This window comes from Peromyscus maniculatus, chromosome 17 (assembly GCF_049852395.1).
Source record: "Peromyscus maniculatus bairdii isolate BWxNUB_F1_BW_parent chromosome 17, HU_Pman_BW_mat_3.1, whole genome shotgun sequence".
Taxonomy (NCBI): Eukaryota; Metazoa; Chordata; class Mammalia; order Rodentia; family Cricetidae; genus Peromyscus; species Peromyscus maniculatus.
This window is the reverse complement of record NC_134868.1, coordinates 28,256,138-28,400,316: the sequence shown is the minus strand read 5'-3', so window position 1 is coordinate 28,400,316 and position 144,179 is coordinate 28,256,138. Positions and strand designations below refer to the sequence as shown.

Genomic DNA, 144,179 nt, shown 5'->3' with positions numbered 1-144,179 from the left:
TGGAGGCCATGTCAGAGGAGCAGCAGGTGGCATTGACTTCAGGAGTTCTGCCCACCAAAATGCAAGGCACCGATGGGTGAATCTTGGATAGGTAAGGCCCCAAGGGCTTTGGCTCCAGAATGTCTCTTACTACTGCTGTGCCTTTACATGTTTGCCACTGTAATTTTTCTCTGGTATCTGGCATGGTATGAATGGGTGTGGAGGGATCCCCCACTGCCTCTAACATAGTGTGGTTATTTCATGAAAATATCCTATTCTTCTGGTTATTTTTACCTGTGGATTATTATGAAGATGATTTCCTCTTCAGCTGTACTATTTAACTGAAGCAATGATTTTATACAATAATAGTGTTAGTTTAAATAGAATTTTGATGATCAAGGGTTCTTAATAAATACAGTAAAGAATTATAATAGAGGTTAGTTAAATCGGAAAATTAACATAAGTAAAGGTGGGATATAGTGTTGCCCCTGCCCCTGATAAAGCAGGGGTTACAAAGGGTAGCAAATAAGACCAAGGAAGTGTCACACAGGTAGGACTTATGAGTTTCTCTTAAGGAGTCATATAGACTGTGGCTTAGGTTAATGATTAAGGAAAACAACTGAGTCCCAGAAGCTAGGCTAGCTCAAGTTCTTTTAGTCTTAATGTTGGGAGATGTATTCATGGGTTTCAGTGTGCATCACAGCTAAAACAAAGCTTTAAATAATGACTTATGGTGAGGTTAAGATATTTTTGTTAATGGTTTTGAGGTAGAAAATCTTGGAGAACAATTTCAAGTTTAGAAAGGCACATACTTGAGTGAGGCACTCATCGAGGTCAAGAAACAAGAATGAAGACAGCCCAGTTATTATCAGCTGACGTGCCTTTCTTGCTAGGATAGGTTGGTGATCAAAAGCAATGATTAATTCCTTGTACCTATTTCTGCCCTCAGATTCCTGATATAAAAAACTGTTGATAAATGGGTATGTACCTTGAGGATTGAAAGTAGAGCTGCCTGATTGATTTTCATATGTAAAAAGTTTAGATTTGTGATTCTTTTAAGATTTTTTTTAATAAGGTTACCATTTAAGATAAATGATAATGTGATTGTTCCTTCCTTTGTAACCACAAAATGCAGCTTGCCAGTAAAAGAAATGGCTGAGAAAAAAATACTTTTATTGCTTATACTCTGTTAATCTATAACAAGTTGATTAGACATGAATGTATCTGGGTTCTTGGAAATAATTTGCCTCCTATAATATGTAAAATGTTTAATTATGTATGGGATATAGGAAATATGTTATTTTTAAACTTATATTCATTGTAATCATTCACTTAAAAAATAGAATGCCACCACATTGTAATTTTTACTGCTTGAAAGATTTTGCTGGGGTATATAATCTGTAAGAAAAAAATTAAGAATATACAGAAGGGATACATCTGGATAGAGGTAAGAAAAGAAATAAAGGAGATGATGTAAAGATCCTAAAGAGGTGTGTGTGTGTGTGTGTGTGTGTGTGTGTGTGTGTGTGTGTGTGTGTTTCCCTTTTCACTGGCACCAGAGAATTAAGTTTTACTCCTTCAAATAGAAAAGTCAAATTGAGTAATTAATTTGCTGATTCTGTGGCTCCACTTCAATTCATGAGCTGCTGAAAGCTGGTCCTCACAGCAGCAGCTGGGATTATCATAAAGAACAGAGGGTTCCTTGGGAATTCTACTTCTGGTGCAGTCTACATAGAGATAACTAGTCTTCCCTAGACCCTATCTAAAACATGCTAGAGATGGTTCTGTTGGTAAAATGCCTATCACACAAACATAGGGCCCTAAGCTTGATCCCCACACCAAATCTTCATTTAAGAAAAAAATATGGGCCGGGTGGCTGTACTTGTAATTCCAGCTCTGGGGAGTTGGGTACAAGAAAATCCACAGGACTTGCTAGTCAGCTGGTCTAGCTGAAGTAGTCAATGCTTTGGAACAATGTTTGTACACTGTAAATATGCATTGCTCTCATTGTTAATGAAAAACTGATTGGCTGATAACTAGGCAAAGTTTTAGGGACAGAGAGAATGATGGGAAGAAGAGGGTGGAGTCAGAGGAGTCACCAGCCAGATGGAGAGGAAGCAGGATGTGCAGGAGAGGTAAAACCCACAAGCTTTGAGGTAACACATAGATTAATAGAAATGGGTTAATTTAAGTTGTAAGAGCTAGTTAGCAATAAGCCTGAGCTATTGGATGAGCATTTATAATTAATATTAAGCCTCTGAGTGTTTATTTGGGAAGTGGCTGCCTACATAGAGAGAAACTCCACCTAAAAGTCAATTTTAGGTACAGTGAGTGACCTTGTCTCAAAATATACATGAAGACAACTCCTAAATCATCCTCTTGACTCCACATGAACACATACACATGTACATGCACAAGCAAACATACATTTACACATTTATCAAACATGCTGTTTATGACTACAAAGATAGCCTATAGGAACTGCAGCTTTGAATCCCATTATGGGGCATATCTGTGGTGTTGATAGAGAGCCCGAGTATTAAGGACCACTATAGGGTATGTTCATCTACGCACACAACATTATTCTTTGAATAATTAAAACAACCAAGGTTAGTTAACGTCAGCTGTTAGCGCAATACAACTTAGAACATTCTGAGAAAGACATCTCAATTGAGAGACTGAACAGACCAGATTGGTCTGTAGCCAGGTCTGTGGAGGATTGTCCTGATTGTTGATTGATGCAGAAGAGCCCTGCCCCTGTGAGTGAACCATCACTAGGTTGGTGAGGAAGGGCTGTGTAGGAAAGCTACCTGAACTTGAGCCTGTGAGTGGGGTAGAGAACAAACCAGCAAACAGCAGTCCTTCATGGTCTCTGCCTTGCTTCATGCCCCAACTTCCCTCAATGATGGCTTGTGACCCAGAGATATGAGCCAAATAAACCTTTCTCTTCCCAAGTTGCTTTTGGTCTGAGTGTTTTATCACAGCAACAGAATGAAGCTAGAACATTATCCACACTTCTGGACAAATCAAGCTTCTTTTAACTTATGTTTGACTTCTTTTAATTATGAAATTCATAATTAAACTTTTAGGTTTGAATTGCTTTTCTAGGGTTATTGAGTAATTTATAGTATTAGTGGTAAGGTTTTAGAGAAAACAGTGTATTTCTTTCATTTGATTCATTTGAGAGATGAAAGAGTTCTCTCCCATTTGTATCTCCAATGAATGATGTGGCTACCCTGGTTTTAATGATTACTGTGTAATTTAGCAGAGATGTCACAAGGAGGGACAGTAGTTTAATAGACTCCTGTCACTGCTGAGAGGGTGGCTTCTAGCAGGTCAAGTTCTTAGGCCAATGGGAAACTTGCAAACAGCATTTGGAGAAAACCTAGTCACCAAGTTTTAAGAAATTCACTCAGCTAGTGAGGGGCAGGGACAGCTCTCCCACCCACCATAGATGGTGAGTGGGGGAGGTAATCTCTCCCCTGCTCATAGCACCATATGGCAGATGAGGGGCAGGACCAGATCTCACGCACTCACTTTCTGGGGGGTTCACCTGCACTCCTGTCAATAGAGTCCCCTCTGCTGTTCTGCCCAGGTCTCAATATCCCAAGTGCTCCAGCGGGTAAGGAGAAGGGTCAGCTACTTAGCCCACCAAGGTGGCAGGGGCAAGGGTGGGGGAGGGCATCGTTCCCTCGCCTTTACCACCACATGGCAGATGAGGAGTGTGTGGCCCGCTGTCTCACTCTCTCACCCTCAGGGCCAGCTCGCCCGAGCCTCCGTCAACAGGGTCAGCTCTACTGTGAGAAACAAGAACTACTTTCCTGAGTGACGCTGCTGGTAAGGGACAGGGGTTGGTTACAGGCAGCGAGGGGCACGAGGACATCTCTCCCTTGCCCAAGCAGCTGTATGACAGATAGGTAGTGGAGACACCTCTCCCACCTCGCCTGGCCTGGGCAGCACAGTAGAGCTGGCCCTGATGATCCAGATGTGGGAGACCCGGCCCCACTCCTTGTGCCCTTTGCTGCAAAGAGGTGATGCTAGAAAGCTCACCCTGGTGGTGAAGACAGGGAAGAGCTGGCAGGCTGACCAACCCTGCAACTACCCAGGCCCAGAACCAGGGTTATGTGTTGGCGCACCCCAACACCCACCCCATCCGTGATCTGCAGGAGCACATGAAAGGGCCAGTCCTGCAGACCCAAAGCTGCAGGCTGCAGGCTCTTCACAGCACAGGGCCACAACAGGATATCCAAGAAGAGTCCCAGTGAGAACCCAGCATCAATGGTGTAGCGGAAACCAGAGGCCTAGAACCAGACCAGTTGACTCTTTGCAACGAACACTTGCAAGTAAAGATGTATGGACCAAAGGGTTTGTTTCGTGACTCATTGTGTCACGCTACAACTTCCATGATGAAATTTTTCCTTTTTTTTTTCTTTTAAATTTTATTTTATCTGGGTGGAGGAGGGCATTGCGAAGACAGAGGGCAGATATGAAGGGACAGGAAAATGAATGGGATCAGGATACATGATGTCAAAGACCCAAAGAATAAATAAAAATAAAGTTTAAAAAGAAGAAATTCATTTAGTGAAGAGATAAGATGCAGAATCCTTTTTCTCTAAGCCAGATTCTCTGTATATGTTACTAAAAGTCAACATTTTAAGACAATTTATTGTTGTAAATGGAGAATCAGGCTCCAGTTCTATATTAACATACTTCATTTTGACCTTAAGAAGTTTAATTAACCTTTCATCTCAGTCAGCTTGGTGACACCCAGGTCTTTTTCTTTAACTTTTATCTTTATATAAATGTACAACAAACTTTAACTTCAGTTTTGACTTTCTCTGTTTTCCTACTTTAGAACAATCTTTTGTTTAGGACAAAAATCTTGTTCTACCGTATGAAATATCTTCTAATATAGAAAAGCATTTTTGTCTTAACTATTCTATCAACAGTATATTTCATAACTATATCTTTTTGTACTTCGTGTCCCCTTTCTCTTTGATACTTTTCTTTACAGAATTCAGAAAACATTTCCAAAGCAGAGCTAAACAGAATAGCTATTTCAATGAAAACCCCAAAATAAGACTTATGAGCTGCTGCTGAGAGAGGCTCCTTCATATATCACCCTGAGGTCAGTTCCTGACATTGTCTTGGGCTAGTCTGTGTGTTTGTGGGGCCATGAGGGAGCTCAGGACACCTGTTGGCCACACCTTATTGTGTCTTCCTCGGTGAGACAGTTAAGTTTAATTTCAACCCAGGAACAAGATCTATGTTGGGCTTCTCTCTGACCTGTTGCACATCCTGGGACTCACTATATTGATCAAAATGGCCCTGAGCTTGGAAAGATCAGCCTGCTCCTGCCTCCGGAGTACTGGGATTAAAGTTGTATAAAATCACACCTGGTTCTATATGAGTTTTTAACTTCATAGCTTATGTTATTTTTTTCCATTTTCTTTTCTATGGTGTGGGTGATATCATATGCAGTTTTCATTAACTTTCACTATGTTTACAGATTTAGGTTGTTTTGGATATATGCTTTTATAACAGGTTATCTTCTCTCCTTTGAGCAGAGAGAGACATCAAGAGAAGGCTGCGCACCAAGACAACTCCCAGGTGAAACCGGGAGGAATAGCTGTCCTAAGAGAGGCATAAATTGCAAGGCAGAAACTCAACATGTATTTAAAAAAAAAAAGACAATAAGACTCCTCACAAAATCTCCAACTCCACGACATTTGAATCAAAACACATTGATGTGATTGAAATACCAAAGACTCTAGTTTCTGAAATCATCAGTGACCTCAGAGATGAGACAAGCAAAGGAGTCAATTCAAAACCTGGGTGAGAAAGTCAACAACCTGGATGAGAAATGCAGCAAAAAGACCAGATTTCGAAGCAACACCAAATGGAAACTTTGGGAGAGAAAAATGCAATAAATACAGTAAAATCTCAATGGCAAGTGTCACCAATGGACTACAGCAGGTGGAAGAAAGATCGGATCCTGAAGACAGGGTGAGGATTTACTGCATTCAGACCACAGAGGAGAGGAAGGCAGCAACCACAATATCCAAGACCTCTGGGCTCAAAACAAGAGATCAACACACAAATGTGTAGTCTAGAAGATGAAACCAAGATACAGACTAGCTGTGTAGAAGGCTTATTCAATAAAATGCTAGCAGAAACTCCCAAAATTTGGTAAAAGAAGTGGGCACTCAGATAAAACAACTCCACCTTATATTATGGTAAAATTGCAAAAGAGTATAGAACTGAAACAACAAAAGAAAACTAAATGCCAGGTTGCTTCCTCGAACAAGCCTATCAAAACCACTGACCTGATGTATTTCCGGCTCTGAAAGAAAATAACTGCAAGCAAGATTACTTTGTCCAGCAAAGCCATCCTTTATAATCAAAAGATAAACGACCCACAAGCAAACAGGTAAATAATATAAAGCACAGAAGAGAGACTCAAAGGCATGACGACTATTAATAAAAAGGTCAAATTGCCTTTATTTGCATGTGGCATGGTCACTAACATAGAAAACTAAGAAAAAGGTTCATAACATTCGCAAGGCTTATTTGTGCTCTTGACATGAATACTTTTATGTTTTTTTGTTTTCAGTTGCAACTCAATTTTAACTCTTTAAATATAAGTATGATAATCCCTAATTCATGTTTTTAAATCCTCTTTTTTTAAAAAAATTGTGTCTTTATTTTTAAAAATACTTAATAAAATTAGATAGGAAGTTTTAAAAGCATAAAGGAAGAGTTCTGTCTTGTATTCATTATGCCAGTTCTGCATAAAATACAACCATTCTTAAAAGCTCTGGAGGATTTGAATCCTCTGAGGAAAATAATACAAGATTTACTGTGAAAAATAATAAAAATTGCAACCACTAGATGAAAATATTTTTCCACTTAAATAAATGTGCTATTTTTCCAACACAACCAATTGTTAGTGAATAGAACTGTTTTCTGTTATCTCTTTCTCCCATTAATTGATGTATAATTCACACCAGACAATCAACAGGCAAAACATTAGTTGCATAAAAAATAGAGCAATCTTGAGGAGCTGTTAAGACAAAGCATGCTAAATACTTGTGAGGAAACAAAGGGGTTTAAACAAAGCATTCAAATGAACAGGTCAACACTCACCAGCTTTCAAACATCTTGTGCATTTTCATCTATCCGTTAGTTATCTTAAAGCAGGCAGTAGGTCATGAAGGCTGCTTTCTTCTTCATGAATTAGTATTTAGAGGCCAGAGTCCACTGCTTGCTAGTACAGCTTAGAGACTGATGGGGCTGAAGAGGTGGCTCAGCTGTTGACAGCGTATACTGCTCTTGCAGAGGACCTGAATGTGGTTCTCCTCATCCTCATCAGATAGCACATAACTCCTGGTAACTCCAGTTCCAGGAATCTGGTGCCCTCTTCTGGTACTCAGTGCACATACCCATGCGACACACACACACACACACACACACACACACACACACACACACACACACACACATATATATATATGTGTATATATATATACATATACATAATTAAAAATAAAAGTAAGAACAAGTAAAGCTTGAGGACTAGTAGAGGAAAATGCCTTTGCCTAGCTTTAATTTATGAGAGAGCACTGGCTCTCCAACTGTACTATATGGTTAGAAGTACCTGGGGAGTGTGGAACATGCTGATTCCTTGGTCATGATGGTGATTGTGCTCCACCAAGGAAGGGATGGAACCAGAATAAGATAATCTGTTTTGTTTCTTCATGGAAATGTCTAAGAGAAGTCCTTGTCTTGACATTTGAATCTATGATCTGGATGGACTTAGACATTCTTAGCCGTGTACAATGTCCTTGGGACCATCCTGGGCCTCGGCTTTCTGCTTAAAAATTCTTTGAGCCTTTGGCAAATTGTTATTAAGCATAACAAAAAAGTTAATATTAGATTTGATTGGCAGATGGAGCTCATGATCTAAGACATGTCCAAGGACACACAAACGCTAAGAGAATGGGAAAGCAAGATTTACCATCCTCCCCTACAACCCAACTCACATGGCTCAGAATTCTTTTTATTCAGTCCCAGTTAATTACAATCATCTATCCAAAGGCACTTTTCTAAACAAACCCACCAATAAAAAGAGCTGAAAATGACGGGAATGGTTTTCATTTATGGACTGTTACGATCCTTGTGAAGATTCACAGTTTTGCAAATATCAAATGTTTTCACCTTATAAGCCTTTTCAAGGATGAAACTGACAACTCCAGCAGACAAGAATTGTACTTGGTTCTGATCCTCTGGATTTGCCGATCCTGACCAATGCCTAGCAGTGCACCATTCTTAGAGGAGAGAAGGTGTGTGGAAGATTGTATCTGTTGATCCGGAGTATGTGAGTCAACTTAAACAGCTTGATAAAAATCATCTGTAGGGCTGGGAAGATGGCCCAGTCGATAAAGCACTTATCTCACTTCTAGGGAACTGAGTCGGGATGCCCAGAGCCCAAGTAAGAAGCCGGCAATGTAGCACAGGCTTATATTCAAAGTCACAGTGAAGTAGAGAGCTGATACCTATAAACTCCATGACTACCTAGTCTAGCCCACTTAGGAAAGTTCTGGACCAATGAGAAACTCTGTGTCCAACAGAAGGTAGAAAGTGCCCAAGAAATGACACCTGAGTTTGTCCTCTGACCTCCACATACATGTGCATCCATCCACCCAAACACACGTGATCATCGCACACCTGTACACATGCGCACACATAAAGTCATCTCCACATTCTTCTATAGACCTAAGGAGTGCTGGGGGATGTCTTCCAACAATCCAACAGAATTTAACAGCTAACCCTATATTACTTAACCATAATATTTTCACCTTAATTCTCTTATGTGAGTTAGTATTCAATAACAAAAAATGTGTGTAACATTACTTTAACAAACGTAAAAACCTTTTTGCCTGCAGTTCTGGGAATCAAGCCCAGGGAAAGGGGGCAAACACACTATCACTATACCACATCCCAACCCCTAAAAGCATTTGAAGACAACTTAATCTAAGTCGTCATTTCATGGTTACCTATAGTTCTTAAAAAATGAAACTTATAACAGCTTACAATCTATTCCTATTTCTGATATCAATATGTGTCGTATTAGCATTCTCAGGAGGAAGGTTATGGAGGAAATGGCCTTGGGTATTGGGTAGCCAAAGGAATCGTATTCCCAGGTGGTACTACAGCTTTCTGCCCTCCAGCTACCCCAGCAGAAGGCTTTTTTAGAAAAAGTCTGTATCATGGTGATTCACATTGATTCACCTCTTTGAACGCTAATCTACAAATCATTTTTTTCCATGGTTAAGATCATTTTGAAAGTTGTCAGAAATTAATAATGAGGTTGCTAGCACATCAATAGACTCATTAATGTGGTGGGTGAAAAACCGGTGGTGTGATTAGCTTCCTAGAAATTTGGTTTTATTTTTAGTATTCTTCCTTCTGCTGAAGAAAATAGAAGCGTCTTTGTTCTTGTCATTGGTGATGTGTAAGTGAGAATAATTGCTGACATTAACCACGCCGAGCCTCCAGAAAAGCTGTGACATAGGCAATCTTGTCTAGATCCATTTACCGCCATATACTCAGTATTTATTTTATTGATTCATGCAGCAAGTACCTGTTCTCAATATAACTTTGTTGTTGACCTCGACAAGTGAGGTTTTAGAGAAATCATTTGAATATTGAAAAGGCTTTGAGGTGAGATGAGATGAAAATAACTGGAGGTAACTTTAAAGGGTTGTACTGTAAATGCTCAAAGAAAGGGTTTGAAGTTTGCTAAAACAGTATCACACGTACTTTTGTTATTCTGTGCTCATCGACATGAGACAGTTTACATAAGTAATATGGGCTTGTGAAAATTCAGAAGAGAGTAGAGGTGACTTTGTAACATTACTTCCTGAAGGTCACTTTCATGTGTCCCTAGTAACACATGTGATGAATTCTACTCTAATCCTGGTCATGACTTAGATCTTGTCAAGGGAGTTATAGAGAAAGGAGGGCCATGGGTGTGGTCACACAGAGGAGTCCTTCTGTCCAGGTTGAATGTTATAAAATCAGGACCTAATGAATACAAAATAGCTAATCAGTTGCCTGAAGCTATATTTTATGTCAACATTTTACACATGAAGGAATCTTCCATAGTTATTCTCTGTTGCAGATTAATTTCCAACCATGCTGTATGTTTCTAGAAACTGAAGGTAAAGAGAAGAAGGATGTAACGACACATCATAAGTAAGAGCCAGGCCTCTCTGGGAATTCAATAAAGAGAGCTTATGAATCAATACCAATTCTAAACCCTAGTCTCACTGTTTAGTTTATTTCTTGTTTCTAAAAATGAAGTCCCCAAACCTTCGTCTCTCTCACATGCCCTTAATTTCAAAGCATTGACCCCATCATGCTAGTGTTGAGGTCTCTGAAACCTACCCAGGACTATTATTTATAATTAAAACCATGAACCATTGTAAATATTTCTGCTAAGGAAACCATGCTGGTTTATAAATAAGCACCAACTTTGTGTATTCCCTCACTTACACAGATTACTACTTATAAGGTCTGAGTTCATCCCTCAGGCAACTTGAAGGACACTTTCCAGGACCAAGTTAAGTAGGTTAAGAATCAAGCATACAGACTGAAGATTTGGGGGATAATTTAAAGACACATATAAGTGAAAGTATTGATTTGTATCAAGGAGAAACAAAGTAAGACATTGGAAGGGGGAAAGCTGGAGTAGGTTGGAATTCAGAAAACCAGAATCCAATAAAAGTCAGGAAAATGTGTACACCTGAAGGCTTTAGGGGTTCAAGTACAGACTGTAAAGACTCTTTTAAAAGATGAGCTCTTTGGTCAGTGTATAAGGTGTATTAAGATGTTTACCAAGAGTAGTTTTGTGTGCTGTGCTGCAATTGCTGCTGCAGGTAGCTGAACTGAGAGCTTCGGTGACCTGGGAAACCATAACATGCCCCATTTGCAGGCCAGTAGGCAAGACTCCCACAGGCAGGTCAGACTACTAATATGCCTCATGGGACCCTGTAACTTACAAGCTCCACTTCTTCCCCAAACCCAACTATCCACTCAGACCACAGCTGCTCCCTCAGACACAGACTCTGCCAGCTCCGATTGGACCAAGAAATGAGTTATCCTTCTCCTAACCAATCACCCTAGCCTCTAGGCCTTCGGCTCAGGGCCACAACCCGTGTCCCCATAGCCCCACCCATTGCAGCATCAGTTGGAGACCAGCAGGCAAGAATCTTGAGGGCAGGCCTTCCCACCACCATTCCCCACTGGATCCTGTAATCTACAAGCACACTCTTGTCTCCCAAACTCACCCACTCCACCTAAGACCCCAGCAGCTTCCTGAGACACAAACACTGCCAGTGCCAATTCGACTAAGAGTGGCTCCCTGAGACACAGACAGCATTTGCACCGATTAGAGGAAGAGATGGGGAGATGCCAGTGCAAGAATACATTCAACAACATAAAAAACAATATGGCACCATCAGAACCAAATGGTTCTACTATAGCAAGACCTGAGCATCCCAACAGAAGAAGCAGAATAAAACGATTTTAAAAATGACTTTATGAAGATAATAAAGGCCTTTAAAGAGGAAATGAAAATTTTCCTTAAATAAATCAAGGAAAAGATAAACAAAAAATTAGATTAAATCAATAAATTCCTTAAAGAAAGTCAAAAAACGCAATCAATAAGTGAAGGAAACAGTTTAAAGACTTGAAAACTGAAATAGAGGCAATAAAGAATACAAAAACCAAGGGAATGCTGGAAATGGAAAATCTGAGTAAATGAACAGGAACTACAGATGCAAGCACAACCAACAGGATGCAAGAGATGAAAGAGAGAATCTCTGGAGTTGAATAAACAATAGAGGGAATAAATTTGTCGGTCAAAGAAAACCTTAAAGCCAACAAAGTCATATCACAAAACTTGCAGGAATCTGGGACAATGGGAAAAGACCAAACCTAAGAATAATAGGAATAGAAGGAGAAGAATACCAGCTCAAAGGCATAGATAATACCTGTAGATGACAGATTGATCTATTGTCATGGATCAAATCCAAGTGGATCAAAGACCTCAACATAAATCTAGTTACAGTGAACATGATAGAGGAGAAAGTAAGAAGTAGCCTAGAATTCATTGACACAGGAGACTACTTCCTAAATATAATACCAGTAGCACAGACACTGAGAGCAACAATTAATAAATGGGACCTCCTGAAACTGAGAAGCTTTTATAAGGCAAAGGACACTGTAAATAAGACAAAACAACAGCCTACAGAATGGGAAAAGATCTTCACCAACCCCACATCTGACAGAGAACTGATCTCCAAAATATATAAAGAACTTAAGAAACTAGACAGCAAAATACCAAACGATCCAATTAAAAAATGGGCTATAGAGCTAAACAGAGGATTCTCAAAAGAAGATTCTCAAATGGCCAAAACACATTTAAGAAAATGCTCAATATTCTTAGTAATCAGGGAAATGCAAATCAAATCAACTTTGAGATATTATCTTACACCTGTCAGAATGGCTAAGATCAAAAACACTGAAGACACCTTATGTTGGAGAGGATGTGGAGCAAAAGGAACTCTCCCCCACTGTTGGTGGGAGTGCAAACTTGTACAGCCACTTTGGAAATCAATATGGTGGTTTCTCAGAAAATTGAGAATCAATCTACCTCAAGACTCAAGGATACCATTCTTGGACATATACCCAAGGGATGTTCAATCATACCATAAGGACATTTTCTCAACTATGTTCATAGCAGCATTATTTTTAATAGCAGAACCTGGAAAGAATATAGCTGCCCCTCAACTGAAGAATGGATAAAGAAAATATGGTACATTTACACAATGAAGTATTACTCAGCTGTAAAAAAAATGACATGATGAAATTTGTAGGCAAATGTATGGAACTAGAAAAATTATCCTGAGTGAGATAACCCAGACTCAGAAACACAAACATGGTATGTACTTACTTATAAGTGGATACCAGATGTAAAACAAAGGATAACCAGACTACAACCCACAGCTCCAGAGAAGCTAGGAAACAAGGAGGACCCTAAGAGGTACACATGGATCACCTTGGGAAGGGGAAACAGAGGTGATCTCCATGAGTAAACTGGAGATGAGAGAAGGCAATAGAGGGGAGGGGATGGGGCTTGAGAACATTAAGGACTGGGATGGTCGAGCTGGGGGAGGGACAGAGTGGGAGAGCAATGAAAGAGATATTTTGATAAAGGGTGACATGATGGGGAGGAGAGAAACCTGGTGCTAGGGGGATTCCCAGGAATCCTCAAGGATGACCCCAGCTTAGACTGCTAGCAATAGTGGAGAGGGTGCCTGAACTGGTCTACCCCAGCAATCAGATTGGTGACTACCCTAACTGTCATCATAGAGCCTTTAACCGAGCACCACACTGAGCCCTGGGAGCCCAATTGAAGAGAGGGAAGAGGAACTATATGAGCAAGGGGGAGTTAAGATCATGATGGGGAAATCTTCGGAGACAACTGAACCAAGCTCATAGGAACTCATGAACTTTAGACCAAGAGCTGTGGAACCTGCATGGGACCAGACTAGACCTTCTACATAAGGGAGACAATTGTGTAGCTTGGTCTATTTGAGGGGCCCCTGGCAGTGGGATCAGGACCTATCCCTGGTGCATGAGCTGGCTTTCTGGAGCCCATTACCTCTGGATGGACACCTTGCTCATCCTTGATGCAGGGGCTTGGTCCTACCTCAACTGAATGTACCAAGCTTTGCTGTCTCTCCATGGGAGGACTTATACTTTTAGAAAAAGGGATGGGGGGTCAGAGGGGAAAGGCAGGTGGCAGGGGGGGGAGGGAAGGAGTGGTTAGAGGGGTATCTGTGGTTGGTATATAAAATAAATAAAAAATTTTTAAAAATAAAAAATGATGTTTATGAAGATAGCATAATCTAGCCAGCATTCTAATCTGCTCTTAGAAAATCTAGTAACAGTTGAATGACTTTGGAGATGACCATTATTCTGACTTCCAAAGACAGTGTTTGTCTAATAGCCAGAAAAGCTGAGGATTTAATGTAAAATGTGGGTCAATTTCAGGATACGGTATAGCTCCTGTATTATAAACCAAACTAGCTACACTATTATGTTTCTATAAACAGGTCCAGTTTGCAGCATCCTTGGAGGGTACCATAGCAACCACATGGCAGTTAACACCCTAGACCCCTTGTTTGAAACATCCCTGCTCTTAGCTATCCCAAGGAATCTGATATGTTTTTGCTTCAGAGACTTGAAGAAGCCATTGCAATCTCTGAACAGTTTTATAGGTTTGTTTTTTTTTCAACTCACCTCTCTAGTTTAAGGATTTATTTTTGCTTGCTAAACATTGAGTCCTTTTTATTCATTCAGCCATGCAAAGACACAATGACAGAAGAGTAGATCCAGGAGTGATGCCTTGAAAGCCATAAATGTTCATCTGAGGTAAAAATCCTGAGAGCAAAAGACTCCCTGGGGCGAGTCTACCCAAGGCTAGAAAGCATTTATAGAAAAATGACATTTCCCCTGCCATCAGCTGCGTTTGTGAATGGCTCCATCAGAGTTTCCTGGCAACAATTTTAAATATAAAAGTGTCAAGCTCTGAGCTTACAGAAGGTGGCCTGTGCCAGGGTCCGGCCTCTGCTGGGCCCTTGATTAGCTGTGGGAGAGAGGGATCAATGGCTTGCAGGTTACCAAGCAGAGTGATGAAAAGAAGTGGGACAGGTGCAAACCAGAGTCAGCTGGAAAAATAAGGCCACTGAGCAGGAGTGGTCACCAAGAGGGCAGAGTTGCAGGACGCAGGGACACAGGGCAGTAGGAGCTCACTGGCAGACACTGAGTGGAAATGACCAGGCTTAACTGAAAAGTAAAAGCCTTATTAACTCTGAACCTTTCTCTGCCTTAGAGGAAGTGACTTTCTATGGACTGGTTGGCTCCCAGAGTCACTCTTGTCCCTGGCAAGCTTTAAAGATCAGAATTGAGGAGCCTTGAAGACGCTTAGGCTTTGAAACATGCAACACATTTCAAATACAAAACTGAACACCCACACGCAATATTTCAGTGTGATTGAGAATACCAAAAAAAAAAAAAAAAAAAAAAAAAAGTCGCATGATGAAGAAGTCGCACAGGAGAGAACTTTCAATCTCACCAGAAAGGTCAGAAAGGATTCCTGAGGCAGAGACAAGGAAGCCACAAGGGAAGAGTCGGTTCCCAGGAGACACTGTAAAGCCTTTCCAGAGGTGAGCCCGGGAGATGAGAGTAGAGGGATTCTGCACATCAGGCAGTGGGCCTGTCATGTGACAAGAGGCTGGAATGGCTGTGAGGGACCAGACAGTGTTAGTCCGGGGAGCTCAAGAAAGGAACCTGGATCTGTATATTGGTAAAACTGAAGTACTTAATACGTGTGTGCGTGTGCACTCGCGCACGCACACACATCATATGATTATACATCCTATAGTATAGGAGAACTTCTTTATGATAAAAGACCATGTTGGAGTGAACAGACGTTTTGACCAACCCCAAGATGATACTGACGTAGTCCGTGTGGAAAACACAGACACCTATAAGAACGTTGCCCTCTAAGACTGTGCATATCTTCACTACCTATATGCTTTAACTCCGGTAGTAGGTTGAAAACGCTGGCAACTGTTTAATGGGAGAACAAGACATTTTAGGTAATAGTTTTTCACATAGGCAACAGGACTGGCCGCTTGGCAGGCATCCCATTCTAGAGGATTCCTGCCTTGTCCTGTTTGCTGAGACGGAAGCGCGACTGAACTCCCATCCGAGAGCAAAGCTAATCACTCATGTTATAAACAGATGGCCTTATTACAAAACATCTCAGTAACTGATGGAGTATGTAGTCTATGCTCCTCGGGCCTGCAGCTGAGAAGCCATTGCCTCTTACATTCTCCATTTATAGAATCTGTCATTGCCCCTGTGGAAAACCTTACAGTTTATTTTCATGGCAGGACATTTCCTCCCTTAGTAGCAGCCAATTAATCTTGCTGACTTGGGGTTCATCAACCAAAGTTGTTGTTGATGTTTTTTATTTCATGTGCCTTAGTGGTTTTACCGAATACATTCATTAGCGAAACATAAGGACCAATGTGCATTTTGGTAGAAAACATCACCTAGTTCAGCCTTACACAGTTAATTCTGGGGTCCTCCAGTTAATAATTAATAATGGAATAATGAGCTACTTTCCTCTTCCCTTCTTCCAAAGCAATCTACATCCAGTGAGCATATACCTAGATGTAGTTATTACCTTCATTCTAATCAACATATGAAGAGGGCTAATTCTAGCTACCTGGTAGGCATGAGTCATTGTACACTGAAAATTATACAGACCTTGGTTGTTTTCTTCATGATATAAAATAGTTAAAGACATTGGTATGTAGACACTAAAAAGCCAAAGATATAATTTATTTACATTATAGATGTAATTTAATTATTAACTATATGACAAGGACAATGCTGTATTTTATAAACCTATTTTACTTCCCTCCTGGGCATGCTGAATGATTACATTTCCTAATATAACTGCTGTTTGCAGCTATCTGGAGGCTACAGATATGGTCACGTATCAATGAAGATAGATATTGTGTATGGTAATTCCAAACTTGCTCATAAACATCCTTGCAGAAGTTTTCACATTCTCATGTGCCCTGTACATGACACACCTGGAGACCATGTACAGAAATGAGAATTCATAATATTAAAGGTCTGGATTCCTAAATCATCACTTGGAAAGAAGATGTATGTGAGCACTACCATTCAGATCTAGCCACAGTGGATGTTGTATAAAGGAGAAAAGAAACCTTTGATATCCTAAAGTTTGAGAATTGCCACAGTGGGTCATTCTTCCTGAATAATGTAAGCTATAGAGATTGAGTGAAGCCTCATTAGAAAGAAAACTATACAGTAGAGGTCAGTGTGAGAATACTTCTTTAATTAGGAAATATCATTGGTTCAATGCTAAACGCCTAGTGTAAACATTTTTAAGAGGAATAAGACATCACGATGCTTCTATCTTTGTATGGATAAGTATTGTCTTCATCCTGTGATAAACACTGTGATGAGAAGCAGTGTGGGGAGAGAAGGGTTTATTTCATCTTACACTTTACAGTCCATCATCAAGGGAGGGCAGGGCAGGGACTCAAGGCAGGAACCTAAAGGCAAGAACTGAAGCCAAGACCATGGAGGGACACTGCTTACTAGCTTGTTCTCCATGGCTTACTCATGGCTTTCTGTAACCCAGGGCCACCTACCCAGGGGTGGTGTGAACCTACAGTAGTTTGGGCTGTCTCAAAGCAATTATCAATCACTCTTCTCAAGCCAATCTGAGGGAGGCATCTTCTCGGTTGAGGTTCCCTCTTAGACAATTCCAGCTTGTGACAAGTTGACAGAAAATTAACCAGCACAGGTATATTGGCTAGCTTCAACACAACGCCATTTAAAAGGCAGAGCCAGGGTAAAGGTGCAGCTCGGTGACACAGGGATTGCTGAGCTACACAAGGTCTTGAGTCTTCTCCACAATCCAGTTTTTTAAAACTGAGAAAATGAAAACCCCATATGTGGAGTGGAGTATCTCTACTTTTGCTAAGTGGTCCCTGAACAATCACAAAACTATAAATTTGGATAACTAAGATTATAAAATCATGAGTAAGGCAAGTTGGTCATAGAAGAGAGATCTTCTACTTTGAAACTTTCTATTTTACACAAACATTTAGAATTTCCTCTTTAAAATAGTTTTCAATTGTAGTATTCAATGCTATGGTAGTGCTAAAAGTAGTTGCTGCATATTATTTGTTATAGATTTATAAAAATGAATTATGAATTTTGAAACACTTATTCCTCCTTAAATGGCATTTTTGCATTTATATCAATGAAACAATATGAAATATAATTTAAAAGGTAGGTATGTATTATGGGCTGGATTAGACCTGTATTTATTAAGGAATGTCTACTAAAAGATAAAATAATAAGCTAGTAATGGTTTGTGTCAAATACCCAAGTGTTTTAGGATTAGAAGGTAGGATAATGGTGAAAACTGAATTATAACCTTCTTTGATAACGCTGCTGTGAGGGATCACACTATTCCTCTGGAAAGTGTCTTAGTTAGGATTTCTATTGCTGTGATGAAACATCATCGCCAAAAAGCAAGTCGGGGAGGAAAGAGTTTATTTGCCCTATTCTTCAGCATTGCTGGTCATCACTGACAGGAACTCAAACAGGGCAGGATCCCAGAAGTAGCAGAGGCTACAGAGAGGAGCTGCTTACTGGCTTGCTTCCCATGCCTTGCTCAGCCCAGCTTCTTATAGAATTCAGGACTACCTACCTAGCAATGGCACCACCCACCTTGGGCTGCCCACTCCCATTGATCACTAAATGAGAAAATGCCTTACAGCTGATCTCGAGGCATTTTCTCAACTGAGGCTTCTTCCTCTGATGACTAGCTTGTATCAAGTTGACACACAAAACCAGCCAGTACAGATAGTTTAATACATAAAATGCTACCCATGAGGAATGTCAAGACCTAATTCAAGAAGAAAACATTGAGCTAGGGAAAGGGCCTGAGAAACACAGCTTGGTGTAACAGTTGCCTCCAGCCATGGCAGCTGAGTGATTAATTGTACAAAAGATAAGCCAGTTCCATCCAGTTGGGCTATTTCAGAGATCAAATGGTATCTAGCTATTAAGTGGAGCAGGTATAAAGAGAAAAATTATTATTTTTATTATTGGAAAAATATTATTCTAAGTATCATTTGATACTTAGAAACAGGTGGCATCCACATAATTTTTTGACAATTCAACCCAAGGCAGACATATAGAGAACAGGGCTCAGGAGAGGAGGGTTAGGTAACAGTGTTATTACAAAGGTGTAAAGGAGCCAGTTCCTGGGAGAAAATTTTGGCAAAGCTTGAGATGGATAAACAGAAATTTAGACTAGTTTCAAGTGCTGGTTTCAGAGGAGTATTTATTTTTATTTCAGGCGGAGAAAATTGAAGCATAGTACTATTGGTTTGGGCCGACTCTCATCATACCATCATTATTTATTATACACCTAAGAATAATAATAGCTGCCAGCTATTGCATACTTACTGTGTGTAGAATAGATCTCCTTTCATTTAAATTCAATCCCCACTGTAGCCAAATGAGGTATTTTACCCATGTCTGCATTTCCAGAGATAGAAAAACATTGATAGATCTGAAAACTCAAGCAAAGTTGCGTAATACAGACAGAGACATAATCAGTGCAGATTGGACGTCCCCAGTCTGTGCTCCTGGATGACACCCAGCATTTCTGGTGCTAAATTCCCTGGCATGCTGCCTGGTTAGGGTTGGAGGAGAACTGGATGGTCCAAATCTTGTGCTGCAAGCCTCAGAGACTTAGTATTAAGAGACTTTGAGTTATTGTTTCTTTTGTCTGTACCCTCAAGTATAGTGACTTTCATTCACTGGATGAATAATTACTATTTTATTTTATTGACTTTTATTTATTTTTCTTTGCAGTACTGGGATGAAGCCCAGGGATTCATGAAGGCTAGGGAAGTGCTCTACCACTGAGATACAACTCAAGACTTTAGTACAGGCTTTTAAATGAAAGGTAAGAAGATTAAAGAAACAATAAGAACAAAACCAAAAATCAAAATCCCTTCTTGGTGAGCCCATGACAGATTTGTAGTCAGTGAAACTGAATTGTGTTTCCCATGAAGGCAAGACCCAATGTGTATCTTTCCATAAAGTTCATGGATGAAGCTTCAGGATCCATCTGCATCCCTCTACCTGCACACTTTTGAAAAGTTGGCCAATCATGTCCACTGTTCCCATTTCATACATTTATGTGCAAGTTGAATTAGGTATCTAATTAGCTAGCCAGATGTGTTAGTTAATCCAGCTTGTCTCTTCAGATATGTTGTTCCTGTGTGTGCCTGACACACTGTAAGTACTCAGTAGTTAGCTGCTGCTCTAATTTCTGTTGTTATCATTGTGTTCAAAGTAATCAATGCTGCAGCTACAAGGGCTTTAGGTTGAGACCCTCTATTAAAATACTTCTGTATTTCTAGTGGCCATTAGCCAGGACGTCATGAGGGACTTTAGAAAAGACTAGCTAATGAGTGGTTCAATCCATTAACGAGACAGCTCAGCTGTGCTTTCTCTTCCCTTAATGGCAGATCTTCTTACTCTCCAAGGTGCTATTAAAGCCATTAAAATAACTAATAAGGTCATTACCATTGTCAGAAAAGCCCCAGCCTGAGCAGATATGTTCCTAGTAAACGTTTCATTAGCAAGTATTTGTTCGAGTAGAACTTCTTAACTTGCTTAATCAAATTCAAAGAGAGTCCAATAAGAGCAGATCAGAGAACCAGTTCTAGGACATTCGAGTTGGAACAAGAAGAAGATATTTGCCCACAATTATGATTTTACGGTTCCTTCTGTATTACTCTAACTAAAACCTAAGAATGAGTTAGGGGGAGGAAGGATTTGTGTTGGTCCTGTTTCAAAGATTTCACCCCATAGTCTTTGATCCCATTAATTCTGAGTCTGTGGTGAAGGGGAGCATGATAGCATGATGGATGGCATGATGACATGTTGGCATGATGGCAGGAATATCCAGAGGATGGGCTGTTTTACTTCATGGCTGACAGGCAGTAGAGACTGAGAAAAGATTTGGCACTAAATATTACTTTCACAGGCATGTCACCAGTAATCTGCTTCCTTTAACTAAGCCCTTTCTTCCAAAGCACTACCCAAAACACCACCCGCGCCTAGGAGCCAAGCATTTAGCACATGGACCTGTAGGTGATAATTTAGATTCAAGCCATAACACATATGCTTATGAGTTGAATAACCCATCACACATGTGCAATTTGAGTCTGCCATTGATGTAAAGGAAATTGATAATTTGGTAGACTTTTCTACTTTAAATCATAAAAGCACAATAGATTTACACGTTAATCAGTCCTATGTTAAATACATGTTTTAATCTGTGCAGAATAGATAGAAATGGAAGATTAGTAAAGTAGATATGATGGAGTAGTAGTATGGCAAGTGACCTCTCACTTGAGCTCACAGATAACTAAAACCAATATAGGGGCAGGATGTCTCTGTCTTCATTTTACTTTGGGTCATATAATTACCCAACTCTATTATTATTGTATATGATACTATATGATTAACATATAGGCATGTTAACTAAGAGGTATCTGAAAATGGGTAATTTTTAACCTGTGTCATCCCCCTTCAAGCCTGAGGACCCAGAGATAAGAGTGCATGAGGCAGCTTATTGTCAGTATTGACAATACACTATTCTAGATTTTTTAAAAAAGTACCTGAAAGTTTCTAGTCATTGTCCTAAATCTAAAGTCACCATGGATTCCAGAAATTTCAGTCTCACAGACCACCCTTAAATGGAAGCAGTTATATCCCAAGTCGTCTTGAGCACCCACCCCAACAGGAGCAATCATGTGATGGGAACTAGGCTTTCCCTTCAAGAAGAGAACTTCTCCTGAGTCAGCTTGAAAAGCTGGGACTGTGCTAAGAGCCATGTTAGTCCAGGATGTGATCCCCACCTCCAGCTCAGCTCCTCCTGTTTAAACAGAGAGGCATCTCAGTACCCTGAAGGTGCACAGAGATTCTCGGTTTCCGTCTTCCCAACATGACAACGACCATCTTGATTAAAATTATGTCTTGCCTTTTGACCTTCACTTCTCTTTGCCATCTTCTTTTAATCTTTCTCTCATACATTACATCCTGACTGCAGTCTTCCCTCCCTCCACTCCTCTCACCCTCCTTCCAGCTCCCCTCACCCCCCAAATCCCCTCCTCTTCCATTTCCCTTCAGAAAAGAGCAGGCCTCCCAGGGATATCAACATAACATGATGAACAGGTACAAAACCTCATATCAAGACTGGGTGAGGCAACCCAGGAGGAGGACAAGGGTCCGAAGAGCAGGTGAACATGTCAGAGACACTCCCTCTTCCTCTATAAGGAGTCCCACATGAACACCAAGCTACACAACCCTAACATACATGCAGAGGATCTAGCTCAGACCCTTGTGGGCTCCATGATTGTTGCTTCAGTCTCTGTGAGCACCTGTGAGTCCTGCTTAGTTGATTCTGTGAGCCGTGTTCTTGTGGTGTTCTCCACCTCTCTGGCTCCTACAATCCTTCCTTCTCCTCTTCTGCAGGGTTCCTTGAGCTCCCGCCTAAGGTTTGGCTGTGGGTCTCTGCTCCCATCAGTTACTGGATGAAGCCTCTCTGATGACAATTGGGCTAGGTACCCATCTATGAGTATAGCAGAATATCATTAGGAATCATTTCAATGACTCTTTTAAAATTATTATTACTATTTTATTTTTTTCTGCCAGTCATGTTTGGTTCTAGCCTGGGTCTCTGGGCTATCCATCCTCAGGTTCCTGATCATCCAGTTAGTGCTCTTTGCCATCACTGAGGTAGATGGATGGCCCTAATTTGTTGGGACTCCTGTGTCAGGGTTCAGGTTACAATAGCACCTTTGGTACTGATATCTAAAAGTCCCATAGCCATCAGATATAGCTCTCCCAAGTTTTCTTTATTTGAGGGGCAAGGAGATGAACCAGCATCACTGCTAAAACAATAGTATATAACTCCAATAACAGACTAATGGGATTGCATGAATTTAAAAGTTTTTGCACAGCAAAGGGAACCATCTGTGGGGTGAAAACACTCAAGAATCTGAGAACCCAACCTTCCCATCCTCTTTCTTCTCACTACTCTATTTTGTGACATGCAAATGCTTGGTTTTCTTGAAAAATGGGTGCCTGACCTGGCCTTCCCCTGTAATCAGATCAGTGACAACCCTAATTGTAATCATAGAATCTTCATCCAGTAACTGATGGAAGCAGATGCAGAGATCCGATCCGAAGCCAAGCATTGAGCCTAGCTCCAGAAGTTCTGTTGAAGAGAAGGAGGAGGGATTGTATGAGCTGTAGGGGGAGTGTCACGATTTTGATGGGGAAACCCACAGAGAGAGCTGACCTGAGCCCATGGGAGCTCATGGACTCTAAACCAACAGCTAGGAAGCCTGCATGGGACCAACCTAGGCCCTCTGCATGTGGGTGACAGTTGTGTAGCTTGGTCTGTTTGTAGAACCCCCTAGCAGTGGGACCAGGATCTGTCCCTGGCATATGAGCTGGCTTTTTGGAACCTGTTCCCTAAGGTGGGATGCCTGGCTCAGCCTTGATGCAGCAGGGAGGGGAGGAGCTTAGTCCTGCCTCAACTTGTTAAGCCATACTTTGTTGATTCCCATGGGAGGCCTTACCCTTTCTGAGGAGTGGATGGGGGCATCGAAAGGAGGTGGGGAGAGGGAATGGGAAGGAAGAAGGGAGGAGAAACTGGTTGGTAAAATAAATTTAAAAAAATAAAAAAAAATTACACAGCATGCAAGAAGTCTGCTTATATTTAACAGGTTCCTCCTCTCCCATTCTTACACACGTTTGGGTGATCAGTCACGGTTTAACTAATATACAGCTGATCAAATATATTAGCTCCTTTGTTACTTATTTCTCTTTTTGTTACTTCAGAATATCTAGCAGAAATGAGTAAAGGGAAACAAGGCTTATTTGGGCTTACATTTTCAGAGCATTTTAAAACCAGGGTAGGAAAGGCATGGCAGGTTTCCTGGCCACACAAATAGCTATGCAGTGGAAAGCCTGAATAAGGCAGTCGGCTAGGCAGAAAAAGCAGGCCGGAACCACATCAGAGTATAATCTTGAAAGGCCTGACTCTGGTGATCTAATTCCACCAGCTAAGTTCCGCCTTAGTTCCACAGCCTTCAGAAGAGTGTCACGAGCTGGGGAACAAACATTCACAACGTTAATCCAAAGGACATCACAAATTCTTTTTTTTTAACTTTCTTTTTATTTATTCTTTGTGTCTTTCACATCATGCATCTTGATCCCATTCATTTCCCCGACGTTCATATCTGCCCTCTGCCCTTGAAACCTATCCAAAAAATTAAAATAAAATAAAATTTAAGAGAAAAAGGGGGGGAGGGAAAAATGTCAACATGGAAGCTATAATGTGACACAGTGAGTCATGCAGTAAACCCTTTTATCCTTATATCTTTACTTGTAAGTGTTATTGCAAAGAGTCATTGGTCTGGTTCGAGGCCTCTGGTTTCTGTTGCACTATCAATGCTGGGCCCTCACTGGGACTCCTCTTGGATGTCCTGTTGTTGCCCTGTGTCATGGAGATCCTGCAGCTTTGGGTCTGCAGGACCGTCCCCTTTCACGTGCTCCAGCAGATCACAGGTGAGGTGGATGTTGAGGGAGTCAATTCATAACCCTGGTGTGGTGGTATTGTGTTCCCCAAAATATTGTGCACCCTAATAAACTTATCTGGGGTCAGAGACAGAACAGCCACTAGATTCAAAGGCTAGAAAATGGTGGCACTCACACCTTTAACCCTAGCATTCCAGAGGCAGAAATCCATCTGGGATCTCTGTGAGCTCAAGGCCACATTGGAAATAGCCAGGCATGGTGACTCACACCTTTAATCCCAAGAAGTGAGCCTTTAATCCCAGGGAGTGATGGCAAAAGCTGAAAGATATATAAGGTGTGAGGACCAGAAACTAGAAGCATTTGGCTGGTTAAGCTTTCAGGCTTTGGAGCAGCATAGTTCAGCTGAGAGGCATCCAGTCTGAGGAAGTAGGATCAGCTGAGAAACTAGCAAGGTGAGGTAGCTATGGCTTGTTCTGCTTCTCTGATCCTACAGCATTCACCCCAATAACTGGCCTCAGGTTTGATTTTATTAATAAAGTACCTTGTAAGATTCCTGCAACACCCTGGTTCTGGACCTGGGTAGTTGCGGGGTTGGTCAAACCGCCAGCTCTCCCCTGTCTTCACCACTGGGTGAGCTCTCCAGCATTGTCCCTGCTAGTTCACCCCTTGCAGCGATGAGCAAGGAGTGAGGCGTGTGGCCAGGTCTCCTGCTTTCACGCCCTCAGGATCAGCTCTCCCACACCTGGACCATCAGGGCCAGCTCCACTGTGTTACCCACTCGAGATACAGGGGCCACTCTCCCAAGTGCTGCAGCTGGTGAGGGGCAGGGAAATCTCTCCTGCTCTAAGGACCTCAGGGCCAGCTCTCCCACAGGCAGGGAGGGGCAGGGGGAAGACATCTCTCTGGTGCCCATACCACCATACGGCAGATGAGGGGCAGGGCCAGCTCTCCCATGCTCTCTTTCCCAGAGCCGGTTCGCCTGCACCCATGTCAACAGGGTCAGTTCTACTGTGCTGCCCAGGCAGAGTACAGGGTTCACTTTCCTGAGTGCTGCTGCTCGTAAGGGGGAGGGTCGGCTCCCTTGTCCGCTACAAGTGACAGGGGCATTGGAGGAGGGCATCTTTCTCTAGCCCTTACCACCACATGGCAGATGAGGGGGGTATGGCCAGTTATGGTACTCTCACACCCTCAGGGCCAGCTCACCCACACCTCTGCCAACAGGTTTAGCTCTACGGTTGCTGCCCAGGCGAGGAGCAGGGCCGCTTTTCCCAGTACTGCAACTAGTGAGGGGGAGGGGCAGCTCTTTTGTCCGTCGCAAGTGGTGAGGGGCAAGGGTTAAGGGAGTCATCTTTTCCCCCACCCACATCACCGCATGATAGACTAGTAGGGGTAGTTCTCTCATGCTCAGAACTCTGGGGATGGCTCACCCACATCTCCACCAACAGTGTCAGCTCTATGGGGCAGCCCAGGTAAGATGCAGGGCCTGCTCTCCCAAGTGCTTCAGCTGGTGAGGGACAGGAGCTGCTCTCCCTCTCTTAGGACCTCAGGGCCAGCTCTCCCACCTGCCTCAGGTGCAGAGCGGTGGGAGGAGGGCATCTCTCCCTTGCCCACGGTGCCCTATGGCAGATGAGGGGCTGGACCAGGTTCTCCTATTCTCAGGGTGGCTCACCTGTACCCCGCTCCTTGTCAACAGGGTCAGCTCCACTGTGATTCCCAAAGTGCAGGACCCACTTCTTGAGTGTTGCAGCTGGTAAAGGAGCGGGTGTGTGTGTGTGTGTGTGTGTGTGTGTGTAAGCTTCCTGGCCAGCTGGAGGTAGTGGGGGCAAGGAGGAAGGGCATCTTTCCCTTGTCCCCACAACCATACTGAAGACAAGGGAGATAGTACCAACTATGGCCCTCTCACACCTTTAGGGTTGGCTCACCCATGCCCCTTTCTGTTGCTGGAGGGCTTCTCTCCAGGTTCCACCAAGCCCCGCAGTCCCACAATCCACATATAAAATAATCACTCAGACATTTATATTACTTATAAACTGTATGGCCGTGGCAGGCTTCTTGCTAACTGTTCTTTTATCTTAAATTAATCCATTTTTATAAATCTATACCTTGCCGCATGGCTGGTGGCTTACCGGCGTCTTTACATGCTGCTTGTCCTGGCGGTGGCTGCAGTGTCTCTCCCCCTTCTTCCTGTTTCCCCAATTCTCCTCTCTCTTTGTCCCACCTATACTTCCTGCCTGGTCACTGGCCATCAGTGTTTTATTTATATAGAGTGATATCCACAGCACCTTTCTATGGGGTCAGTACTGCTGTGCTGCCCAGTCAAGGTTCAGGGCCTGTTCTACCAAGTGCTGCAGCTGGTGAGGGGTTGGGTCAGGTCCCCCACCCACTATAGATGTTGAGGGGTAAGAGAAGGAGGGCATCTTTCTCTTACCCGTGCCACCATATGGCAGACAAGAGGGATGTGACCTGCTCTCCCATTCTCATGCCTTCAGGGCCAGCTAACCCATGCCCCTTCAAGCAGGGTCAGCTCTATTGTGCTGCCCAAGAGAGGTGTAGGGTCCTCTTTCCTGAGTGCTTCAGCTGGTGAGGGGTAAGACCTCTTGTGTATTATTAAAGGACCAGCCTTAATAATATACTTCCCAGGGACTCAGACGAGAAACTATGAGTAGAGAACTATTTTTGGGAAATGCATCTAAGCACACCATGCTCTTTGTCTGTCAGCTTTATCCCTCTGGGATAAAATCTTATCTACACAGCTTCAGTTCTGTACTCAAGCCTAGTTCTTTTCTGTTTAATTCTCTCTATTGTTATCTGTTGTCCCCTCTAAGTTCTATCTTAATTCTCTCATCTTAGTTCTGCTCAATCTAGGTTCTCATTCATCTAGTTCCTTTTCATCTTAGCTCCTCTCCCAACTCCTTCTTTCTCATCTTGTTCTTCCCCATCTGGCTCTTCCTCATCTTCCATCTTGTTCCTCTAGTGATCTCTTTTAGTCCTTCAATCTAGTTCTTCACATCTACTCCATTCCTCTCCAGTTCTTACCCATCAAGTTCTTCTGTTCTCTTTTTCCTTCCGTCTCTCTCCTCCTCTCAGTCTTATTCTCTCAGTTCTCTCTAAGTCTCTCAGGAATCCAGTTATAAACCCAAGAAATAGCAATCCTCTCACAGAGCAAGGTCACCAGGCTTGAATTCTTATGGGGTCACAAAGGCAGGTAAGAATTTTCCTCAGGCAGTGACCATCAGGCTTTCTTTAACAACCCAAAAGGGGAGTGGTAAAGGAGGAGGTCAACAGAGAGCTAAGGATTGGTTAGTATATCAAAAAGGAAATTTATGTGCTCAATCTACATTCCTAGAAGTGGTTAGGTAAGAAATTAGGAGTCTATTAGTAAGGTTGTAAGAAAGGAAGGGTCTCACACTAAATTGCGCAAGAAATAAAGCTATCCTCCTGACCTAGGAGACAGGTGTTGTTTCATTTGGCCTTGGATACCTGGTAGGTATTTTAGATAAATACACTGTTAGGAGTTCTTGGAAGCATGCATAGCATTGCAAGAAAATCACTGTAGGAACCAGCTAATATATATACAAAAACTAAAATATCACCAAGACTTTTTAAGCCATGGCTTGACCTTTGGAGAAGTCCTTGACTTTTCCAAGTAGTAGCTTTTGCGATAGTAGCTGAATTCCATGACGTTTTCCTGTGGCTTGCAGTAAGGACCAGTTCTCCCTAGTGTTGCATCCAGTGAGGAATGGGGCCAACTCTGTATAGCCTTATCCTCTTGGCCTTTGGTGTTACCAGGAGCCATGGACATCAACACAGACTGTGGCTGCATCAAGACCATTAACCCAGACATGGGCCCCTCCAGCAGCCCAGGCCCAGACATCACCATGCTACCACTTTCACCTCTTCAGATATGCCTTTGTCCACAAGAAATGAACCATTCTGTCTCTCTCCCATACCACACCATACATTTGTTTACCATAATCTCCTTGGAGCCTGGGACAGTCCAGTATGTGGGTCTCTTTGTTCCACTTAGTCCATGATGGTGCGGAGCAGGTTCTTCCATGCTTCTTCCTCTGAGCCTGGGGTGGTCCACCAAACCCACAAATTCTATTTATTAATATCTTGGATCCTTTTAATATAAAATATGGAAATTGATGTGGATGTTTCCAGTAGTATTATGTCTTTTACCAAATATGCTAAATTTTCAAATTATAAACTGTTCAATATTCATTTTTTATCAACTACATATGTTCTCATTTCAAAATACATGCCTACACATGTAGGAATTTTGTGCACAAGTTTCTAATTAATTTTGTATTTAACTCACCAAATGTTCACAAGTGATATTTTTGACACAGGTCACTGAGAATTAACTTGTTTTCAATTTCTGTAAATGATGGATAGTTTTAATTATGTATCTTGGTACACCGACATACAATGCCAAACTATCAGTATGAATGGAAGCTCACTATAAGGTAAAGGTCATTTACCTGGCAAGAATTTTAATTCCTTTTCCCAGAAAACCAATGAATCAAAATAGCAAATAATCCAAATTGAGGAAATTGATTATAATTAACTCATTTCAGTAATTAAAACACCTTCTGTTCCATATGGATTTAAGGAGACTTGCAAAGGACAAAAACGAAAACACACTTGCATGGTAAGAATATAAAGTTATAGCTAGGTGATGTTAGCTGAGCCTGTAACTAGTGTTTGCCTAGTATGTGCAAGGACCCAGGTCCAATCCCCAGCACCACAATGAGAAAAATGATGAAGACTACTGACCATCTCATTAAAGAGACGAGATTTTATCAAGGCTTTCCTGAAATCGTATCTAAACAAGGCCAAACCCCAACTCAGATTACAGACTAGAGTCAGGACACTAGAGTAATAGTTTGTCATAGGATAAACAATATTACACATTTCCATATAAGGATAAAACCAGGAATTCTCTCTTCTATCGCTTGTATTCTTTTGGTGAACCTTGCCTCTGTAGTTCCTGTTTGAATCCCTAAATTTATCATGTCTAGCCTTCCCTCAGTTTGGGTTTTCTTTATTGATTCAATTTTCTATTTCAGGTCTTGAACAGTTTTATTCATTTCCTTCCACTGGTTTTTTTTTTGTTTTTTTTTTTTGTGTGTGTGTGTGTGTGTGTGTGTGTGTGTGTGTGTGTGTGTGTGTGTGTGTGTCTTCCTGGATTTATTGAATGGATTTATTAATTTCCTCTTTAAGGACCTCTATCATATTCATAAAGGCTATTTTAAGGTATTTTTTAATTGTGCTTCAATTATGTTGTAATATTTAGGACCTCCTATGGCAGGATTGTTGGGATCTAGTGGAGACATGTTGTCCTGGCTGTTACTGATTGTGTTTTTATGCTGGTGTCTAGGCATCTCTGTTTTGGGTGATTATAGGTCTAGGTGCTGATTTCTGGATTTGCCTTTGTTGGGAGGGTATTTCGTTCCTTAGTTTCTGTTTCCTCTCTGGATTTTCAGAGAGAGTATTGGCTGTGTGTTGCCTGTTTTACTGACCTGCTTGGCTGATGTGTTCACAGGGGATGCCTGCTGGTGTTGGAGGCTCAGATATTGGGACGAGTTGGGGGAAGGAAGGTTGGATGATGTGGTGGTTTGAAAAAAATGGCCCCTAAAGGGAGTGACACTATTAGGAGGTGTGGCCTTGTTGGAGTAGGTGTGGTCTTGTTGAAGGAAATATGTCACTGTGGAGGCAGGCTTTGAGGTCGCATATGTGCTCAAGTCATGCCTGGTGAAGCAGTTCACTTCCTCTTGCCTTTGGATCGAGATGTAAGCACTCTCAGCTCCAGCACCGTATCTCCCTGCATGCTGCCTTGCTTCCCCACTGTGACCATAATGGACTAAACCTTTGAGCTGTAAAAGAGCCACCCTAATTAAATGTTTTCCTTTATAAGAGTTTGCCAGGGTCATGGTATCTTCACAGCAGTATAAACCGTAACTAAGACAGAGGGAAAGGTCTTTGTGATCCATTGAGGATGGGGTCAGAGAGGAAAGGAGACCACAGCAGGTTTCTAGCTGCAGAGCTGAGGATGAGACGGGGCGGGGGGGGGGGGGGGGGGGCGGGTATTGGATTGCAGGAGCAGGAGAGGTGTGGGTCCTGCTTTGAGCCCACTGGTTGCCCTGAGAGGAGCGACCCTTAGGTTGAGCAGGGAGTGCCTGCTGGAGCTGGGGTCTGGGACAAAGCAACAAGCAGAGAGAGGAACGTTAAAAAGGGAAGATCTGTGGGATACACAGGAGATGGGAGTTTGGGGGGTGGGTGGGGGACACAGGGAAGGCCGCCATGGGTGTTCTGCTGCAAAGCAGTCATGAGCTGAGACCTTTGCATCTGTGAGCCAAAATAAGTGTTCCCTTCCTTAAATGTTAATGGCAGGTATTTTTCACAGAAAAAAAAATACTGTATTATATAATTTACAACATGCAATATTATATAATATGCTACAAATTTTCACAGAAAATTTATGCTATTTTACTTTATTATTATTATCCCTTTGAAGCCTGTTTGTTTTTTCTTTAAGAGACAGAAAGAAAGAGGATCCAGACTGGAGAACTAGGAGGAGTAGAGTAACCAGGTTATATTATGTGAGAAAAAAAATCTGTTTCCAATAATATGAAAAAAAGAATGACCCTGGAATGCATACTCATCTATTTTGCTAGCATGTTTATAAATCAGTCAGATATGTCTGACTCCATTGCAGGAGCTGGATGACCCCTGCCCAGACTCAGCATGGGAATTGCCAACCCCACCAATAAATCCCTTAAGAAGTCACAGTTGCTGATATGGCTTTAACTCCTCTGCCTCAAAATGAATGGAACAGGAGAGCTGGATGCCACTGATTTAGTTACAGTAGGCAAACAGAAACAGCTCTTTTCTCTCCTCCCTTTTCACCACTGGAGATCCTAATGCAAGAACTACTTCTGAAGCACTCCACACCACTTCAACTTCAGTCCAAGTACTCAGTAACCAGCGATGACAGAATCCATTAACAAGCTCTCTGCTACAGTCAACACTGTGTAAAAGCCTGACTCCTTCATGCTACATGAAATTAGAGATTAAAGGAAGACCTTAGAAGATATGGTCAGTATCTGTTTTACTGAGGACCCTCAGCTTCTAGTCTGAGATAAATGAGATGATTTTTCTCAACGAAGCCTGAATTAACAAAAGGTAACCTCAGGTCAGTTGTCAGTGTGGGTTATTCAAAAGAAGGCATGCTAAATGAGTCTTGTCATTTCAGCCAGACAGAAGAGGCGGAGAGAGAATCCATTAACCAGGATTAGGTCATACCACTTTAACCACCAACTGTCTCACCTGGGTGGCTGCAACAGAAAAAGTCTGATGTGCGAAATCCTGTCTGCAAATGGGCAGCACTTCCTGCTGTGAGTCTCCACACCAGTCCAAACTTCTACAATCCTTGTAGCTGGGGACAGCATTTCTAGGCAGTTTAACTACTTTATTACTAACAAGCAAAGCCTGTGTGTGTGTGTGTGTGTGTGTGTGTGTGTTATACGGACTCATGAGAAACTATGCTTAGCCTCATGATTGAACTATGGCGTGAACATTCAAAAACTCTGCGTTTGTTCACTTAGTTCCACAGTCCTAGCCTCCCCACTTCTGAGTTTTACCAAGGGGAGCTCCCCTGCTATCTATCAATTAATTCACTATCTACACATTTACAATTCATAGTTTATGAACAAACTCTGTTCGGCATACTCCAAAGCTTCCTCCTTGCATAGCAAATAATATTAACATTTAGTAGACCGTTTGTGACTTCCTTCATGTCAGCAGAAACCAGCAGGATGGTGAGGGTTCCCGTGCTATGGACAGAGTCAGACAGGCCGCCACCCAGCTCTGACCTTTCCTGAGTGACTGCCCCACACACAAGCTACCCAGTCCATCCTCTACTCAGCTTATAAATTTATGAAATATTGAAAATACTGTTAATGCTTATAGACTATAGAAATACTCAGTGAAAATAATCCTTATTAAAGCAATACAGCACTAAAATTATAATAAAGGTTTAGTAAAACGTTGTTATTTTTAAACATCCTAATAAAGGCATTTGGGGAGTGTCAGTTGTTTTTAAAAGACAGATTTTCATGTAAATCATGCTGGTCTTAAATTCACTGAGTAGCCAAGGCTGGTCTTGAATTCCTGATCCTCCTGCTTCCCACTTCCAAGTACTGGGAATTACAGATGTGTGCAAATTACAAGACATGATACAATTTTAATACAAACTATGACAAGTACAGTGACCTTACCAGTAAAGTAATCCTGAATACTACCTCAGCATCATATGAAACCAACTGAAAAAAAGTAAACGAGAGGGGAAGAGATGGAAAGGGGAGTAGAAGGGAAAAAAGATGGAGAGGGGCAAGGAGGGAAAGAAAGAAAGAAAGAAAGAAAGAAAGAAAGAAAGAAAGAAAGAAAGAAAGAAAGAAAGAAAGAAAGAAAGAAAGAAAAGATGGAAGGGAAGAAGAAGAAAGGCTTTTTGTTCATAAGAAAACAATGAAGAAAACATTTGTGTCAGAAGTTTCAAAGTTAAGTCTGCTTTATTTCTATTTCTATTCTTCTATTTCCAAGAGTAAAAAGGGACAAAAGGCAGAGAAGTGCTGCAATCCCACATACGAGCACATCACATCATGATAGCATTCACAGGACACCTCCAGACACTGTGGTTCTTATTAGTAAAAAGGAGAGTCCTTTTCCTCCCATAGACATGGCTCCTTCTCAGCTGTATTTCTCAGTATTCTTCCTTTCTTCCAACTTGTCCCCACAGGTTCCAAGTCCTCTCCCTGTCTTCAGTTCTTCAGGGCCTCGGCTACATCAGTTAATTTTGTCGTTGCTAAGATGCATACCTGTCAAATGCAACTTAAGGAGGAGTTTGTTGTGACCCATGGTTTGAGGGGATACAGTCCATCATGGAGGAAAATCATGGTGCCAGGAGTGTCACGTTGCATCAGCAGTCACAAAGCATGGACGGAGGAATCCTGGTACTTCTCATTTTTCTCAGTTGTGTTTATTCTGGAGCTTAAGCCCATGGGACGATGCCAGGATGGGTCTTCTTTTGATTTAACATTGCAAATGTTTTCAGGCTTAGTAATTCTAGACACAGTCAAGTTGATAATGAATATTAACCATCACACCAACCTCTCTATAAATACCTGGAAAGTATTGAATGTATATATACATATAAATTACATTAAAGTGGATTGTAGTCATAACTATGGAAAGCAAAACTATAAACCTTCCAGAAGATATTTAAAATATTTTAATGACCTTTGGTGAGAATTTTCATATGTAATTACAAAAGTACAACCCATCAAACAAAAATCAATAAAGCAGATTACATAAAAATCAATGTTTCTTCTCTGCAGAAGGCAATTCCAAAGACTGGGGGTGGGGGGGGGGAGATTCAGATATAGGTAAATAAAGAGATAGTCAAAGCACCCTTAAAACTCAATACACAAAGATAAACAGCCTCTGTCGGTTCTTCATCACTGTGGGAGGAAGATACGGTTGGCTCACAATTTCAGAAGTTTTGGTCCTGGGTCAGCTTGCTTATTGCCTTGGGCCTGAGATGAACCAGAACACCATGGCAGCTGGAATGTACAGCAAGGAGTATACCCTATGCAGGCCAGGCACGGACAGCAAGGGGCCAGGGACAAAATATCAGTCAAAGGTACACTCCCAGGAAGCTACCTTCTCTAGCTAATTCTCACTGCCTCAAGTTTCCAATACCTCCCCATTAACTGAGGGGCATTTACTGAGGACCAAACCGCATGTGCATGATGAGCCTGTAGGCAACATTTCCTATCAAAAATCTATCACCATAAAAAGGAGACATGATCTGAGAGATACATGATCAACAGTTAAGCACCTGAAACTATCTCACTATTATACACTCCTAGGGAAGTATAAGTTATAAAATGTTACTGACAGGCATGGTGGACCATAAGCTGTCATCCTACCACCCGGGAGGCTCAAGCAGGAGACCCATGAGCTACATAGCAAGTTCCCACCTAGAAGTCATATAAAAAGAAAAGTAAAAGAAAGAGATGCCACTAAAACAACCCATCAAAGTGGCTAAAAATGAAAATGTGAGCATGGGCTATAGCTGAGCAGGTAAAAATCACTTGTCATGCAAGCGTGAGGACCAGAGTTGAGATCTCCAGAACTCACATTAAAGCCAGATGGAACTTCAGTCATAACACATGGGCGCTGAAGACAGGAGATCCCTGGAGCTGGCTGGCTAGCCACACTAGCACATACAGCAGGTTCAGGCTTAGTAAGAGACCCTGCCTCAGTACATTTGATGGCGAGTGACCAAGGAAGACATCTATGCCAACATGTGATTTCTATACACATATTCACATGTAAACATGCATTCTGCAGAGATATGTGCACTCACACACCATGGACAAACATATACATGCACACACACCACACACATACACAGTCATTAGTAATATATTAAACATAAAACTTGTAATAATTCAGGTGCAGATTTAAAACAATAGGAACTCTCCTTCTTAATTATTCAGAATGGAAAGTGGCATCATAGCAACTATAGAAAACAGTTTGGGTGTTTTATAAAGCTAAATACAACCATATTATATAATCCAGCCATTGTTCTCTAAGGGAATTATCCAACTGATTTGAAAACTCACTTCTATAGCTTGAATGTAAATGTTCACTGCTGTTTTATTAAAAAAAATCACTAGAAAATTAGCAACAACTAGTTTGTAATTCAGTAGATGAATGGATACCCTGAAGTGTGTAACATGAGAGAATTATTCAGTGGCAAACACGAGCGATTAAGTCACATACAAAGGTAACCATTGATAACTGGAAGAAGACGTTCTGTGAAAGCTGTCCTCAAACTCACTGGGCTCCAAGTGCCTCTGCTTCATGAGTGTAGGAGGAGAGGTGTGCACCACCATGCCCTGCTGAAATTCATTTTCATGTGTCACTGAAACCCAGGGACTGGGATTGGCAAAGTTGACAGGATTTGACTAGTGTAAACCAGAGTCCATGAAGCACAGCTCTGTCAGACTCATCTTCTATAACTATATAAATAAATATGTTTATAACAGGCTTACATATTTAATGAATGTCTCAGATATTTGCATGAAGGATAGTTAAATTAAGGGAGAAGTTTAGTTTTATCTTGTAGTCTCATGTTTGCATGATTGGAGCATTAAACCCTCACCCCTCACCTATCCAGAAGTGGGTTTTGTTAGGCAATGACCACTAATTTTCTTTCCTATCAACCTTTCAGCTGGCATTTGTGGGTATCAGAAATCTGGTTAGTTGTTGGGAATAGGTGAGCAGGCTACATGATTTCTTTTCCTCGATAAGGTCATCCTTAGCAAGGCTCTTGAAGGCAAACCTCTCCCTTCCAATTAAAGGCACACACTAGGCAGAACTGTAGCTCAAGAGGTGGAAATTCACCCAGTTTTAAAATAGAAGCAGGTAGATATTACAAGAAAAGATACTGTGGTGGTCTGAATAAAAATGACACCCACAGACTCAGAGGGAGTCACTATTAAGAAATGTGTCCTTGTTGGGCAGTGTGTGGCCTTGTTGGAGGAAGTATGCCACTGTGGAGACAGGCTTTGAGGTTTCAGAAGCTCAAGCCAGGCCCAGTGAGTCACTGTCTCTTCCTGCTGCCTGCAGAGACAAATGTAGAACTCTCAGCTACCTCTCCAGCACCATGACTGCCTGCCTGCTGCCATGTTTCCCACTATGACAATAATGGACTAAACTTCTGAACTGTAAGCCAGCCCCAGTTAAATGTTTTCTTTTATAAGAGTTTGCATGGTCATGGTGCCTCTTCTCAGCAATAAAACCCTAACTAAGACAGAGACTGTGGGTAATAGAGATGGTAAGTATTTTGAAATGTCATGGACACTGAAACAATGTGACGCTTTCAAGGGACAAAACGTGACTGGATTTTGCTGCGGTGTAAGTGGCGAGGGATGTTAGGAAAAGCAGCTGAAGAGCTGAGTGAGAAGTATCGGGAATGATTTACATGCCATGCTAAGACTGAGAAATGACAGTGGAGAGCCCTGAAGAATTTTAAATAATGAAAAATAGATTTCTTTTGTTGTTTTTTAATTTTTCTTTATTTAGTTTATGTGTGTCGGTATTTTGTCTGCATGTATGTCTGTGTGAGGGTGTTGGATCCCCTGGAACTGAGGTTACAGACACCTGTGAGCCACCATATGGGTGTTGTGAATTGAACCCAGGTCCTCTCTAAGAGCAGTCATGGTCTTAACTACTAAGCCATCTCTCCAGCCCCAGAAAGTATTTCTTGCTTTTCTTTAAAACCTGAGTCCAAATCTCAACTTGCAGCCCCAGCGGGTGAGCCTGAACTTCCTGTCTTCATCCTTCAGACCTGTTAATTAGAGGCAGGCATTACTACACCCAGCTTAGTTTCCAAGCAGTGACAGAAGCAGACTGAAACTATGATGGAGATACGTAGAGTTGGAGACTCAAACACCCGTCAGAAGACGTCACAGCATCCTAGAGATGTGTATGAAAGGATTGTTATACACCATGTGTCTTGAAAAGATTTGGGGACAAGGGCTGTAATGTTGGGTGGAGGGACTGTGAGGAATTCTGCTAATTCAGAGCATATTTTCTGATCTTATGTTAACCACACTCATGGGGTTGGTTATGTTCTGGAATTCACAGGCTGTAAAATATATTTAGCACCAAGGAATTCTAAATTATCCTGAAATATCTAAGCAGAATTTCATTTTATTTGGTTATTTTTATAGAAAACATAAAATATCAGTTAAGGCACCCTAGTTGACACAACTTTAATTACCACAAACTCATCTAAAAAGAGTTATAAGGGTGCACTGAAAAATATGGTTTTTCTGTCCTTAGCACAAAACATACATTCATTTAATTGTGGCATCTATAATGGCGTCAACCACATAAGGGTCAGGTCAAAAAACGTTAGTTGAGTGAGTAAGTGAACCAGCATCCCAATGATATACTTACACTCTACCTACATCCCACAGCTGAGATAGCTGCCCCTGAGAAACCCAAGTAACATTTCTGTGGAAAGATACAAGCAATATTTTTACAAAGTGAATGTAGGAAATCCACTTTACAATTATATGTGAATTTCCTACATTCACTTTCCCACTAAATAATGTTTATCAAGAAGAAGAGTGGGGCTGAAGAGATGGCTCAGTGGTTAAAAGTACTGACTGCTTTTCCAGAGGACCTGGGTTCAATTCCTAGCACCCACATGGCAGCTCACATCTGTCTGTAACTCCAGTTCCAGGACATCTGATACCCTCACATAGTCACATAAGACATACATACAGGTAAAACACCAATGAACATAAAAATAACAATAAATTTTATAGGTACATATATACATACATATGTACACACACACACACACACACACACACACACACACACACACACACGAACAGGAGCTGCACATCATTGCATGACTCAGTAAGCACAGTAGCCAGACAGTATAAGATTTTATTTTCTAATCTACCTCTTATGCATTTCTCAAAAATTTATCTTTATTTAACTCAATCTCCTTATTTACAGAATAAAAATAAACATAGTTTCTTCTCATGGGACATAAAATGGGTATATTGAGATTTAAACACATTAATATAAAACTAGTAAAATATTTTATATTGAGGCTACAGAATCTCAATCATATAATACAATAGAGTTGGCAGAAAGGTATTCAGTACCTTGAGTGAAAAAATAAACAATGTGTTTTTAAACACAGGATGATATCATGACAGTCAATCATTCAAAGAGAACTGAAATTCATAGATATATTGTCAAAAAGTCCCCAAGGGAAATGAGATAAAGCTTTAAATATTTAATATTTAATATATTATTAAGTATACTAGCATTTTAGAGGTTAAACTAAACTAGACCAAGCAGAAGGATGGAAACAATGAAGGTTAGAGGGAAAATAAACGAAGGAATAGAAAAACAAAAGGAAAAATCAATAAGAATATCTGGGCACTTTGCAGACACCACAGTCAATAAACCTTTGGTGAGTTCCAGTGCGGAAAAAGAGGGAAAAGACACAAGTTACTAAAGCTTGGAGTTGAAGAAGAGAGATTGCTAATGACCTTGACCTTGCTAGTAAGCCTGCCAGAAAGTGCCCAACTAAGATAAAGTAGATGAACTTGTAAAACATCCAGCTACTGAAACTTACTCAACAAAAGACACTTGGGCTAAATAGACATACACTTCACTAAGAAATTACATGGTTAAATTGAAAAGTTTCACAAAACATTTCCCAAAGCCAAAGGGCTTCAGTTAGACATTTAAAAATTTAAAACCCATACTAATTCTTTATAGTATCTTTTGAAACAGAAAACAAAGGCTTTCTTCCTATCCTGCTCTGTACAACTATCATTCTGACAGTTCAACCAGAGCCATCCCCATAAAATAAAACCACTCACTGACATCCCTTATAGGCTAAAATGTCTTCAATAAAAATATTGGTAAAATGAATCCAATAATATATAAAGAAGGTTAGATACCATGACCAAGTGGGTTTTATTGTAGTAATGCAGAGTTTGTTTAACATCCCAAAATCAATCAGTGTAATACATGGTAATAGAATAAAGGATAAAACACCATGATTGTCTTAATAGTTGCAAAAATAAAATAACACTCAACAGAATCCAACACCTTTCTACAATAAAAATGCTTGCAACCTACAAATAAGCTGAAACCTTCTCCACTTTATAAAAAGCATCTATGGAAAACACAGCTAATGTCACACTTAATGGAGCAGATCTAAACGTTCTCCCCTTAAGATCAAGATTGTTAGCAGATTAAAGATGCTAACTGTAGCCATTTTACTCAGTTTACATTAGATGTCACTGCGAGGGCAATTATAATAGGATTTTTACAAAACATCTAGCTTGTATGGGAATATTTAAAACTATCTCTAGACACAGATAACATAGATATATGCTATAATTTAAATATGGAATGTTCCTAACAGGCTTGGGCACATTTTGAATGCTTCTTCCCTGAATGATGACACTATTTTAAGAGGCTGTGGAAAACTCAGGTGGGGTGTAGTTAGTTGTTTTTACTCTTTTCACTCTTACTCTTTGCTCTTTTGGAGGCCCACCATGCAGCTCCCAAATAAATCACACATGGAGGCTAATTATTACTTATAAATGCCTGGCTTTACTTTGTCTTATTTCTAGCCAGCTTTCCTTAACTTAAATTATCCCATCAACCTTTTACCTCTGGACTGTTCCTTTTCTTGCTTCTGTATATCTTACTTTCACTTTTACTCCATGGCTGGCTGGGTGACTAACTAGGTGGCTGGCCCCTAGCATCCTCCTCTCCTTGTTCTCTTGCTCCTTGATCTTTCTTCTCTCTTTTTCTCCTATTTATTTTCTCTGCCTTCCATCTCCACCCATCCTTTCTCCCGCCTTGCTACTGGATGTTCAGCTCTTTATTAGACCAATCAGATGTTTTAGGCAGGCAAAGTAACACAGCTTCACAGAGCTAAACAAACTCAACATAAAAGAATGCAACACATCTTTGCATCATTAAACAAATGTTCCACAGCATAAGCATAACACACCTTAAAATAATATTCTACAACAGTGGGGCTTGTCTTGGAAAAGCAGGTTACCAAGAGCAGGCCTTTGAGTGCTATATTTGGCCCCTGGTTCTTGGTGCATTTGACATTTCCTGGTCTGCCATGATGTGCCAGGCTGCCAGGCTTTCCCACATACCCTTGCCATTAAGAACTAGGCTGCTTTCCTTGCCACAAAGGACTGCAAAGTCAGAGTGAACCTCTCTGAAACTGTGAGTTGAATAAACCTTTACTCCCATAAATTGTTTCTTCCAAGTATTGTGGTCACAGAAGCACAAAAGTCGTTAGTACCATAGAAGGAAGGAGCACCTGTGGTTGAACTTGACCGTATGGCTCTCAAGTCTTTAAGTGCTTTTTCAGGAAGACTTTTGAGACTGTGGACCACAGGAGCCCTAGAGTATCCAACACTCAAGAGGTGGAGGCCAGAATGGCCAGGAGTTCAGGGTCCTCTGCAGCTACACAGCAAGTTTGAAGCCGGCCTAGACTATGTGAGATTTTGTCTCAAGGAAGAAGGAGGAGGAGGGGAGGGAGTTTGGGGTCTGAGGGAATGAACATAGAGGAAAAGAAAAGCCAGCCACCTGGAATGTATGAGCAGAGCCTCATGGTTGATCCTGATGGGGGTAAAGATGAGTACTAATCCAGGAATCCAATTAGCGAGAAAGAGGATGATTTATATGAGCAAGAATTGTTGAGACCAAGGTTGGATAAAGCACAGGGACAAATAGCCAAACGAATGGAAACACATGAACTATGAACCAATGGCTGAGGGGCCCCCAGCTGGATCAGGCCCTCTGAATGGGTGAGACAGTCGATTGGCTTGATCTGTTTGGGAGGCATATAGGTAGTGGCACCAGGTCCTGTGCTCAGTGCATGAGTTGGCTGTTTGAAACCTGGGGCTTATGCGGGGACACTTGGCTCAGCCTGGGAGGAAGGGACTGGACCTGCATGGGCTGAGTCTACCAGGTTGGTCTCAGTCCTTGGGGGAGGCTTTGCCCTGGAGGAGTTGGGAATGGGAGGTAAGCTGGGGGGAAGGGGAGGGGGGCGGGAGGGGGGAGAACAAGGGAATTCGTGGCTGATATGTAGAACTGAATTGTAATGTAAAATAAAATTAAATTAAATTTAAAAAAAAGAGAAGTCTAGACAGCATTGATCATGAATTTTCAGACAGAAATAAAGATTTTTCTTGGGGGTGGGTGGGTGGGTATTTGACTAGAAACCTTTGATGATAATTTCTAGGGAGAATTTGTGGGCCTTTTGTCCACATCCTGAAATTCTCCGTGGGGGTGGATTAGTTAGTTTGGTGGAAGGGATGTCAAAGCAGCCAAGCATTCACACTGTGGCATGGTTACTGCTGTCTGCTTCTACCAGGTTGACAGTGGGAACCAGGACAAAGAGCAGACTAGAAAGAGATACATGAAAAATAGGTAATTTCTTGAGAAAAAGGATTGTGTGAGCATTTAAAACTGTGGGCAAACATATTAGCATTGGTAAAGAGAATATTATCATTGCAATGAGGCTCTGTGCTCTCCATTGATGTAGTAGGAAAGGTATCTTGGGACATTTTTGTTGGTGAGACTCTGTGTAGGTGATGTTTCTTCTGTCCCAACGGGTCTGCAGCCACTCAGACCCAAGTAAACACACAGAGGTTTATATTAATTAAAACTGCTAGGTCATTAGCTCAGGCGTACTATGGGCTAGCCCTTACACTTAAACTCAGCCTATTTCTGTTAATCTATATGTCACCATGTGTTCTGTGGCTTTACCTTGCACCATTACATGCTGCTCCCTGGATGGCAGGCTGGTGTCTCTTGACTCAGCCTTCCTCTTCCCAGAATTCTCTTCTTTGTTTGTCCTGCCTACACTTGCTTACAAATCAGCATTTTATTTATACAGAGTGATATCCACAGCAACCCTACCCATCAAAGCTGCCAGTATGTAAAGTAAAAATTACTTTTAAAGACTTTCCTTAGAAAACAAAGAGCCACCAGAGCGTCCTGATGGGGAAAAACAGGAGCTACTGAGCAAAGGTTTTCCCATTTTTATTTGCCCAAAGAATCCACAGTGGCCATGGACAAAAGAGAGGAGGCATAAATTTCTCAGACTGATAGGGAAACTTGATTTCATCCATGTGATACTGGTTTTACAAGCACACATGTGTACAAGAGTTACTGAGTCAGGAAGATTAGTAGTCTTGTTATACAACATATTTGGGGGCAGCTGCCAGTGAATGTGAAACCCATTCAAGAGCCTTAACTCAACTTTGTCCTTCAATACCAAGACTATCATCCAGATGTAAGGCACTGCAATCATCCTAACAGGAATAAAGATGACCTAAAGAGATACTTGTGACCCTCCTTTAGTGAACAGACTACAGCAACAATGGACTCCAAGAAATTGAAATTTACCTAGACTCTGATGCTGGAAGAAAGGATAATTTGAGGTCCTGGGGCTAGCCAGAGCAGGAACTTATCACCAGGTAAGAATCACAACTTGCAGGAGACCTTGCTGGAGGCTAGTACTGTAGTCATGGTGATGAGTTACCCTGACCAAGGTTGCTTAGTTATGCAAACCCCTGACTCTACTTAAACCTTACCCTCATGTCAACACCCTGTGGACAGACTGGATGTAGCCCACTGGACCTCCTTGTTCTTCTCAATATGGCCTCTTGAATGAATTCTCTTTTCCTTTCATCTTATTAATTTATGTTCTTAACTGGCTTATTGTGGATGGGTGGTGTTACAGCTGACAGGGCACAAGTTCTGACCCTCATAACTTCAGTACCTGGACTAATGCATGACTTTGGGAGCTGGCTGGTAGCCCAAAAGAGAAAGCCTGTTACACCTGTGAGGTTCATAAACAAAATAAGACAGTTGTGGTAGCTGAGAACTCCAAGACTGATATTCTTCTTGATTCTAGGGTAGAATGGCTTCCTCATACACAGTCTGCTCTCTCTGTCCTTACACCAGAAGGAACTAGTTAGCTGTCTGTGTGTGTATGTGGGGGAGGGGGGTGGACCAGTGAATTATTATGTAGGAATGGGGTTGGCGATGGGAGGGCCCAGGAGCCAGCTAACTCAGGACCTTAAGAACCAAGTGAGCAAAGGAAGACAATGATAGGAAGGTCTCTGGTCATGGCAATAGCGATGTTAATATTTTAAACAGAGTGGAGCTCACGGGACCCTCATCTGGAATTCCAGGCCTTACTTCCTTTTGTCTCCCCCCTCCCAGACAACAGCACAATGACATTGGAATAGTGGAGTATACATAAGTGCATGGTCAAAATGAACTTTTATAACTAAGAATCAAGGAAATATCAGAAGGGACAGGTCACTCAAATGTGTGGCTGGTGTAGCTTATCTACCTCTGCCTGGCTTTTATTGACCTCGGAGAGAGAAAATCTATGGACAAAGTTTGTTTTGCAGAATATTCATCATGTTGTTCTCACTGGAAGGGATGCTGTGTATTTGAAAGGAAATCATGCCCCGCCCCCGCCTACATATTTATGAATATGGTAAGTTAGAAATACCAAAGCCAAATATGTACAACATTTGTGTCATATGCCTAATCTTACTTTTCCACAGATATCATCAGCTGTTCACTCATCTGTGCTCATTAACATGAAGAAGAGTTTGCTGCGTGGAAGGGGAAATGGGTGTGTTAGGCCAGGGATTAGCTTCAATCTGAGTGGACTTTTTATGTGACACTACAGGTAACAGTGAGCTTTTATCCCCTTGGAACTGAGCCCCCCAAAACCTCTTCCTTCTGTAAGTTGCTTTTGGTGAAGTGTTCTTCCACAACAACTACAGCAACAAATCAACTAATACATAAAAGATAACAAATAATTGAAACTACACCAGGGGACCAGTTAGCAACATTAACAAGCCGCGGAAGTGTGGGACTAAGATGGAGGGTGACCACTGGAGACCAGGGCACCCATGAGAGAACATAAGCAATCTGTAAAGGGCTGTAAGATCCGTGGCTAGAGTCCCCAGACCGCCACTGTGTCTGCAGGTCTTTCTGTCGGAACAAGGCATCTCCTCTTAGCACAAGTCTAGTTCCAGGCATGCAACAGGGCACCTAGAACCGAGGGCTGGACAGCGCGCAGGAGAAAAGGCAACCATCTGTCTTCAGGGATCCTCATTCTTTGCCAGGACAGAGTTCTGCTCACAAGGTACAGGCTAACAAGAGAAAAAAAAACAAAGCAAGTCTGCTACACCCGCAGCGCACAGGACACCCGTGAAAAGCCACTGTCTTAGGAGAGCTCTCTCACTCCACTCGGTGGCTTAGGATCATGGAGGAAATCCCATTTCAGCCACAACAAACAGTGAATCCCAGCGTGGTGAGACAAAAGGAGCAAGGGGGTTCAGACTAGAAGGTAAAGCCAGCGGGATCCCACTGACAACTGCCGGGCTCGCATCTGGACAGATGAGCCGCTGTCTCCAGCCAGGGGAGCTCTGCAGCTCTCTGAAGGGGTGGGTTAGAAAGACCTTCTGTCTGTGCGGATCGGATCGTCGCCTTGCCTCTCTGCAGCTGGGCAGCCCCTTCTGAGCCTGCTTGCCCCATGCAGGTGGAGAACGATGGCATTCATTTCTAAACGGGCCTGGGAGCCAGACACACAGATGTTCTCTGCATCTTGTCAGGGGACTCCGCACAGCTTGATCTCCACGCTCAGAACAGGGGCTGAGGAAACGCTGAGTTATAGCTTTGTTACAGGGTGTTCCCACTGAGGTTGGCAACCCCGGGGCTCCCTGCGGAAGAGAGTGTAAATGAGAGGGAGCAGGGAGTGAGTTTCCAACTGGTTTTCAACTTCTCCTTCAGGCTGGAGCCCGGACTAAGAGCTTTTATTCACAGAGTCACTGTGCCCTCTGGTGGGCATAAGCTCTGAAGACTTCACTCTGCTCTTTCTGGGGAATCCCTGTCCCCAAACGTTTCTTGTTATCGGTTTCCCAATTTTCTTTTTTCCAACAGTCGAACCAGATGATTCACTTAGAAACACCGTCCACATGTCAGAGCTTTCCCTATCTCAGGCTTTCTCTCTTTCATGTGAGATGAACCAGTTCATTCTGATCGCAGGTCAACAGTTCTAGGTGGCTTTCTGTGCCGATTCACAAAATACCCAAATCTCTAACCTCACAGAAAGTAGCTCCCATGGGCTCAGGGTAGGTGTGTGACTAAGTCAGATGGGGCCAGGGGGAGTCAAGGAAACATGGAAAAATGTCTACAAAGAGATCTGACCCACAGAGTGTTGGAATGACTGAATTTGTAAACTGCCGAGGAATATGAATGTGCTGTGTGTATGTGCTCTCTGGGTGTATGTAGGTGCATGTTGCTGTGTGGTGTATGCATGTATGTGTGCATGTGCTGTGTGTGTGTATGTGCTCTGTGTCTGTGTGTATTTGTGTGTATGTATTGTGTGTGTGTGGTGTATGTATGTATGTGTGCATATGCTGTGTGTATGTATGTATGTGTGTGTATAGATGTATATGTGCATGTGAGCATTTGTGTGTGTGTGTGTGTGTGTTTATGTATGTTTGTGTTTTAGGGTGTGCTCCTCAGATTTGTGTTATTATACAAAATACAAGAGACAGACCACTTAATAAGAAGAGAGCTTTATTTAGCCCTCAGTTGGGATGTTCAAAGGCTAAGTGCCTGCATGTGCTAACTCGATGGGGATAACGGCTGGTGGCATGTCACGGATGGGGCGTGTCAGCAAAGAGCAAAGCCTCTAGCTAAGATGTGGAGAAACTCCAGAGACTGGGATTCCATGATGGCCATGAGGGGCAAGCCTCTATAGACCTCCCATTATGCCTGACTTCTCAAAAGACCCCAGAGCCTCCTCATCCAGCCACATTGGAGGCCAAACCTGTAACGGTCGCCCTTGGCAGGGTACTCAGCTAAGCCACACGGAATGTACTTCCTTCTTCTGGAGTCCTTAGTCAGCCTGTTTCTAACAAGTACGACATAATTTGAGCAATACTTTAACCAGGGGGAAGAATTCTGCAGCTTGGATGTGGAAGATGCCGAAGTGAAGAGAGATTTAAGAAGGCAGCAGGCAAGACTGGTACGGAGCCTGGGCAGCAGCAGGCTGGCAAGTGACAACAGGGACGGGTTGATGGACCATCCTCTGCTGTCCTAGGGGTGTCTACGGAGGGCAGCCTGGTGCACAGTGACCCGTGTGGGCACTGGCGCTGGCTACTTAGTAAAGGGAAGTGGAAGCCAGAGCTGGGGATTCGGGAAAGTACTACACAGAGGAGAAACTGCTCACTAGCGGCTAGATATTTGCAACAATTGCATTTGAAAAGTCCGGTATCTCGGAATGGAAGCAGTTTGATTTAATCGCCCCTGATACCACGCTCACAGAGAATCTGTTTAAACCTTGCAGGTTGTTTTCTGTTCTCATGCTTGGATTTTGAGGGCGACAGAGAAGTATAAAGGCGCCATCTAGTGGACAAATAACAAACCGTTAAAATAGTTTACAAATACACCAGTCCCACCAGCTTGATGAAGTGCCTCTCCCCTCCTCCCCACCCCTCAAGAAGGCTCGCTAATTGAAAGGCTGTTCCTCTGCTGATGGCTTCATGGTGGGATGTTCTGGGGATTTTAGGAGGTGGGAACCACCTGGAGGAAGTAGGTCACTTCTTCCCATCTGGCTGGAGTCCACCAGGCTGCAGTGTTGGGGCCAAGGAACTGTAGACTGGACTCAGAATCCATGAGCCGAAATAAATCTATCTTCCCTGAGGTTGTTGAGCAATATGTCTCCAGGACGAAACAAGAAGCAATACATGGTTTTCAAACTATAACATTCTGCAGGTCAAGGCATAAAAGTACTGCAATGGAATCCATGTTCTGGAACAGACTGAAGAACTTGTCGATGGCAATCAGGGGTAGCTCCAGGAGAAAAGGTTAAGTGAGAAAGTGTAGGATACTCCATAGATGTGCAGTCTTTCAGTGTGGAGACGTGAATTTTCTTATTATATATTCTATAGCCCAGAGCATTTTTATATATGAATCACAGGCAGGTACTAAATATTCAGAATTAAGATGCTGCACATAGCTAAATACTAAAAAAAAAAAAAAAAACTACGTTTTCCTTAAATACCTCTTAGAGAAGACAGAAACACCTCCTCTCCTTTGCAATTGCATTCTAACATTGTTCTATGTGAAACACAAAATGAATAGGTAGTAACGGATACTAGCACATGCTTGTTGATTGTGAAGTTGGGACAGTGTTCGACCCCAGTTCTGTTTTACTCTACAAGCATTTTGGATTCATTAACATTGATGGCTTTGTGATCTTTGTTTTGTTGTCTTTGGGGGCTTGTTGTCTTTGCTTTGTCCTGCTCGGAACCATTTCCTTTCGTTCCACTCTCTCAGCTTATGCTAACTCTTCTTTGTCATCTCTTAGGACCCTTTGCATCCCTACTCATTTCAATTTGAGAGTACAGATTTTGCGCAACTGTTTTCTTTGACTCATATTAAACAGACTCTGAACTTCTTGAAATGAGGGATAGTTCATTGACTGGTTCCTAAATTCCCAAAGCTCAACAAGACACCCTCACATAATTGTGCTCAATAGACGTTTTTCATTTTGGACAGCTTGTAAGTGATTGACACTGACTGAAAATGATGTGGACACAGTTCAAACAGGACAAAAATCAGGTGTTTACAATACAAGGAGTTGTTTGAGGATGTTGAAGACTTCACCACAGCCATGTTTGCTCCTAAAGTATCTCTCCCTGTAGTATGGATGTTTTCAACTTTCTTTTCTGTTGGACACACTCATGACTCAGCTCTTTGCAGAGTCACACTCACTGGCAGGTCTTAGGAAGGCTTCGGCTTGCCTACCTTATCTCCATCAATCTGTTCTTTACCTAAACGCTGCACATGAGAGTATAGGTTATGCTGAGATACTTTCTGAGGTGAGTACATCAAGATGTATGTTCAAGGTGCCACTTCCTGATAAATTACTTCTCCTAAACATAGACCTATGGAAATTATGGAGTCTGCATTCGCACCTTCAATTGTACTTGTCTAAGCCAATTTGAGGAGATACATAGAGAAAATTGAAAAGGCCAGTGGAGAGCCCAGTCAGTAAAAATGCTGGCTGGGGATACTTGAGGACTGGAGTTTGATGCCCAGCATCCACAGGCAACCTGGTCAGCTGGCTTGTCACACGGTGAAATAGGTATAGACATTTGCCACCAAGTCTGAACACCTAATGTCCATCTCTGGATCTTACATGGGTGGAAGGAGAGAATTGACTCATGAAGATTGTCAAAGACAATCAGTTAACATCAACATACACTTTATGGCATGTGTGTGTGTTATACACATGCACACCACACACACACACACACACACACACACACACACACACACACACACACACACACTGAGGAAGAGACAGGAGAGAAAGAAATTTAAGCTAGGCACTATGGCCCATGTTTTTAATTCCAATTTTGGGAGGTAGAGACAGAAAGGATCCTGGATTTGCTTAATAGCTAGTTTAGCAAGCACCAAATTCCAGTAAGATGCTTTGCCTTGAAAAAACAGTGATTGGCTCATAAGGAACAACGCAAAGGGTGATCTTCGCCCCCCCCCTCGCCACACACCTGCACATACATGAACACACACACACACACACACACACACACACACACACACACACACACACACCTAACAGACAAGGATTTTTTTGTTTGTTTCTCTCAAAACCCATCATTAAACTCTGTCAGGCTTCCTTTATTCACATAGGCAGAGAAGAATAGGTTCCTATAAATGGACACTGTGTGTTCTTGTCCATATTTCTTTTGATTTTCATTTTGAATTTGACAATTCTTTATATGGTTCGCTTGGCATTTCTACCTGATCTCATGGTGCCTGTGAGGGTTCAAATGTGAGCTATCTCCAGCTGGTAGCACTATCTGAGAAGGAACAGGAATTTTAGGGAGTGGGATGTCACTGAAGAAGCAGGTGATTGACAATATGTCTTTGAAGGACCAGTCTCGTCCCCAATTCTTTCCTGGTTCCATTTGATTTCCAGCTACCATGAAACAAGCAACTCCTCCTCCACAGGCTCTTGTCGCCATATTGTTCCGCCTCACCTCGGCCTAAAACCATGGAGCCAGTCAACCAGAGCAGAGGTTGAAACCTCTGGAAAGACTGGCAAGAGAGGTTTTCTTCCTATGAACTGCTTCGGGTGTTTGTCACAGAGACTAAAAGGCAAATGGCACCACTGCTTGATACTTTCTTGGTATATCTGCTATATTTTTTATCTTAAAAAAAAAATCCCCTTGTTGCATTGGTTTCATTGAGTAGATGAACGTGGATGTGGAAAACAAGCTATGAGTCTCACAGATCAGGAGTTCTGAAAATAAGTTTTCTGTCTGTATTTTCTTACATTCATCAAGCTCCTTCAGTTTGTTTCAGGGGAGGATGCAGCAATGATACCTAGTGAACTCTTTCATGCCGTTTGAGTTTTCTCCAAGATCCAGTCCACATACTTGGCCACGTTGGTGTAGACACCTGGCCTTTCCTTTTGACCACAGCCTTCACCCCAGCTGGTGATACCCAGCAAGTGCCAGACCCCATTGTGTTTACAGGACAGTGGCCCTCCAGAATCTCCCTGTGAAAAGGGGAAGAAAAGGAAACATGCGTGGATTGCTTCAGATGCGTCCTTGTATTAAATAAGTACTGTTCACCTCAACTTTACCTAAAATTCTGGTCCTTTCACACACATCTAAACATCCCATTGCTTACCTTCATCCAGATTTTCTATTTTAGGTTTTAGTTTACCTAAGACCCACCACATGTCTTCCTGCTTGTGATCATGGCTAATCTGAGTTGTCAAGCTCACACACGCAAGAAGAGGGAACTCCAGCTGAGGGGCTGCCACCATCAGATTGGCATGTGGGCATATGTCTGCAAGGTGTTTTCTTATTGCTAATATATATATATATATATTATATATATAATATATATATATAATATATATATATATTATATATATATAACAAAAGAAAAGTTGCTGAACATGAGCCCAGAAGTAAACCAGTAAGGGTCATTCCTCCGGTCTCGGCTGTGGTTCTGGACTCGAGGTTCCTGCCTCCGATTCCTACCTTGACTGCCCTCTGTGGTAGACTGTCGCTGTAAGCCATAAACCCTTTCCTTCCCTAAGTGGTGTTTGGTCAGTGTCTCCTCACAGCAACAGAGGGCAAACTAGGCCAGTGCTCCACGGTGGGACGAAACGTTTTTAAAAATGCATTAAGCTCCCTCCAATATGATGGAGCTGATTGGTCGAAACCTTCCTACCTTGCATGCATCCTTCCCCCCTTCTTTATATCCTGCACAGATCATCTTGTTGGTTATTTTATGCTTTCTGTATCTTGTCTGACATTCTTCATTTGACACCAATGGTACCTTGGCTTTCTGGAGAGTATTTTGAATTTCGCCTGAAAAAGATCATTTTAGTGTTTTAGTGGAATAATATTATGTGTGTGTATACAATTATACTTAAAAGTCAAAATTTTACATAAAAATCTTGAAGGAAAAAAAATGACTAAGCTTAATTTTTAGAATTACAGATTATAAAGACATTATTTCCACTATTGTGTATATAATTTTATTGATGTTATTAAGTTTAAAATTAATTATGACACAAAGTAGAATTTCTTTTCAGACAAAATAATTAGAAATCAAGCTAGAACTTTTATATGGAGTATTAGGCCTCATACTAAAAGTCTTCAGTTAAAATAGTCTTTCGAGGGGGTTAATCATATTTAATTTTTTCATCAGATATATTGGTCTTTTTATTACTCTTCCTGCAATTGACCAGTGTTACTTTAATCGCATTTTGGCCTTGTGACTAGAGAGAAAACAAAGGTTATGGATCAGCTCTGCTCTTCGATTTCAGAATAGAGCAGAGATAGATGAATCTGTTGTTACCTCGTGATCTGGTGTACCCCCATCCAGTCACCCAGCACTCTGTGTACAGTACATTCCTGTCTCCTTTAGAAGGTAGGCATATCGGCCGCTGAGTATCTAGTTGTGGAAATCATACTTTTGTTATCAGAAGCCACTATGGTTCGGATCTGAAATGTCTTCCCCAAAGACCCACATTTCAAAGACCTCAACGCACTTTGTGTCACTGTTGGCGATGGGGGAAGGTGGGCTTCTGGAAAGACGTTAGAGGTCATGTGCCCCTCATATTAGGGTCCCAGCCCCTTCCTTTCTGTCTTTCTGCTTTCCAGCATCCATGAGGTAAACAGTTTGTTCCTCTGCACATTCCCCAGCAACGGCTCCAGTAAGGTCCCCCACCCCCAGGTGGAAGCCTCTGATATCCCACAGCCCAGATTACCTTTCTTCCATACCAAGTAGTTACATCAGGAATTTTGTCAGTGATGAAGAGCTTTCTAACACAGAAGCGAAACCAGTCATTTTCCCCAGAAAAGATTGTCACTTCACTTGACTTTATTTGTGCTTTCTCTATTTATTATATCCGTGTTATCTTTTTCTCAAATATTTTCATGTCTTGTGTTCAGGGTTGTATATAACACATCCCAAGTCATGGCTGGAGAGATGGCTCAGTGGTTAAGAGCACTGATTGCCCATCCAGGGGACCTGGGGTCAATTCCCAGCACCCCCATGGCAGCTCACAACTGTGTAACTCCAATTCCAGAGGACCTGACACCCTCACCTAGATATGCATGCAGGAAAAACACCAATGCATAAAGGAAGAAAGAAAGAGAGAAAGAAAGAAAGAAAGGAAGGAAGGAAGGAAGGAAGGAAGGAAGGAAGGAAGGAAGGAAGGAAGGAAGGAAAGAAGGAAGGAAGGAAGAAAGAGAGAAAACAGCCAGATAGCAGTGATACATGCCTTTAATCCCAGCACTTGGGAGGCAGAGGCGGGCAGATCTCTGTGAGTTCGAGGCCAGCCTGGTCTACAGAGTGAGATCGAGGACAGTCACCAAAACTACACAGAAAAACCCTGTCTTGAAAAACCATGAATAAATAAATAAATTAATTAATTAATTAATTAAAAAAGCATCCCAAGTGAAAGGAATGAGAGAAGGATAAGACATGCTTCTTGACACAAACTTTCATTTTAACCAGGTTTCATGTTCTGTAGCATTTCCTTAGTGCTGTTCTCAAGTCTTTTGTCCCTAAAGCCAACTATCAGTCTACATTATTCTTACTATTTCTGTATTTTATGAAATGATGTCATTCTATGAACTTAAAGAAACCGGAAGGGGAGTCTCTTCACCTGCATCTCAGAGTGTAAGCTAGTGTTCTCAGGCAAGACAGTCAGTCCCAAGAGAGTGAGGCCATCTTTCCAGACCTTTCCTTGTCTTGCTGTAGTAAGGGCCTGGCAGTTGAGACTGGTTCCTCCAAGGCTGAGCATTTTAGTTATCTAGGTCACCTTTATAGACCACTTCCCACCTAAAATTCTATATACCTGTGTAATTCATGGCTGATTCCAGTTTCAACAGGGCTATATCATACCCACTTTCTGCCATCTTATATTGATCATGGATTATTATTTCTTGAACCTTGAAGAAAGCAGTATCTTCATTTATTTCTGATTGATTTACAATGTCACCATAGACACGCAGGTCTTTAGAAATCTCTACCCTACAGAACAAACCACAGAGTGAAAAAAAAAAAAAAGATCTATCACTAGATAGTTCCCAGACATTTGTGTTTTACAATTATTTGTACTTGGCAATCATTTCCATCTTTAGGCGGAAAAAAAGTGATTTTATTCTAAAAAACATTTAGTCACATATTTCCCCTACAAAGAAAGCACTGGATAGAATTTGCTACTACTGGATAGAATTGAACATATTCTCCAGCACATCCACAAGCTTAGGAGGAGCTGGGTTTTAGTCTCAACCTTGCCACTGACAGAAGAAAATCACATGAACTTTCTCATATGAGTTCATAAAGGGGATTATTGACCTCAACTGTAGCGTTAAGTTATGAGTACGTGCATGCATTATGCAAAAAAAATGAACAAAAACAAATAAACGTGTACACCTCTGTCTGAAGACAACTGAGAGGACACTGAACGCAGCAAAGGGGAATTGTGCTCAATCAAATTGCCTTGGGTTACACACTTCCCCAGCTGAAACATTTACATTTGGTTGATACTGAAAATCATGAAAGTAAGGGATCCAGTTTGATGGTGTATACTGAACTCTATGTGCTTGGAGGCAGACAAAGAGAGAAGAAGGGAAACATGGCCCCAAGGGCAGGATATTGGGAGCTTTATGCTGGCCCTCTGCAGCAGGAAATCAGTGACTTAAAGTCTTTGGAAATTGTTTGCATTTGGATGTAAAGGCAGAATGGTATGTTCCCACACCTGCTCTAAGGCTGCCAGATGAGGAGTGGTTGACTCTTCTCTGTAGTTGACTCTCACCTGTAGTTAGCTCTCCACACAGAGAGAGAATTCATTTAGTGAATGGGATCATCTATAATTTCAAAGTGTCTACCTACTATTACGGTAGCCCAGATCTCACCTACACATGAAGCCCAAGGAGAAGAACGGTAGTACTAACCCAGAGAAGCAATGAGCAGCTGTCAGTATCCACTGGTTTCCAATGATGGATCCTCCACACAGGTGTCCCTGGACAGGAGAGGTGATGTGTAGGGTCACCTGCCATGGCCACTCACCGTGAACAGATGCGGTTCCTCCAACAATCCTGGGCTTAATTTTGGTTGTGCACACTATAACAGAAAGTGCATGATGAGTACTTGCCTATGGCGTCACTGTCATGGGTCCTTCTGTTAGTTGAGAAATCTCTAGGAAACCTTTCAGCCTATAAGCAAGAAGGTAACCTTTAGAAGGTTAGTAAGCGAGCAGTAACTAGGGCACATTATCAGTAACTCAATGAAGACCTTTAGTAGTAGTTACATCATGATGTCTGTTCCATTAGTTTAAACAGAATGCTGAAAATGCTCAACATTGCGTTTGGGATTAGGAAACACTTCTTTTAGTGGCATTGCTGGGTGTCTTTAGAAAGTCAAATTACACTAGAGACCAGCAACAGTGTAAATATGACAAACATCTCGGTTAGATGTGTCCTTTACAGGAGGGTATTGTGTAGTCTAATACTGTACGATGCAACCTACTTATCTAGTTTACACATCAGAAAGCAGACTGAGAGGACACACAGTTTTATTTTCTTCCATATTTTCTCCTCTAGCTATCAATCTGCCACTGATCTGTTCTGTCACCTCCACAGGCCAGAGTCTATAAATTCAACAGAGAAGAACATAACGAAGGCAGAAAGGGGTGAGAAACAGAACCTTCAATTTATCGAAATGTCAGTTCTGGAACTCAGTTTTTAAAGCATGCCCACATCACTTAACAGTATTTTCTAATTGTCCCATCTGCCACTAAGTAGAATTAAGACAACATTTGTTTTGAATGTTCCTTTTTATTGGGTAAATTTATCGTGAGGAAAACAGAGAATGGATGAACTACACCTTAATTGACTTTCTTGAGAGGCATGGGTCACCCAGAGATTGCCATCAAGCCTCTGACTTTAGGAAGGCATGCTTTCTGGTTAGGATGTTAGAACTGCTGGGACAAGACATCAAAAAGTGCTATAAATCAGGTCCTCCGAAGCTGAGGATGGAATCACCTTCTAGCCTAGTAAAAGATTTGACACAAAAGAGTTTGTACTTCCAAAACTGTCACGAGGAGTGATTAGTGTTACATTTCGTTTCCTAGATCTCAGGTACATCACAATTAACAGGACATCATAACATTGGACATTATGCAATATATATAAAATCATTATTTATGTTTCACTGAAAGATCAAGTGGGAAGACAAATGAATAACTTAATTAATGCACTGGTTGATAGTTTAATCACTGAAAATTAAAACAAAACAAAACAAATTCTTTTGGTGTTGAAAACAAAAAATCAGCCTCTGGGTCTGTCTCTTCAGGAAATGCTTCTTGAAATATATATAGATATAGATAGATAGATAGATGATAGATAGATAGATAGATAGATAGATAGATAGATAGATAGATAAAAAGATAGATAGATAGACAGATAGATATAAAGATAGAGATATAACACATACTCAATTTATCAATTCATGTAGAATTGAATGAAGAATTGGTTCATATGCTTAAAGCATAGGAAGGTTGGGCAAAAGAAGCTGGAATAAAGGAAAATCTCTAAATATGTTAACTCACTAATTATCTCTCTTCTGTGTCTATGTTTGTTGTCATTTTTGATACACAATCTTGCCATTTAACCCAACCTGGCCTCAAACCTCTGATTCTCCTGCCTCAGCCTCCTGAGTGCTGGGATTATAGGCTTTTGTCACTGTTTCCACCCCTCTGTGGTTGTCGATTGCCAGTTTTGTGTCGATGATACCTTCACTTGAATGCTTTCCTTCAGTTGTAGTGTTTCAAGTACTCACCATTATCCATTTTGCACAACCTCAGTGTGTATCCGGAGATGCCACCCCTCCCATGAAGTATTCTAGTCGGAGATCCATTCGGGGAAAGTTTTAAGTAACATCTGCCCCTGTGGTTGAAAACAAAACAGTATAAGCATAACGCATTCTACAAAGAGGTGCTCCAAACACATCCACCTTAACTCTTGTCTTACTTCCCTTCATTGCAAGACCCTCGAGATGGGGAATACGTAAAGAACTGGCAGCGGATGGCGTCGGTGCACATTTTCTGGCAGGTTTCATGGCCTTTCACATCAACGATGTCCAATTCTTCTCCCAAGAAATCGGTGTCATTGTAAAAGGACGGATGACAGAATACTAGACAACAAAGCACATGCCAGATTTGAACCATGCAGCCTTCACAGTCGTCTATCTCGGGGCTGCTGAGCTGGAGAAGGAAGTCCTTCACTGTGTACCTGGGGTGCTATGCCTGCAATGCTGGAGACTGAAGCCAGAGAGGGCGTTGCTCTTTGCAATGCGTGAGCTCGGTAATCCACTTTCAGATGTCTTAAGGAGGCAAAGGTTTCTAAGGTACAAAAGGGGATGTATAAATGAATCATGTAGAACATTTCAAAGAGACGGAACACTGCTACAGCGCATATGGAATGTAAAGTCAGCTCCCATTGGCATTTAATAGCGACCACGTCCCTATCTCTGCTCTTGAAACATCCAGTCACAATGTGCCACTAAACTATATGTCACCGAGAACTTTTCAAAGGGCCTTAGAACTTGCGCTATGGTCAGTGTTCCCAGAGTCTTCCCTCCTGATGTCCCTTTCAGCAGGCCCCACTTATCTCAAAGAGTCTGGCATTTGCCTTCTACTTAGATATGTCCTATCTGGATTGTGCAGCACATCTCTATTGGCTGCCTTTAAAAGAGGACAAGTCACCCTTAACAGCAGCTTCTTACCTTTGAGATTCTTTTGGCCATTCTTTGGAAAAGAATGTAAAAAACAGACAACTGGGGTGATGGGTACAAATCCGCCGACAGACAAAAGCATCTGGGGCCAGCACACTGTCAATGTTGGGGTCTGCAAGCACCGTGTTAGGGAAAATGTCCCTGATGCAAGCTGTACAACAGAAGAAACTGTGTTAGGCAGTCAGGGCACCAGCAACGTCATAGGCATTGGGTTTGTCCATTATATTAAAAGGAGAAAGTTAACTCAAAGATCTTTTTTATTATTTACAAAAAAATAACTGATTATTATTTGAAATTTAAGAAGAAATTCTTTCCAGGATATAATGAGCCACGTCACATAAAGACAGTGACAGGTCATTGGGTCTCCTTCATCAGTGAACATCAACCATTTTCCAAGTCTGACCTACGGCACACATCCTCAGCTTTCTCCAGGCTTCATGATGCAAATACCTCCTTGAGAAAACAATAGTTACCCAAGTTAGAAAGTCCACAGGACTTCAGGGAAAATCCAGATACCACATGACTGAGCTTTGTTATTCTGGTGGGTGTCCCCGTTTGAGTGTACTTCAAAAGACAAGTTTTACTGAATAAAACAAAAATGGAAAATATTATTCTTTCCAAGTATATAATAGCACAAGAGGATAAGAAATTACCATCTGCAGGGAGGAAATGGCTATAATAATAAAGGAATTACTCTGAGGAGTGTTCACCTCCAGGATTAGTTGGCTGGCTGAATCCTGGCAGCTTCTCTAACCACAGGGTGGCCCTGTGGACTCAGGAACAATGTTATCTCATCAGTGGACAGACAACCTGACAGGCCTGATGCGGTGTGAGGAGTGGAGTGTGTAAATGGGTAATTTCTCCAGCTCTTTGTAACGTTAGCCCTCTAAGTATGCTTTTTTTTACAAACCCTAGGAACATTTTCCTGACTCGCAGTTCACATTCTGTTAAGTCTAAGAAGTAAAAATTGTCCTCTGAGGTGAAGTAAAGAGAACCATAGAAGGCTATTATCCATTTTTTATTACTGACTTTTAAATACATCTTTGATGCTTTACTTCCTATTCACTTATTTTTTCAAAACTGTGGAAAGTAGAATATGAATAGTCAATGTTAAAATCCAACTATTAAAAATGTAGTTTAATGTGCAAATCTGGGTCATGTCAAAGATTCCTCAATCTAAAAATGAAGCTTGGGAGCTGGAGAGATAGCTCTTCTGGCTTCTACGGTTACCTGCACACATGTGCATCTATACGCACAGCACCCACACCCACACCCACACAAACTTATTTTAAAAGAACAAATCATATAATTTTCTAATAAACATTTAAAGCTAACAAGGCAGATTTAGTCATTAGTGACCAGATCACTTTTCTATTATTACACAATAGTTTTCTTCCCAGAAGATTTCAAAATCCCACATGAAACAGTCGCCAACTTTGCCCGCAGGCTTCAAATACTTCATCTGAGGGAAGGAACAGAGCGGTACACTTAGCTGGATAGATAAACAGACTTGAAGTTTCGATTCTTTAGGTCAGGACTACTCCAATACTGGTTAGACTGGAAAGAGCACTGCCAACCAAACCAGTTGCAGCTCCCTCAAAACTACCAATGCAAAAATGTAGTGCTTTTCAAGTTAGTTCGGATAGAGGGTAAACGTATGTCTGCCTTATAACAGTGTCATTGAAACAGAATCTGTGAGGCTGCACTGTATGTACTATCCATTGTGTGTGTGTGTGGGGGGGGGGTATGTGGGTATGCAATTGTGAATAGGAAGTCCAAAGGAAGATTTTAATGGGAGACAGCTTCTCTCATTAAACCTGGAGCTGACCAGTGGCTCCAATGATCCTGTCTCTGCCCCCTCACCCTCTCCCCAGGCCCCAAGCACTGGGGCTAAGGGCAGGCACAACCACTTCTGGCTTTTATATGGGCACTGGGATACCAACTCAGGTCTTCATTCTTGCACAGCCAGTGTGTTTACACATTGAAACACCTTCCAGCCCTGAAACACAAAATCTTGATTATGAATTAAATGCATGCTAATTAGACATTCGATGAGCTTTCCATGACAAAACAGGGGTTGTTATTATGCAAATGTCTTTTGGGGGTTAAGGAAATTTAGGCTTCACGTTGATGAAAATAACAATGAACCAGTGGTTTTCCTTGCTCTGGCACTCCTATATTCTGGAGCTTGGACTCCGGCTCACTCACCGATGCGCCACACTGGGAAAACGCCCTGTTGCGTAGGTGAAAAAGTGGCAGTGGGCGTCACTTGTGCATCTCTCTTGGCATTCCCGAGCATCCTTCACAACAGAACTGTTATAGTTCATGCCCTTCATGTCTAGGTCCACATACACGTCTTTGCTGCAAGCTGGAAACAAAGGCAGAAAATTCGAGCACCGCCAGAAGCCAGGTGCAGCTGCGGAAGGGCTCCGCCAGCAACTGGCGCCCTGGACTCAGACTTCATTTCTCACCCGCTTTCCCGAGGCAGTTGTTATTTCGGTTCACTCTGCAAATTCCTACTCCCGCTATGAGGTGTTGTGAGGAAGCCAATGTCCTTCTTACACAGGAACAACTTTAAGCTTGTATGTCTGCATCTTGTCTCTCTGACCTAGTGCCTGAACTGCACTGAGTGATAGATTCACTCATTCCTTTATTGAAAAACACCCATTTCATTATTAAGATGCGTGCCACTTCAGTCTGGGCATTTATTTTTCTTCTGGTTTGATTTGGTATCTATAATAAGGGCTTTTTTTTTTTTAAGAGTTATTTATTTATTATGTATACAGCATGTATGACTGCAGTCCAGAAGAGGGCACCAGATCTCATTACAGGTGGTTTGTGAGCCACAATGTGGTTGCTGGAAATTGAACTCAGGACCTCTGGAAGAGCAGCCAGTGCTCTTAACCTCTGAGCCATCTCTCCAGCCCCCGATAAGGGCTTTTGTGTGCAATTTTAGGCTGGGAAGGAAGAGGTCACTAAAAAGTAAGAGCTGAGGTGCTGACATGCTTTTACAGGGTTAAGAAATACTAATGAATGGGAGTGTGCTTGGGGGGGGGGGGGAAGAAAGCAGATATCCATGCGCTCTACTCTACATAAGAAGATAGTTCTTTAGTGGGGAAGCTTAATTCTAGATGGTACAATTTTATTTCATGCCACAAGACTGGATCTGAAACGATTACATGTATAAATTATAGTGGCTAGTATTTATTTGGTAGGAAATCTTACCACTTAATTGATGAGGGCATTGCTTGAAGGAATATCCAGAAATTGCTCCTGTCATATTCACCATTGGCAGCGTTTCTGTGACACTGTCCTTCAGGATGCAGGCAAACCTGTTCTTTTGAAAGAAATAACATTACTCACTGGGAATGTTTCCAAAGATGGATCCTAAGGACAAAGAGAACGAAACAGACTACTGAATGTCATGCCAAAGCAAATGTTTACTTAACAAGAGCCTGGCTTCTTATTTCAACATCCCTACATTTAAAAGAACACACGTGACCCTCCCCTCCGACAGGGCATGGACAGGAATGGGCGGACTCTGAACTATTGCAAAAATGTTGTTAAGAATCTAACAGTTTTGTATTGTCAATAAGCTGGAAATGGTTTTCTTTTACAGGGCTACATTATAAAGACTCTCTCTCTCTCTCTGTCTCTCTGTCTCTCTCTCTGTCTCTCTCTCTCTCTCTCTGTCTCTTTCTCTCTCTGTCTCTCTCTCTCTCTCTCTGTCTCTTTCTCTCTCTGTCTCTCTCTCTCTCTCTCTCTCTCTGTGTGTGTGTGTGTGTGTGTGTGTGTGTGTGTGTGTGTGTGTGTGCCGTGCATGAGGAAGCCAGAAGAGGGCAGTAGATCACCTGGAGCTGGAGTTACAAATGACTGCAAACTTCTAGAAGTGGGTGCTGGGCACAGACCTTGGGTCCTCTAAAGAGCAGCCAGTGATCTTAACCACTTAGCTATCCTTCTAGCCCCTACACGACTACATTTTCCAGTTGTAATACAGAATGTTCTGTTTGCATCTGGTCCAACAAAACCTGAAGTTTTATTCCTGGCCTTGAACATAATAGTAAGCTTGCCAATCTCTGTTCTAGATTTCAGAAAAATAATTAAGTTTATGGAATTATGTAAATATCTGTGAATCCAGAAAACCAAACAAAGATAATAGCAACTTAGCTTTTGCACAAAAGGTTATATATTAAATTTCAAGTTTAGCATAAAGACAGAAAGGATGGCATGTCTAAGATTTAAAAAAAAAATGAGTAGAGAGACAAAACAGCCATAGGAAACCGGTGAAGTTTGATGAGAATTTAATTAGCTGCTATAGATAACACTTGAAGGATGTAATGGTGTGGGGGTAATTTTGTTAAATTTCTTACACTTTCTTTGTGGTGAAATACATGTTGGAGTATTGAGAGGTGCAAGGCTATGATATTTTAAATTCATTTTCAGTGTTTAGCTGTGAATATGTACAGGTTGGCAAAGCAAACCTGGCAGGATTTTAGAGGGAGCATGAGATTATAGTTGCAATTTTCACAGTATTTTTTATAAACTATTTTTCCTAATTGAACGATTAGAAGAAAGTTCTAGATAATAGCCACTATCATTAACTAACAGTGACAAAAAGAACAAATATAAGACAAAAAACGTGGGAGAGAAAATATGACCTTAATATTGAGATCTCAAGAGGCATTACAGTTTCTCACAAATGTACCTAGACACCATTCTTTCTGTAATATTTAATATTTTAATGGAAGGAAAACTCAGTTTCCAGCTGGTAACATCACAATTCATAAAATGGCAGAAGGGAATGTATAAGGAGGTAATCAGTAGTGGGAAGTGACTGGCCTCTGGAATGAATTCCTCTTCAGAGAAACATGAACAGTTACCATTTGGTAGGATCATCCGAAGCTGACTCAGCCATGAATGTGAAGAGCAAACACTGTGGGTGGTGGGTGCAGACCAGTTGGCAGTACCTGGCACTCGGTGTGAAGACAGTACTTATGTCACCTCCTTGAAAGCAGGTGTCTTTGAAGAGCTTAGTGACACATTCTGTGATGAAACATGTGGGCACACATTAGTGTGGGTTTGGGTAGGCACTTACCTCGTTAGATAATCTCATAATGTCAATGGCAGCGTGCCTACTTCCCAGAAAATAAGCCTGAACTCTGACATCAGAGCAACTAATCCTCTTGGGTTAGCTTCTTTAGTGAATGGCCCCAGATGGAAATAAAACCACGAACAACACATTGGCCTCAGTGAATCACGTTTGTGAGTGGTTGTCTTGGGAGGGCTGCGGGAGCAATTCAATGATTTCTCAGCTGTTGGTCGACAAAACATGATCCTCAGGAAACCCCTTCAGGTCAGCAAAGGTTTGCCATGTTTTCCTTCATTCATAGTTTTAACACTGCAACATACTAAAAGCCAAGACTGATGGCCTCTTACATGATGTCATGTTAACATTAAAAATGGACTCCTTTACCAACAAGAAGTATAGAGTCCAGGAAAAACCATTGAGTCGTATTTAGTTAAAAACTCAGGTAAGTTTTACTTACAAAAAGCCAAACTGCATAAAAATTTAAAAGTCCTCTGTTGCTATAAAGAGATACATAATAATCCGTATGGTATGTGACCTTTGGGACTGTTCCCTAGTGACTGAATAACAGGTTAGAGTTCTTCATGAAGTCATGGAGAGATACTTCTAATCCATTTTTTTTTCTTTATAACATTGGAAATAAATATCAAACTCTTGTGAAAATATTTCAGGAAGAATAAAACCTAACTCAAATATGTACTGTTGTAACAACCGTCAGTAAATGTCTTGAGAGGACCATAGTTGCAGAGCAGACAAAACTGTCACATGAGGTTCATGGGACTTAGGTAGTCAACAAACTCACAAGATCTCCCCTGATTTTTCACTGACCCCTAAGGAAATGCGGTAAATATTTTACATACATTAATGTAAGCACTTAACTAGATTGCTATTTGTAGTGTGATGTATCTATCACGATGACAGCAAATATCATTATGACTCCTAATATTGTTATGACTCCTCACCAATTTGTTGGCCACTTCTGTTTAGTTCACCACTAAATCTTTTCATATAACGTGTGACTCAGAACCACACCTAATTCTAATTTTTTCCCCTGAGACAGGGTATCTCTGTGTCGCTTTGGAGCCTATCCTAGAAGCTCTGTAGACTAGGCTCAAACACACAGAGATCCACCTGGCTCTTCCTCCCACCTAATCTGCTGGGATTAAAGGCATGTGCCATGACCACCCTGCTCACACATAATTCTTTATTGAATATTTTCCATTTCAACTGATCATACTTCAATATAATTAATCTCCTCAGTCATCCTATGTATTTTTAGTCCGTGCATTTAGGAACATCATTCCAAGACTAGACTCCATAGCATTCATGTAGCTGCTGAAGGAACCCATGATGGGAAGAACATCTCCACCACAGATCTGCCTCTAAAATTCAAAAGAGGTTTGGCAGGGAGCATGACTTTCTCCATTATTGACAAGTATCTCAGGAGCTAGCTGGATTTGACTTTTTCTAAGTTCTGTGTTGTCTCCCACCAAAGCATGTTGTGGCAGCTTCCAGCCAACCAGTGACCTATTCCCACCTCACACTATGTCTGCTAACTCTAGGTTAACTCTAGAAACTCACTGTCTTTGTACAAAGCCACCGTGATACCTTAAAATGTTATTATCACGCAGAACTGCAAGTTTGGGTATGTTGGATTGATTTTTAAAGAATTAATAAGTGTGCAGTTTTACTTAGGACATAGCCACTATTTGAATCATTTAATTTATAATATTGATTTCCATAATCTCAGTATAGTTTCTAGTACTGGTGAATGTTGGCCACTGTTTGTATATTGAACGAGTTTGAATGGAAGAGGGTGGTATAGCATCTCAAATGCACCCCGTACCTCCCAAGTCCTGAGATTACAAGCACGTGCCACCACTTCTGAAGGTACATTGAATTTACACTTAGACTCCTTGATGATCTGCCTAAAATAATCGATGTGTTCACTACTTTGAATTTTCTATGTACATAGTCATATTTTATGGGAACAATCCATTCATCTCCATCTTTCCCTTGACGTTTAGTTACTTTTCCCTTCCCTATGGTGGTGAGTGGGATCTCTCATATAATGTTTAAGAGAGGTGACAGTAGATATTCTTTCAAAATACTTATTGTCATAAATTCATTGCACTTCGTGGTGGACTTCACAAGGTCATTTGCATAGAGGTTTATCGTGTATTTTGACTATATTATTCTCCATACACTCCTGCTTCTCTCCTTCCTTCTATTCTCCTTTACTCCCCTAGACTCCAGGGCTCAGAGAGTCTCACTTCAACCTTCATGACATATAGACATAATTTTATGTTTCTACATAAAGTCTAGAATCCACAAATTTGAGAAAAACCTGACATACATCTTTCTCAGTCTGACTTATTTTACTTAACACGCTGCTCTCCAGTTGCATCTACGGTCCTACAAATGGCATGATTTCATTCTTCATTGAGGCCAAAGAAAAAATGGGGACACATGGGGGCTGGAGAGATGGCTCAGAGGTTAAGAGCACTGACTGCTCTTCCAGAGGTCCTGAGTTCAATTCCCAGCACCCACATGGTGGCTCACAGCTATCTGTAATGAGATCTGGTGCCCTCCTCTGTGTACATAATAAATAAATCAATCTTTTTTAAAAAAAAAATGGGGACACAAAGTTGGGTGGGTATGGAATGGAGCATGGATATGGGAAGAGTTTGGGGAGGTGGGGGTGAATATGAGCAAAATACAATGTATGAAATTCTCAAAGAATTAATAAAACTAAATAAACACCATGTCCCCTTCCTAGTGTTCATATGTCCACTATTTTCCTTATACATTCATCTATGGATGGACACCTAAGAATACTCCCTAACGTGTTTGTTGTGAATAATTCCCTTGATGGTGAGGCTGTGGGAAAAATAGAAATCTATAATGAGATTTCACAGAAAGTTAAAAGTAGAAGTGTACCACTCCTGAGAATATGCATGAAGGACTCTAAGTCAACATACCAAAGATGCTTGCACACCTCTCTTCATTGTTTGCTGTCCACAATAGCCAAGTTGTAGTTGTGGATATTGTGCCTTTCCCTCCATCCCTTAGGGAAGCGCTTAATAGTTCAGTTCACCATTATGCATGAGATTTCCCAAAAACATTTGGTTTGAATTTTTCTTTTGTAGTTTTCGTTTGTTTGTTTGTTTGTTTTAAGATACCATTTGGTCATTGGAAGAGTTCTCTTCTGAGTTTGATAAACATCTTTTGTTATGAGTAAAGTTTAATAAAAAATAAAAATACTAAATATTAAATAAATCAATTTTTATTAAATAAAATTTTGCTGCGTGCATTAATGTCCTAAAGGATTTTAGTTTTGTCTTTCTATGGTAAAATACATATGACATAAATTTGCCACTTTAGCTTTTTTCAAGAATGTGATGCTGTGGAATTAAGGATATTTCCATTATGCACAATTACCACCACCATTCTAGAAGTCCTTCAGCTTTTCCAACTGAAAGTCTGTACTCATTAAATGACCATTAGCATTAACCCCTGGTCACTTCTCTTTTGTCTCCTGTTTCTCTGGGGACCTTATATAAGTAGGTCATTCATATTCATATCGTTCATATGTTCATTTGTCAATGACTTATTTCATTTAGTATAATGCCATGAAGGTTCAGCCATGTAGTATGTATTAGAATTTCCTTCCTTTAATGCTGAATAATATTCCATGGCATGTGCACACTGTAATATTATATTTTGTTTAACCATTGGTTCATTGATGAATACTCAGGTTGTACTGTGGTATGGATGAGTGTGCTTCAAATGCCCACGTGTTTCTACCTTGCAGCTACTTTGCACAACAGTGTTATAAACACAGAAAAAAAACAAAAAACCTCTGTTGGGGTTTTCTTTTGAATCTACATCCACAAAAGTAGACTACATCTGTTGCTTTTTTTTTTAAATTAAAGTAACTTCTCATTCTTTGAATTAACCAAACTTTGCCACATTAAGCCAATGTAATGTCTCTTAATTTTCTTTCTTTTAAAACATTTTTTGAAAACTTTTTCATTGTGTATGTATTGTGCCACATGTGTGTATGGGTACCCACAAAAGCCAGGAGAGGGTGTTAGATTTCTGGAAACCAGAGTCACAGGAGGCTGGGAGCCACCTACCAAGGGTGCTATGAACTGAATGGGTATAGCCGATTTTGAAACGATTTTTCGGACAGAGTCTTGCTACATAGCCCCACCCGGGGGACTCAGAGCCCTCACTTTCTCAGTCCTGGGCTTTCAAGTGTGATACACTACATTGGAGAGTATTTTGTCGGTTATATTTGCATATATATCCATAGACAAAAAGTCTTATAATTCTCAGAGTGTCCCTGTGAACTTGGTGTCGCTGAGACTTTGAAATGGGGTGCAGAGCATGTATGCACTTTCTCTAATCTATGTTTACATTCTGTTTAATTCTTTTCTGCTAGTTTTTTCCCCTGTCTTCTAGTTCCTTTGAATTGTTTTCTTCTACCTTCTTGGGATGTATTGTCATTGATTTTTTACCCTTTCTCTATTCTAATGTATGTATGTGCATACATTTTTACAGGTCATCTCAGTCCCAATTTGATTACATCCCAAGGTTTCATGTGCTGTATATTAATTATATTAAATGAAATTTTTATTGTAATCTCTTCTTTGAATCAAATTTCAGAGTATACCTACTTAACCCAACATTTGGGATTTTTCAGTTATCATTTTGCTATTTTTTAGCACAGTACTTTTATAACTAAATAACAAGATCTACATAATTTTTACCTTTAAATTTTATGGAGACTTATAGAGAGCAGAAAAATCCTTGAATGAATGTGTAAAGGGCAGGTGAAATCCTTAGTGAATGTGTATTGTTTGACGTGGGCATGGTCATGTCAAGGACCCCAATGCCTCAGACCCATGATAGTGGCAAAGCCTTCCCCTGAGGTGAGGCTCAGGTGGATGACAGAATCTTCTTCTGGTGTGAGTGCCAGTGTTGGTGGTATTGCAAACACTAATAACCCTAGCTCATGGTGACTGCAATCTGAGACTTCTTGATGACCTCCTACTGAGACTAGCTAACACATCCATTGTACTGTACGTAATAAAGGTGTTGAGGTTTCAGGTGGCTATATTGTAGTGGGTACTGCTCCATCAGAGTGAACACAGCCCACCCGATCCCAGCTTTGTTGTGTGTCTGTCCTTTCTTCATTCCCTAGTCACTCTAGTCAGGACCAAGCCACACAGGACCAGGCAATGACATGTTCAGAGCGATCAGTATTTATTAGTGTTTTTATGTACATAAATAACATGTCTATATCAACACACTTGTTTAATTTAGTGTTTAAGATGTCAAAACAGGCTGGGTGATGGTGCACGTCTTTAATCCCAGCACTTGGGAGGCAGAGGCAGGCAGATCTCTGAATTCAAGGCCAGTCTGGTCTACAGACTGGTGAGTTCCGGGACAACCAGGGCTATACAGAAAAACCCTGTCTCAACATACAAAACAAACAAAGAAACAAATATATCAAAATAGTACTGACAATTTACCAAGGAACTAACAACGGAATTTCAAACGATGACAATGAAAGAATAACCTGGAAAGCAATCTTATCACAAATCAAAATGAAATTATAAACTGTATAGTTTAATATGTTACATAGTATTTATTTTATTTTGAATCTATACCTATATTTGCCACCTTTTACATGTGCAACATCAAAAAGAATTTACTATGGTTAAAGGCCAGTGACAGTCTCAGAGATTCAATGTAACATAAATAAATTATTTTAAAAGAGAGTTTTTAAATTTTCATTTTAAATAAAGAATAAACATGGGGTGAAAAATACTTATGCTAAGTTGTTATGATCAATATTAATTGGGTAACTTACAGTTGTATTAATTATTTCTACTAAATATTAAGTAATCAATAAACAAATTTGGTAGTTAAACTAACCAAATGTGTAAGCTGTACATTAATATTCTGATAACATTTTCAGCCCAGAATTAGTGTGTGTGTGTGTGTGTGTGTGTGTTTTACTGGATTGAATGCCTTATGGAAAATTAATCAGTGATGTGACTCAAGTCTTTGGCTTTCTAATATTGCTCTTAGGTACCACTACAATGTATTATATAGTTAGATATAGATACAGGTCTATAGACAGACATAACTATAACACAGATGATATAGGCATAGTCTCTTTGTAATCCTGTATTTAAATCTCTTTATTTCTTTGAACTCCTTAAGTGGGAGCCTTGATTGGAAAATAAATGATTTTTCTTCCTCCCCTGGAGTTAGCAACATGGAATTATTCCACAGTAATTCATGGGATCACACTGTTTTCTATTCTACAGGTCAGGAAATTAACCTCATATTTAAATAGTGAGGAGAGTCCTTAAAAACTGTAATAAAGATGCTGGAATGTAGCTCTTCACAGCTGATGGTTTCTGGCAGGGGGGTGGACATGTGAGGAAGGACTCAGTGTTCTTTAAGGGGCTGGCCATTAGGAGTTTGACCATGTTCCAGTGAGTGTATTGGCAATACAAATTGGACTTGGTGGGGTGTTTTTTTTTTTGGGGGGGGGATGCAAGGTTGGGAGGGTGGATCTGTCAGGAAGGGGAAGTAAGTGTGATCTAGGTGCATTGCATGAAATTCCCAAATAATTAATAAAAAATTTATGTTGGGGAAAAAATAAAGAAAGCAACACTTACCACTAGAAACTGAGGCAAAGAAGATAAAACATACCACCTGATGTAATGAGACCATCCTACAAAGAGAAGAATGTCACTGTTTTTAGAACATAAATTGTAAACTGTAACTAGTTTACTGACACCAGAATTTACACAGAATGAGAGGATGATGCCTCGGTAATGTTAGGAGAGCCTTGAGCAGGGTGCGTACTGTTCCGTCCTGTCAGAGTTCTGCAGAAGCTACACTGACCATTCATCCTCCCTGCCCTCTCTCAATCTCCACCTCACCCACCTAAGAAATCCTCCAGTCACTAGCATCTGACCCCCTCCCTACTCCAACTTCCCATCTTTATTATCCTTTTTTTCAGTTTTAAGCTCTCTCTCTCTATATATATATATATGAATTATTATATTTTATTATTACTATATATGAATGACTATATATGTGAATGGGTATATATATATGTACACACACACACACACATATATATATATATATATATATATATATATATATATATATGAATGATTATCCTCCTTATAATTTCTATTTCTAAAAAAACTTACTTCAAATTCATTAATATATTGTCTTGGTCACTTGTAAATGTATGTGCCCTACTAAATACTGAAAAGGCTGTCTCTCTCTCTCTCTCTCTCTCTCTCTCTCTCTCTCTCTCACACACACACACACACACACACACACACACACACACACACACACACACACACACACCCTCAGGTCCAGTTCCTGTTTTGCTCCATAATCTTTTCTCTTGAAAAACACTTCTCACTGGCTACACTCCTAGTCTTCCACTGCCTCCGCCCTCCAATCGACTGTGAAGGGTGACTGAGTATATCTACAATGTGAAATCAGATGCATGTTAAAAAAAATCTGCCTTTCTGTACTGAAGAAAATTAAGCCCTCGTCACAGCAGTGGGGACACGCCGTAAGGCATACGTGGTTGAGAGAAACGTCCACTTTTGAAGCCATACCTGCAGATACTGCCTCTCTCTTTGCTGCCGTCCTCCGTTGGGGTGTTTTCTTTCTTCGACAGAGGCTTGTTCCTCTCTAAATGAGCTTGCGTAGGACACTGTTCCCTGAATGGTGACTTGTGCTGGTTTCCTGTGTCATGTGACATCCTGTGCACACCACGCTCAGCGTGTCTGGCGTCCGAGAATGTCCTTTCAGTCCCTCCGGAGAGTTTCGAGCTCTTTCGACACACCACCAAATTTGCCTGCTCTCTTTCTACCGTGTTTTCAAAGAAGCAGCACACGCCGAGATGGCCAGAGAATCTGAACTTGCCTGGGCAGTTGGGCAAACATAGATGAGTGTTGCCTGCCTGGCTGCCCCAGGTATACATACTCGAGCTTTCCAAGACCAGCCGTGCACCATTGATTCTAGCTCAACTACTGTATTCTGAGCAGACAAAGAAAACGAAGAAATCGGAGGGACTTGGTGATTTGCAGTAGAGTGGAGGGAGGTGATCTTGGGAGCTAGAGGCTGGATACTGGGGCCTGGAAGCTGGAGGCCCGGGACTGGAGGAGGCTCGGGGCCAGAGACTGAGCGCACGGATCGCGAGTGAGAGTCCTGTTCTTGCACTCCCAGTTTCTGTTTCATAATGTCAACTTTTCAGACGTCTACGGAGATATGACTGGCTCTGAGGGCCAAAGTGCATATAGTACCTATTGTGAATACTGACCATGGAAAAGAAATCTATAGGAATAGACAGTTCTCACAGGGTCTCTTTGAGGGCTCGCTGAGACTCAAATGCCGGGCTCCAAAGTGCTACGCCACCACCAATAATAGAGCAGAGAGGTTCCCTGAAGGATGAGGGGCCTTGTACACACAGGAACCTCCCAAGGGTAGGGCTCGTTGCAATTTATATAGAGGAAAGCCACTTCTACACAGCTATGTTTCTATTAAGGTATCCCCTTGAGCTTGAAGAAGGATCGAGTGTTCTTTGGAAAACATGACACTTCGTGTTCTCTGTTACCAGACTTATTCCGTTACAGGTCAAGTCACTGGAGAAAAATAAGTTAGTAGAGCTGTAATCTAAAGCAGTGGCCGATGGATATTTGGCCATTTGTTTGTTTCACTTTCCTCCATGTCTCTCATTTTTAATATTAGACACTAACTGGCCAGGTGTGGTGGTACATACAGGTCTGTTAATCCCAGCACTCAGGAGGCAGAGGCACATGGATCACTGTGAGTTCAAGGCCAGCCTGCTCTACAGAGTGAGTTCCGGAACAGCCTGGACTACATAGATAGAGAGACCCTGTTCCCAAAACAAAACAGAACAAAACCAAGAACTAGCTTTAAAGATTGCTTCATGGTATCTTGATACCTCATCAACACATTCACACACACACACACACACACAAAGTAAAAATAAACTGATTAATTTAGGACTGATAAGATGGCCTAGCAGTAAAGGTGCCTGCCAAGACTAACATCCTGGGCTTGATCCCAGGGATCTCCATGGCGGAAGGCGAGAACTGACTCCTGCAGATTGTCCTCTGAGTTCTGAGAGTGCGTTATGACAGATAATCATAAATAAATCCATATTCATTTGTATTTTTTTAGTCTAATTTAAGTAACTTCCAGAGAGAGATAATTGAAGGTTCTGGAAAGGCTCCCAGTTTTCTATAGAAAAGCTAAATACAAGCTCATATTTACAAGTGCAACTATAATTTAAAAAAAAAAAAACATTCCGAAGACCAGAACAGAAATGGAATGTGCTGAAGCCATGTGTACCAAAGGAAACATGCACTTAGTTCAGGGACAGAGTGCCAACATTAGCTTCTGAGACAGCTGACTTTCAGAATTTCAATATTTGGGGACACAGGGACATAGTCCCATTCTCTGTGTATCATAGTCATGCTGCTAGGGGCTTTCTGAACTGGCTTTGAACCTGTCAGATGCCCTTGTGGAGAGATGAACCAGGATGAGAAATACTAGGCAGCCCTTTAAAACACTCCTGCAAGGGCTGGAGAGGGGGCTCTGGCTGCTCTTCCAGAGGTCCTGAGTTCAATTCCCAGCAACCACACAGTGGCTCACAACCATCTATAGTGAGATCTGATGCCCTCTCCTGGCATAAATTCAATACAGTACTCACATACATAAAATTGTAACAAGTCTTCTTTTGTCCCACCAGCCAGCTCCCAAATAATGACAGAGACTTATTATGAAATCTCAGCCTTAGCTTAGGCTTGTCCTTAACTACCTCTTATAACTTAAATCAACCCATTTATATTAATCTACATTCTATCACGTGGTGTTACCTCTCTTCCATCTTGTTCCTCCTGTTTCCTCTCCATGACACAAAGTACCACTCCACCTGTTTTGCTTTGTTAGAAGGCGGCCGCAGTTACTCAGATACTATGTTTTGATCTGTTGTAGCTAGGCACCAGTGCCCACACAGCACACAATCACACATACACATCAACAAAAATAATAAAAGTAAATCTAAAAGGAGATATTTGCTACATTCCTACCCATAGGCAGTATTGATGAAAGAGAGAGACAGAGACACAGAGAGAGCCTCCTTCAGTTTCCAATAGCTTAGTAGGGCAGAGCGGCATCAACAAGAATTACATGAAAAAAAAAAAAAGACAGAGATTAGAGACAGCCCTCGGAGTTTGGACTGAGCTCTAGAAGACAGTGAGTATTGCGCTATGTGTCCCCCACCCCCCTCCATATGACATAGGAAGAGGAAGGTTCTGTCCCAGAGCTGACATGCCCCTTCTTGGGTGGATCTGCCGAAGGTCTAGGGTCTAGTGCCCTCACTCTGCCCTCTGAAAGTGACCTGATTCAACCCTTCATTTTCTTAGCCTCTTAAGCACATGTTCGCCCCATGAGGCTCTGAGTGGAAGATGGATTCCATTGTTTACTTTGTGCACAAACACATGATGAAAAATAAACAGAACATTTCAGTCCAGCTAGACTCCACCTGGCAACTTTATCATGATACTTTATGCCACGGGAAAACTCCACATTTCAAAACTCTGCTTTGCCCAGATGAGGCCATTCCTTGAGAGAACAAAGGCCATGGGCTTACCCAGTAAGAACTCCAGAGCCCTGCCCAAGCACTCATTAAAGTTATCAACACTCAAACCCAAGATACAAGATTTTCATTGTGAACCACTTCTTTCCTTTTAAATACAAAACAACTTCCACACAGAATAAGACAAAACTGTTTATTGTATACAAAAGTAAAAGCTGAAACCATGCGATTTAAAAGGAAATTATTTCACGGGAATCAAGCCAGATTTTACAAAAGCCAGTTGCTAGTGGGGTAATTCCTACCTCTGCACTTCCCATCTCAAATTCTGTGGCTCGCCCGTTACCTCCTCCACACTTAATCCTCTGAATTACTCAACAAGCCTCTGAACATACAAGGAAAAGCTGAATCTTCTATAGAAAATTTCATTTTTCTATTTGTCTGTTTAACTTGCCCAATAGTTTGTAAATGGTCAATTCTGTGTAAATATTAATCAGCTTACCTAAATGGAGTTAAGCACGTACAGCCCACTCTGGGAATCACTGGCAAGCTGGAAATTTGTGTTATATGAGGATTAATGTCATCCACTCCACAGGCCACTTAGTATTTTTCAACTCAGTCACAATCTTGGATTTTATATAACACTTTATATCCAAGGACACTTCATGAATTACCATTGCAGAATGCATCATCAATTGAACTCCCAGGATTCCCTGGGAGATTCCCATCAAATTCCCTGCCTTGTGTGAGTACTGTGGGATCAGCCTACTGCAAGAGCCGCACACAAGAAGAAAAACACAGCCTTACAGGTCTTACACATATATGTAGCCAAGACCATGCTACAATGGCCAGGAAGGTGGTTTAGATGGAAAGGTGCTCTGGCTCCTCACGTTCAAGTGGGCCATCCTTTTATTGTAAAGAAAATGTTACAAAGGTCTCCTCCTTCCACCAGACAGAACCAGGTTTCTCAGTTCTTTGAGCCAGATGCAACAACAGCATGGGGGCGCGGGGCGCGGCGTCTAAGGAACCAATGAGTGAGGTGGACAGAAGGTAACTCTGAAATCTGCTGAGGTCCAGAGGCAGAAGTCAGATGAGAACAGTCCCAGGCACTGGTGCTAGAATCTGGAGTCTTATTTTCAACTGCTTCAGATCACCCATTTCACTACCTAGTAAAACTCTTTGACCATTTTAACCAAACAAGCATGATGCTCTTTGGATAGTTTCCATTTGGGGATCCTATGACTCAAGGCAGGAAACACGTTTTGACAAGATGTTGTCTTCAGCAACTGTATCAACATGGTGCTTTTAGTCCTAGGACAAGGATGTGAGAATTCTGGGGCTCTGTGTTGACTTGAGAGCAGGTGGTAAAGCTGGTCCCAGTTGGGCTCTTCCTTAATACCCAGACTCCTCACGCTGGAGACATCTCCAGAGTGCTTGCACCACGGCTCTGTGTCTTCTCCAATATCCAGTCCAGATACTCGGCAACTTTGGTGTAGACTCCTGGCTGCTCCTTGCGGGCACAGCCTTCACCCCAACTGGTGATGCCCACCAACTGCCATATTCCATTGTGTTTACAAACTAAGGGGCCACCAGAATCTCCCTGGGTCACAGTGGATAGAAAAACACAGTGGTAGGGAGTTATAACAGTGATTCAAATAAAGAGCTCCTTATTCAAAGACAAGTGTCTTTTAACCTTTTTCAGTCACACTTTGCACAACACACACGTAGCTCCTCAAATTCCTTGTACCCCATCAGCCATGAACAAAGTAAGTGTCCAGTTACAAGGCCACCTTGTTCCCTCCCCCTCTCTCAGATAAACCCGACAATTTTAGCATTTTTACCCAAAGTTCAAATACATCTATTATTCTTGTATTTTAACCTAACCATGACTTGTAAAAATGCCCTTAAATAAGGCATGTAGCTGTACTGATGGTGACATGCCAGTCATAGTCAATACATATACTGATATACCTACTATAAATAATATCATGTATGGAGTAATGTAATGATATGCATTATTATGTTTAATTTGTCAAAGGTTATTTATAAAGATAAAGTCTTCGGATCATTTAACTCTGAATTTCAAAACAAAACCTAGCAAAATGTAGGGTTGGAAAGTTGCCTTTGAATGAACTGTCTCCAGTGAACTATGATGAGTTTGTTCACAGTCTAATACATTACCTTACAAGCATCTATCCCTCCTTCTCTGTAGCCGGCACAGATCATCTGCTTGGTTATAACATAATCTCGGTATTTTTTCTGGCATTCTTCATTGGGTACCAAAGGAATAGCTGCCTTTTGTAGAGTATTTTGGATTTCACCTACAAAGCAATCAAGATAGACCTTTAAAGGCAAAAAAAAATTACAATAAATGGGGAAATAAGGCCAGAATTTTAAAGGAAGTCAAAGTGGTCCACTTTTCATGGGGGTCATATTGTGATCAAAAACTTGTCAGTGAATGTCAAAGAGGTAGAATTATACATACAGAAACAATGAGAGGGAAGGGGACAGAGAAAGGGGAAGAGGTGAAAGGAGAGGAGTGGAGAAGAGGAGGAGGAAGAGAGGGACAGGGACAGGGAGGAGAGGGAGCGATCTGTGTTGGCTTTCTCCTAATGAAGTATTTCAGCAGCCCTATCACCCAAGCTACCACAGACTTGGTTTCTATGATTTCTGCCTTCCTCCTGCTGTAATACTGTGGGGTAACCTGTAAGTCCCACAGCCCAAACATCAGGTAATTTCCTAGAATGCTGGGAGTTGTAGTTCTTGAAAAACAACAACAAAGCCTCATAAGAAAGTATGATCACACAATGGGTTTGTCTTATAAGTCCCGACAAGACGTGTCTTGGGGCCATGCAGCTGGGAAATTCCAGGGAATGGTCCTGACTGAAGTTCATCCTGGTCAGTATTTAATATTTAAATAAAACTTGCTTCAAATTGGCTCAAAATGGTAGAACTGGTTTTTCTCAGGATTAACACTGTCTCAACAGCCTCTCAGAAAAAGTTCCTTCATACATTTTTACTTTTAATACAAATGCCTGGATGTTCTTGCCTTTCTTTGTTGTGCAAATTTAAATTATAAAAAAAATTTAAAATTTGTGAAAGTAAATCCCAAACATTTGACAGCAGAGTATTGTGTTCTTTACATAGACTAAGTTCCATGATAAATGATACACTTGCAGATAACTTGATTTCTTCCCATGTCTATATTCCCATATCTATGCATATGTATATGGTGTCTATATATATGTAGCCAGATCAACATAGTGAAAGTGTGAGTTAACTGAATCCAAACTGACTGGTTCAAGAAACATGGAGAAGACACAGCCAATCATCTCTTTTTGTAAACATGATACAAACATGTCTAATAGTGTTTATCTGGCACTTATTCTAGAAAAGAAGCATGCTTATTTCTATAAAAATAGTTCAACACACAGGAACTCTTGACCTCAGGTCCACACAAACAGTTGATCCATCCATAAACTCAGAGGAAAGAAGAGAGAAAAACTCACCTCTCCGTGGACTGCTTTACAAGTAAAGCTGAACGAGCACCTCAGTTTTAAATGCAGACAAAAAATGCAGGGATATGGTACTATTAGCAGCATTGTTGTGTAAGGGTTACAGATACTTTGAATTACATTGTAGTTATGACAGAAATGAAAACATCATTTATGCCCATCACTATTTCAACATTATGGCAAATATTAAAACAATTTGACATGTGGGTACATTAATAAAGACATGTGCGCTGGGCAGTGGTGGTACATGCCTTTAATCCCAGCACTCAGGAGGCAGAGCCAGGAGGATCTCTGTGAGTTTGAGGCCAGTCTGGTCTACAGAGCGAGATCCAGGACAGGCACCAAAATTACACAGAGAAACCCTGTCTCGAAAAACAAAACAACCACCACAACAAAAAAGACATATGTTTATCACTATGTTAAATTCTGTTAATAAATACCAGTAATTATACTGTAATCTAGTAGTTCTTTTTTTATGAATCTATGTATTTTACCTAAGCATTTAACAGTATAATTAGAGAAAAAGGTAGATTTATCATATTGCAGGAATGCATTAAAACAAATATTAAGGACTGTCCTTAAAGAGTGATGCTGGCACCTTGGCTATTGATTCCAAGGGAGAGCATGGTAAACAGGGACAATGTGAGTGCTGAGGACCAGATGGGCTGCACTGGACCTGATAGCACCAGAGGGCCACGGTCTGTTATGCAGAGTCATGAACATATAATATCTATTATGAGTAAGATGCTTACACATGAGCTCATTGGTTTTTAATGCAAAAAAAATCATATTCTTGGGAATCAGAAGACCAATATTTTGGAATAAACACAAAGATCATGAGTAGGGATGGTGGAGGTGACCTACTCCATGGACTTTAACATTTAAGACAGGGACATTTCAAATGTCAGGCTGTACCTCGTTCCTTCGTGTAGCCCCATCCAGTCACCCAACAGTTGGTATAAATTGTATTTGTGTCATCTTTGGAAGGCAGGCATATTGGCTTTTGGAATTCTGGAAGGAAATTTCATGAATAGATTTGGATTAATTAAAGCCATAAATATTGACTTTAAAAGTTAATCTCTATCTTTTCCCTTATTCTTTTTTTTACGAAGCAACACAGCAAAAATGAGCCTTCTGAGGCCAGTCGGGATGAAGAACAGGAAAGGACAAGAGAAAGTGAAGGGAGGTGACTACAATCAAAATACACTGTGTCCATGTATAAAACATAATGAAACTCATCACTGAAACTAAAGAGTAAAAAGGATGGCCCTCCAGACATCAACTTCTAAAGCCTATGCTCCCAAGAAATTCTCACATTTTTGGTATGGTTTTCTGGCACAAAACTTCCCCAGGAGAAGGGAACTCCTCCACCAAAATTTATTGGAAAACATTATCTACTTTCTTGTATTTTAATATATACTGTGGCGGTGGAATTCAGAGTAAAATTAGCCACACAGTCCCAGCGCTTGAACTGAATACCTAGCTTGATTATTACAACAGAGCAGTGAGGAGATCAGCACACCTACAGCAGATCTCAGAGGTGGAAGGAGGGAGGGCGAGCTGTCTGAGGTTGCAGAGTTGTTATCAGACACTCGCAGTTAATGGTGTTGGGAGGCATTCAGTTTCTGGGGAGCGGTGTGCCTGCAACATCAGTTACATGCTCCATGTCCCTCATTGTCTGTCCCGTTGTATTCTTAGCAATTAACATCTAGTCCCTCTTGCTCTCGTATAGGTCTACGTTCCTAAGCCCAAGCAGTGGCAGGGAATGCTACCAATCTTGTGAAAAGATGCGCAATGTCCTCAGATGGCAAAACCTTCCCTATACCTACTGTTTGTTACCATACACACAGTTCCGTTGCACCCCAGAAACTAATTGAGGTTTCTTGGCCCTTAAGCAGCTGTGATTGTGTGGCAGTTCCCAGAATCTTCACTTCCCGGGCATCCTCCTCTTTCTCTCAACCCCACCGACCAGAAAACAAAGACAATTGCTGCAGATCTGTTTTCTCACTCAACCTGAAGTGATGCAGTTCAGGTGTGCGTGTTTTCCCTTCAATGTGCTTCATACCAGTGTAATTCAAGGGCGTCTGAAGCTTTATTAGGGCGATATCGTAACTGCCTTCTGAGATTTTATATTTCTGATGTATAATAAGTTCTTGGATTCTTGAGAAAGGCGTTTCTTTTGTAACCTCTGACAGATAAAGAATCCCGCCATAAATACGCCACACGTCTGGGTAGGGGATCCTAGGAGAGAGAGACACGAACACCAAAGTAACATTTGGCATTGTGCCTTGCTCATTTTTCTCAGTACTTTTTCTTGGGGGGAGACAAAAGAAGAAGAAAGAAAATATTCCACGTGACCTAGTTCTTCCTTCTGGCAATTTCTCATCACTTAGTATTGGATCTCTAAAGATTTAGTTTGTAATAAAACCTCTTAAACTTTTATTTTAAACTCCCTTTTGACTGAACAGGTTTTTTTGTTTGGTGTATGTGTGTGACTATATGAAGCAGATACACATATTAAACATTTACTGATAGTGTATCATAAAGAAACTTACTTCAAAACAATTCTTTGGTGTACATATAGTTTTACCATTTATTAATGATGAGAGCAACTTCACATAATAATGGAATAAATGTGCTTATTTCCACATAAATAATTAAAACATGTCTTGAGTATTTGATATTAAAAGACAAAGAACATCTTCAATGATTTTAAGACTTCCTTAATATTTTAATTTTGTAATTGACAAATTTGTAATTTTGTAATTGCTGAGAATGTCACTTCACATAATATAAATATATAGAACCAAATGGCAGACATAGGTTTAGGACCATTAAAAAATTTTTAGAAATTATATCCAATACTCAAGCCAACATTCATTCAGTGAGGTTTTTTTTTAAAATAAAACTCAAGTCGTCAGTTCAAACAACCCTATTTAAAAACCAAAGCCTAACACTATACAATCCAAAGCACACTGTGACAAGAAACAGTTTTAAGTTTTTGTTCTTTGTAGCTAAACTATTATGTTTCTATAAGAGCAGAAAGCCCAATGCACACAGAACCCACACTGTGATTCACAACATCAAATAATCTTCAGTCTAGTTGGGTTTAGGGTACCATCTGTTGGTACTGCATGGCATGACAGCATGCACAGTGCAAAATAAGTACCTTGTGCTTTAGGAAGAAAGGCTGCAGTGGAGTCACATGACACAGCCCAGGATAGGACTGCCGGAAGGCCTTGGGTCTGCCATGTGTTTGATTTTGAATTAATTTTGGTCAGTGTACATTCAGGGACCTTTTGCCATCACTAAAATTTTTTAAAACTCCCATACTGAGTTTCACTGACTCCATATAGGTTTACAGTTCACAGTGCAAGAAGCTGTGGTTGATAATACTCAAAATGTACATTTTTTCCCTTGTAATTACTTCATGTTTATTACAAGTAAAAATATGGGAATGCTTCTGTCCTTTTCCAAGAATCTGTGGGAAAATCAAGTTCAGTTTACCAATCCCGAAAGCAATTGGTTTCATTAAATCAGAGCTATCAAGTAGCCATACTGATTAAAATAAGCCCTGGTAGGAGACTGAATTAAAGACATTCTGTTGCTTAAAATCTACCTATTCAACTTTTGAATTTTAAAATAATCATGTAAAAGACATACAAACTAAAGTTAAAATTATGATACATTTTAGGCAAAGACTTGGAAACATTTATTACCAAAACAAATATGCCAGAGCCAAGGAACTAGATGGCTTGGTAGGTAAAGGACTTGCTTGTCAAGCACAAGGACCCAAGTTCAGGTCCCAATACACACCTTGGCCAATCATATGCCTGGAGACAGAGACAGGCGGATCCCCAGACTTTCTGTCCAACCAGTCTAGTCAAAAGGGTTCAGTGAGAAACCCTCTCTCAACAAATAAGATGGACAAATGTACCAGGCTTTTTCTTTTGGGCCACAAACCAGCTCCCAAATCATGACACAGAGACTTATTATTAGTTTTGAATGCTCAGCCTAGCTTAGGCACATTTCTGGCTAGCTCTTTTAATTTAAATTAACCTGTTTCTCTTTATCTACCTTTTGCCTCAGGGCTTATTACCTTTCTTATTTCTGTATATCTTACTTTCGATGCTTCTCTGTGTCTGCTGGCTGGGGTGTGTCTGGCTTCTTGCCCTGAGCATGTTCCTTGTTCTCTCCTCCTTCTCTCCTTCTCTCAAGCCTAGATTTCTCCTCCTACTTATTCTCTCTGCATGCCAGCCCCACCTATTCTTTCTCCTACCGAGCTATTGGCTGTTCAGCTGTTTATTAGACCAATCAGGTGCCTTGGGCAGGCAAGGTGAGACAAATGCAACACATCATTTCATAATTAAATGCAGCATAAACAAAGGTAACACACCTTTGTCTAGTTAAAATAATAGTCCACAACAGACAGCAATATAGGAAGATACCTGATGCTGACCTCCACATGTGTATGCACAGGTAAACATGTACACACACACACACACACACACACACACACACACACACACACACACACACACACACAAGAGGGATCTAAAACTTACCCATCAAAGCAATGGGCAGCTGTCAGGATCCATTGCTGTCCAATGATGGTCCCTCCACAGAGATGATTCTGAGATACCAGCTTCACCTGCAAGCTGACCTGCCATGGCCACTCCCCTAAAGAGGAGTTTGTTCCTCCTACAATCCGCGCATTTGTTTTTGTTGTGCAGACTAAAAAGTGTTGAGATGCGTGGTCAGCACTGGACACAAATCAGTATCCCCTCCATTCCACAGCCCCATCACATATGACCAAGGCATCCGTCCCCACAACCCAGACTTCCACACAGTTCCTTGACATCAAACAAGCTTCACTCACTAGGACTGTCCACAGCTTTACACAATCTCAAAGAGTAACCAGATCTCCTATCTGTGCTGTAGGTGATCTTAGTTGGAGAGCCATCCGTGGATAACCTTAAGGAACATTTACACCTGGACAAAATGAACAGAACAAAATCAAACCTGCAGCTAACACCATAAAATAACGACCTTGCCAATCATCAAAGAAATGGCCCCTTACCCCTCCACCTTGCAGTCTTCTGGAAGTGACGAGTAAGTGAAGAACTGACAGCGAATTGTCTTTGTACAAGTCTCTTGGCACACACTCTCTCCTTGCACGAAGGTCACATTCAGTTCTTCCCCTCCAAAGTCAACTCCAGAGTAAATTTTGAAGTGGCAGGGTTCTACACCATGTACAAACATCAAAGGACAGATAATGAGACAGGAAATAAGCCAGAGTAACAAAGTTTCTAGCGTCTTGAGAATAGTTTCATCAACTCTTAGAAGATCCCACATTCTGTCACACCTCTTGGCAGTTAGTATTTGTCATCTTGACACAAAATAGAGTCATCTGAAAAGAAGGAACCACTGTGGGATGTCTTTCTGTACTCTGTGAATATGTATTGCTCTGACTGGTTGATAAATAAAGCTGCATTGGCCTATGGCAGGGCAGGGTGGCGCCAGGTGGGAAAAATCCAAGAGAAACATTGGGGGGGAGAAAAGAGAGGAAGGAGATGCTCAGAGCCACCGGCAGAAGCAAGATGTGATAATACTGGTAAGCCACGGCCATGTGACAACTTATAGATTAATAGATATGGGTTAATTTATGATACAAGATCTAGCTAGCAAGAAGCTTGAGCCATAGGCCACTCAGTTTGTAATTGATATAAGCCTCTGTGTGTTTGCTTGAGTCTGAGCAGCTGTAGGACCAGGCGGGACACAGGAAAACTTCCAGATGCAGGGAACATTGATTGAAGGATTGTCTCCATCAGATGGACTTGTGAGCATGTCTGTGGGACATTTTCTGGATTAAGGGTTGGTGGAGGAGAGCCTAGCCCACTGAGGGTGGTGTCACCTCTGGGCAGATGGTTCTGGATTGTATTTTTTAAATAAAAGGTAGCTGAGCCCATCATAGGAGCAAGCCCCAACGCAGCATTTCTCCATGGTCTCTGCTTCAGTTCCTGTCTCTGTTTCTGCAGCACGAACTCTCTTCTTCCCTAACTTGCTTTTGGTCATGGTATTCATTACAGCATCCAAGAGGCACACTGGGACACACGTCATGTACCATCACGGTTGAGTCACATTACCAGGGCGAGCTTTTCTGCAGGTGAAGAGACTGTATCCGGATATAGCATTTTCTTGAGGAACAGAGGGACTTGGAGTACCACTTTTAGACATCTTAAGAAAGCAAACGTTCCTATTAAAAATAAGTGAGAAAGAGAAAAAAGACAGTAGTAGAGGCATTAGACATATGAAAGCAGCTCCTGTTCCTTTTCATTAAAAAGCAGCTCTGAAAATTGTATTCTGAGCAACTCTCTTCGGTCAATCAGATTGCAAAGCTCCAAAATACCACAGGGATTAAACGTAAATAGAATCACTTCTCCCTCTGGCAAAAACTAGTAGGTACAGACCACATGAAAAGAGGAGAGAGGATAAAATTCCACCTTCTGATTAGAAAAAGAAAAGGCACCAGAGAACAAATTGTTTGGATTTAAGCTGCCTGCAGTATTATAGCCACACCCATCCGTCTTTGGGTCCCATGTTGCAATAAAGGAAATGGGAAGTTGTCTAAAAGTGAAGAGGTCAGGCTAGACTCTAGATCAAAATAAGCGGGGCTCTGATTTCTCACAAGATTAAAAGGCAGACAGAATGAGGAGCTCTTAAGCCAATCCCAGCCCCTAATGCTGGTAAGAAAGCTGCCTGATCCCCTTTGCTGCTGTAGTTTGACTCAATGGTGTGTTTGTTTTACGGAAGGGCAGGTAGGCACATGAATCTGCTCATCTCTGGAGTAACTTGCACCTGGCAGAGAAACACTCACTTAAATTGCAGACCCCAGCGCTGTTAGGGAAACCAGCAGTGTTCCTGCAAGCCTCTGTGAGGAACAGAAAAGGCTTAGAAGCCAGCACGCCCGCTCACACTCACCTCTGGGATTCTATCTGCCATTCGTTCGTGTAGAATGTGAAGAAGAGGCAGGAGGGGTGGAAGGTGCAGATGGTGCGACACACGAATACATCAGGGGTCATGACCTGGCCCACATCTAGGTCTGCAAAGGCGAAATGCTGGAACAGATCCATGGGACAACCTGTGAACTCACCGATGAAAAACACTCCTCAGTGACCGAATTTGCTGAAGCTTTAACATGGTAACTAAGGTAATGACAACTGAGTATCCACAGTGCTAAGTATCCTGAGTTTAACATTGCCTGTTGAGAGCCTGAGGCAGCATGCACAGTGCCCGCACAGGTTTGCAAGAGGTCCTCTGGGTATATACGAAAGCTTGCAGTTTACTGTTTTATGGGATTCCTGGGTGTGCAAATGTGTGGCTCTCTGAATCTTGTGCCTTCTGTTTGTTTGTTTTGCTCAATTCCGATGTGTTAGTTTTTGTTTTCTTATTTTATTTTGTTATTATCCCTCAGAAGCCTGTTGGTTTTCTCGTGACAGAAAAGGTGTGGATCTGGATGGGAGGGGAGGTGGGGAGCAACTGGCAGAAGTAGAGGGAGGGAAAAGTGTAATCAGGATATATTATGTGAGGGAAAAAAATCTATTTTCAGTAAAAGGGGAAAATAAATTGCCTATGAAATTATCTGAAAATCTGTAGTTTGTTCTTTGGACAAAAGCAAAAGTTGTTCTCACTCTAAAGACAAATCCCCACACTAGAGAAGTAGAATAAGCCAATGGATGCTTCCCGCACCTCCATCCTTTCTAATACAAGATGTTTAGGTGACTTGTGTTTCCCTTAAACTACCCTGGTCCCAACTAAGCCTTCAGAACATGCTGTCTTGTGTTTTGTCTCTGAGTGTTATGAGCAGTATTTTAATAAGAAGAGATCAACACAGATTCTGAGGAACTAACAGAAATGCCATTTGACAGTAGAAGAACAAAGCTTCATTTTCATTCCCCTTACATATTTTTTTCTCATAGACTTTTATTTGTGCTGTTTGCATGATTTACTCAATTTGATAGCATGTAAGAATCAATTTGACTCCATACTAGTAGTGTAGTATAGAAACTTAAGAATAATGGCAGGACAGGACTTAATATAGTTGGATCAAAAGAGTGTACTTCTCATAATACATCCATTTGAGCAGCCTAGGGAGCTAGACTCAACTGCTCGAATTAATAATAATAATAATAATAATAATAATAATAATAATAATAAAAGCAAATACATGAACACCCTTGGTATTGGAAGAGAACGTAGATTTCTATGCCAACCTACAACTGCATCCTCCCAAGATATCCCTGGCAGGTCATCCTACAACTTTTAAGAGACATTGGTAGTTGAAAGGAGTTTGCCACCTCATGACAAAGTCAGTTTCTTTTCTGGACACTGGCGATGTGAAGGACTTTTAAAACTTAGTTTCTACAAGGTCCTATCTATCCAAACCAACCCCGGGGAATTGTGTACCAACCCACTCCTTAAAGACAGCCTTTCAAAACTGAAGAACAAACTTCACCAAAAGTTAAGGTAGTCATCTAGACTCCTTTCCAAGTTGAACATATTTAACATCTTCCTTTGCTCATTCCTAAAATTCCCATTATTTCTAGGTGTTCCGTCATTCTGGTGGCCCTCTTGGGCTGTGCTCCAGCTTTCTACTGTTACACACAAGATATGGAATCAGAACCAGGCAAGATCTCAAAGAGTATTTTCACTCCAAACGTAGGTTGTTGTTAACTATGTGTGCTGGCCAGTTTTCTGTCAATTTGACACAAGTCGACAGAGAGGAGGGAGCCTCAGTTGAGAAAATGCCTCCAGAAGATCAGGCTGTAGGCACGCCTGTAGAGCATTTTCTTAGTTAGTGATTGATGAGGGAGGGTCCAGCCCATTGTGAGTAGTACCATCCCTGGGCTAGTGGTCCTGGGTTCTATAAGAAGGCAGCCTGAGCGAGCCATGATGAGCAAGCCAGTAAAGAGCTCTCCTCCACAGTCTCTGCATCAGCTCCTGCCTCCAGGTTCCTGCTCTTACTTCCCTCAGGGATGGATCATTACTTGGAAGCTGAAATAAACCCTTCCCTCCCCGCAAGTTGCTTTGGTCATGGTGTTCCATCACAGCAATAACAACCATAACTATGACTCTATGATTACTAAAAGTGTTACAGAATGTTAGTGAGGGTTGGAGAATAAAAATACCCAGAACCCATCTTTTCTATAACCATGATGAATACTGGCAAAATGAACCAAACCACCATTTTTGGATCTCTGGAATTTAGCCAGAGGGACACAGAATCCAGGGGCAGAAAAATGGCCAAACTTCAGCAAGAGCTGGGTGGGGTTTAACTCACCCTACATTCCTGGCTCCTCCCCAGCTCCATAGAGACCTGGAAAACCAACCAGTCAGAATGGTTGGAGCCCCTCCAAAGCTCCAGCCCACCATTCCCAGACAAGGGCCATTACTTGACTTGTCTGGAAGCTCCCTGGAAAATCCCCCTCCCAGGTCCTGAGTTTATTTGACCTGACCCCAGCTTTGCCTAGTGTTAGCAGTTCTCCCCTTGAGAGCATGTGTCTAAAGAAAAGCAGAGAAAGAGAGACAGAGGAAACGGGGGGGGGGGGGGGGGGGGGGGGGGAGGAGGAAAAAGAAGAAAAAGAGGAGGAAGAACAGGAGAGGGGGGAGGGGAGGGAAAAGCAATGAGTCCTGGTGATTCTGTGACCTGGCATCTACCTCTTGCAATGGAAATAACTGTGAGATGATACCTAGACATTAATATGGAAAGAGTCTCTCAATTAGAATTGCAAATAGCATCAACTCACTAACAGGGGAGGTGTGGTTATCTCCAAAGATTTCGAAATCCACACAGGAAACTGCTGAAAATGCATCTCTAAATACAGTTCATTTTGAGTTGTGAGGTAAGAGGCTAGACATTTCAAAGAAGGAAGGTCATAGGAGACTTGTGTGACTCATCTAAGTGGTAGCTTCTGCTGTGTGACCTTAGCATACAGTTTCACCCCAGGAACTACCATTTTTTTTTCATCTGTAAAGCTGAACGCATTGTTGATAAAATTAAGGACAAGGGTGTGGTAATGACTAAAAGCCACCCATGGCTTATGAATTTAATTTGGAACTTTGAGCCCAGAGACAGCCTTCCTGTGGCTTTGGTTGGCATGCAAGAGATGTGAAAAGCCCAGCCTCTTTAAAAAAAATTGCCATTTCCTGAAATAGCCAGGATTTTTATCACTCAGTGAAGGACACTTTAATCAGACTGAAGAAATGTGGGAACTCGTTGCAACTCAAGAAAGCAAGTACAAGGCAATCTGAGCCTGAGTGAGGTGCTCTTTGAGGCTGTGGGCAGCCCCTGCATTGAGCTTGAGGTAGGACAAAAGAATTTTGTTGGCTCTTCCCTGTGCATAAAAAATACTTTTAGCCGTGTGCTGCTAAGGCTGGAGAGGTTTGCCCCCAGCAAAATCTCCTGGTGTCTCTTCTCCATCGCAGCAGTTTGGGAGATGCAGCCTAGTGGGAAGTCCTGAAGGCATAACCGAATGAACTGGCTAATGCCTTTCTTGCAGGAGTGAGTTCTGCTCTCACTGGATTAGATCAGTTACCAAAAGGGCAGGTTGTTTTAAGCCAAGGCTCCCTCTTGTTGTCTGTATCTTCCACGCATGCTCACTTGACCTGCGTTTTTCTACCATGCTGGAGTGCAGCATCAGGTGCTGTGATGGTGAGCATTATGTTCAGAGGATAAATTTATTGTGCTAGGCTTGTAAAACCCAAATTGTTTTTAATTTCTATAAGCCATGAGGAAGTTACTACCTTGAATGTACCCTGTCAGCTGGCCCGAGATGGACCACTTCCTGGAGCTGTTAGGCTACTCTATAAAAAAATAAAAATAAAAATAAATTGCTGATTGTTACTAAATATTTCACTGTCTCAGCTATTCCCACAAGGTTATGGGTCATGAGAAACACTTGCTTTCTTGGATGACTGAGGCACCTGCTGGACATCTGTTACAAAACCCGAGCCTTGCCAGCACCCAGACAGGATATGAGTTAATTTGGCTTCCTTAAAGTTATAACTCTGTGGTTTTTTCCTTCATAATCCTTTGTCTAACAATAGCCGAGCCTAGAGAACTCTCTCTGGTTTGATCCTAGTCAGTTTTCTTAAAAAAAAAAAAAAAAAAAAAAAAAAAGCTTCTAATTTAGTAAAACCAAAACTTGAGTCAGACTGGTTAGTGAATCTCTGAATGATCCCAGACTCACAACAGTCCTTGTTAGATGTAGCCACCCTGTTTTTAGCTTCCCAGCCTGCAGAATCATGAGCTAAAAGAGCCTTATTTTCTTGAGATACTTCCCAGTTGTCTGGCATTCATACAGCTGCAGGTAAGCCGTCTAAGACAAGCATGATATACAGAACAAAACACATCTGAATAAACAGCCCTATCTCCTGTAGTCAATTTTTCAAAAACTAGGGGAAAAATGGGTAACAAAACTAAATAGTTAACAAATTTGAGCCAACTAAATGGCACAGCATGCAGAGGAAATGTTGAGAAAAGAAAAGACAAATAGAAAAAGAGGTAGGTTGTTTTAGGCTTCTTTGTCTTGAATAGAAGTCACATCCTAGAACTCAGAACCAATACAGGGCATGGCATAGAGCCAGCATTCAGTATTGGCACTACTTACCATAAGTGATCTGGTTTCAGTCAGTCTCACCACTGGCACCTTGATGTGCTAAATACGATGGCATTTGTCTGGATAGTTCAACTGAAACTAGCTCTGTGTATGAAATTATGGGACTTTGTTGGTTCAATGGCACTATGCTTTTTTCTTTCTTTTTTTCTTTTTTTTTTTTTTTTTGCTAGATATGGACACCATCGAATGCCCTCATGGTTTTCTCTATAGTGTCATGTACTTTCTAATGCTGTTGTTGTAGGAGTATTACAGCAAAACTAGAGGTTTAAGCAACATAAATTCATTGTCTTTTAGTCCTAGGGATCAGAAAACCAAAGTATATCTTTCAGGATGCCAGGCAAAAGGTTGGCTTGGTCTGTTCCTTTGGAAGGGCATGTTGGTAGACCATGCCCTTTTTAATTCCTACAGGTCATGGCATTCATTTGCTTTAGGACCCTTTCACCTTTAATGGCAGCAATGTGACCTTTTCAAGTCTTTTGATCTCTGACTTGGACCCCTCTGTTTCCCACTTTATCAAATAAGGAGCCTTGAGACTGCATAGGGCACGTTCTAGTACTCTAGAATAGTTCTTATGTCTAAGTTTTTCCATGTAGTCACATCTACATAAACCCTTTGGCCCAAATCCATCACATCCCCAAGTCCCTGAGAGAGGCCCATGGATGTTTCCAGGCACTCTTATTTAGCATATCACAATCACCGTGGGAGAGCCCTCATCTAATTACCAATCTCAGCAAGTGCGCAGGGCTTCAGTGAGAATCCAGATACCAGGTTGTCCAGTGTCTTTATACTGGTGGGTGTCCCACCAGAGCTGCGCTTCAGCAGGCAGGTGTTCCTGAATGTCAACAAAAGACGTTGTTACGGTTCTCAAGGTGCACACCACCGTGAGGACAACATTTGCTATTGAAATGATAACCACAGTGCTGCATGGTTAGGCCATTATTAACCAATAGACACTCTTCTCTTCAGCAAAGGGCAGTTTAGGGTGCCAATGGGGTAGCCAGCAGACATCATTGTCTGGTGTTCTGCCTTCATCCATACACAGCCTATGGGTACCTTTGAAGTTTACTGGTTTTTTGAGGGGGTATGCCATTGAAATTAAGCATGTAAATGAGGAAAATGCTCAGGACTACATCCCCTTTGCGCTTCAACTGGAGAAGCAGACTGGTCTTTTTCATGGAGGATGCTGTTGAATCCTGGTGTGTTTCACAAGGAACCATTCAGCCTCACTCACCGGTACTCCGGTCTATGAAATGCATTTGTAGCGTATGTGAAAAATTGGCAGTGAATATTGTTTGTGCACAGCTTCTGGCATTCTTCGACACTGTTGGTCTTAGAGATATTGAAGTTGGATCCTCTCATATCAAGTCCTTCATACGTGTCTTGGTGGCAAGCTGCAATAAAACACATTGAGACATTCGAGACATTTGGTCGAATTTCTTTCTAGACACAGACTAAACTGCTGTTCGTCTGGAGCCATTTTGAAGGTCAGGATCCCATTCTTGTTGACTTCCCAAGTAAGAGCAGGATTTAGAATTCTTGTTGCATATCTAAACTATCAACCCCCGCTGGACATTAGCGCACCCCAGTGTGTGTACCCGACCCCTATCGTACCAGCATAAAAGCAGGTTATTTTGCTTTCCTACCCTGCAAGGTGTATGCAACAATACAGTTTCACAGCAGTTACCAGTGGCACTGATAAATAAACAAGGTGATAATAACAGGGGTCCTGTTAGATAGTGTGGGCCAGAGATTCGAAGTATTTGACACACTGGTGTACCTTTGACTTCTGGATCAAAACCAAAAACCATAAACTGTGTCTATTTATCTTTCTTCACCTACTCAGGTCTGATTGTGATTTGTGACTGCAGATCTCACTGCTGGCAGCTGTGTTCAATCTTTTATGGACTGTGGGAATTTGTTTACAGGCCTGATGAAACCATTTCCCTTCTTTAAAATTTTCTTAAATTCCACCACTACCATTACCACTACCCCTTCATGCCTTGTAGACCTGGCTGGTTTGGAACTCCTGTGGCAGCCAGCGGAAGCCCTGAGTCCACATGTAAGGAGCAGATGAAGTCTACTGACATGGACACAGCCATGTGAAGGGCCAATGCCTTGGACCCATGGGAAATTGGCAAAGCCTTCCCCCGGTCTTCAGGAACAACCAACCCGTGTGTGCAAAAACCGAGCAACTTCACCTTCCTCCTCCAGGATGTTTACAGCCCACAAGGAGAGACTAGCTGCCTTTGGAGACCTCCCTCTGAGACTAGTTACCCCTCCCATGTGCTGTACATAATAATCACTCTGGGGTTTGGGGGTTCAATGCTTACAATGCATGGCACTCTCTCCTTTCTGCATATTGGTCTGTGTGTCTGTCCTTTCTTGTTTCCCTTGATACCCTTTGTCAGTTTTCTCAGACCAAAGCCATGCTGGATGTGGCAAACTCCCATTTCAGACCAGGATGACTTTGAACTTGAAATGGTCTTTGCTTCTGCCTCCCCAGTGTTGGGATTGTAGCCATGTGCTAGCATGCCAGTTTTTACAATTTTTTAAAAATTCTATTTAAGAATCCTTTTCATTGAAGTTTTGAAGGGGCTTTAGCCAGCCCAACAGGTCCTTTCAAATTTATCTTATATGTCAAAAATATAGTTAATTCAGACAACTTAATTAGATTAGCAGTGTGTGTGTGTGTATTAGCACAAACAATATTCTATTGTATATAACTGTAAATTTCTAAGAATCATAAAATTAATTTATACATGGAGACAGTATGCATATACTGACTAATAGAGAAGCATTATGTTAGGGTGTAGGGGGGTGCTGAACACCCTCAGAGGTTCATACAGGGCAGCAATCTGTACACCATAGAATAAGGTTCCTTTAAATTTGCTGCAGATAAGAAAGGAAATCGGCTAAGGGTTGGAATGAGGAAGTCACAAATAAAAACAACAAATAAAAACATTTTCTTAATGACTATCTGTCAATTTTAAGCCTGCCTGTCAATAATTTTGATTAAAATTGCTTTCTGAGACCACGTTTTAAATCCCTCCTCCCAGGGATAAAGTTTCTCTGTGTAGCCCTAGCTGTCCTGGATCTCGCTCTTTAGACCAGGCTGGCCTTGAATTCATAGAGATCCGCCTGCCTCTGCCTCCCGAGTGCTGGGATTAAAGGCGTGCGCCGCCGCCGCCGCCGCCGCCGCCGCCGCCGCCGCCGCCGCCGCCGCCGCCGCCGCCGCCGCCGCCACCACCACCGCCTAGACTGAGACCACTTTTTAACTTGAAGATATTTGGGAGAATGTTACAAAGGAACTTTAGAGCCAAAGTCAGTAAGGAAGATGAAGCTGGGGGAAGAAATGACAGCTAAGTAACTACGGAAAAGGCACAATATTCCTATTTCTTTAAATTGTGTTCGTGGTCACAATCATAATATATACAATTTCATCAAATAATGTATATGGGTTTGATTGTATAAGATGGAAAAAGCATTTCGCTTCAGGCTAACTGTAGCTATCATACTGGTGAAGGAGTATTTATAGCTAAGCCATTGTCGGCCTTCATTAATTACCTAAAATTCAAGTTGCAGACTCAGACTGTGTGATATTGGGGTAAAAGAAGAACACTGGAAATTTGAACAGACAGGATGAACTATGTAAAGACATACAAACAGCATAATCCGGGTCAGTTCTTAAGATTCTCCAAACACACCACCTCACTCTTTGTGGCACTTTCACTTTCTCATCAGTCCCTGTCATGTTAGAGAAGTGTCTTCGTTGTATTAAACCTCTAAGATGGTGTAGAAATTGTTTCCTGGGACATCAGTTGCAATGGGTGTCATAAATAAAGCTCTCTGACATCCTAGCGTTCACATTCCTTGTAAGAAATAGTATGCTTAGCATGATTGACAGAACTCAATGCTTCAGTCTGAGCTGAATGGCAAACAATAAGATTTCTTAAACCAGCTGTTTCCAACCTGTGGGTCACGGCCCCTTTGGGGGTTGAATGATCCTTTCACAGGGGTAGCTGAAGACCATCAGAAAACACAGATATTTACATCACAATTCATAACAGCAGCAAAATTAGTCATGAAGTAGCAACAAAAATGATTTTATGGTTGTGCGTCATCACAATGTGAGGAACTGTATTAAAGGGTTGCAGAATTAGGAAGGTTGAAAACCATTGTCTTAAACCCTTATCAATAGCCTAGTGGTGGCCAGAAAGTTCTAGGTTGTGGCTTCCTGCTCTGTTCCTGGTAGACATGTTGCACCAACTGCAGCCATATACTACCATTTCCTCCAGTGGTAAGGATCTAAAATGTCACTAGACATTGCCAACAGACCTTTGAGCTGGAAAGGGAAGAATCAATTCTGGTGGGAGCCACCAATCTCCCTGAAGTAAACTTGGGGATGGGATGCCCCTGAGTCTTATTTGGAAAGTCTTTTCTGGAAACAGGGAAGGTCTGCTATTTGGAGTGCGCATTCATTTTCTCCAAATCTTACATTGTGTGTGAGCACCTTGGATAGCAGAGGCCCATTAAGGTTGTGTGTTGTAACTGATAAAGACAAGAACATTATCAAGATATATGTAACCCCTTCATGTGACCAAGATGATGCTCCATCTCCACTATCGTTCTTAGTGTTCTCTTCTAAAAATCTGTGATAGTACAGACTCTGAGCAAAAGCTCCTGTGAGTTAGAGTGTTATTAACTCAAATTTTGTTGAAAAAGTTCACATCTTACCACTTATTTGATGACCACACTGCTTTAAAGAGTGACCAGAAATGGCACCCGTCCGATGCAGTCTTGGCAAGGTTCCTGTAAGGCTGTCTTTCATGAAGCAACCAAACCTGTTTTTAAAAAATATCCCTTTTATTATTATTTATAAAGGGGCATGCAATGTGAAACACATGTTAAGACATTACCGAGCATTTTCTATGTGTTAATAAATAAAGCCTGGGGTCAGAAAACTGATAGCATTTCCTTGGCATTTGCTGAAGAGGATATTCTTAAGACAATTCCATTCTATCTACAGCATTGGTTTTCTTCATGTTCATGCTTTAAGCGCAGAGAGCCAACCATATTCTAGAGTTGATGATTATGCCTGCATTTTGAGCTTCCATAGATCTTCTTCCCAAAAGATAATTGTTTTTGTGTACCAAGGAAGAAACCCTGGGCTTCAAGCATGTTAATTAAGTGCTCTATCATTTCCATTCCACCACCCCCAGCTTTTATTTAGTTTATTTTGAGGCAAGATCTTGTTAACATCTGCAAGCTGACCATAAACTTAGGATTCTCCTATCTGAAACATCTACATTTTCTAAAGTGGTGATTATTTTTATAAGCATTTAAATTTACTTTAAAAAGATTGAATCAGTCATAATCTAGGTCTCTATGTGATATTCATCTTGTTTATTGATCCCTGGTAGTTTCCTCCTAATGGAAGAATTTTTCTATCTTCAATATCAACTTTATGTTAATTTTACTATTTATAAGAATCCTAGAACCTAGTTCAGAATTTAATACAGTAATCTCACATGCAGTTTGTGTTTTTTTATTTAAGTTAGCACATAGGGATTAGAAAATGAGTGTCAAATTTCTAATTCTTAAATTTGGATAGAATAAAAATGAAAGTTATGTGTATGGAGACAGAAGCAAAAATTGACATTTTGGCTATTGATCAAATGAAAGAAAATTAAGGTGAAATTTCCAATTACATTTCTAATACTTGCACTTGTCAAAATTACCAGTTAATAATACACACACACACACACACACACACACACACACACACACACACACTTCCACATTCTAAATGTTCAAACTGACTTACTACAGGTAACATTGAGCTGTGCCCACTACATCTTAAGTCTATTATCAACTAAATTCCTGGTTTATGTTTTCTCAACTTTGCTACTCACAAATATAGTAATAAGTCAAACAACTAAATATATTTCTCTATTCAGGCAAAATTTTCACCTTTTACCAGACAAATAACATATAAGTAAATAAAATATATATTTGATAGTTAAAGAATAAAATCCACTGTGAAGTTCTATAGCTTTGTTTTCAAATGGCTACTGTAACTGGACAGAAGTTCTCTGAGTTGTGTAGTCTCTGGGTCTGGTTAATTTGAATGTGTAATTGTGTTATTTGCATCATTTATAATAAATTTTAATTAATGTATAATAAAAATGCATAAGACAGAAAATACATAGTGGAATGCTACTTCATGCTGAAGAAAAATGAGAAAATGGATAGACTTCGAATGTCTAATATTAAGTGGAGTTATATAATCTCAAAAAGACAAAAGCCCTCATGTCCTCCCTCATACACAGAACCTAGCCAATTACATATTTATGGACATAAACAAAAGTACATGTGGGGGCAGTATAACATGTTGAAAGATGAACAAGAAAGGCTAAATATTACAGTATGAGGAAGGACCCTTTCCTCTTACATGCTCTTCCTTCAGGCCTTGGCTAGAGCATTACAGCCTCCTACTGCTGTGAACAAGTGCCGTGGATGTTTAGAATGTCTGTCTCTGTGTTCGGTAATCTAGGAGTCTGCTTTGGGAAGACCGAGTCTAGGAGCTCTGGATGAAAATGGTCTTTGAACTCTCTGAGAAATGCAACATCATTTTTGCATACTGGAAGCAGTTTGAGAAATGTCTAACCTGGTAATGATAAAAACATCACCTCTTACCTTTTATCTGGATCGTTGGTTGAACTCACTGAGAGGAAGCTGAAGAGCAGGCACCTGGGGTGAAATGTGCACATTTTCTGACAGTACTGGGCATCTGGGGTGTATATGGCAGCTACATCTCCACCTCGGAAGAAGCTGTTTTTATACAGCTGATTCAGGCACCCTGCGACAGAACCATTAAAAGTAGATTTGGGGAAAGTGTGACAGTTTTCATAGAAATGCATCTGTTTTGTTGTTCTTTTGTACTTATCCCAATGACTACCCGAAGATCATTACAATACAGAGGTAGAAAGAAACATTATGACAATGATTTAAACAGTACCGCATGCTATTTTATCATCATCTTATAAACACTTATGCACAAAATTTGATTCTTTTTTATTACCTATATAATAGTTTGTACATAAATTGTCCCCGTTGAGATACAGTATGGATTTTTTTCCTGTCTGCTCTCTAACATGGTATGAAAACATCTCACCTTAAAAACTGGTGGCTCACGCCTTTAGTCCCAGCACTAGGGAGGCAGAGGCAGGCAGGATCTCTGTGAGTAGCCAGCCTGGGCTACAGAGTAAGATCCAGGACAGGCACCAAAACTACACAGAGAAACCCTGTCTTGAAAAAAAAAAAACATTAAAAAAAAAACTGATATATAACTTTCCCCCCCACCACCCCCCAAAACCCTTTCAGGACAACCATCTCCCTAGATTCCTCAACACTTTAAGGGGAGATTGAGGTCAGGACCATTATTTGCATTTTTTTTTTCATGAAAGAAGTCAGTAACTGAGTCTCAGAGTTCAGACGTGGTTCATACCACGCAGTGAATAAATATCCTGGGACATGAACTATTATAACACACACACACACACACACACACACACACACACACACACACACACACACAGAGACAGAGACAGAGACAGAGACAGAGAGAGTCCTTGGAACACACATCTCCCCTCAGAATGCAAGGAACCCCACAGAAGAGGAGGAAGAAAGAGTATAAGAGCCAGAGGGGATGGAAGACATGAGAACAGGCCCTCTGAATCAAGTGAGCAAGGCTCTTATGAATTCCCAGACACTGAAGCAGCAAGCAGAGAGCCTACAGGGGTCTGCACCAGACCCTCTACGCATATATTATGGCTTTCAGTTTAGTATTTCTATGGGACTCCTGAATGTGTGAACGAGTTGGTCTCTGATTCTTGTGCCTTTTCTTGGGGCTCTTTTCCCTCTGTTGGTTTGCCTGGTCCAACTTGGATGTGATGGCTTTTGTCCTATCTTATTGTTTTTTTATTTTGTTACATTTGGTTGTTATCTCTTAGAAGCCTGTTCTCTTCTAATGAGAGGCAGAAATGGAGTCGATCTGGAGAAGATGGGAGGTGAGAAGGAACTGGGAGGAGAAGAGGGAAGGGAAACTATAATCAGGATATATTGTATAAGAAAAGAATCTATTTCCAATAAAAGGGAAGAAAAGTCTAAATAAATATCTTTCAAACAAAGAACAAAACTGAAAGTGTATTTGTAAGCTAATTTGAAAATAGACTGGAACATATATTGTTTGTGCTCTATTATATATGGTATTTTACACCCCACATATCGTTAAAGAACTGTCTCCAATTGATTTAATGTATGAATCCATATTTACCTGAAGAGATCCAGCTCAAATCTTTTACTGACTTTTCCACCTTAGATAGCCTGTCCATGTTCGTCAGTCAGGTTTTCATTAATTATGCAGTACTCCAGTGGCAGCCTTGTCCATCTCCCTTTAAGTATCTATGATGCCATTGCTTTTCAAAGAATGGGTATCTAGACAACATGTAGCTCATTAAGCACTGAAGATTTAAGATTTTCAGTGTTCTATCTATGTGGGGATCCTGTTGCTGAGTCCCATTTTGATGAGTCAAACTAGCAATATTGCTTCTTTTCTTATCAGAGAGGTGTTGCCGTGCCTACCTCTTGGGTCAGGTTTATATTTGGAAAGAGCAGATTTTCCTGGGTAGATGCTCCTGGGAATATGTGTTCCCAAGTGTACATCCTGAGCTGTCCCATTTGCACAACACACTGAATAGTAGGCCCAGTGGTAATGGTAGCTATAAAGAGACTTGTTTTTAATGTGGTAGTGTTTCATAATTATTGAACAGACACTCCTCTGCCATCCCATTGTGCAGACACATACAAAAACACAATCTGTAACCAGTGATAGCCTGAAAGTCCCTATCCTGCAGTTGAATCTTGGTAAACTAACATGTGACTCAGCCAATGAAGAAGAGTAGCTAAAAATGTTCTAATTATAGAATTGTTCATCCTCCTCCTTAGCTGGTAATGTCAACGATGATGATGAGGAGGAGGAGGAGGAAGAGGAGGGGGAAGAGGAGGAGGAGGAGAAGAAGGAGGAGGAGGATAACAGTGTTGTTTGTTCACAATCTACATAACTTATATGATCTATAATGATCACGTCTTTCGGTTTTCAGGTTGATCCCATGTCCATGGACATTGGGCATGTTATTTAGTCACATTAAAAAAATTACATGGTCAAAAAAGAAAAGGGAAAATACCATCAGTTATGAAAGAAAAGCATCTAACTTTAAAAATTCTGAGTGAGTGGCTCAGAAGAGAGAAGGCTCAGGAGCTAGTCCTTGTCCTCAACCCTAATTACCTGAGTCTCATCCCCAGAAGCCCCAGAGTGAAAGGACAGAGCCAACTTCCACAAGTTTTCCTCTCATCTCCAGACATGCTCTATGGCACACGTGTGTGTGTGTGTGTGTGTGTGTGTGTGTGTGTGTGTGTGTGTAGACATAGATATGAGATAAATGAATGTTAGAACATTTTTTATAATTAAATATCAGATATGAAAAGATAATTTACCAAAGGAACATAAGTAACTATAAGTACATAAAAACTGATAACAGTGCAGGAGCCACCTTTCCTACATAAGTATAGCTACCATTCCTCATCATAAAAGCCTCTTTTTAGAGCAAATGGAGGCCGTCACAGAAAACCACAACTTAACACAATGCAGAGGTCAACATATTGTGGGGAGCCCAGCCCCAGTGTATACATCTACAGCACATGTCCTGAATCTATGGTTCAGGCGATATCATGAAAGAGGGCACGGGAAGATTATGATAGCTAGAATACCAGAAAATCTGCTGTGAAACAAGAAATGGCTGCATAAATAAGACCAGAACAATGGCAAAACCAATGGATGTGGTAACATGGAAGGGGGAAAGTTTCATGGGGTCCCACTCTTAGACAAAGAACTAACTATAGGCAACTAATGATTTCTGGGAGTAGACGAATCAGCCTCTCCCAGAGATGAACCCGCTTATCGGTTGTCCAGTCTACACATATACACACAAACTATATACACACAAGCAAAACAAACTCAGCAAGTTGTATTTATACACTTTTGTGTACGTATATAAATGTATATGTAATGAGAATAATAAAATAGTAAGAGGCAACCAATTGAGAGTGAGAGAGACATGGTTGAGGTATGTTGGTCTCAAGATGCGCAATACCAGCAGGCCCAGAAGCTCAAGCCTGATGGAAAGAAGAGTAAATCTGAATTTCTTCCTAGAAGCCTATGAAAAGCCTGTTACAAGACTAGCTTTGGTTAGGTCATCACACCAACACTGTCTGAAGCTCCTGGCTCTGGTCTGAGTGAATCAAAAGCTCCAGTTCAGCCTAAGCATCAACAGCAGATGCAGCATCTCCAGGACCACGTGGTCCAACACCTGGAGATGGTTTCTCAGGAAGAAATCTGGACACTGTTGGCAGAAAGCTGATTCTATGTCAGACTACAAAGCAACAGACATCTATTAGCACTGTCCTAAGTGAGACAGTTGAACACTCTCATATGCTTGTGTGGAAAACCAGAGAATGCCTTTCTGGAAGACAATCCCATAATGTGTGCCATAAAACCTTCAAAAGCATTTACACCTTTGTATAAAACATTTTTTTAATTCCAAAAATTTAATTTATAAATTAATTGAATATATGCAAAGCACGTACACACAAAATACCACAAAGAAGAATGGATAACAAAAATATTTGTTTGGATTAACATTAGCTATAAATAGCAAAGGTATGTTAAAGTTATTTTTAAGTCATTAATAACACTTTTATAAAAACAGATAGATACATTCAGAAAAAATATGAAAAACTAAAGAAATAATTTAGCAATAGTTGTTTCATACTTTGGGACTACATAAAATACTCAGTTTTAAGTATTATATGCATTTGCATCTCCAATTTCCCTATCATGATCACAAATTTTAAGTCATTTTTTTCTCTTAGCTATGGTTCATAGCTTCTCTGGCTAGTACTCCTCCATGTTTGATTGGTTTGAACATGGCAATACTTGTGACATAGACGAGCAGGTAGGGTTGATGGGACAGACAGAGGGAGGCGTAATTAGCAGATAGTGAAGAAAAAGGTTTTGTTTCCCCCCTAAAGGAATGACTTCTCTTTACAAGGATAAGCCTTCTTCAGAGCTCTTTACCCTGCCAAATACTTGAGAGTCAAGAAAACAATCCTTGTGGTGTGGCCATATCGTATGTCACCCTTGACTCAGAAGCCACCCTTCATTATATACCAGGAGAATCCTCACTCTATAACAACCATTGAGAGGGGGTGTTCAGGGTCATTTTTATTCTCTAAAATCTGATGGAATACACAAATAAAGAAAGCACACTGACACCTAGTGCTGAAATCTCTCCATTCGGAATACCAAAGGGAAAATACACTAGTTAAATCCAAAGCAAGTACCTTCAGTTCAGAAAGAGCTCCCTAGGCCTTATATTAAAAAATATCGTATATTAATCAGATACTTGGATTGGACTCAACCACTGTACAGTGTCTAATATTCTTTCCATCTTTCAGGTAGAGTTTGTTTTTTGAAGGCTGATGACAAAAACAAGTATGGGGGGTGTGGTTCTGCCAGAGAGTAATCTCTAAACAGAAACATCTGCTAACAAATGCTGTGGATATTTTCTGTATGCTGTGAATGTGTTGCTCTGATTGGTTGATAAATAAAATGGTGATTGGCCAATAGCCAGGCAGGAAGTATAGGCGGGACAAGCAGAGAAGAGAATTCTGGGAAGAGGAAGGCTAAGTCAGGAGTCTCCAGGCAGACACAGAGGAAGCGAGATGTAAAAGTACTGGTAAGCCACAAGCCACGTGGCAACTTATAGATTAATAGAAATGGGCTAATTTAAGATATAAGAACTAGATAGCAAGAAGCCTGCCTCGGCCATACAGTTTATAAGTAATATAAGTCTCTGTGTGTTTACTTGGGTCCAAGCGTCCGGCTGCAGGGCTGCAGGAGCTGAACAGAACCAGGAAAACTTTAGCTACAAAGGTACTATGAGCCGGTTGTCTCTGAGCCCCTCCCCCGTCATGTGCATTTGGAGCAACACAGCTAACGAGAAGTTCTTGCCTTGAGCTATCAGCAGCTGCCTCCATCCCCCAAACTGTATGGTTAAAGGCTTTCTCCAGGAGTAGAATATTTTGAATAACTGTTCCTCTCTCACATACTATTTTTTAACTGCTATAGCTAATACTTACCACAGGACACTGTAGCAAACAAGGAAATGAAATAACCCACTTGCTTGAATAAAATCATCCTATGAAAGAAAAAAAAGTTTTGCAACTGCTAAGTTTAGAACATACTTACCATGTATTTAATATACAATTTAATTTAGTATAGAATTTGCTTTTTTGGCAAATGTCTAAATTGCAAACCAAGCACATAATCTCCAGAATGAGGATTTGGAGGTGATATTTTGTAAATGAAAAATTAAAATATTTATTATGCTTCCCAAGATTACAAATTGAGACCTTTGGACTACTATTAGTATATTTATTGTTATTGCAATTATTAGTTATTACAATTAGCGTATTTATTGTTAATTTTAAAGGTTTATTTCTACTAATTTTGTAAAGAGAGCTAATAAAAATAATTAAAATACTTATTACTTTTATTAATTTATGCAAAATTATTATAAATAAGGACAATAATATCACCCGCAACCTCTACATAAAGGAAATCTTTGAAAATATTTAAGCCAACTTAAAATTTTTAAACCAGTCAAAAAGCCATTCTTGATTTTAGAATATTGTACGTTAAAATATTTGTACAAAGAAAAACAATTACTTCTAGATTTTTAGAAAATTAGTGCATTACACCAACAGATTTTTTTTTCATGCAGAAATAGTTATACTTAAAAAAAATGACACAGGAGATCGGAATAAGAGAAAGTGGCTACCTGGACGGACAGTTGCCTCTATGGTTCTCGAGGGGAGGGAGTCAGTCTCCAAGCTCTCTGAATATGGCGCTGCAGGCAGTATTTGCTTGGCTCCAGTGTTGACACTGGGCTTCTGGCATCAGCTGCAACTGTTTAACCTGTCAATACAATCCCTGAACATCCCAGTCCAGGTTCAGCTACTTAATATGTCAACGATTCCAGGAGGTTGTATAAACACGATGACAGAGCTGGAGTTTCCAACATGCTTCCCTTTGCCGAAGAATCCATGTGAGCAATTCTCCACACACAGCAATGTCTTCCCAAGTGCCAAGCAACCTAGGTGATGGGTTACAGGACCTGGTGAGAATGTAGACTTATGCAGCACCTGGTGAGAATGTAGACTTATGCAAAGATGTATTGAAGAAATTTAGAAGTTTCACATTAGCTATGACACCTTGCTACCAAGCCTGGGCAGCACAGCACAGAGATGTGCTGTTCATAGATAAAGAAGAGTGATGCAAACATCACTTTTCGCAGGTCCTAGCACCAAGCCCATCACAGGAAACTCCAGTCTTGGGCCAGCAACTGCAGACCTAGGCTCCAAGATGATAATTGTAGGCTCAGCCACCAGGCAGGCCCACTCCAGTGGGACATTTTTCAGGACAGTTATTGTAGATTTAAGAGCAAATCCATGCCCATGGGCTTGAGGATATAGGCATGGCCACTGAAAGCTCAGCTTCCAGGTTAGTTTCAATGTCAGCCCCTTAGGTCAGTCCTCAAATATAATATCCTGGCTCCACTGAACCAAGGATCCAGGCATGAACCCTATGGACTCAATCATCAATGTAATCCCAATGGACCCTGATGCCAGGTTATTACTGTGGACTCAAGATTCAAACTTAGCCTCGCAATACAACTCAAATGTGGTGATATTGTGTCCCCCAATATATTGTGCACCCTAATAAACTTATCTGGGGTCAGAGAACAGAACAGCTGCTAGACAGACATAGAGGCCAGAAAATGGTGGCCCTCACACCTTTAATCCTAGCCTTCTGAAGGCAGAGATCCATCTGGATCTCTGTGAGTTCAAAGCCACACTGAAAACAGCCAGGCATGGTGACTCATGCCTTTAATCCCTGGAAGTCATGGCAGGAAGCAGAAGGATATATAAAGCATGAGGACCAGAAACTTTTTTAAGCTTTATCTTTTAGCAGCAGTTCAGCTGAGATCCATTCAGATGAGGATTCAGAGGCTTTCAATCTGAGGAAATAAGATCAGCTGAGGAAATGGCAAGGTGAGGTCTGTGGCTTGTTCTGTTTCTCCGATCTTCGAGCATTCGCCCCATTACCTGGCGCTGGGTTTGTTTTTATTAATAAGACCTGTTAAGATTCCTGCTACACTCTAACTCCACAGTTGGCTAACCCAGAACCTATTGATTAGCTAACTGACGAGTAGGTTTGCCTGGGGAAGCAAGCTTTAAAAAGCCTAAAATAATTGTGGGGCTTGCAAGGTATCTCAGTGGGTAAAGACATTTGCCATCAAGCCTGAAGATCTGAGTTCAATCCTCAGAACCTACACAGAGGGAGAGAGCCAACTCCCCAAAAGTGTCCTTTGACCTCCACACCCACACATCTGTGTGTGCACATCTGCCCACACATATTCACACAATAGAAAAATAAATGAATTTTAAAATTGTATTTAAAATAGCTTCTCATCTAAAGGTGCAGACTCCAGCACACAGCCAGAAGATCAAAAGTAATCAGAAAAAAAAAAAATAACATCACCAAAAGAAAAAAAACAAAACCCCACATATGACCCTAAATAAATGAGGGCTGTGGGAGCCCACAATTGGCTCAGTTCCCCAGTTTGAATATGAAGTCTATTCTGAATCAATAGAGTTCAGGCTTGTTTGCTCCAAGACTGTGCGAAAGTCCTGATTAGCCCATAGGAAAGAACACACTAGCTAGACACAGGCTGCTGATGCCAGCCGGAGGTACATCGAGACAGAAAATGAAACTGCCTTCTCCTTGACGCAAGGCAGGATAGATAGTGGTTGAATGCCTGTGCTGTGCATTCTTCCACCTCTGTCCTTCAAAACTGCATGTAAGCTGGCTGTGAAATAAACTTGGGGCTGTCCGGCATTGACCGGCAGATGTCTCGACTGAGTTCAGTTGCTAGCACACTCACCGTATAGCTAACAACTACCTGTACCTCCAGCTGCAGCAGATCTGATGCCTCTAGCCTCAGTGGGCATCTACATTCGTGTGCATGTACACCTACATTGAGATACACATACACACATAATTAAAAATAAAATCTTTCAAAAAGAATTCAAAACAACTGTCTCAAAGAAGTTCAGTGAACTGTAAGTAATTACAATCAATGACTAAACAAAGTCAGGAAACACCATACCAATGAAATGGGCAGTGCCACAGAGAAGGGACCATTAAACACAGAGACAGGTCACTTATATTATCCCCAGGACAAAATGAAAACAGAATTTTAGAAACCGCAGAAAACCTAAAATCCATATATAACATCATCATGAAATTGTCCATTCTTATAATCCCAGAAGAATGGATAGAAATCTTTGAAGAAATACTAACCAAAAAAACCCTCCTCAAATATGACAAAAAAGATTATCCAGCAATATAGATAATTGTAAAGGATGTTGCATTATATTCAGTCTCTCAGAAGTAACAAATGAAGAGACAGTTTCAGAAACAGAAAAAGGAAGGCAGCTTTTCACATACAAAGCAAGTTTATATACAATTAGTGGAGTTCATAGTGCAAGCCAGGACGACACTCCAGAACAGTACAACAGATCTAAAGTGTAGATGGTTTCTAAGTTCTAATAGTTAAGATGTTTTATTAATATTTTACAATAGCCATAAAGAAACTGAAATACACATGAAAGTAAAGAAAAAAGAATCCATCCAGAAAACAATGGATACAGTAAAGTACTAGAGCCTTCATTATCATCAAATGTAAATAGATACATAAATTCCCAATCAAAAGCTGTAAAATGGCAGGCTGGATGAAATCCCATAGCAACCTGCTCTTCACTACATGTGTGACTCTTTTGTACAGCACATCCTTGCTATACACACTGCCCACATTCAGTCAGTGGCTTTCTCAGTTACCAAATCAAAGGTCATAGCTCCACAGTGTTCATGGAGTTCAGGACCATCTGAGTTTCAAGCATCCACTGAGGATCTTAGAAGGTAACCTTTGTGAGAAGGGGACTCTTGTACGTAATAATAAAACAAGCAGTTCACCAAAAGGACTCATCAGCTGTAAATATGGATGCAGTCAACATAAGGGCACCTAAATACATAAAGAAAATATTAATAGAACCAAAGGGAGAAGTAGAAGAAGTAAGCGATCAGTGTGGACAGATCACCCAGACACAAGATAAATAAAGCATTTGTCAGCACGGCCCTCGAGTACACATAGAAAACGTGTCCATGCATGCTCAGAGCATTGTTACAGCAGCAGAGAACACATCTGTGGAAGCACACATGGGATGCCCACTAGGATAGATCGCAAATTAAACCAATGTCAAGTCTTCTCAGCAAATGCTGGAAGGCTGAAGCCACATCAAGCATCTCTCTAAACACAGCAATATAAGAAACTGGAAATCAGTGACTGGAGGAAATGAAAAAAAAAGTCACAGATATATGAAAATTAGCAGATTCCAGAAAAAAAAGTGAGTCAAGGAAAAAAATTGAAAATGAACAAAACAATATTTTGAGACAAACAAAAGTAGAAACATGGTGCACCCAAAATGTATGTAATGCAGCAAAAATGGATCTACTAAAAAAGGGTTTGCAGCAATAAAAATGTCATTAAAAAAACAGAAAGAACTAAAATAATCTACCTGTCTGTGTAAGAAAACAAGAAAGAAAAAGATAATAAACTAAGCCAAGAATCAACAGAAACAGAATAGAAACAAGTGAAATAGATGCCAGAAAAGCAATAGGAAAGACCAATAGTACTGAACTGTTTTCTGAAAAGATAAAAGTAGGAAACTGAGCTTGGTGAACTCTGAAATAAGAGTCAAGCAAACAAACGCATAAACCCAAGAGGAGACACTACAGTTAATTAATACAACACAAATACAAAGTATCATGAGACTACTGTGAAAAATTATCTCAACTTATCTTAGAATACATTAACAAATTTCCAGGAATCTATAACCTACAAGACAAAATCATGAAAATCTGAAGAGGTCAATAATTTGTAAGATGATTAACTCATAATAATAAGAATATGAATAATACTTCCCCCAAAGGAAAGCTCATAACATAATGTCTTTATCTATAAATTCTACTGTATAGTTAAAGAAGAATTAACATGAGTTTTGCCCATTTTTCTACTTCCATCATCATGTGATGCAGCCAGAAGTCTCAGGCAGAAGACTGTCACCTTGTTTTCCAGATTGTTCCACCATGCCATTTGGATTCTCCAGCCACGAGAATTAGGAACTAAAGAAACCTCTATTCTGTATACATTACCCAGTATCAGGTATTTTATTACAGTGACACAAAACTAGGAGATATGAAGTCATAGGACCACCTGGAGAGCTGAGCCTACGTGTGGCATTGGCATTTGAAAAAAGGCAAGCTGTAGAAGCAAGTACAAAGTAGGTTGTCAGGATCTGAAAATTGGTGGAATCAGTGATGTTTATCAAAGAATACCAAGTTTCAGTTTTGGGGGACTCATAGACTGCAAGACCTCTGCCCAGGTATTGCAACTGTAGTTCAATAGATACTTATTAGTGAAAGAGAATGAATTTTAAAGATTTATTGTATTTCTAAGGATGTGTCTGTGTCCGCGCAACTGACTGCAGATGCTCACAGAGACCAGCAGAGGGCGACAGATCCCCTGGAGCTGGAGCTACAGGCCTTTGTGAGCCACAGGATGTGGTCGCTGGGAACTGAATAGGGTCCTCTTCGAGAGCACAGCTGAATGGGCCATCTTTTTGTCCTCAAGATCTTGAGAATGCTGGATTATTATAGGTGTACACAAGTGTGCCTTGGCACTTATGCATTCTTAATGTACATAATAGTCATCTGGGATGGTGACTGTGTTCAGTAACTTGATAGTGGCAATAATTTCACAGTGTACATGGAAACCAAGATGTTATTATATTACAAACACATTAAAAATTATTTTTGTAAATTATATGTGTGGGGAAGACACACATTTAAATGCTTATCCTGAAGAGAAAAAATGTGATTTATGTTAGGGACATACAATTCAGGTATAGGTTTCCAGTTTTGAAAATGATCACATCTTGTTTGTGGGTTTCCTGGCAATGGGACCAGGACTTACCCCAGGTACACAAACTGGCTTTTTAAACCCCATTCCTTATGGTGCAATGCCTCACTCAGCCTTGATGCAGGAGGGAGGGGCTAGGTCCATCCCCAACACAGTAAAACAGCCTGTGTTGACTATCCAAGGGAGGATTTACTCTCTATGAGGAGAGGATGGGGGTGGGAGAGGGTATGTGAGGGAGAGAAGAGGAGGAAGGGGGAATGGATTGGTATGTAAAAGGAAAGAATATATATATATGTATATATATAAATGAGAGAGAGAGAACAAATCTAAAGCAAAATAAAAAAAATGATCATATCATCTCTTTATTTGGGGATATGCAGCTTGAGCCTTATCTATTTGCTTTGGTAGGGTGTGTGTGTGTGTGTGTGTGTGTGTGTGTGTGTGTGTGTGTGTGTGTGTTTGTTGGCACACCTGAATGTGGGGATGGGGTGGACAGCTCCCCCTGGAGGTGAATCGAAGCATATGATGTTATTGCCTTTCTACCTTTTTATAACACTGAATATTTATGTTCAGATCCACCTAATTCGGAGTTGATAAGGCAAGTTTACAGGAAAAATCTGGTCCAGTATTTGCCCTTTAAGTAGGGTTTTAATGGAACACAGTCATGGCCATTCACTGATACACAGTCTATGCCCATTTATGTCCTTTAATTACAGAATGCTTTCCAATAACAACAAAAACAAAAAACAAACAAACAGTGGTTTTAATATCTGGCTCCATATAGCAAAGCTCACTGAAACTTGCTGCATGGCACTTCTGTAGAGGGTTTAGACTTTTCTGTCACTATTTCTATATTAGGGAAACACTCGCTGATTTACGGACTGCCTGGTCCCCCTCAGGGAACTCTATTTAATTTTTAATTTTTAGAAAAGTGTTTTCAGATATAACAGAATGCATACACTTCCTTGAAACTTCCAACTTTCAGTCCTAGATTTACTAACTAATAATTTATTCCCCCTCTCCTTTTTTTTTTTTTTTTTGCTTTTAAAAAAATATTTAAAGGCCATAATCACTCACCACTAAGACTCTTCTGCTTTCTATTCTGCAAAGTCACAGTATGTCTTTTTTTCTTTTTTCTTTTTCTTTTCTTTTCTTTTTTTTTTTTTCCCAAGACAGGGTTTCTCTGTGTAGCTTTGTGCCTTTCCTGGAACTCAGCTTTGGAGACCAGGCTGGCCTTGAACTCACAGAGATCTGCCTGCCTTTGCCTCCCAAGTGCTGGAATTAAAGGCGTGCGCCACCACCGCCCGGCCAGTAAGTCATTTGAACTGGTAAATTATATTTGGAGAGAGTTGACTCATAAATACTTTGTGTATGTTGCTGGGATGCAGAGCTGTATTTATTAGAAACAAAGAATCATGCTGCCAATAAATATCTCTGGACCGCCATACATACAGCAGCATATTTAAACAGCATGCTGTACTTCTTTCTAGAGACAGGATATTAACCGGTGTGTTAGTCATCAACAAAGCAAAACACTCTGTTCCGTGAAGTGTAAAAAAAATGGAATTTGTGATCTCATCCACCACCAAGCACAATAGTGGTGGTGGTGGGGGAAGCATTCAGTGCACAGCAGACCTGCTCAGAGGTTGCTTGCCTACATGGTAACATTCCAGACTTAAACCTCCATAAATATGCTTCCGCGTTTAGTCCAAAAGTCCCTGACAGTGAAATAGGAGTTACATTCCATTATAGGATAAAAACTAGATAGGATAAAAAACTAAAATTCCTTCATGGATTCAGGAGAACAAAATCAATCACATCGAAGAGAGCCAGCAGTAGGCAGAGTTCTAAATGTCCCCTTCTAAATTTCCCGTTCTGACCCCCCCCCCGGGGGGGGGTGCAGACATTGTGAGCCAGCAGCCCTGCAGAGACCGTGTTTCAGTGACCGTGATTGACGAGAAATGCAATTTTGCAGATGTAATTAAGGGATTGTTCAGCTGACACTAAGCTTATCAAGGCAGAGACTGTCTAAGTGGGCCAGGTCTCATCACCAGTGCCCTTTAAAACAGGGTTCCTGCTGGGCGGTGGTGGCGCACGCCTTTAATCCCAGCACTCGGGAGGCAGAGCCAGGCGGATCTCTGTGAGTTCAAGGCCAGCCTGGGCTACCAAGTGAGCTCCAGGAAAGGCGCAAAGCTACACAGAGAAACCCTGTCTCGAAAAAAAAAAAAAAAAAAAAAAAACCAAAAAAAAAAAAAAAAACCACCAGGATTCCTGCTGCTCTTTTTTATTACAGTTGTGTGTGTGTGCGCGCGCGTGTGTGACATGCATGAGCCATGGTGTACTAGCTGATGTCAAAAGGCAATTTACAGGAGTCAGTTCTTTTCTTCCGCTGTATAAATTCTGGAGATCGGCGAAACTCGGATCATCAGGCTTGGCAGCAGGCAGCTTTACCCACTGAGCCCTGACACCTACCTGTACTGCTGTAACAAGGGGAATTCAGGGAGATTCAAAGTGTAAGAGGTCGAGCAGCAGGGAGACTTTTTGGGTGCTATCTTGGATACGCAGGAGCCCTGAGACAAGGAATTGAAGGTCACCACTGTCCAACAGCTGGGAAAAAAGCCGATTATCCACCCCCTGCACCAAGAGAGAGAGGAGCAGGGAGGGAGAGGGAGAGAGAGGGGGAGAGGAAAAGGAAGAGGAACAGAGAGAGAGAGAGAGAGAGAGAGAGAGAGAGAGAGAGAGAGAGAGAGAGAGAGAGAGAATTTCCAATGACTGAGTGGGAAGAGGATTCACCTCTGGACCCTCCCTTCCAACATCCTCCAAGCTTATTTCCCCTTACTTTCTAATTATGATACTGTCCCAGGTATCCACCTCCTCACATCAATGCCCCTCCTTACAGTTACCAGCCCTCACTCCTGTCCTGCTGTTCACTTTCCTTCGTAGAGCTGGTTACCAGGCATTGTCTCATCTACTCACTCTGTGATCGTCTGTATCTTTAACAGCTCGCTGTTAGGATCTGGGGCAATAGCTTGTTTGCTGTCTTTCCCCAGAGCCCTGGATAGTCCTGCCTTCTGAGTTAGAGGGAAATGGTGAATAACTACACGTGTGGGCAATTAACTGTTCTTAACAAATAGGACTGGAAATAGGTGGTCCCTTTGCCCACAGTTGTGGGTGACCAGGATCATGTAAGTTGTAGTTATACCATAAGCTAAGCTAAGATGCCATCTTACAGGAACTAAAACTGATTGTTGGAGTAAGAGACACACCAGTCCTAACTCTAATGAATGTTCTTATGTTGCTGCTCTGGTTAAAACTGGTTAATTATAGCAAGTGCTACTTTTAATTTACACAGATGACGTATTTTATATATACAACTACAAGAGGATACAGTGAGCAAACCAAACTAGTTAACCTACCTATCACATTACATACTTACCATTTTTGTGGTGAGAGCATGTAATCAACTCTTATCAGTTTTCAAGTATGTAGATAATATATTGTTGATAATAATGTTGTTGGAAGGATGACAGGACCCAGAATGTTGGTCTTGCCTGAGATTTTGTACCTTTTGACCAACATCTACCCATTTCTTTCATTTGATCCATGGGGAGGCGTGGAGCTTGTCCCATGGTATCATGGAGCTCTGAAATGGCCCTGGTACTGACTCCGTGGGGACAGCTGTGTCTCTTGATCCCATGAGTGTTGTTCTGGGCCTTTGGTCTCCTGGGACTGGCATCCTTAGGAACTGGCCTATTGCTAATCATGAGGAGCAGGCCTGGACTCTAGGTTTATTGGAGTCTAGAGATGTGGGGATCAGCCTGGAACTTGGGCGTTGCCTGATAAAGCTTCAGACTTCAGACCTACAACCTGGCCTGAAATGTGGATGTGGCAAGAGCATAGCCTGAGTCTTAGAAGTGGAATTTGGCCCTAAAAGTCCGAAGTTCCTGGGCATGTGATTGGAGGAGGTGGTGCAACTAGCCCATTGTTAATAATTACAGGAGACAGAATTGATTCAGAAATTTGTAATATAGCTACTTATAAGGAAAGCTAGAATGAGCCTTCCTTAGTTAGAAATGATGGGTTAGTCTGGAGAGGATAACCAGATTTGTGTATTTGGCTAAGTTAGCTGTACTCTAAGATGGATCTAAAAAGTATGGTAGAACTTTTAAAAAAAAACTCTACATGTTATCAAATGCCATTGCAGTGAAAGAGTTAGCCTACATCTGCACTAACGACACAGCCCACAGGAGAGTTATTATTTTCATCAGAGAGAAAGTGGGATGAAAACCAGGATGATGTCCCAATAATGAGACCTGATTCTTCACCCTGAAGTTGAATGGACAAACATGGAGTTGCTTTGGGCTATGAGAAAAAAAAAACTTCTCCTAAAGCAAGCTGGCAGTACACTGCCCTTGGTTTCCAAAGTGTAGCTGAGGAGTGAGTGGTAGGAACCCAGCATCATTCAGATCCATCATTTCTTTTCTGTTTCGTCTCCTCCCTTTCATTCCACCTCCTAGAAGCTGCTCCAGAGGGTCAATCCGTGACCTGGAGTTTCTTCTGAAGATGAACCCTCTCTTTCCTCCAACTCCAGCTGGACAAGCCCCAGGGAAGAACGCTGCCTTCACCATGCTTGGGTCAATAAAAACTTAAACAGAGAAAGCAGGTCATGCTGTGACACACGTGTGCCGATGCACACACATACCTACACACACATACTAAATAAAAGAATAAGTAAATTGTTAAAAAAATATAAAAACTTATAAGCCATGGGTTAAATATGTGGTCTAAATTGGGAGAAAGCCCGTTTGTACAAGTGAAACCAAATAACTACTCCAAATCCTTTGGGAGGAGACTTCCTACTTAGTCCCAATTTCTAGACAGTGAGGTTAGTCATTTCAGAGGCTCTTTAGCAGTGTATATATTGTTTGATGTTCAGTCATAGATGCTGCAGTAGAGAGACGCTCACCAAGATGCTAAACCTTCATTTTCCAAAGGAGCAGAGGGGTTCAGCCTTTTTGGAAAAGACTGACACCTGGCTAGCTCTCTCCAGTCATTTTATTCAAACATATACAAGGTTAATTGGGGCTGGGAAAGGTTCCAGCTATCAAAATCATCTTGCTCTTTCTGCCCATGAGAGCAGACAACCCACACAAATCTCAGTCTCTTTTGATTAGGATGAGGCATAATCAAAAGTAAGAACTCCAGGTCTGCCAGGAGTGTCCTCAGACCAAGGTCGGTGCAGCTGCAAGCTCTCACATAGCGCTAAGTGCAAACTCTCCAGAGAAACAATTCTTGAAGGTTTCAACAGCCTCAAAGCAATTTCTCAGCCTCTACTGATTAACCCAAACATAGCAAAGGCTTTGCTGATGAAACATTTCTCTCAAAGCCCGACAAAAAGGCATTACTATACGTTTCACTTAAAGCCAGACATAAAGGCTTTACTTCCCAGCAAGTATCTAGCTCCCTTCCCGTTTTTTTTTTTTTTTTTTTTTTTTTTTTTTTTCTCATCAGTTTAGGGCTTGAGTCCTGTGCGCTGCAGGTCTCTGGATAGTCTAACAGGTCTGTTTGGTAATATTGCCCTGAATGACCCATGGTGTGGGGCTTGCCAAATGCTGTTTGTTATACTGTTGTTCTTTGATATTGATTCATGGATATATATTCTATCCTTTCCATTTCTTGCTTTACAAGGCCATGGGAAATTGAAAACAAAACAAGCCACACAACTGATCCTGTTAAAAATTATTTATTAAAAAGAAGTTTCTAAAAGTCATTGAGTGAGAAATAGTAGTATTATATACAAAATTAAAGTCCAAGGAATGTGATTCAATTTTCAGCTTGGCAAGGGCTAAGTTAATTAGATGTCTAATTCTGAACCAAGTGTTATTACAGCGTAACCAAATATGAAAGAATAGGTTTTTTTTTCTTTCTCTAAAAGTAGAGAAATTACAAAAAAGACACTGAAGGCAGATATCCTGAGTTCTAATCCATCTAATCATGGTCCTGAGTTCCATAAAGCCGAAGTATATTGTAAGAGAACATGTATCAGAAAGGCAGTGGAGAGGCTCCAGTGTAGACATTTAATCCATGTCTAGCCACAGCACAAGTAGCAGAAGAACTTAGGCAGAAATTTCCTGCCCCCTGTATTCCATGCTCCCACTCTTAACAGAATGGCAAATAAGCAGAGAACGTCTGTGGCTACTTGAACTTCAAAAGCCACTGATGGAGCCTCTGAGGTACAGTGAGAGGTTGGAAGTTGCCTAGAGGAATCTTTCCCAATGACATGATGTACAAGGTGATTGTGACTCCACCAAAAATAGAAAGAAGACCCTTGCGTACAGTCACCAAGGTGCCTGGCATGCTTTTCAAGGTAAAATTTGAAAGAGATCTGACAACTGCTTATCTCGTAACTAATGACGCTGGCTCTAAAATCTTAAGCCCATGATGCTGAAGAACTTGATTGCCCACCATTTTCACATGATACCATATGAATTTCAGAGTCAACAAGAATGTTTTCTTAATTCTGAAATCTCATTGAAATGATGTCTTTTGACTTTAACAAATGAAATTGAACAGGCTGATGGTTCCCTCTGTTATAATTTTTATTATATGTTTATTTCCAGTGCCAACTGAGCTAACAGTACCTTTGAGACCAAGAGCTGGTGTGGCGTGGCATCTATGTTGGTGATAAACACACAAAAACTCTCTGAGATGGACTGGATCCCAAAATCAGTGGGGACATGAAAAAACATTATGTCCAAGGATTCAGAGTTTTTGATTCACAATCTAAAAATTGCAAATACCATGTTTCTGATGGAATGATCTTCATCATGTTAAGGTCACAGTTCAAGGACCAAGTTAGAATTCTTCATGTCTCCTCTTCAGCTTGATCCAGATGCCATTATTTGGCCTAAGAATCAAATCCCCAGACAGGCCAAGTTCTTCTCTCTTCTGGTTAGATTCTACCCAGAACCGCCTCAGGATACAGGCAAGAACCGTCTTTTCCTCCATCACAGCAAACTTTTGACCTTTAAGTAAATGTAAAGACCATCACTTGAAATATAGACACAACTCAAATTTGAGATGTAAGAAGCTGTAACATAGTCATCATTTCCCAATCAGGTGGGCCAGAGGACCAAATCCCTGAGATGATTGCTAAAACTGAAGAGTTTCCGAGCATGCTGTTTGCTCCCACATGAGTCTGCTTAGCTGTGGCAGCCAAGCAAGCTACTTTAGCAATACCACGGACTCTCCCATCTACAGATTCCATACCTATGGGTTCAACTCACCATCAGTTAGAATAGTTTTTAAAATTATATCTTTACTGAACATGCATACACTTTTGTCTCATTGTTCATCCCCTAAGCAATAAGAACAACTATTTTTCATAGCATATAAATTCTTCCTAGTATTACAGGAACCTGCCAATAATTTAAGTATAATGGAGGATATAAATATGTATTCACATGCAAATCCATGCCAGTTTATAAATAGGATTTCACATCTATAGATGGCTATCTCTGAGAGGTCTTGGACCAACTCTGAGATTAGAATGGGTATCAGAGGACACCTAGGGATGACTGACAGCCAGATGAATTTGAGCTCATTTAAATTGAGAATTTCCAGATTGGATTAAAAAAATTTTTTAATCAGTGTGTATGTAGTGGGATAGAGGATGTTCATGTAAATACAAGGCCCTTGTCCCCTGGACCTGGAATTGCTAGTGTCTATGAGTCACATAATGTGGGTGGGTGGTGCCAGGAACTGAACTCAAATCCCCGGTAAGCACAATATGGGCTCTTAACTGCTGCCAACCCTTCTAGATGGTTTTGTATTGCCTCCTTCATTTACTCACTCTAGAGTAACCAGACATGGCTCACATCCACTTATTTATAGATCTAGTCTCATTTCATTAATGTTTGCATTCATATAAGTGATAAAGAGCTGCAAATACTAAAGCCAAATTGTTTATAATGCATTGGGTCTGCGATTCTTTCAAAAAAAAATAAGTCTTATTATTTCCTTTTTTTCCTACCACAATAACAAAGCTAAATCTCCAGTATTTTAGAACTCCAGAGGTAGCAAGGCAGAAGGTGTATGCCATCAAGCCCGATGACCTGAGTTCGATCCCTGAGACCCACATGGTGGGAGGTGAGAACCAACTTCCAAAAGTCATCCTCTGACATCCACACTCCAGCTATGGCATGCCCACACATACCATGCACACTAAATAATTAAATATCTACCACGAAATTGATTGTACTTTATGTTATAGGCAGAATTATGTCTAAATCCAAAATTCCTATGCAGAAATCCTGACTCCCAATAATATATTCTTTATCTCTCTCTCCCTCTCTCCCCCACCTCCCTTCTTCCCTTTCTCTCTCACTCTTTACTCCTTCTCTCCTTTGTTTATTTGAGACAGGGTGTCACTGTGCATGCAGCCCTGGCTGGCTTTGACCTCACAGAGATTCCCACCTGCCTCTGAGTCTAAGCCGCCACACCAGGCAACTCCCAACATTTTGTACTATGAATGTCCTTAGAGATAGGGCCTTAAATAAAACAAAAAACAAAAAACAAAACAAAACAAAAAAAAAACACTGCATGGTTATATTTAAATAAGATAAGTGAGGTCATTACGGTGGGTCTCAAAACAAGCCGAGACCATGACATTCCACACACAAGCACACCCAGAGAAAAAGACCAAATGAAGACGCAGGGAGAGAAGGCTGCCCCATATAAACGAAAAGAGAAACCTTGGAAGACCCACCGACACCTTACCCTGCTGAATGGTGAAAGGTTTAGTTCCTATCATTTCAAGCCCTCTCTGCTGTATTCTCTCAGAGATCCACCCTTTCTGCCTTCCCACCACCGGGTCACAAGTGCACACACAGCTAGCTGCTTTACACACACTTAGGGACAGACTTGGGTTTTCATGCTTGCACAATACCAACTGAGCTGCCTTCCCAGCCCCCAACAAAGGCATTTTGAAACTAAAGTGGAAGAAAACGGAACCCATTGTAGTCTACAGCCTGTGAGTAATGTCACATCGTGCTTCAGAGATTCTTGTGAGAGATTCTCCTGAGAATCTATCACGTGGGGCCTGAAAGATCAAACCCACTGGCATGGATACAAACCGATACAGTTTCTAGGTCCAGCGGAAAAGGGCACGTAGGCATAGGGATGGCGTCCTTGGGAATTCTCTGGGAAGAACCGCTCTGGCCGGAACTCCTCAGGATCTGGGAAGTGTTTGGGGTCCCGGTGCAATGCATAAGGAATGATGACCGCTTCCGTGCCTTTTGCAATTTTGTAACCAGCTGTCAAGAGAAAATGATGTGTCAGGACACTCTACCAGACAGACATGAGAAATACAACCCCGCTCCCTCCTACTCTGATACCCACCGACTTCACAGTCTTCATTAAGACTCCGGGCGAATAAAGGGACAGAGGGGAAAATTCGGAGAGTCTCCTTAATGACACAATCCAGATATTTAAGCTTCTTCAGGTCTTCCAAGGTGACGGGGCGCAGAGACTGTCCTGGTTAAAATAAATGGATACAATGAAAACAAAGCCCTACCTAGACTCAGGGAGGTGAGCATCACAGAGCACCACTGGACCAAGACACAGAAAGTCAAATGTCTACCAACAGAAGCAGAATTCTAACATCAAGGAGAATAAAATAAAACGAGGCATTCAGCTAAGTAACAGAAACCAGATGAGACAAGACCATCTCCCATTTTAATATGTTAATAGAGTCACATTACAAAGACCATGGCCCTATGTGATTCCATTTTTAGAAATGGAAAGTAAAAAATGGTGGCTTCCGGGGGCGGGACTAAGGGAAGAAAGATTCGTGACTGTGCAGCAGTAGAGCTTTCCCTTGGGGTGCTGACAATATTTTAGAGATGGTCACGCTTGCTGTAGAGTAGAAACAAATCCTCCTGCTGTATCCCCCATCGCCACTCTCGCTTCCGCTTTGTCAGATGCAGTCACACGAAAGCACCCTCCCTTTACTCTCATAACTATCTCCACCTGTGCCCTGGGCTCCCCGACAGCACCCTCTTGGCATTGCTCAAAGGCACAGCCCGTGACTCTAAGCTGTAGGTGCCTGTGTCTGTTTTACCTATTCAGCAGTAGGATCATTGTGAACAGTGTCATGGATCTGTGTATCCTTAGCTTCTACTCTGGGATAGTTAGTTACATGTCGGGACACTTGTCAAATGCCTGCTAGGAAATTCACTTGGCCTTGTCAAAGAGACGGGTGCAGGCAGGAGTCCTACACCAGGGCCTCCTGTTGATGACAATGGCATCCATCTTTGTGGATCAAGAATGGCCACTGCTTCCATGGACTTAGGGCTCCCAATAGAGCTAACAAAGGGGCCCAACGTACCAAACACATCATCCAGTTCCTTGTCCACTTTTCTCTGGACTTCTGGATAAGATCCCAATAGGTATAAGGACCAGTTTATTGCAGCTGCTGTTGTATCATGACCCTGTGAAAATACAAGGGGTGGTGGTGTTGGAACATTTAAAAGCACAGTTCTGTTGGGGTGTGTGTGATGACAAAATTGAAATCCCCCTGTATCAACAGCTGGAGTATGACTGCAGAACCTAAATCATTCAGTGCAGCTGCTCACCTCAGTGAGTGACAAACATACTCAACAGCCTCTTAGCTGGGTGGGGTTGGCTTACTTCTGTAATCCCAGCACTTGGGAGAAGGCTGAGGCAGGAGGATTGCTATACAGGTAAAGTTTTATTGTCAACTTGACACACCTGGGAAGAAAGAGACTCAATTGAGGAATTGCCTCCATCAGACTGGCATGAAAACATGTCTGTGTGGCATTTTTATTGATTAATAATTGACGTGGAAGGGCCCCAGCTCATTGTGTGCTGTGCCATCCCTAGGCAAGTGGGCCTGGGCTCTATGAGAAAGGTTGCTGAACATCCTTGGAGGCTAGCCAGTGAGCAGCATTCCTCAGTATTCTGCTTCAGGGTCCTGCTTTGAGTTCCTGCCTTGGCAGGCTTCCTCTGCTGGTGCTGGACACTAAGAAATATTTGTGGGGTTCTAGAATACTTTCTCCTAAAGAAATTGGCTAGTAGCCAATTTAGTAGTTGGTGAGTCTCAGGCAAAATGCTAAGTATTTTGTAGAAATGAATCTTCATAACTCCAGGAAATGTTCATTACTACCATTCATATTTTAGAGATTAAAAAATAAAAATAATAACTTCCCCAAAGGAAGTAGAAGTAGGAAATGAACACAAAGTCTGATGACAAAACAGAGACTGTAGTAGAGTATTATTTTAAGGTGTGTTACTTTGTTTATGTTCCATTTGTTTAACTCTGTGAAGCTGTGTTACTGTGCCTGTCTAAAACACCTGATGGACTAATAAAGAGCTTAACGGCCAATAGTGAGGCAAGAGAGAGAAATAGGCAGAGCTGGCAGGCAGAGAAGATAAATAGAAAGAGAAATCTGGAAGGAAGGAAAAAGAGGAAGCACCCAGAGAAGGAGGACTCCAGGGGTCAGCCACCCAGCTACACAGTAAGTCACAGAGTAAGAAATAATGAAAGGTGTAAGAAATAGAGAAAGGTAAAAGCCCAGAGGCAAAAGATAGATGGGATAATTTATAGTTAAGAAAAGCTGTCTAGAAACAAGCCAAGCTAAGGCCAGGCATTCATAATTAAGACTAAGCCTCCTTGTGTGATTTATTTGGGAGCTGGGTGGCAGATCCCCACAAAACAGCAAAAACAAACAACACTGTACCACCCTGCTGTGGAACTCTAGAGTGGCCTGTGGTAAGGAGTCAAGTCCCCGTCGAGACATCTTGATGCTCCACCCTCTCCATATTTCAGGCATTCAACTCCTTCCTCCTTTCATCTCCTGGGGCATTCCCATACACCTGCAATTCCTTTACAAAGTGACTCTGGACTGCAGACAAGATCCAGGTGCTGCTGCTCAGCTCTCTGCTGAGTCAGGTAAGGAAGCACTCTCCTAATGACTCAATGGCTTCTCTTGAATACACGGATGTAAGCTCAATTCAAGCATGTGGGAGCTGTCCCCTGAGCTTCCTATGGATGAAACAAGACATACAGCAGACTTGACAGAGGCACATCAGTGGGAAGAGGAGGGCCCACGATCTCAACAGTTTAATGGCTGAAACCTGCAGCCATGAGAGCCTGGAGTGAACAGCCCACATCCAGCGCATAGAGGAAGGTTCAGTATAGTAATTGAACAGGATAGGCCTCCGACTCAGTGCAACAAAGAGGGAAATGATGGTTACTAGTGGGAATTAGATGTGTGGGTTTGCATATACACATATGTGCATATGTAAGCACATGGGAAAATAGAGATGTAAGATCTCAGTGCTTAATGTGAAATGCTGATGATAATATATGTTTGCTGCATTGCTCATATGACTTCTATGATTCTCGATGTACTTTTTTATTGTTTTTGGTTTTTTTGGAGACAGGGTTTCTCTGTATAGCCTTGGCTTTCCTGGAACTCACTCTGTAGACCAGGCTGGCCATGCCTTCCTTACCATCATTGACTCTAACCCTCTGGAACCATAAGGTAAAATAAACTCTTCCATACATTGTTCTTGATCATGGTATTTTATCACAGCAACAGAAAGTAACTCAAGCAAGGTAGTTAAGATAATTGCTTTGTTGAAGACTGAACCATAGCTTCACACATACGAGGCAAGTAATCTACCAATGACCTTCCCTGTCCCTGCACCCCCCCCCAAAAAAAGAAAGAAAGTTAAAACCACAATTCAGTCTAGGTCTCTCTTTACAACACAAGGAAATCAGTTAGAGCTGGAATGATATGAGGTATTTTATTTAGGTCATTGGCACAGAATAAGAGCCCAGGTCTTCAGACCCTTAGTATAGCTGTGCTCTCTTACATGATAGAACCCTTCTCTGGAGAAGAATGGATGATGCAATCTATTTGCATATTTCTGCTTTTGGAAGTCATCTTCAAGAAATCGGTTCCTAGATCAGACTTTAGGGTGCTTTCTCCATATTTTTCCTATTAGTTTTACAATTTCATGTCTTACAGTTACCTCTTCAATTCATTTTGAGTTAATTCTTGTTTAAAGGGTAGGATAAGGGTCAGTTTTTATCCTCCTGCATGTGGCTATCTAATTTTCCAGACACCATCTAATGTAGATTCTTCCCACTGTGCATTCTCAGAACCCTTGTCAAATATCAGATGATTACAAATGCATAATTATTTCTTGAATCTCTAATCTATCCCATTGGTCTGTATGTATATTTTTATGCCATAGCCATGCTTTTTTGATCACTATAGCTTTGTAGTATGTTTTTAAAGTAACCAATATGACCCCTTCATTCTCTTTTGCTCAGGATTGTTTTGGCTCTTCAGTGTCTTTTGTGGTTTCGTATGAATTTTAGGATTGGTTTTCCTATTCTCTGAGAAACATTATTAGGATCTTGATAAGAACTGTATAGAATATATAGATTGTACAACAGGAATATGCATCAACAGGTGATTGGATTTTAAAACTGTAGGGCATGCATAAGATAGTATGCATTCTCTTTTTAAAACTAGGAGATCCTGTTATCTGTGATAACATGGGTGAATCTATGGGGCATTATGGGAAGTAAAGCAAGCCAAGACAGAAAAAAAAGTAACATGATCTCACCAACATGGAGAAACTGAAAATAATTTATCTCATAGGCATTCAGAGTGGAAGGACAGTTACTAGAGGCTGTGGCTGGTGGCTGGTGGATGGGGAGGATGGGAAGGAGAGATCCTCAAAAAGCACAGCATCTCAGAAGTAAACAGTGAATTATCATGATCTATTGCACAGTGTGATGGGTTATAATTAGTTACAATGTATTGTGTAGCATGTTCTCACTCCAGAATCAGGTAAGTATGTGAAGGTGATGGATATGTTAATGAACATGATGTGCACATTCCCTAATGTGTATGTGTATCAAGGCATCACACTGGACTCCAGAATCATAAACAGTGTTTTTGCCAGTTAGAAATGAAATTAAAAAAATTGAACAAAATCAGTAGTACGGGCAGTACATCCAGAGGGCTGGAGGCCAAGCAGCCAATGCAATGTGATGCCCAAGCACTCTGGGACCCTTTAGAATCCCAAGCATGTGTCCCTTTCCCCCACTCGGAGGCTGTTGCTACATCATAGGACTTTCTGAAACCTTAATTTTGCAACACACATGTAGAAAGCTCCACTCTTTGTAATATTCATATAATATTTAAAGCATATTTGCAAGAAGGGTTTTAAAGAGATATTAACATTCCAGAAATCCCATTAGAATCACAAACTGGTTAGGTTCTCTTTGTCTAAAGCAACCCACAGCAGTAGTTATGTGCTAGACTTTAAAAGGACTGAAAAGGACCTGTTTAGGGAGTTTAAGAAAAACATAAAGTAACATAGGGAACTGAGGAGAGTGTAGAGTTTTTTGTGTTCTTGGGAAAAGTCTGGGGGACCTTAAATTTTCTTAATAAAAAATAATGTGTCTATCATTACCCTGTTCTTAAATTTTATAATGTCTGAAGATATTGTTAAATTTTTCCAATTATACTAAGCTGCTTTAGTATTTGACTGGTTTTTAAAAATCTCTGCTTGTGATTCTGACAATCATTGAAACTGGGGGTGTTTTAAATTACATGTATTTGTGTGTGTGTGTGTGTGTGTGTGTGTGTGTGTGTGTGTGTGTGTGTGTTCTATAGTATGGCACATATGTGAAGATCAAAGACACAACAAGTCTCCTTCCACCATGTTGGTTGTGGGGATCCAACTCAGGTGGTCAGGATTAATAGCAATCATTTTTCCCTAGCTGAGCCACCTTCATGTTCCCATTTCTGTGGAGTTTCTTTTTTTAATTTTATTTTTATGTGGTGTTTTGCCTGCATGTATGTCTGTGTGAGGATCCCAGATTCCCTGGAACTGAAGTTACAGACAGTTGCAGGCTGCCATGTGGGTGCTGGGACTTGAACCCGGTTCTCTGCTCTTAACTGCTGCTGAGCCATCTCTCCAGCACCCTCCCCGCCCATTTTTGTTTGTTTGTTGCCATGGTGCTGGGGACGAAACCTACTTCTTGTGTGTGTGTGTTAAGCAGGTGTCTCCACCACGGTAAAACCTGAGCTATGAAATGCTTCAATGGTGAAAATCACCTGGCAACAAAAATTACCTCAAACATGAAGGTGTCAACTTCCTCGCGGATGTCTTCGTGGCTTAACCTGTTGCCATCCTCATCAGTCACACTCAAAAGCAAGTCAAGAAAGGCCTTGCGCTTACTCTTGGGGGGCTCAGAACCCCTGCCAGCACTCCTATAGTCTTCTTCCGCCTTCATGTCATTGATCCGTTCAGCGATGACCTGCAGGATGTAAATAACGTTGAATACAAAATTTGCACTTTGGGTGAGGCTTACTGGTACATTTTCCTATGAATGAAATATGCTGGCTTCTTTAACTTATTTTCCCCCCAAACGTTTCCTGTTCTTTCTATTTCAGTGGCGTTTAGGCTCTTGTGAAAAAGCAACAAAGCCTTTGGTTAACGCTGAGAATGTCACGTGGTGAAACTATTAAATACGAGTTTAATGTTAGGTCAAACCCATAATTTTCAAGTACTATTTTTGCAATCTTTCTAACATGGGAACAGAGTCGCTGTCTACTAAACCGTCCCCTGGAGATGAGAGGGAACTAATGAGGAGAAGTGTAACTGGTAGAGAGCAGACAGCCACAGAATGCACTAATTCTCCACGCCTCTTGATGATTGCATCTGGTTATGGAGAAAGGACATAGCAAGCTAATGAACCGATAGCTGATGAGCCAATTCACCCTGCCTGCTTGCTCTTCACTGAGCCCAGAATGCCCTGCCCTCCAGTGCTCATGGGACTGGATCCCATGCCACTTTCAGGTCTCAGGTGATAGCCACACAAGAGATCGTTCCCTGCTCACGCCTACCCTGGTCCCTAACACTCTCTGGACCTGACTTTCCTTCATTTGTCCCCATGTCACCTGTCACCGGACATGCTTGTATCTGCACTTTAGTGTGTTTCCCCACAATCTCAAGTACCACCATCCACTCAGCAGAGTCTGCCTTTGTGTCTTGATTCCCCTGCCCAGATTAAGAAAGCTGGCAAGCATTCTAGAATGTTCATTAGCTACAACAACAACAAAAACAGTCCATACACCTGCTGTGCTCATGTATACTTTCTTTTTCCTGTTGAGTCATTGAATGACCCTCCTATGAAGACACTTAAATGAGTGTATTCTCAGAAATTTGGGAGCAAAATACTATGTTTTCTTTGTGGAATTTATAAGTGTTTATGTCTCAATATATTTTTTTTTTCAAAATGAATGGCACTGTCTATGAGGTCTGGACTTCATTACTTATTTTTACTGATGTTGATATTGTTACATTTAGAGGGAAAATGTGATTATAAAATGTGACTGCTTCTCCTCCTGAATCCTGGTGATTACACTGTGGGCAACTCAAGGCAGCATTTCATTCACTTAACTTCCACTGGCTTAGTCACATGACCCATTGATGGCTTGTCCTTATCACAAAGAGGCAATCCCAATATATTTTAAGCAAAAATTACAGCAAAGAAAAGGTACATTTCAGTGGGAAAATTTCACCACATTGCAATTTGTTCTATATTTTCAATTAAACCTTGCTTTTTGATAAACATGTCTTCAACCAAAGATGGATATCCCATGTTTAAAACAAAACCCTTACCATCTGTTTGATTTTCAGTTTGCAAAGAAAATAGTACCATCAAATTAATTTTCACTGAAGTATATTTATTATGTGCTGCGTTAGATGTCCTTTCATATAAGAGCTACTGCCTTCCCGAAACATTTCCCAAGAGACTCATGCACAGATCTCTATCCCTTTTCTCTTCCACCCAGAACCCTGTTTGTTAATAAGTATTAATAAGTCCATAGAATGCTCTGTAATTATGGTTACATTGGATATGTATGGATATGTATTGATAATCTCCTCTCCTAGACTTCTCTCCAGTACTGTAGGGAACATCTTTGTCTAACTAATTTCTCTAGCACATGACACCCAGCAAATATTTCATTGATGCCAGTTAAATATGTAACTTTAATATTAATCATTTTGGCATTACTATTTTATTTAACTTTTATGGAACAAATACTCTACTCCATGGCCCTACATTTGGGTATATTAAAAAAACATAAAAATCCTGGACTTAAGAATATTCTACTTTTATATTTTTGGTTGTGAGCCTAGCCTTTAACGGAGGCATAGCCAGGCGGATCTCTGTGAGTTTGAGGCCAGCCTGGGCTACCAAGTGAGTTCCAGAAAAGGCACAAAGCTACACAGGGAAACCCTGTCTCGAAAAACCAAAAAAAAAAAAAAAAAAAAGAATATGCTACTTTTGGTAATAGCTGCATAACATTGTGAAGTCATTTAACTCCACTTGATTCTATGCTTTGTATATTTTAATGTATGCACACAGTGACACACACATGAACACACACACAACTGTTGTAGAATATTATTTTAAGGTATGTTACTTTTGTTGCATTTGTTTAACTCTGTTAAGCTGTGTTACTGTGCCTGTCTAAAACACCTGATGGTCTAATGAAGAGTTGAACGGCCAATGGCGAGGCAGGAGAGAGAAATAGATGGAGCTGGCAGGCAGAGAGAATAAATAGAAGAGAAATCTGGGAAGTGAAAAGAGATCAAGGAGCCAGAGAAGGAGGAGGACTCCAGGGGCCAGCCACCCAGCCACCCAGCCACTCAGTTACATAGTGAGCCAGGGAGTAAGAGTAAGATATATAGAACTAAGAGAATGGGAAAAGCCCAGAGGCAAAAGATAAACTGGTTAAGGAAAGCTAGCAAGAAACAAAACAAGCTAAGGCCGGGCATTTACAATTAAGTATAAGCCTCCATATGTGATTTATTTGAGAGCTGGGTGGCACCCACTCAAAAAAAGAGTAAAATACCAACAACAACACACAACTTACATTGTTGGTGAAAGTATGTAGGATCTTAAGTCCCCTTCTGTGTTCCCGTCCTTCTTTAAACATAAGGTACCAAAGGTCAAACCAAAACCAGGGCATCTTGATTCTACGGAATATCATCTCACTCATCCTATAAACAAGATAACAGTACCTTTTATATCAGAAAGTTTATCCCCCAACCTTTGGAGCTTGGCCTTGATAACAGCAATAAATGAAATGATGCTGATTAGTGTTCAAGGCTAATAGAGATCCATGCCTAATGCTACATGGTGGAACAACAGACTACTAGACATAGCGTGGAGCTTAATCAGTAATGGTTGTGTTAGAGAAGTGAAAATCCACTACGAAACCTGCAGAGGGCCCCGGGCCAGTGCTTTTGTTTCTACAGTACAAGTTCACAACTTCCCAGGAATGTGGGAGCATTTATGCCAAAGGTTTAGATAAAAGTCTGCCTCTAAGCTCTATGCTCTTACTCTACCACTCTTCCGAAGACATCAAAAACTCTGGGGCCAGTGAGATGGCTCAGCAAGTAAAGAAACCTTCTGAGTTCCAACCCTGAGACACGCATGGAAGAAGGGAAGAACCAACGTCTACAAGCTGTCCTGTTTCCACATGTTTGCTGTGGGATGCACACCCACACTCAGGCATGCACACCCAAAATAAGCAGATATGGTTTAGAAACATAAGCGGTCGTTTACAAGACATGGCATATTAAGTAGCAATCTGTCACGGGGTTGCTTCCAGCACCTGCCTCTCGTTTCACGTGACAGAGCAGACAGACCTCTGCTCAGTCTCCCTCAGGACAGTCTAAGTGACAGCGCTTTGAAGGGGCCTTTCCTGGACACTATATTCTAGAACATATCCATGTTTTGCAACCTGGTAACAACTTGATCCTTTTCTTTGTCAACAACTGTTAAAATTCCCAAATTTCTATTTCTTGGCTCCATGGCCACCTCCCATATCACTCTGTGGTCTGTGTCAATTTGAAGCTACCTGGTAACTGACTATATGGTGGCTGGCTGGTCATAGACGATCAGTAAATACTTGTTAGGATGAAATTGAGTGATAAAATAAGATTGTATAAATCAAATCAAATCCTAGCTCCACCTCTTAGTAGGTGAGTAACTCCACATACTTTTAAAGTTAATAAAAGGCTGCCTCGATTGCAAAATCAGCACCAACTCAATGCAGAAGCTATAGAAGAAAATAAATGGTATTTTAAAATTCCCAATTAAAAAAAGAAAAGCACACAGAACACTGGTAATGATCACTGCTAGCACTGTGGAATCGCTCTAGGGCAGTGGCTCTCAACCTTCCTGATGCTGCGACCCTTTAATACAGTTCCTCATGGTGTGGTGACCCCCACCCATAAAATTATTTTGTTGCTACCTCATATCTATAACTTTGCTATTATTACGACTGTAATATAAATATCTGATATGCAGTGTATCTGACATGTGACCCATGGGAAAGGGTCGTTTGACCTCCAACGGGGTCACAACCCGCTGTTACAGAGTGTTCCTAACTGATCCATAGAAACAGTTGACAGGCTATTAAGATTGTTTATATCTTTCTTTTGTCACTTGGCATCAGGGCGCAATTAGAGATTTTAAATTTCTATAGCACTCAGATATACCATAATGTAAATTTATAACAATTACCTGTTGCTAGAGCTGATGCCTATATGATGAAGTGACCCTTTAGTTTAAAATTGCACTTCAAACACAATCAAAATACCACATAGACGGATGTGATTAGCAATGGTTTTAAAGCCCAAATCAGTAGCAATTTCAAAGAAAGTTAAGAGACTCCACCACACACACACACACACACACACACACACACACACACACACACACTTACCACACTTACCTATACACTGTACGGACATATTCAGAATCATCATTACTTTGCGCTCCAATGTTCTTCCCCATGGCTGTTTCTGCAAATACAGATGGGAGCCACAGTTTACCACACAGCCAGCTGTGTTTGCTGTGTGGCCGGGCACACTGAGAGACAGGTGAAGCCTGTTCTGTTATCTTCTATTTGCTCTTCTTTGCCCTTCTACACCCCTCCTACTTACAGTTCCTATCATCCTCTCCCCTGGACCTTCCAGGCAAGGTGACATGGTGACTGCTTGGGTCATCCCCCTAGGAATGGCTGTGGCTTCTTGGGGAGAGTCTTATAATACCACCACCCTGAAGGATCCTGGGTCCTTCCCAACCAACGCCATCATTTGTCCTACCCATGGAATCTTTTTTTTCTTTTTCTTTTTCTTTTTTTCTTTTTCTTTTTCTTTCTTTTTTTTTTTTTTTTTTTTTTTTTTTTTTTTTTTTTGGTTTTTCAAGACAGGGTTTCTCTGTGTAGCTTTGCTCCTTTCCTGGAACTCACTCTGTAGCCCAGGCGAACTCACAGAGATCCGCCTGCCTCTGCCTCCCGAGTGCTGGGATTAAAGGCGTGCACCACCACCGCCCGGCATACCCACGGAATCCTATATTCTGTTCAGGCCATTGGATTTTCAGGGCATAAACCAACCAGACTTACCACAGATTATATCCAAAGCACAAAGAGTGATGTGAAAAAAGCAGTTAAAGGCTCCTTGGTTGACATGGTTTTCAAGCTTATCGACCAATATGTTGGCTTGCTCGTTCATGACATCTAAGAAATCCTCCAGAATTGTGAAGTGGAATGTGGGCGTTAACATTTTCCTCCTGGAGCGCCATTTGTTGCCGGTACTGCAAGCAGGACAGACAAATCATCATAAACCAGAGAGCGGTAAAGCCACACACAGCGCAGCAGCCAGGAGCCCCGCCCAGTCAACTGAATTCTAAAACAGCCTCGACCAAGACACCGCAATGATCTCATTCGAATGAGGACGGCATTATGATGGTCTCAGTAGTTCCCCCACGGTGTCGATACCTGGAACTCGTTCTATGATGTTAATAGTTAAAAATTACTTTCACAAAACAGGAAATGTTGGGAACATTTTGTCCATTTCTAAGATGAATTTCTGAAAACCAGCCCCTCCCTAAGCCGCGGTCTTCAGACACCCATGTGCTTATGCTCTGTGACTCCACCCTTTTTGTCTGCTGTTTGAACCCTGAAACAGAGTTTACTAAATGCCTGTTCCTGGCTGAGCCCTCCCTTGGGGAAGAGGCTTATTTCCAGGTGCCACATCAAGGCTGATTTATGTCCTTACCTGCGGCTGCCTGGCTGCCCGCTAGCTTTTCAAGGCTTCCCCTCACCACACGTTTTTATCTACTGCAGACCTCTTAATTCGTAGAGTGCTTTTCACACTCTAAGTTATGAACTCATAACTGATCATAGGCATGCCTGACTAGAAACTGTCTATTTCCATAGCTGGAGGCTACCAGACACCTGGACAGTGGTCTATCAAAAACATCAGACAGTGCCTTACCTTGTGAGAAGTCCTAATCCCAGCCACGGCTGTAAGAACTTGTACATATATGATTTATCAATTTGCTTCGAACTGGTCAAAATTACCTTAAGAAGGGATTTAAAAAAAAATTGAGGGATTTAGACATCAAAATAACCACAGTTATAAGACCATTAGATTAAGTCTGCTTTTCAGATCAATATTTATCAAGAATTATTATTCTCTGTGGTTCATTTAGTTCTCATTCCTAAAAGAAATCTGCTCAGAGTTTCAAGCATACAAATAAATTGTCATCCAAGCTTGGGGACTAAACGGAGCTGTGGAAAATGAAAAGGTGAGTCCCTTGATTGGCTTTGGCTTTTCTGTTCACTGTGGGGAGTTCTTTGTCTCCTGCATTTAAATTTATTCACAGCACTTAAGCTGGAGCTAAGGCATCACTAAAGCCAATTTATGAGCTTTTAAACATTAGTCAGAAATATTGTCCCTGGTACCCTGGCCATGGAACCCTTGATTCAGAAACTTGAGGGGGAGGGGGAAACATTTCACTCTTTGGAACCAAATTAGACTAGCTACACAGCTTCATCAAGAGAAAAGAGAATTAAAAAACAAAAACAAAATCCCATCTCCTATGGAACCACACATATTTCCTGGGCCCAATCTTCCATCTTTTTCGGCCCTCCCTTGTCCTGCTAGTCCATCCAGAGCTAAAGACTTGTCTTCTCCTGAAAACAGCGGTTTTACCACAACCACGGATGTGAAGGCTGAGCATCATGTCTCTCTGCGGATGCAAATTTAAAAGCTTTTTAAAGTCTGTTTAATCACCTTTTTAAAAAAAGGTAACCATTGAAAAGAAGACTTAGAAACCGTGGCTCAACAACTTGCCAGCACCCCGATTAATAAATAAACCTGGCAAACCCCATAAGAGCTGAAAATAATGTCCCCGATACGAATCAAATTCTGGCAGTAGCCTCGGGGTTACCTACTCCCCCAAACTCCCTCTCCTGCCATGGTCCCCCACAACACCCATGATACTGTGACTGATGTAAAGGTTTGTTTGTTTGTTTGTTTTATTATTCCTTTACACCTTGATGGTACAGAAAAATTGGCCTTTTCAGTGCTTATTCTCAATTATCTAACACCTATGTCTCAGTTTCATTACCCCCACCTCTGCCAATGGTGGGCAAATAAGACAATACACCCTACCTGATACAAATTTCCTAAGACTTACATATTTCATTAGATGGAGGATGTCTCACTAGCTTCCCCTACTAAAGACACAAGTCTAATTGTTTTATATGACTTACGAGCTTCATGATAAAACTTCCATTTACTGCTTGCTCCAGACAAACTTCAGCTAACTGTTCCATAAAATTATCTTGGTTATATTGTCACTAATTCTTTCATCAAACTTCATCAATTGCAAGTGTCTCTCCCCACCCCACCCCCCACCCCCCACCGCCCCAAAAAGATAATGTTAAATTCTCTTCAACAGCTCTTAGGCAATGCCAATTGGCTTTGGCCTTCCTTGGAAACTCCCAATGTAGCTCTGTCTCACCCTTTTGTGTCTCTTAAAGAGGACACTGACTTAACCTCACCTCAGATGACCACAGCTAGTAGCCCAAGCCTTAGAACAACAACCCACTTTCTTGTCAATGATTAGATTTGCTCCCTCTATTTATTTATCTCCGATACTGCTCTTCCCTTTACAGCAGCCATTGGACAATTAACCACCACTGCAGTCATTTTAGGATGGTTATTTTTTCCCAATACAGCTCAACAAAAAAACCTTTGCCCCAAACCAACAAAAGAGTGACCATCACTCAACAGAGCTGAACCAAAACCGTGCATCCCTTCCATGTCTCAAAACAACTTTCACTTTCTGCTACAGACCTCAGAAGAATAGAAAATAACACTTGCAGGGGTGGGGGACAACCTTCTATTGACCTCCTTTCCTATAAAGACTTCATATACAATTGTATGACGTCCCATACAGGCCTTTTCTCTCATAAATACTCACCGTATTTCTCATGCACTGACCATTTTATCAGACCGAGTCAACGAATCAGACAAAAGGGACCATTGCTTAGCACTATGATGCTGGGATATAGCACTCTCTTGTAAACTCTATAGGCACTACCACCCAATGGGCAAAACTTTGGGCTGCCTTTTCTGCTTCCTGACAACTCCCTGATTAACCTGTCCATCTCCTAAGAGATCCTCACTGTGTGGCTCAAGCCATTCCACTTTTGCTTCAAGCCACCTTGGTTCATATCTTAGACTCCTTCTTGTCATCACTATCTGAAGTCCCCTTCTAGACAAACCCAACATGTTCTTATTCAATCCATACACGAGTGCCCGGCCCCTCACAGAAGAAAACCAAATTGCTGACACCTATTTGTGTCTTTTCTTCAACAGACTCCTGCTTTCCATTTCTCCCTTTGTGAAGGAGCTAAAACTTTCAAAAATAACTTCAGTTATCACAGATACAGGTTCAGCAAATCATCTAGTCCTGTACCAACTGTCAGTCATTGGGGACCACCACCCCGAGAGGAGTTAACTCCCATGGTTTTCATCCTAATGATTTTGGCTAATAAATATAACTCATATACATTTCTTTGTTCTTTTCAATTTGTTCACATTGGCATTGATACTTTTTCAGGTTTTTATACTACAAAACCCCACGAATCTGTTGGAACTGTTTCTGGATAGTTATTCTCTGCTTTCTCTGTAATGGGGTTCCTAAACAAATTAAAACAGTTTAAACTTTTTTTTTTTTTTTTTTTTTTTTTTTTTTTTGGTTTTTCGAGACAGGGTTTCTCTGTGTAGCTTTGCGCCTTTCTTGGAACACACTTTGGAGACCAGACTGGCCTCAAACTCACAGAGATCTACCTGCCTCTGCCTCCCGAGTGCAGGGATTAAAGGCGTGCGCCACCACCGCCCGGCAGTTTAAACTTTTTTAAACAGATAAAACTTTTATCTCATTTTGCCAACTTTGGAAATTTATGTCTGCCGTGGCATTCCATACAACTGCCAAGGACAAGCCATAATTAAATGAACCCAATTATTATTCAAAACTCAAATACAAAAATGAAAGTGGGTACTAAAGGATTTCTGTATTTCTCAATTTCCCTCCCTGACACCTGTGGGAAAATATCACTAAGAAGCATGAAGTTTCATTTAAAAATCCAAGTAGGCCAGGTGGTGGTGGCACACACCTTTAATCCTAGCACTTTGGAGGCAGAGGTCGATGAATCTCTGTGAGTTTGGGGCCTGCCTGGTCTACAGAGTGAGTTCCAGGACAGCCAGGACTGTTACACAGAGAAACGTTAGAGAGAGAGAGAGAGAGAGAGAGAGAGAGAGAGAGAGAGAGAGAGAGAGAGAGAGAGAACAAAACAACAATAAAACCCTCATGGTTTCATATAAACTCCCTCAAGAACTCATCAAATAGCTACATCCTACTCCACCCATTAATTGGAGCTATGGCTCCATGTCTCTGCTTTCTCCTACCAGACCATCTCTAGTCCTCAGTGTGACTGGTAAAAGCCATGGACTGGCACCAGAAGACAACCTGACTGCAGAAGAGGGCCCCTCTCCTGAGTTTGAAAGGCATTCCACCTTTTCCAAGAATCACTAAAACTATAGTAATGCTAATTCATGCCACTCCTCCAACACAGTCCACTACTACCAACCCAACATCAATGGCCACTTTGATTGATGTGCCCCCTTAATTAATACATCTGAGGGAGCAGGATTATAGGAATATTTTTTCTGAGAATGCTGCCTATAGCTTGCAGTTACAAATCAAACTTCCACCCCATCTGTAACAAGTTAATACTGTGACTGGAAATCATTTATGACTATGTTTTCATTCTGCTTACATGCTGTGTATTCAGTGTTCCATATGTTTAGAATGAATGGACCTTTATGAAAAACAAAAGAATCATTCTTACTCTACTTTGGATTTCCAATGTAATTAACTCCTATAAGCTTTACCGAATGCATTCTTGAATGTACCATATTCCCTATTTTTTGTAACCCGCTCATGCCTCTGACTCAGAACAATTTATGTGTGCCTAAGAATAGTAACTAGACCTAAAACCATTCCCTGAAAACAGCAAGATATTTAGAGCAATACATACACACAAACACATACCCCCAACCTAAACACACAGACACACAGACACACACATCACACACAACCCTCACACATACACACATATATCACACACCCTAACACACACCTACACACACACACACACACACACACACACACCTCATACACAACCCCCACACATAGATACATACACACACACACACACACACACACACACACCACTCTCATACACACCTGCACACACACACACACACACAATGTTGAAAGAAGCATGTGGGCAGACATTGATAATAAGTCAAAAGGGTTAGAAAGACAATTTTTCACTTTAGGACAATCCTATAAAAGATGACTAAGATAAAAGTTCCTCATTCCTTCTCAATACCATATTCACTGTACTGTTTAATAAACGGAGAGAATAGCCTCTATGGTGGTTTGAATGAAAATGGCATATATATGTGCTCATATATTTGAGTATTTGGTCTCCTGTTGGTGGAACTGTTTGAGAAGGATTAGAAGGTGTAGCCTTGTTGAATGAGGTGTGCCACTGAAGTTCAGCTTTAAGGTTTCAAAAGCCCATACCATTTCCAGCTAGTTCTCTGTCCAGTTCTTGTGGGGTGAGATGTGAGCTCTCAGCTACTGCCCTAGCACCATGCCTGCCTGCCTGCTGCTTCCCTGCCATGATAGTCACGGACTCTAACCCTCTGGAACCATAAGCCCCAAACTAAAATCTTTCTCTTATACTTGATCTTGGCCATGGTGCTTCATCACAAGCAGGAGAACTAAATAACTAAGACAGCCTCTGTTCCAGATGTCAGGTCAGAATACTCCAGGCTTGCTACCGGGCAAACAACTCCAGGGCTTAGTTTCTTTTCCTTATGCTCCACATCCTCAGTACAGTAATATATTTATCATTGATATAATATGAGACCCTGAAAACACCCCTATTTCATTGGCCATTAATTTTGAACTCTTGAAACTGCCTGGTATACCAGGCTTGGTGCAGGGCTACTACACTAGCTGTTCAGGAGACTGAGGAAGGAGAGCTACAGACAAGTTCAAGGGTAGCCTGGAACTACAGGATGAGTTCAAAGCCACCTTGGGCCACTCAGTGTCTCACAATTAGACAATAGAAAGAGGAGTAGACCTTAATGGAAGAACATGACGTGCAGTGGCCTTAGATTTAATCTGCAACACAAAACAAAGCATTAAAAACCCAAAACAACAATAGAAATCTCCCTCTCAGAAGACTTCTTTCAAAAGGAGAAAAAGTATATTGAGACCTAGTGAGGAATACGTGTAGCTCTGGGGAGTTATTCTCCCAGGAATGCAAATGAATTGCAGTAAGAAATCACTGAATGGCCTGCCCAGTGCCTCCTGAGCGAAATGCCCTGTGGATGGAGTGTAATGAAATTTGAAGCTGTATTTGTTCCTTGTGTCCTGATGAACTTCTTACATCGTAGCCTATAGAGTGCACTATCCACTGTAATAGTAAATACCCACCTCCACGTTCTCTGCCTTATAAAGGGCCACCAAGGGCACTGGTCCAATCCAAAGTTTAATGATCGGCAGGGGTCGAAATTCTTCTGTGTACTCAATTAACTGCTGGAAAAAGTCTGGAAGAAAAAAAAATGTTTTGTCCTAAATTCAATGGAGACAAGAATTTATTCATTGACTTGTACAAAGGTTCATTAACTCCTTTCAACAAATATATGAGGTATGTGATATATCACCATTAAAGGAAACTGGGAGAGGATGTGAGCCCCCATGGATTTTGCAACATTCCTGTATCTGTAAGGTTATTTAAAGATATTATCTGTCCTTCAAATAGATACAACAATGATGTAAGTTATTGTAAGATAATTATTAGGATTTGGTGTGGTAAAAATGTACATTCTTAATAAATCAGTACCCGATGCCATGGAGCCGGAAATTGGTAGAACCTGGCTTTGTCCCAAGACCCCAGAACCTGACATCCGAACCATACTTGGAAAAGAAACTCCAAATGCTTCTTAGATAAAAAAAAAAAAAAAAAAAAAAAAAAAAAAAAAAAAAAAAAAAAGCCATTGTTGAAACTGCAGGGAAAGATCTGGGAAGATGGTTCAGCCAGTAAATTTATCCGCTGCCGCTAAGCCTTGACAACCTGAGTTTGATCCTTGGGATCCACTTGGTGGGAGGAAAAGATCTGACTGCAAGTAGATGACCTTTGACCTCCACACATGCACTGTGGTACAAACACCTACACAAACACACACAGTAAATTAGTAAATAATTTAAACTAAGAAATTGCTTCAAACTTTCAAAAATTGGAGCTAGAGAGATGGATCGGTGGATAAAAGCACTCTCTGGTCTTCCTGAGGACCCAAGTTCAATTCCCACCACACACAGCAGACTACCTTAAATCCAGCTGCAAGAATCTAACATCCTTTCCTGGCCTCCACAGGCACCCACACATATGTGTCATACATTCACACAGATACATGCATATACATAAGTATATGTGTATATATGTATAACAATAGTTTTTAAATTGTGGACTCTATCGACTCATTGATTGGTTTCAGAGCATTCTGATACACATATATACATACATATGTGTGTATATATGTATTAAAGTATTTTTTAAATTGTGGGCTCTATCAACTCATTGGTTTCAGACCATTCTGTTCCACGTTTACCGTCTGTCTGCCTTGGTTTGATGTGGTGGGAAGATGAGGCCATTTGAATCTGTGGTTGGAGGGAGTCAGGTCCCAGAGTTGGGCCCTACTGGGAAAGTTGGTTATTTAACAGGAAAGACGGGCAAATGTAAGAGTTCAGAGGCCAGCAGCTGGAGTCTACATGCAATACTCAGAGTAAGGTCACCCAGGCCTGAATCTGGACATCAGCCACAGAAAAAAAGGCACAGCCTTTTACGTAAGGGACAGAGTAGCTCAGGGCAGAGATCCCATCCTAGAGTGTTCTGATAGGCCCTCTTTTGCTGAGCTCAATACTGAGTACAAAAGGTCTCAATAAATGCTTGATTGGCACTTAAAGGACTTACTGTAAACAAGAACATCTTAGATAGTGATCAGAAAATTTGGCGCAAATTACATTTTAATCCTAAACTAACTGCAATGGTTACTTCTATAAATGGAACAAGTAAGAACAGCAACAAAACTCTTAGCTTAGAGAGTTCTCAACAACTTCCCAAATAAGTCAGTTTCATAACCGAAAACTGAGCAATGGTTTTCTCCCCCACTAGTCTAGCACTTGTTGACTAAATAAGCCGTCCCTCTGTGAGTGGCCATTCTCCTCACTCAGAGTCACTCCAAGAAGAAGGACTTTAAGGAATCCCATCAGCTCGAAGTTCTTTTTCATCTCGCCTTAGTCTCTAAAGATTTTCATGCATTTCCCCAAAATATGAGTCTTACCAAGGGTAAAGTTGGAGGGGTTCTAAGGTTATGACCCTTCCAAGTAGAATTTGGATCCCAAACGTTTATAATTCCAAATGAGGAAATTCAGAAATGACCAAAATATCTAAACGCTAAAACTCTGAAGGACTAACATCCTCAAAATAAAATTACAGAAAAATAACTTTTTAAAAATTATATAAAAGATATTTCCTTAAAAATTCAGAAAGTGGTTTACTTGAAAACTGTATAAAAACACTAGAATGCCTCAGGGTCCACTTTATGCAATAAAATAAGTAGTCATATGCATGTTTTATAATCAAAACACACAGACGTATTAATGACAATCATAAGCAGATTAACTGTGTTCATAAAGAAATGGGTCAAAATGAAAACGTATAAACACATATCACCACCACTGTAATGGCTTGCACCTCAGCGCACGTTTGCTGGCATTTGAAATGTCATGACAGACAAACAGAAGTGTGATGACTACATGGATGAAATCCCACCATGGGGAAATGCAGATGCCCAAAGAGCTGAGACCTCAAGGAGACTTTTCTTTGGTGGATGCAGATCTTCTCATTCTTTGAGGAGGCTTCAGTGTTCTCATACACACACATAGCGCTTCCTTCAAAAGCCGACCTTGTGGTAATGCACTTGTGTTGACACAAACATGCAAAAACAAAACAAACAAACAAACAAACAAAAAAAAAAAACCAAAAGCCAAACCAGTGCCTAAGATTAATTAGAACTCTGAATCTTTGAGCAGTTTATAATTTCAGAAGTAACAGCCATGAGAGATGCAAAATGAAATTGTATGCATAGAAAACTGGGGAAGGTGAGAAAGAGGAGGGTTTATATGAGCGAGAATTGTTGAAACCAGGGTTGGATAAAGCACAGGGACAAATAACCAAATGAATGGAAACACATGAACTATGAACCAAAGGCTGAGGGGCCCCCAACTGGATCAGGCCCTCTGAATAGGTGAGACAGTCAATTGGCTTGATCTGTTTGGGAGGCATCTAGGCAGTGGTACCAGGTCCTGGGCTCATTGCATGAGTTAGCTGTTTGAAACCTGGGACTTATGCAGGGACGCTTGGCTCAATCTGGGAGGAGGGGACTGGACCTGCCTGGACTGAGTCTATCAGGTTGATCCCAGTCCTCCAGGGAGACCTTGATCTGGAGGAGGTGGGAACGGGGGGTGGGCTGGGGGGAAGGGGAGGGGGGCAGGAAGGGAGAGAACAAGGGAATCTGTGGCTATTATGTAGAACTGAATAGTATTGTAAAATAAAAAATAAAATTATATATATATATGTATATATATATATACATATATATATATATATATAAAGAAAACTAGGGAAGAGGTGTTGGGGAAAGCCAGGGGCTGCCAAGCCTGGACTTCTGATGACCAGGGTAAGTGAAGAAAAGCTCAGAGGGACACCAGTTGCTTTCTATATTGTTTCTTCTGTACTCAGGATGGGTTGGATGCTGGGATTCTGCCCATGTGAAAGATGAGTTTTTCTTAGCTGGGCCACTAACCCTTTACACTCAAAATAATGCCTTGCTGGGTCTCATTCTACCAAACACGATGGTACTCCCCTGTACTTGACAGAAACACCGAATGGTTTCCTGAGAATCTGGCTTTCTAAAAATAGCTCTTTTATTCCCCAATGGGCATTTTGGGTTTTGGATTTTGTCTTCCATGATTTTCACAGTGGCATTGTTAGGATATACCTTCAAGTCTCAGAGTGGGAGGAGATTTTAGCTTCCTTTTGAGTATGGGCAACTAAACAGCGTGAACGTTCCCAATGTGGTTTTAACATACCTACATGTGCTGGTGGGTAAATTCTAATATAAGCCATGTCGGTTGTTAGGTGACAGCTTTACTTGGGTTTCTGCTAGAAAATATTTTGGTTTATACTTTCCTGTGATGTCCCCAGTTTATTCATGGCAAGTTGTCCCGAGGGTTCGGTTTTTTTGTCTGGGGTCACAGAAAGGATAATAAAGGACCTTAAAAATATTTAAAGTTGATGACTAGCCTGTAAAGCAACCATTAGTAATTAATCTGAAGAAAGGATAGGTTCTGCTGCAGGTACTTTTAAAATGTGCCATGCTGGATGTATCTCCTCAGTTCTGGGCATCCTAACTTACACAGGCATGGAAATTAAGTGTTAAGATTGAATGCACTATCCCAACAAGGAACCACAAATACCACTATGTGTATTTTTTTTTACATCAATAGAACAAAAAAAAAGTGCATAAAACATTTTAAAAGATTATTTCGAGTTTTTTTTTTTTTAAGATCATTCTTTAATAAATTAGGTTTTTGAAACTGGCTATAAAATTTGCCTCAAGGCTCAGGCAGAGAGTCTGCTGAAGAAGCCTTGCAAAACTTCCTCAGAAGGATCAAAATACAAAGACCAAGAGGATTTTAACTATTGGTCAAGTCAAACAATGTCTGGGCCAGGTGGTGGCGAGCCTCAAAACAACCTCTGCTCTCCTGCTCTCTTAACAGACAAAGGGGAGCGGCATGAAGTTTGAGGACAGGTGCAGCTTTCCAAGGGAGTTTTCCTCCTTAACGCTTTGCAAACCAAGGCAGGAGGAAGGAGACTTCTGAAAGACCGAGAAAAGAGAAAAGGCCGAGGGAGCCACAGGAGCTCGGAAATACTGCAGTCTGTTACAGACATGCGAGTGTTTCCTATGCTCCTTATAGGATGGGAGAGACACAGAGCAATTTGGCAGGCACGAGCTTGGAAACTGGAATTGGGAGACCTGGCCATCTATTCTTTAGGGGGTGAAAGATTTCTTCTTTCTCCCAGCAGCCAAAGAGAAAGTGGGTCTCAGGGACGTGAGGACCCCAAGTGTGGCAAGGGTGGGGAGAACTCCGTTAGGCTTTCCAGACTGACAAGGAGCCTAGCAGCCTTCCGGTCAGAGTACAGACACCTTGCGCAAATCCTTACCTGTGCTGTTGGGTTTCATGAACAGCGCGTGTCCCACCAAGGGGTAGGCGCGGAGCACCGATGGGATAGGCCGCATCTGCTGCCATTTCCGCGCGTAGCTCGCCACCATCTGCAGGATGTTGAGCAGGAGAGTGGCGCCGGCCACCGAGACCGCGCTCGCCGCGCCCCAGAGCAACAGCTTCTGCCCGATGAGCCCCAGCCAGAGCCACATCATCTCTCTGATACTCTTCTTGCTGGCCGCGGGCGGGTGGGGATCCGCGGCTGCGAGGTGCGGCGGAGTCACGGAGGTCTTGCTCCAAGTTCAAGTGACAGGGTCAGAGGACCAGTTCAGGAACTCCGGGATGCAGGAACTCCGGGATGCAGGAGCTCTGAGCTCGGCGAGAGCACCCAGGGCACGTCCGGTCCGATCCTGCTCTGGAGCCGGGGAGCTCTGCAGCCACCGCCACCGCCGCCTCCGCCGCCGCCAGACCCTGGGGACAAAGTTTCTGAAGCTAAAAATGAAGCGCTTTTGGATTGTTACGATGCGCCGCTGGAGCCTACGTAATCCACGCCCAGCCTCTTGGGTGCTGGCGAAAGCAAAAGAAAGACCCGGAACAGCTTCTGAGTCTGAAGTTCAGAACGCACTTGAAACTCCCGGTATGGAAAGATGACAGGGGAGGTCGAATTTAGGACAGTTTCTCAGTTGGTCGATGGAGAAGAAACTAGAAATTCACATCACCGGCTCTGGACGCCCTGAGGCCGGCTAAGGTGGGCTGTTGAGGATTTTGCAACAGCGTTCCCCCACCAGGTGTGGAGGGATTACGGATCTCAAATGAATACAGGGTTCTTTCTGCCTGTATGCATGCCTACAGGCCAAAAGGGGGCACCAGATCTCATTACAGATGGGTGTGAGCCATCCTGTGGTTGCTGGGAATTGAACTCAGGACCTCTGCAAGAGCAGTCAGTGCTCCTAACCTCTGAGGGAGGAGGTATTATGTGAGCAAGCCCGCGCGGGGGTGGGGGTTAAGATCATGATGGGGAAACCCACAGCTTGGCAGCCTGCAATGGGACCGACCTAGGCCCTCTGCATATGGGTGATAGTTTTGTAGCTTGGTCTGTTTGTGGGTCCCCTAGCAGTGGGACCAGGATCTGTCCCTGGCACAGGAGCTGGCTTTTGGGGACCTATTCTCTGTGGTGGGATGCCTCGCCTCAGCCTTGATGATGCAGCCTGGAGGAGCCTGGTCCTGCCTCTACTTGGTGTGGCATGCTTTGTTGACTCCCATAGGAAGCCTTAGCCTTTCTGAGGAGTGGATGGGTGTGGGAGAGGGGAAGGGGCAGAAAGATGGTGGGAGGAGGGAACGGGATGAGAGGAGGGAGGGAAACTGTGGTTGGTATGTAAAATAAAGTTTAAAATTTTAATAAAATAATTCAAATGAAGAGTCACGGGCGTTGAAAGGCAGTCTTTGGAATTCCAAATTCACTTGTCCTTGCATAACCTGCAGCAGCAGCTGCTGCCCTAGGAGGCAGGGCTGGTTGCCCAAGGCAGATGGTTTCTGCTTCAGGGTCAGGCACAGCAACCACCTTCCGGTGACCTAGAACTTTAGGGAAGCCACATGTCCAGCGAGCGTCAGCTGACTGATTGAGACACTGGAGCTAAAGGAGATAACGATTTCTAGGCACTTCCCCCCAAATCCTCTGGTCCAGGAAAGCCAGAACTTGAGAGAACAGGAAGGGGGGCAATAAAAGAGGGAAAGGTAAGGTTTTAGATGGGAAGAGGATGGAGGAAGGGATGCGGAAGGTTTGGGAAAGGAACAATAGCTATGACTCACAGTCAAAACGCAGCTAAACCAAGCCTGCAGAAGGGAAAGGCCAGCCAGAAGCTCGCCCTCCCCCGAGGTCCTATTTTCTGACTGCAGGTGGAAGTGCCCAGCCCGAACACCACTCCTCTTTCTACACTGGATTCTCCTTACCAAAGGGCAGGACGGTAGTATCCTCTCCTAGTAGAAGGTCCCTCCCGGCGGCACACTAGGTAGAGTGCCAAGAAACGTTGACATCCAAAGACTGTCTTGACTTCCGTTCTCCTCAGTTGTGTTCTCACAGAGACTTCATCGGTTGCCCACAGACACCGGTGAGGCCTCTGTGGTGTGGAGAAAACACATCTAGGGCTTTCCTCAGTTCAATGGAAGTTTCTCTTTATTACATTTTATATAGGCATGAGAGCGTGGGGGTCGGAGGACAACAGTTCTCTCTTTCCACCATGTGGGTTTGGGGGATCAAACCCAGGTGGTCAAGCTTGGTGGCAAGCTCTTTGCCCAGCGGAACCATCTTGCCCTCCCCTCCAGTTACTTTTTTAGAGAGCCATTAGTATGCACCGACGGAAGAGAAGTTCGTAAACTATTAAGTGGAAGAGCAAAAGGAAGCAAATGGTACAGCAGAATATGCATTATTACATTACAATTCAAAGTAGTATATTTATCCATATGTGAATGCAGAACATTAATCTATTTCATAAAACATAATGACATAGGTGTTTCTGTTGTTTGCAAGTTTCCTAGGCTGTAAATAGTTCTGAGTGTCCCTTTTCTCAGACATCTTTGGACTCTTTTGAAATATGTATGTATTTCAATTGAATATATACGCCAAGGAGCAGGAGTCCTAGACGGTGTATATGTGCAGCCTTGCTATTAATTGCCTGTTTTCAAGAATTGTACCAATTTACTGTGTTTATTGTATTTTATGGTATGTAATGCACACACATCAATATATCATTAGTGTGTAAATATAATGGGAAAAAAACTTTTCTTTGCAACTACACTGGAAAGAAACTGCTATGGAGGAGGGGAACTCAGACTTCTTCCTTTTTATTTCTACATTATTGAATCACTTGCTTGCGAAATAATGTGTTTACTGAGCGTTGTTAAGTACGTCTTATGGGCTTTAGTTTCCTCCCCTTTAAAGGACTAGAGCTGAGCTGTGAGGTCAATTACAGCTATAAGAGTGGAAGATATGCTAATCTCTGTGGACAAACAAGAATAGTAGTAGAAACCTGTAGATGTAACTAACTGTCTTATTAAATAAGAAACACAGAAACAATGTAAAAGAGAAAGCCGAGAGGTCAGAGCTCAGAGCTAAAATCTCACCCTTCCGCCTGTGGTGTCCCAGCTTCCCGAAAGAGAGCTACTTCCTGTCTGTACGCCTTTTTTATAGTATTATTGTTCTGCCTTCTCATTGGTTGTAAACCCAAACACGTGACTGCCTCGTCACTGTCTGAATGTACAGCCCCCTAGGTCTTAAAGGCATATGTCTCCAATGCTGGCTGTATCCCTGAACACACAGAGATCTATGGGATTAAAGGCGTGTGCCACCACAGCCACACTCTGTCTATGGCTCTAATAGCTCTGACCCCTGGGCAACTTTATTTATTAACATACAATCAAAATCACATTTCAGTACAATTAGAATACCACCACAGAAACCTGTCTCTTCAAAGACAGGAGGGGATATGTCTCAGTAAGTGGCAAATAAGGATACAGGCACAGGAAAGTTCCCAAACAAGGAAAGGCATGATTTATACTAGACTTTCAGGGTCCCTCCTTAGAGCACTGGCCATTTTCAGGGAGGTAGTTCAAGCTCATGTGTGTATTTAGGGTGGAACAGACAGAGACTGGACACGAAGCTTAGGAGTTTTGTTAGTGTTTCATTAATGAGGAGGGTGGGTATTGAAGATTTGGCCCTAGGGTGGGGAAGGTCAGCCAGTTTGTAGATAGATGAGCAGGAGAGCTATTGAAGATTGGGGGGGGTGATAACATAATAAAAAGATTGTCTGCTTCATCATTCTCCAGATTTTTTTTTCCTTATGAGGTAATGATTCTTCTCACACTGCCTTATAATACTGAAGTTTCAGACTACATCCGATGGCTGGGAGCAAAAGAGATGTGTGTGGTAACACCCTCCCACAGGACAGCCATGTGACAACAAAGCACACAGCATTATTGCCCCTTGGAATCCCCACCAGGAAGTGTAACGTGTTCTTTGGGGCACATGTTGCATTGCTGATATGGAAAAAGTGGGTCTGTGACATGTGTGACCATTCCTGCCTGGTCGTCAACCTCACAGAGCTGATCTAACCCAACAGGGAGGTGTCTCGACACTTCCCTTCCTGAAGATCACTTGATACAGAAGGGGGCTTTTCCCACTTGAGAAACACCTTCATTGGTGCATTATATGCTCCCTGTTTAAATTAGTGAATTGACTATTAGAGACAGTTCAAGCAATCCCACCCATTTACAAGATAACACCATCTTTGCACCCCAGATTTGAAAAGGTTCAAGATTCAGAATGGTCTCCCTATTTCTCTACATGCATCCTCCTGGGTAATCCCATAGATTTACAATATAATACCATCTATGGACAGTACTGATGTTCACTGCCCAGCAATGACTTTTCAACTTCACAATGATACTTTAAAAATTTCACTTTGGTAGAAACTCAGTCTTGAACTTTAAATTTTGACTTTTCCATGGCTGGTGTAAAGTCTTGTATACTGATGGGTAACCGTAACAGGTTAGTTGTGTCATCATAAGAACATACAACCATCACTTATGGAGCTCTGTATTGCCAGCACATTTTGGATACAGGTATTCAATACTTTGTAGGAGGTACTAAAGAAGGCTTTGCATTAGATGACTTTTGTCCAACAGTATGTAAAGTGTCAGTGTTCTGAGAAAGTTCAAGGTAAGCTAACTAGCAGGTATGGTAGGTAAATTAAATGCATGATTTCCTTATCAGACTTTTAATTCACATTAGGGGTCTGGCAACAGGTGTATATGGTGACAGTACTCACTTTATACCTCCAGTCTGTACTTCTCCAGCTATCCAAATAACTGTGACATTTTTACCTCACCTTCTAATGCGCATCTAAAGCACAGTGTGTTCTAACATGCCCCAATACTTATCTTCTTGCTCTCTTTCTCGTTCTACTGTATTTCCAAGACACAAGGCAAAAGCTCTAGAGTCCTTCTTGATCCTTTTTGCAACCACACTTCATATCAAATCTTACCAGCTCAATTTCAAAACATATCTAAAAGCCAACAGCTCCTCATCTGCCTAGCCACTGCCATCTAACCTGGAACCTGAGGATTTCTCGTCCAAGATCCCTTCATCCTCAGAACCGAAGTAATTTCACATTTCTGACCATGACTCATGATGCCACAAAAGCATCTTACTCAGACCCTGCTACCGCTCTGACGTCATCTTGTGGGTCGTTCTCTACCATTACCTCTCCATTACCTCTCCTTGCCTCTCTGCTGCTCCTGAGTATTCCCAGTGTTGCTCCTGTGTGCTAATGCTCACTCTGGACTTCTCATACATATTCCCATGGATGATCTTCTCATCTTTGGGCCTTTGATTGTATGACCTCCGAAATGCAGCCTTGGCTGATTATCCACATGAAGTTGTGTGCTCAGTCACCTTCTCTTGTCTGGTTCTGTGTACCGCTGATGGCTGGCTGCTCCACCACTTCTACTTAATTTGTCTACTGCTTATCTCTTCCCCTACAATCTAGATTCTCTGGAAGCAAAACCTTTGTCTTGTTGAGCCCAATAAGAAAAACATTTAACACACAGTACTTACTATTTGGAAGAATAATATATTTCTGATGAGTACAACACAGAAGTGTGCTATGGAATAAGGCTTTTGTACACTGGTTTAATAAAATGCTGATTGTCCAGTAGCCAGACAGGAAGTATAGGCAGGATAAGCAGACAAGGAGAATTCTGGAACGAGGAAGGCTGAGTCAGGAGACGCCATCCCGCCATCCAGGGAGCAGCATGTATTGGCACACAGGTAAAGCCATGGAACACATGGCAACATATAGATTAACAGAAATGGGCTGAGTTTAAATGTAAGAGCGAGTCAGTAGTAAGCCTGAGCTAATGGCTGAGCAGTTTTAATTAATATAAACTTCTGTGTGTTTACTTGGGTCTGAGCGGCTGTGGACCGGGTGGGACACAGGAAAACTTTCAGCTACAGAAGTGTTACCTTCTAAAAACAAAGTGTTCTTTGGAAGTACCTATTAATGAAAGGAACTTGCACAAATCAATCTCGCGCTCTTGTACTCTCTCCCTTGCCCACTCTCCTGCTCTTGCTCACCCTCTCACTGCCTACCTATCTGTCTATTTTGAAATTTCTGGGAAAAGTTAACTGTCTACTTAGAAATAATTGAATAATCTGGGTGTAGCAGCGTACACCTGTAATTCTAGCACTTGGGCCATGGAGGTAGGTGGACCAGGTGTTCAAAGCCATTGTTGTCTGCATAGAGAACTTGAAGCCAGCCTGTGTAGCATGAATCTTAAATGGTCTTATTAATAGAAAACCCAGAGCCAGATATTGGGGTGAATTCTGAAAGATCAGAGGAGAACAAGCCACAGTCAACCTCACCAAAACAACTCCTCATCAGATCCTGTTTCCACGAATCTCAGACTGAACACTTCTGAGGCCTCACCCAAATGGATCTCAGCTGAACTGCTGCTAAAAGCCTAAAAGCTTAAAAGCCTCTAGTTCCTGGTCCTCGCACCTTATATACCTTTCAGCTTCCTGTCATCACTCCCTGGGATTAAAGTCATGTGTCACCACGCCTGGCTGTTTCCAGTGTGGCCTTAAATCACAGAGATCCAGATAGATCTCTGCCTCCCAAGTGAAAGGATTAAAGGTGTGTGTGCCACTATTTTCTGGTCTCTATGTCTATCTAGTGGCTGTTCTATTCTCTGACCCCAGATAAGTTTATTAGGGTGCACAATAAGTTGGGGGACACAATATCACC

The 144,179-nt window shown here is 41.5% G+C and overlaps 3 protein-coding genes across 4 annotated transcripts; all 3 read right to left on the bottom strand.

The window, feature by feature from the left end:
* Positions 1 to 48,672: 48,672 nt before the first annotated feature.
* Positions 48,673 to 69,435, bottom strand: F11 (coagulation factor XI). Of its 2 annotated transcripts, none has more exons than XM_015997904.3 (15): positions 69,103 to 69,435; positions 68,131 to 68,186; positions 61,224 to 61,386; positions 59,569 to 59,675; positions 58,552 to 58,711; positions 56,817 to 56,926; positions 56,335 to 56,494; positions 55,842 to 55,951; positions 55,581 to 55,743; positions 55,390 to 55,496; positions 53,505 to 53,673; positions 52,403 to 52,578; positions 50,896 to 50,991; positions 50,263 to 50,402; positions 48,673 to 49,576 (listed from the first exon to the last, which is right to left on the bottom strand). In XM_015997904.3, exons 1-15 carry the CDS (start codon positions 69,246 to 69,248, stop codon positions 49,415 to 49,417), a joined length of 2,025 nt encoding a protein of 674 aa, XP_015853390.1. In that variant the 5' UTR covers positions 69,249 to 69,435; the 3' UTR covers positions 48,673 to 49,414. The 2 variants fall into 2 exon arrangements, with proteins under 2 accessions (XP_015853390.1, XP_076409555.1); XM_076553440.1 differs by having other exon boundaries at positions 59,569 to 59,680; positions 69,103 to 69,146.
* Positions 69,436 to 72,292: 2,857 nt separating this feature from the next.
* Klkb1 (kallikrein B1) lies at positions 72,293 to 100,401 on the bottom strand. The gene is made up of 15 exons (XM_006970950.4): positions 100,263 to 100,401; positions 99,562 to 99,620; positions 94,000 to 94,162; positions 92,038 to 92,144; positions 88,535 to 88,694; positions 88,026 to 88,135; positions 82,607 to 82,766; positions 81,772 to 81,881; positions 80,706 to 80,868; positions 80,505 to 80,617; positions 80,191 to 80,359; positions 77,691 to 77,866; positions 76,541 to 76,636; positions 74,292 to 74,431; positions 72,293 to 73,710 (listed from the first exon to the last, which is right to left on the bottom strand). The coding sequence occupies exons 2-15, from the start codon at positions 99,617 to 99,619 to the stop codon at positions 73,519 to 73,521; spliced, it is 1,917 nt and encodes a 638-aa protein (XP_006971012.1). The 5' UTR covers position 99,620; positions 100,263 to 100,401; the 3' UTR covers positions 72,293 to 73,518.
* A 10,850-nt stretch (positions 100,402 to 111,251) lies between these two features.
* On the bottom strand, positions 111,252 to 138,223 carry Cyp4v2 (cytochrome P450 family 4 subfamily V member 2). The gene is made up of 11 exons (XM_006970867.4): positions 137,381 to 138,223; positions 132,529 to 132,641; positions 126,936 to 127,021; positions 126,062 to 126,252; positions 125,390 to 125,459; positions 123,521 to 123,647; positions 120,706 to 120,891; positions 115,912 to 116,014; positions 114,924 to 115,058; positions 114,659 to 114,838; positions 111,252 to 112,549 (listed from the first exon to the last, which is right to left on the bottom strand). The coding sequence occupies exons 1-11, from the start codon at positions 137,592 to 137,594 to the stop codon at positions 112,380 to 112,382; spliced, it is 1,575 nt and encodes a 524-aa protein (XP_006970929.1). The 5' UTR covers positions 137,595 to 138,223; the 3' UTR covers positions 111,252 to 112,379.
* Positions 138,224 to 144,179: the final 5,956 nt, after the last annotated feature.

Excerpts from the sequence above, each read along its gene's own strand:
- F11 (XM_015997904.3), bottom strand. The coding sequence starts at position 69,248 with ATGTCACATGACACAGGAAACCAGCACAAGTCACCATTCAGGGAACAG. Across the intron at positions 55,952-56,334 it reads TGGCCAAAAGAATCTCAAAG|AAACCTTTGCCTCCTTAAGA; the intron begins GTAAGAAGCTGC and ends TTTGTACCTTAG. Across the intron at positions 50,403-50,895 it reads GGGGTACACCAGATCACGAG|GCGAAATTCAAAATACTCTC; the intron begins GTAACAACAGAT and ends GATCTTTTTCAG.
- Klkb1 (XM_006970950.4), bottom strand. The coding sequence starts at position 99,619 with ATGATTTTATTCAAGCAAGTGGGTTATTTCATTTCCTTGTTTGCTACA. Across the intron at positions 80,618-80,705 it reads GAAGACTGCAAGGTGGAGGG|GTGTAAATGTTCCTTAAGGT; the intron begins GTAAGGGGCCAT and ends CATTTTGTCCAG. Across the intron at positions 73,711-74,291 it reads GAGGGATAGATGCTTGTAAG|GGAGATTCTGGTGGCCCCTT; the intron begins GTAATGTATTAG and ends ACTGTGACCCAG.
- Cyp4v2 (XM_006970867.4), bottom strand. The coding sequence starts at position 137,594 with ATGATGTGGCTCTGGCTGGGGCTCATCGGGCAGAAGCTGTTGCTCTGG. Across the intron at positions 127,022-132,528 it reads ATAAGGCAGAGAACGTGGAG|GTAATTTTGACCAGTTCGAA; the intron begins GTGGGTATTTAC and ends TCCCTTCTTAAG. Across the intron at positions 125,460-126,061 it reads TGCTTTGGATATAATCTGTG|AAACAGCCATGGGGAAGAAC; the intron begins GTAAGTCTGGTT and ends CTGTATTTGCAG.